We start from the raw sequence: 144,179 nt of genomic DNA, 5'->3' as shown, positions 1-144,179 counted from the left end.
CCCAAGGCCTGTTTAAGTGGCCAACATACCCCAATTCCAATAGGAAAGGAGGTTTCCAAATATGAGTTGTTTTTTAAAAACTGTTACTCTCTCGTTACTCAAACATTGTAAATCAGACAGTAAGTTTAAGACTCGTAAAACTTTCATTTTCCTGAAAGATAATGAAGTTTTCTAGTTACATTACAGCCCTTGTGCTCAAAGGGCACACTTCCCCTTCTTTTCAGGGGTGCATTAGAAGGTATCTGCGGAGGAATCCAAACCAGTGACTGTCACTGCCTCAGCAGTTCTTTTGCAATCTGGTTTTGCATTCAGAAATGCATTTGAGTTACAAAAATCAATTGTTACAGAAACTGTGGTGCCTTGTGGGAAGGACATAAGAGTGAAACAGTATTGTGGATGAGGATGGGTGGGAGGTTAGAAGCAGAGTATAATCCGTGGGGAATGGACTCTCTGGGTTCTCACTAAGCACTGCTCAGGTTTTTGTGGATGGACCATGTTACTGTCAATACCACGGGCTCTAATCTTATTGTGCACCCTTGTTTATCAGATCCTGCCTGCTAATGCAAGATAACTGTCTTTAGATCAAACAGACACAGATGAGCAGCTTTGCTAAAAAGAAAAAGGTGTCCAGCTGGAGCAGTTTCCTTCTGAATTACAGCAAAGCAGTGGTGGACAGCTTCAAACATTTTTAATAAGGAAAATTGTGACTCTCTTCCCTAGCGATCCATCCATGAACACGGACATAATGTGTCTGTGAAACTAATCAGTTAAAATACATCAGCCATATTTATTGACTTGCCTGATGAGATCTCAGATTCCATTGAGAGGCACAGCACACACTGCTACAGCTGTCAGCAGCACCTGCAGCCCAGCCCTGCTTAGGACGAACCTGGGGGTCAGATTTCCCAGGTAAAAACAAAGACATTCTGGATTACCAGACCCCTTGCAGAGCTGACACACTTTCTTTTTATGTGCACTGAAACCCAACCCTTGAAATGTTACTGTTTATTAGAACCTGAAGGGCTTGCTGTTAGGTAAATACAACGAAGACATATGTACCTGAGAGTGTTTGATCTCTGCTAATATTTTTCTGGATTGGGTTAAACTTTGTGAGCATAATCACCTGCTTTTCCTCCAGGATAAACCTGAAAAAAGCCACCAGCTTATCTGGAAAGGACGGGACCTCCATGCCTACTGAAGTCACGGTGGACCTGGAGTGGCAATGTCCAAGGGTGTGCTAACGCAAGAGGACAGTGTGGGAGATAACCTCTGTTGTGCATCTGTGTGCCTACAAGGTCTTCAGCAAGAAAGATTACAGAAATCCTGGAAAGACAGGAAAGGCATGAGGACCACAGGAAGAGCCCCAGATCCTAAAGGAGAGGAGAGTAAGCAAGGTTTCCTGACTGATAAGCATTGTGGGTGCACTAACAGCCTTACTGTCCCTGCCCTGCCTCTCCAGGGACCAGACCTCTACCCATGTGTCCCATTTTAGCCTGTGCTTTTAGACTCCCATCTGAGCTGTGATGCTGGCCTACGGCTATGCCTGGTCATGGACCCTCATGGGCCCTGGCCTTTAGACTGGCTTGCCCTTGGAGCCGCCTCTCCACCACAGAGATGCCAGTGAACTGGATTCTTGGTGGAACCCTTGGCTGCCCTGCTCCCTGCCCCACCTGTCCCCCCGGTCCCCTGGCCCCAGGGAGGTGCTGGCCCAGCAGCATCCTGGGGAAGCCCTGGCAGCAGCATGGGACTGCAACTCCCCAGCTTGACTGCAGCTGTGCTCAGGGAAGCATTGCTGGTAGGATCGCTGTAAACAGGGACCTCTTGCATCTGGAAATATCTGCTTTTGTCAGTAATGTCTCAGACAATGCACAGAATCCTGATTTTTCTGTAATTCAGAGTGGAAAAAGCAGTGTAGAGCAGGTGGCTGTGGTGCCACTGTGGTGCTGTACGTGTATGCTGACAAGCACGTGAGAGGCGCATGTTTCAATGGGAGTCCTTATTCTTTGTCTCAAAATGTCTTTGCTTTGTCCTCACTGAAGAAATGTAGACCCCCAGTTCTTCAGCCTAACTTGGCTAACAGCTCCTGTTAAAGAAGTGGCACCTGTTGCTCAGTAAGGTCTTAAACAGTATGAAACACAAGCAGAGACCTATCTTTAGGTTAGTCCCTCACTGTTTTCTTTCACAGTTTGGTTAAATGAACAAACCAGCAGAAGCCTTACCTCATTTTGTTCACATTTTTTCCTTTTGAAGTTCATGCAAAAGATTTGCAAAACATTGCTAATTTTTTTGCATTACATTGTAGAAAAAGGTGGGGGGGTTTCCCCTTTTTTTTATTTTTTATTTTTATTTTTTGACAAACCGTCTCCTCTTTTTCTTTTTTTTTCCTAGTTGGAAGTAATCTTTAGATTTTCATGTTCATTACAAACTCCCACAGCACTGAGGATCTTCACAGAGGGATTTGATGGTGCAGACACTTATTGGTTCAAACTGCACTGGTTTCTTGATGTCTTCTCCTTACAACTTTATGTTTAGTAAATGAACTTTTTAAAAATCATGTTAGGAGTGTTTTTAAAAGCTGCTTGGAGCTGCGAAAAGAGTGGGTCAGCACTAAGGAGAAGTGGTGGAAATAATAATGCTTGTGCCTTGCATTGCCAGGCAATTCTCAGATACAAACAAGATGTTAACAGCAATCCCCCGAATACTTGGAGCCATAGAAGTTGAGAGAAGGGGGAACAGGCAGGCAGAAGGTGACAGAGATGGTCAGAGCTGTTCAGTCAATTCATAACAGAAAAGCAAAATGAGGATGTTGCCACTCCACTGCTGGTGTCTAGAGCATTTCATGGCCCCTGACATCATTGGGTACAAGCTGCTGGAGTCTGAGCCGATGCTGGGCAATACTTGAAAATTCTTTAGTGTGCACTCTGTTCCTTTTAGCTCGATGAAGGCACTCAGACAGAGATCAGTATGGTGCATTGTGTCAGAAGGCCTCTAAATAAAAAGGTTGAAATATGTGGACACTAACTCTAGAGGAACTGATTTCTGCAATTTTTGTCAGGGCAAGTGGCTGTAATTCTAACGGAGAATTTTGCTTATTGCCTTAGGACATGTTTTGAAAGGTTAGGGGTGTTGAAAGATAGTTTTAAACTTTTACTAAGACGTTTAGAAATATTGCCTCTTCATAAAATCTTACTTGGAACTCATCTAGTTTGTTTGGTACTTAAATATCTTGGAAATCTGGCAATGTGCAGGTAACAAATGCAGAAAAATAATGAGAGTTCAGATAAAAAAATAACTTTTTTGTACAGTATTAGGATTGGTACACTGTTTAACTGTTAATGCAAATAAGTCAGGATCTCTTACAAGGTGCATGGAACTAAAAGGTAAAAGTAAAAAATGGATACCTAAAAAAAAGATAATGAACAGAATGGAGAAAATGCAAAAAGTCTACTTTATAAAGACCCTATCATGCAGACTCAGATGATTTACTTCTGCTCTTTTTTTTTTTTTTTTTTTTTTTTTTTTTTTTTTTTGAATTATTAGATGAATGTAGAATTGTAAATTGAGTATACAGATCTTTTTACATTTGCAGAATGAGAGATCTGAAATCACATAACCAACATTCTTCAAACTGTCAAGGACAGCTACTTGTTCAAGAAAGTTAAATATATCCTGTAATAGCGAGCAAATCAAACTGAGGTGTTCTAACCATGAGTATAAGCCTTCAGTTTGGTTGGCTTTCTTTTTTTCTTTCAAGGGTAAGAAATAGAATGGCTCTTGAATATGTAGATCAGTATAATTTAATTAGCTTTTATGACCAGGAATCCTCAGAGATAACCATAAAAGTCAATTAGACTGTATTAAAATGCAGTCATTTTCCTGAAGCTTCTGTGAAACAGCCCTTACTTATTCAAGAAAATGATAGAAGTCTAGATATCTAAATATAATATAAAGAACAGCCACATAGAAGGGCATGGCTGTTGTTTTCTTTAATACAATTGACTTATTTCTTCACTATCCCAGTGAAATGCAAGGTACATATCACACCCTAAGTTATATGCTGTCCTGGCCAGCCAGCATTACAGTATGATCTCACATTCTGTTAAAATTGGATTTGAGGAAGATTTTAGCAAAGTGTAGTGCCTCAGGGCAAAAGCCGATTATCTGCAGGAATCAGGAAAAGACCATGTCCCAGCTGTACTCCCCCACCCAACTCCAGATGTTACACATACACAGCTGCCTGAGCACACAGGAAGATGTGCAAATACCTAACCACACAATCAGATGATCACATCTTAATTAATGCCTTCTTTCCTCACCCTTGCACCTCTGTATTGTAGTCAGATTTTCATCTATGCTGAGTTTAAAAGCAGCATGGAGGTGGCACTCGGTGACCGTCCAGATTGGTCTTTGTCCCCCCACCCTCCCACATGGCCACAGTTAGTCTTTGCAGGATGGCCCTCTGCCTAGAGATGAGGCTGCCCCCTATGAGTTTCCAGTGCACCCCAAATTCAGGTTTCTGCTGAAGTGGAAGCTTTTGAGGGCAGGAATCACAATTGCATTTTGGTGTCTCTAATGAACGTTACAGACATACATGGCTACATATTTAACATTTAGTTTTCAAGTTTTCACTTTTTCCTCTGAACAACATATTCTGGCCATTCCAAAGAGCACAATTCTACCCTTAATTGTCCTGATGAAGTACACAGTCTCTAACATATTAGTAAACCTATTAATGCAGGAATGGCTTATATTATTCCTGCAGGTATGAATTACCCAAAGCAGAGATGCGGAGGGGTCAGCAGCCGAAAACTATAGTATCTTGCCCACCAGAAATTTGTTCTTTAGAGAAGGAGTGGCAAAGCAGCTGGGCAGCTTCCCCATTGCTGCCAAATTTATCTGACCCTGAATTCCAGCTCAGCCTTATTTATTTCAATTAGTTCATTAGATGTTTCAAGCCTCCATGCTTATCTCAAAAACAAATATTTGCTGTACACTATCACACACGTCACACTACCCAGTATTATGTTCTCCGCATAAAGAAAGTCCTTGCAAAACACACCACAAGGAGCTTGTTGTAAATCTGTTGGAAGAATTTTCAGTCTGTCTTTGCCTGATTTTATAGGATTAAAGTCTCAGGATTGATGCTGCATTAGTGTGGTGTTTCTGTGGAAATGATTGGATTTCATAATTATGTGTTCAAGTGCTAAAGAAGAGAGACAAGTGTGACATAAACAGAACTCTTATCAAACTTGCAGCGCGTAAGAACAAGCATTGTCTTAAAATCTCAAGTTCTTCTTTTTTAAGACATAAGGAAAAATATTTGAGAGTTAGCAACCATGGCACTGAGTTGATGTTCCCATGCATCGACGTAGTTAATCTGTCAGCAATTCCATCAGCAAACCTATTTTTCAGACTTGTTAACTGTGGTCTGAAAATCAATTCCAGACTTAATCATGGACAAAGGGGTGCATTCCATGTTCTGCATGCCAGTGATACACATATATCACTTGGAGAATAGATTCCAAGGTCTCAGACCATAAGAAATTTAATGCTTATAATATTTATGACAGAATAGCACCATTGTGCTAAAGAGTGTGGAAAAGTAGACAGAATAGGTGATTCAAATGCAAAATAGTTTGAGCATCTGTTTAAAATTCCTCGGCCTTCAGCCTTATCGTACAATCCAAGGCATGTAGAAATTGTGCTGGAATTTGCCTCTTGTCATATCTCATTGCTTAATTATTAAACATGTTTGGTATGGTACAGTTGCTCTATAATAAAATCTGTCATTACCTAAGCAAACAAAATTCCTTGTGCTATTGTCCTCGTAGGTAGTCAATACCTGCTAAGAGCCAGGGCTGCAGCTCCAGGCTGAAGCAGGGCCATGCAGCTCTCCTGTGTGAAATGGTATCTTCCTGGGGCAGTGCTGGCATGCACAGAGCAACTGGGCACTGCATTTTCAACTCCTTATAGTTTTCTTCATCAAGGAACAAATCCTGCAGCCTTCTGTCCAGCTGGACAGACCAGGGGAAGAGGACAGGACAGCAATCCTTTGGCATTAGAAAATGCCAGAGCCTTTGGAGCAAGGGGCTGCAAATAAAACTGGCAGTGATAGCAGGTCAGGATACCAGAATTACTGAGGTTTCTGCACTTCTCAGTACACTCAGGGAAGCACACAGAAGAGCAGAGCTTAGAAAACATACTGCATGAGCAGGGAAAGGACACCCTTCCTCCTCTACCTCTGCTTGCACAAACCCGGTTTCTCAGGATGGGTCTGAAAAAAGAAACCGTCTGAGGCACATACGTGAAGCAATTCTGCACCTGTTTATTTTTAGGCTTTCCACTTGATTTTAAACAAGGACCCCCCCAAACTAGGATTAGTGAAATGGAGAATGACAAAAATTTTCATCTCTGTAAGCCCCAGGCTTAACACTAGTACAGCCCTTAGCAGACACCGCCTCCTTCAGTTTTACCATCACCAGCTTTGTGTGCCCCTACTTTTTGTTACTAAATTTGGGTTTGCTTGCCTTTTTTCCCAGATAGGGTTTGGAGGCACCACTTTCCCACTGATGTTTGTTGGAATGGTGCCAGCAGTATCGGTCACAGTCCAGCAGTACTGTGTAGGGACCCAAAAACTGGACAAGATACATCCAAATTATTGGCTTTTCACTTCATGGGTTTTATCATATTCTGTGCAAGTGCAAAACAGCCCCTTCAGTTAGAAAGGGAGTGAAAGAGGTGTGAAGTTCAAATCCTGATGATAGACAGATCTCTGTTCACCCCTTGGTCCCAGTCACAAGGTCTGAACCCCTCCCCTGTAGATGTGCAGCCCAGCACAGGGCCGGGCAGTAACTCTGAAGCTGTATAAGGAAGTGCCATGAATACGTAGTGACCCCAAGTCCCTGCATCTTTGCCAAGGAGCCCTTAGCCACAGGGATAACAAACCTGCACGAGCTCTGCTGTGGTGCAGCAAAGGCCTTGACTCAGGGACAGGCTGAGCTCTGGCAGCATCGCTGAGCTCATTACGAAATGCAGGGTTTTCCTAAACAGAAAATGGTATCTGTGGGCTGCCTGGGAATGTCTGTAGGGTGCTTAATTTTAGTTTTGCTCCTAGGTGAGCCTGGAGAACCAGGAGGATGGCATCCTGGGAAGGAGAGAAACATGGGCTGGTGCGGTGGGTACTTCTGTGGGTGTGATGCTGCTAATTAATCTTCATCTGCGGTTTGTGTTACACAGCAGCCAGCAAACTGGGGCAGCTAAGGTGCAGGCAGACCCTCTCAGCTATGAGAGCAGTTTCCTCCAGCGCAGAACTGATGCTGGCAGCTGGGAGCGGTGACTGTGCTGCTTGAGCAGCCAGCCCTGCCTTGCAATGGGGTCCTGCTCCTGGCTCAGTTCCCTTAAGGCTTCTCCCACCCCTCACAGCCACTGCGGGCCCCTCAGGGCTGCTGCCAGCTGCCATCAGCGCTGGGCGAGCTCCTCCCTGCTGCCTCAGCTCCGAGCACTGCTGTGCAACCACGGGTTCCTAACCAGCTCTGCTGCACAGGTGGCAAATTTTGGCAGAGGGCAAGGCAGAAAGCCCGAGGGAGCTCTTACGTTGGAGTCTTATTGATGGGGATACAATTTTTCCAAGGCAGTCAAAAACCCTACACAGAAATTCTACAGTTCTGTCTCATCTCTAGTGCAAGTTGTGCACACCAATGTCATAGCTTCACAACCATATAATCTAGCAGTGTTTTCTAAAAAAATAGACTGGGGCTATTAAAAAAAAAAAAAAATCTTAGAAGTTAATTTCTTTTGAAGCCAACTAACTGAGCACTTGCAAACCAAACTTCATAAAAAGAGCTGCATGCTTAACCATGGGCCATCCCACTCCACAAAGCTTTTAAACGAGCTGGAAATTATTTCTCTTCAATGCCTTGACCTCACGGCTCAGAGGGGGATCTGGCAGCAGCCGCATACAAAAGCCCAGGTGGGAAACATTTAATTTCCCGAGATGTTACTCCCATGGTATTCATGAAGAGGAATTGCTTCAGATATTGCAAGTTGAGTTTTTTGAAGCTGAAGCTTTGCCAAAGTAGGGGCGAAATACAAACAAGTAAGTAAATAAGTAAGTCTCTCTCTCCTTTATCATGCACGAGCTCGAGGGTAGTATGGAAAAAAATAAAGGTCCTATAAAAAAAAGCTGATGTGAAAGCCTGGTTGAGAAGGTCTTTTAGTTTTATCTCAGAATCGCTTGTCCAAACACCAAAGGCGTGTGTAAGGCCTGGCTGTTTGCTGTGTACAGGAGCCCTCTGTTTGCAGGGGGAGGAGAGGGTCTCACCTGCATCGCCTGCAGTGCGGGCACACACACTGCTGCAGTCCACAGCCTGAGACACTCCCCTGCCCCCTGTGCAAATACATTAGCTCTTGGGCTCGTCTGTGACCTCTTGAGATATTCTGTCTTTACCACTTATGCTTTACCCATCCCTATCCTAGGAGGAAACCACGAGTTTTTCCCATTGTGAATTAAATTAATGGAAAAATAATCTAGGGAAAATTGGCTGTTCTTTGGCTGATTACCTTCAGTTATCCTACTAGCCATGTTGGGGGTTCAGCACTACTGAAAGAATGAACAGTATGAATTAATATGCTTAGTGTACTAGACTAGAATGCAAAGACATATTCAACTTGCCACAGCATGCACTTTTAAATTTTTTTCTCAGCAGTAACATTAAAACAGCCAGACTTTCAGCTCTGCAAACTGTGGATAATGAATTTCTTTCATCCCAAACAATTTACTCCCTGGTGTATTAAAACAGTTAACCAGATCAGTTGTATTTGTACCAATGGCGTGCTCTTACACGCAGAGCAATGGAAAAAATGAGCAGTGTGCAGCAATGATTATTTTCTTGGTAAATATTTTTTTTTTTCCTTAAAATGATAGGAAAAAAGTCACATATTTCTCAGTCACAAGCGAGCACTGTTTACACAACCAACATGAATAATGATAACAAGCATATTCCCTGCTGCCCTCACTCTCTTTGGATGCTATCCAGCATTGACTGAAGTCAGGGGGAGCTCTCTGTTGATGGGATTTGCTGCCTGCAGTTGGCATTCCCCTCAAACAAGCATAGCTCTCAAAATGCAGTGCAGATAGAAAAGTCCCATGAAGATGGCAGAGCTCATCATACTCAGGGTTAGTAGGTTCACCCTCCTGGCCCCAAAACAGGGTCAAAGTCAGGAGGAAGGGAAAAGAAAAAGTTTTAAAATGAAAGTTTGCATGCTTTTCCCCCTGCCATTCTAGTTTCTGAGGCATTTAGCTATACTTCGTTGTATTTTTAGGCTCTGTTCCAAGAGCAGATTGAAGAACCAAGAACTTTGTGAAATGAAAGTTAGGATTTCTGCGTGATCACTTCACTTCAAAAGCTTATGTTCAGAAAGAAAACTCCCGCCCTGTCACACTTGTTAAAATACAAATGTTTTGTACAAATGCAATTTTAAGCTACCACATGAATCTGGTTTCAAGAATATAATTCTCTACTTTTAAAATTTGATCCAACAGCACAAGAAATGATGTTGTAAGGAGCCCATCCTTTCATCATGAATGTTTTGGGGTTGAGTTCCATGTTCTTTTGCAAACATGCGTGTGATTAGGGTTCAGTTACAATGCACACAAACAATTTTTCAAAGCAACTTCCAGAAATGCAGTTAATCATTCCAGCAAAATGGAATTTAGGGACAAGCCTTCTGCCCTTAAGAGAAAAGAAAAGGAGCAGGGTTTGGCCTGTGGGGGTGAGATTCATCCTGGGTGAGGGGTGATGTGGAATTGAAACAGGCCCAGGTCGTCAGCCTTTGACTGTAGTGGCAGCTTTGCCTGAGCAAGTAAGAGTGATTTATTAAAGAAATATGGGTATTGATCTAGTATCGATACCCAACTGTGACGGACAAAAACTCTCTAACAGTTCAAAGTTAGAAAGTGTATGTTTATTACGGCCGGGCAGCACGCGGGATAGTTCCCTAATTCGCACTGCGAAATTCACAGGTAATTACAAAGTCTTTTATTCACAAAAGTGTTGAATATCCAAAATACAAATGCATATTCATACCCCTGTCACCTCCCATTCCTCGCTTCGTATGCTAATTGGCAAAAAGGCTATTAAGCATGTGTACTTTGTTTCTTAAAATGAGTCGGGGGTCTATTCTGGGGAGGGGTCACCCAAAATGAGGAAGTAAGATGAGTCTTCCTCTTCCTGACCTTTCTACCTTTTCAATGCATTCGTGACAAATGATTCCTTGGTAGAACTTACAGTTTCCTGTGTTCAACGGATCCTTTAAGCAGGAAATCTGCAGCTATCTTATGTCTTATTTACCACATTCTGTTTTTCATGACAAGGACAACTACATAAACATAAACCTGACAAGAAATGAGTTACAAGATCCAGGGTAGCTTATCTAAGATCCGGCTTCTGTTAACTGCGAACAAAGATTACCTATCTACTTCAGCTAGTTCAGCAACTTATTATCTTAACTTTCCAAAAAAAATCCTTAGTTCCTCAAAATTAACGTCTCAAGAGCTCACATGAACTTTTCATTTGTGCATCTATAGGGGGAGAGATTTGCCTTTGGCTGCCAGCCTCGTCCGTCCTTCGGGCTCTCTGGGGTGATTCCTCTTGATTTCAAAGTGTGTCAGCTGGGGCTTTTCATGCAGTTGTAAAAACAATGTGGGTTGATGAGGGTCACTCCCCACGAGGTGAGGTGACCCCTGGAAAACCTGCTCAGTCAATGGCAAGAATTTTTATCCCATTTTGGCTGGAGAGAGATTAAATCATTAGACTTTTTCCCATCATCAGCATCCTTGTTGTGGAAACACAGCGGTCAATTTTTATTGTGGTTCGGCAGGGCTGTCCTCAGCACTGCATATTTCCTGCTTGGCATCCACCTTCCTCGCTTTTAAAGTTCATTATTGATAATCTGCTGTGAAAGAGAATATCGAGCCTGTATGTGTTGACCACCCAGGTCTATACATTCCTATTGTCAAATCTATATACTTCTGCTGTAATAAAAGCACTGGAGAGCAGAGCATATGATAAAGAGCTCCTAAGGAGATCACTGAATCTTAATCTTTGCCTTACACCCTGTTAAGCACTATTTCTTCTGAATCTGTGCAAATATCTGTGCAGCTGTATATTTTCAGCACATGCCACTGCAAAATAAATTATTCAGGATTTTTAGATTACTTATAAATGACACCAATCAATTAACACAACAGTTGGCAGTCTTTGGGGCTTTTGTCACAGGCCAGGATGGTACTGCTCTCGACCCCATGTTTCCCAGTCTGAAGGATTATGGTAATAACAGATTATTTTTATTGCATTTTTAATTGAAGAGTAGTATCTCTGGACTCACTATGTTAACCTTAAGTCTAGGGAGAATTAATCTCTTGAAGGAGGACGATACAAGCAGATCTGCCCTTCTACAAACAACCAAACTTCATTTACCCATAGCACTAAGCAACCAAGTGCATTTGCTGCAGTCAGAGTCTTTCACAATCATTTGCAATGAATATTTCTGCCTTTTCCTTACACAGGGCTGCGCAAGCCTTTGAGGAGACCACACACTGACATGCGCTTCAGTGCTGCCCTGTAACAAGGTGAAAAAAGCAGGGTGGTTCCAGGTGATGTGAAACAAAGCGAGCAGCAGCCTCTATTGATCTCTGGGCCCAAGATGCCATGTTTCTTTTTGAGGGCTGGAAAAGCCCCAGGTCTCCTTCTTCTGTATCACTGACATTTCCAGTGTTTCTGCTGATGGTACCAGCAAGGCCACTTTATAGCGAGGTCTGCAACCCTCTGACACAGGAGCAAATCCTAATGCTGGCTACAAAGCCACAGAGCCATTTGCTTCCATTTCTGGAATGAATAAACCTGGTATCCTTTCATCCTTCCAAAATAGCCAGCTCCTGGGCAGATTGTGCTGGCGTGTGCTCATGGTGGGGTGGAGGATAACCTATGCAGAGAGCTGCACATAAACACTGGCAAAGAATAACACAGATGATTGGTGTTTTCCATGTTGCTTTAAGGAGCAGTAAAGCTTCATGATGATGGATAAATACTATTATCATGCATTAAACATGTGTGGTTTAAGGACAGAGAGCAGTCCAATACCAAGTTTTTCAATACAGGTTGAACATGTCATTGAACTGTTTGTTTTACATAAAAATCTTCCTAGACCCACAAACTAAAATTAGGCTGTTCAGAGTCCAGCTGATTTAACTTCATAAAGCCACTGAAAGTAGTTAAAATATATATGTATATTGTATGCTGACACGGATTGATTCATTAAGGGTGATGGCAGAGCCTGAATTGGAAGGTGCAGTGAAGACGATGATGAATTTCAATGTGGCCAGTGGCTACTGTTCAGCAGATATGAAATTGGAAATCAATGCTAGCTATTAAATACAAATGAATGCTTTACATCTGAAGCAGTCTTCCATTCCCAATCTCTCAGTGTGCCAGGGGGATGCTGGAATGAAGGAAGGAAATCCAGTCTTGCAAGGGTCTGCCAGTGCTGCTGCCTGTACTTTCTGTTCATAGCAGGGGCACATCTCACGCTCTGTGAAATGGATCCATAGTAAATGTTCCCAGCTGCCCCCATGCTAGATGTGATGGCTCTACTGGGTCTCAACCTCAGTCTCTCTGTCTGGGAGCTGCATGATCCCGTCTGAACAGAAGCTCGTACATATCTCTAGATCTCATGGTCAGAAGGAAAATCTGTGAAGGGGCAACGAGTGCATTATGGATGCAATGATGCCTCAGCTCACTGGCACCCGAAGACTAGCCCAAGGCTAATTAGAGTGCAAACTTTAAAAGCCAAGAGTAACTGCACTGCTGCTGGAGGGTGTTGTTGGAGGAATATGACATCTCAGGCCACCCTACCCTGGCCCAGGGAAATGCTGTCGGATGTTCACATGGGTGCGAGCATGGTGCCAGAAGTGGGTGGTATGTAAGTCTCTGCCTTCCAGAGAAGAAAACTCCCCTGTCAGTGCAGCTCTGTGTAGCAATAGAGACAACCACATGTCCTTGGGGGAGCAGAGGAAGCCTCAGGGAACTCTGTGGTGTATTTTGCCTAGGACATCAATTTGCTATAATCCAGCTGTGTTCCCATATAATGCAGAGCCAAGGTGTTTCAGCCTCCTGTTGTCTTGCTTTCTACCATCCCTCTTTTCAATACATGGATAATTGAAATAACTTGACTCTTTTGCTTCATCATAAAATATTAAATGGAAAGACAGACACTAAAGTGTCTCCTTCCCCTATAGCAAAGCAATGAAGAAATAAGCATGCCAATCTCATTTATATATTTGCTGGCTCTGTTGATACTGGAATGTTGAGCTAAGTCCCTAACAAAATGAGAAAACAACAAACACAGCTAGTGAATTATTGGTTTTCAAACAGTGTCTAACAAAATGAGCACCATATTTTAAATGTTCACCCTCTACATCTCTCAAGCCTAATCAGTGATGTTTAACAGGTCCTTTATGAAAATACTGGTTCTTCTTCCCCTGCAGGAGCAGAAGAAGGGAGAGAATCTGTTCCTAGGGTGTGGATGATTGATTGTACCTGTACACTGGAAACAAACACAGCTTCTCCTGTGTGAACATGATAGTGGTATTGGTGTGATTAGCTCTTCTTGGGTAAGTAAATACAGCAAATGTATCTAATTCCCAGTGAAGGGTCTGGGTGACATGCTCACCCAACACAGGAAAGTCAGGGAGGTAAGAACAGGATTATGGGATCTTCCAGCTCAGAGCCTGTCTTTTAGCATCAGCAAGCATGGCTTTTGACATTAAGTCCACAGACAAGCCCCAGTCAACACAACTGGTTCACAGAGCTCGGGCACCAGTTCGAGTAAGGAGGGACAGAAATGCACCAGCTGCACTACCTTATTTTTGTCTCTGTGTCAAAACTTGTTTGACTCCTGAGAAACATCTCTTATTATGTACTATCATTTTACCTAGCATGTCATCCTTGACCTGCGCTGGCACAGCATATCTATTTCTTGTATATAGCTAGCATATATAAATTTATCTGGTAAGGTTGAAATATTAGTGATTTGCAGCCATTTTGGATGATATTTTTATACTACGAGAGGCAGATTTCAGTTTGATGTTCATTGGAGCTGGTGATCAAAAAGCAAGGGAGGGCAGAAGTGTTGCTAAAGCATCTCCAGGAAGCATCAATTTTGTGAATATCTGAGATTTTTGTTGTTGTTGTTTGTTTTAATTGATATTTGACATTTCAGCCAAGCCTGAAACCTCCAGGATTTAATTGCAGTAAAATCAATGATACACCAGGAGTAATGAGCTGTACCTGAATTATCCTGAAATAGATGTAATTGCTGTGTAACTCACCCAGCAGGTCCCAGTTTCCCCAGCCACAGTTAGTATCTCGTTGTTTTCCAAGTGAAAAGATGTCAGGAGCCAGTGGGATAGAGCATAATCAGTCAGGGTGCTCTTGCCTGTTTTGCTTTTGAATGTCATGTAGCAAACAACATTTGAGAAGAGGGAAGGGTGCTGGAAGAAGATTATGGTTAGCTGGCAACCTGAGGGTGCTTCACGCTTGAGTGGTGGGGAAGATGCCTGTGGATGTGTGATGCCAGAGTGGAGCAAGCACAGGTGCACAGGACTTTGTTCAGCTGGGAGGTCTGTGTCGATATTAATGGTGTTATCATTAGAAGTGACTTTCACTGTAGTATAGAAAAATCCCTGTTACAGGCCAAGATGAAATGCTTCATAAATTATCAGCAGTCACCTAATGGAGTCATAGCTCTGAGCCATGGCAGTTCATGGAGAAGAGGGGAGCTATAAAAGCTACTGCAATTAGGGAGTCTGTTCTCCGAAGGGATGCTGTGGTACATATGTCTCTGCTTCAGAATTCTTGCTGCCAGATCTCTGTTTCCTTTCTTTCTCCTGAAGAGAAACATTCCTAAGATATGCTTAACCCAGGCTGGTTGTCTTCTGCTGCCTGAGGATGCTTGACTCCACACATCCTTTGCTGGAGACCACAAGGTTTCAACTTATTTTATTGCACTGCCTCTTTTGCTGCAGAGGTTTCCTTGCACACGGACTATCTCTGCTTTAATGAAGGGCATTCAGCTGGGAAGGCAGGATATGCAGCCTGAAGGTGCAATTTGGTGTGGGTCTTCCTACTGCTGCATCCACTGAGCTACAGAGGCAGCCTCCATGGCCCCTCAGAGTTGTGTTAGATTGTCAAGGAAACTTAATTTGTTTTTGAAAGACAACTAACTTGATAATTTAAGCCTTTTTTTTTTTTTTTTTTTTTTTTGGAAGTTCAGGGAGATGTAATAGAGATACACAATCATATGGACTTTTACTAAAAATAATACAAGATAAATTTACCTAATGAGTTCAGCATGTAAATGTCTTAATAGCCTTCCCCTGGTATTTTTATACTGGCTTCTATCGTACATCAGTGCTTCTTTCAACACACGTAAATAATACACAGGGCACCATTCAGGTTCCACCGAAAGCAACTTGCATTTAGTCGCAAACATAAAAGCAGCAGCAATTGCATAGATCCATTCAGGCAATCAAAATCTGGGCCAAGTTTTGCACCTTTTGCTCACAAAAATTATTTCTGCTGATTTCCTAATGTCGCTGTGATAAATTGGGCTAAATTTTATGAAAGAACTTTGTGTGCAATATATTTCATATTAGGTCCCAATGCCAAAGGCACTTTTAAAACCTTTCATATCTCTCACTAAAGCATAGTGGATGAATTTCCTACAGTAACAGAGAACATAACCAATCAACAATTATAAAGGCTTTCTCTTCTAACTAAGTCATACATCATCTAACTGAAGGGCTACAATTGCAAGACTTTTAAAATAGCCTATTATTTGTCAACGAAGTAAAGATTTTAGTGCAAGTACCCTGTATCTATCAGTGTAGCTTAGATGAGCCGTTTGGATAAACATTTGAGGTGTAAATTTAAATATGCTATATGCCTCTACATGGTGAGCTAGGCCCACTCTTTGAACTTTATTTAGTGTGACCATTCCCATGTGTCTCAAAGAAGCAGAACAAAGTGTGTCACATAAGGCCACGTGCAAGGTCCACTCCTTGCAGTGGCCATCTTAATTCACAAGTGTCACTGGGCACCATCACACAACAGCCTCCACACCACAACTTACTGCTAATTTAAACCTGAGTTCATACTGCGGTCATGTTTGTAAGCTGCACTTGCAAAAATGTGGGAAGAAAATTATTTTCAGATAGACCTTCTTGAATACCAGGGTCCAAAGTGACAAGGGTACCAATAACAGCATAAATCTTTGTTTCTGCCTTGAGATCCAAGTGACTAGGCTGTGATACATTTTCTTTCTTCTCACAGGACCATCTGTTTTTTTCACTCTGTTTTGTGTTTCTATGATGATGCCCCACTTCCTTATCAGGGAATCAGGAATGAGCTTGTAGGGGTAATGTGTGAGGGACAGGTATTTTCTGTCTGATCCTCTACAACAGCATGGCTTCTTCCAAAGCATTTTTATCTGGACAAAGCACTATACACAGTTTACTAGCAGAAAGGGACTTTCAGTATGAAAGTGTGAAGCAGAAGTAGTGTACGATTCTGTCCTTCACCTTGGTCTTAATCTACATATTCAAGATTCAAGATCTTGTGCCTATGAAGATCGTGCTGTTGACTTCTGTGGGATCAGGAAACACAGAGAGGGAATGATATGAGAAAGTGCTTTATAGCCAGTCTGCAAGGAAGGAATTAGAAATACCAGGTGCAAGTTCAGGGAGAAGAAAGATGTAGATGTTGCATTTTCTCCATTTAGAAACAGGCATCCAAAAATCAATATTCTTTATACATAGTCCTGAAATATGCTGCCTAAGGTGACTTGGACACTACAGTGATGTGTGTCCTCGAAATCAGATCAATACAAACATCTGCTCCAAAGGTCTACCTTAGTCATAACAAGCATAACTACTGACTCCTCAGGACATGGGCGGCTCCTGCAGAAAGTAAGCACAAACATGGTCTCCAAACAAGTGTGTGGTTTTGGGACAGCACTTCAGGTACGGTTTGCCTGCTAATTTACTCATTGTAGGAATTCCAGCAGAGATCAGACATGCTTTGGAGATGTTCTGTAAGAAGTAGAAAAAATATACTCAATGCAGCAAATTTTGATGATAAATATATCCTGTGTTTTTTCATTCAAATGTATACACTTGTTCTTTTTCTCCTCAAAATCTAAATTAATTGTGCAGGCATATGTAATAAATATACCAAATTAGCAATGTGTCTTTCCTAGTACCCCTTGTTTTTTAATATGACCTTAAAAACTTTTTAAATTGAAAAATGATGGGAAGCAGTGAGGCAGAATTTTCAGATCAACAGTTAGAAGGGTAATGAAAAATTTCTCAGGCATTCCCAAAAATACTTCCATATTCAAAGGAATTCCTTCCATCTTGAAGTGAATATTGTTCCAGAACATTTGCCATTTTATGACCCTCTTATTCATGTTCTTCCAATCACCAGCTTTCCTAGGAAACCCATGCATAACACTTAAGGCTAGATTTATTAATAGTCAGAGATAAATAGAAGAGGAATTTCATAATTTAGCCCCAATCCCAACTGGGAGCACACAGACCCCAATTATTTCTATAGTACTGCATTGGCAGTCCCACAATGGCAAACTCCAGGCCTCAGTCAGGAATGTCTGTTTAAAGGAGACCATTTTGTTATAAAATATGTTTTAGGGGTTTTTTTTTTTTAGGAGGTACTTAAATGGCATGTCCAAAAGCACCTTTCAAATGAGGCATGATGACACCTAATACTTTTATATAGTACACCAGCAAGATAGCTTGAAAGGAGTATCTGTTACTTTAAAGTAATTTTGCTCTCAGGAACAAGGGAAATTGCATTTTTTTTTTCTAAAATGGTTACCCTTAATGAGCCTGCAAGGAATCTATTTCTGAGAGGAGCATATCTGAGTGCAGCACTATTATTCCTAACAAATTAGTCATATTGCATCACCAACACAAAACAATGAAACTTAAGAGCCAGGGCCATAATTTGCTCTCACGCATACTGGTGTAACTCCACTGGGTCTGATCTTCGGGCACACCCGAGCTGAGCAGAGTTGTCTCAGAAAAGGCAGTTATACCCGAAGGCTGCTCTGCTCTCCTGAGGAGGGAGTGTCCCACTGGACTGGATGACAGATGGGATGGGAGCACCACAGGCTTGGCCATCTCCCTCCCCGCCTTTCCTCTTCTGATGCACCAAGGGATACGTGGCAGCTTGGTGCTGGACGAGAGCTCCCCAGAGAGAGGGCAGTCAGGTCAGGAGACTGGCTGTTTCCCACCTTCCTTTGTCATATGGGGCTGATGAAAAGCATTCAAATACCGAATCAGACTGATTCACTCCCTTTTCCTGGCATAAAACAATTGCAGAAGCCCATCATTTCCTATGTCTGTTGAAAAGTAAGAAAGAAATCGGTATATTGTGTTAGAGTTTGGAGACAGATGCCTTTCTTCTCTGTTCAAATACCACAGTGGTCTGTGTCCTGATTGACCTTTGCAGTATTAACATTTTTAAAACATATTTTTTAATTAAAATGGGCTGGAACAAATTTCCATTCTTGGTCTTGGACTGAGCACTTTGATTCACACTGTGTTCTCAATGAGTTTTTCAACAAAACATTTGACAAAATGTGGAGCTAATTCAGATTTCCATGCAGATAATTAAGATCAAGATCTATCCTTGACATTTGAGTCTTCCTCCAGTATAAATCAAGAGTTTTGACACTAATCCACGTTTAAGACTAAAACCTCATTCTATTTTTACTATCGAAAACCCCTCTCTTGTGCCCTTTAAGTAACTCTGCAACTTTATGCTTGTGAATATACTGTAGAGGGAAAAAGTGAAAGTAGGAACTAAAATAGCAGGAACATCATCTATTAAACATCATCGTCTGAGCAGTTTCTTTCCCCTTCCTCCACAGGCCAGCTTGTTGTCAAGTATTAAATCACATCCTGAAGGCTGCCCTGCAAAGGAGCACCTGAGGAAAGCAGCTGTAGGGCCACTTATATCCCTGTGTGCGTACTCGTAACCGTGACGGATGAGGGTGAGAAAGCTACGTGGGCAGTGAAGTAATTGGAAGTAATCACAAAACAGACTTGCATAAGTGAAATGATGCATACAAGTAGTCTTTGGAGATTAAAGATATTTGGGTTGGGAGAGGAGCTTTAATTGGAATTGACCTTGTAAAATATGCTGCCTTATGTTCAGGCTTATAATCATGGGTGGGCCAGCTGATCTATTTAAAAATGCCTGGTTCGCATTAACCACCCAGGTTTTCGAGACAGTTTTTAGCTTGGTGGTATTGCAGAGGACAAATTACTGTGTTTGAATATTGATCTCGTGCACTTGCAGTTAATGGAAATGAGTACAGATATTTGGTGTAGCACCTTGAACAGCGTTATCATGCAATGTTTTGACTTAAGAAAACACTTTCCTTCAGGAATACAAAATACTAATGATCCCACTGCTTCTTCTAGGACAGCAGATGGTCAGTTGCTTATCTCTAGATAGATTTTTAGCTGTAACAGACAAAAATATCTAATAAGCCCAGCGATTGTCCTAGGAAGATTTGGTCAAATAAGTTCCTTTGATTATAACAAAGATTCAAATGTAATAGGCCCAACACTAACAAACATGGCATTTTGCTCAGGAAAGCTGAGCAGAAAAGAAATGCTGTATCTTTGTGCGCTCTGGGTTGGGGCATGTGAAGGGTGGGCCTGGAAAGGGGAAAAGAAGATTTTTATGAGGAAGTCCTGGGCTGCACTTTCCAGGGTCTGGATAAAACGAGCGTCTCTTTCTTTTGATCTTAAAAATAGTACACACCAATCGTCTGTGAAACAGGCCAAATTCCCATCCCTCTTTAGAAAGGAAGAGTGTAAATATTGGATGTTTTGAATTTGCAGTTTTGATTGTGTATCCCTGATGTGAACAGGCGCCTTTTTTGTTTGTTTGTTTGTTTTTGTTTTATTTATTTGGAAAATACCGAGTCCCAGTAATTCGTTTTGCGGGTACTGTTTCAAGATCTGCTCCCTGGGCTGTTTTCTGCACCAGCTGTGCCCCTGTCACTGCTGTGGGACCAGGGAAGGCGGATGTCTCACAAAGGCCGGGTACTTCCAGTGGGAAATAGGCTGAGACCAAGCTCTGCTCCCAGACAGGGGAATGGGATGGTGAAACATCTCTGCTTGAGCTGAAAGCCTGCTAGAAGCAAAGGCCCTTGAGCAAGCTCCAGCCCTGTGCAAGCTTCAAGCTTCAGGGTTTCTAAGTGTCCACAACAAACCTGTTGCTAAATGGCATATAATTGACAACTGCATGTAAATTGTAGTCCTTCTTGGGCAAGGGACTTGAGGTGTAAGAATATACAAAATGCCTTGGAAATGTTTGAAAATTGATGACTGAAGCTTGTACTAATGAAAACTCGAGTTCTAGCAAAATTAATTTTTTTCTCAGAAATAGTTTGCTTTCCTCTATATTATATATAAAAGAGTATTTCCCCCATTTTTTACCTTATTGGCCAAAATTGAGAACTTACTTTGTTTTCTGCCAAAAAACCCAAGTTTCCTGTAAGGAACTCTTTCTTTCCACCGCAGTTTCTGGCTGGCTTCATGTGCATAACCTCCATGACGGTAATGTCTGGGTGTAGCATCACACTTCCAGGAAATCAAACCAAATTCACATTTGACACAAATGACTCAGGAACTTAGAATAATATATTAAAGTACACTGTCTGTGTAAGAAATGGGAATTGTTAAACCTATTTTTAAAGGAATAGTCTCTGATCTTTCTCTTCCTGCAGCCTCAGACTTCCTTAAAATCTTTTGACATGCCTCAATTTTTTTTTTTTTTTCAGTCTTCTGTTGCTAACCTCTGTGCAGGCTTTCAAGTGGATGCTGTCCAGAAATCCTATTACAATAAATTTACTGTATTAAAAAAATCTGAGGAGGAAATAAGATATGGTCATATTATTAAGTCTGACTGTTCACCACTGCCAGCTTTTCATCCGGCCCTTTGTTTATTGTCATCTTATCCTGCACTTAATCTCATTTAAAGCATAGGTGCTTTAGTACAAGGACCTTCCATTTTCTTTATTTTGAGTGCCTTCTGCATATATGATACCACATTCAAAGCAGATATTCTCTCTCTTTAAAGTGCCTTCTACATCTATAATGTAGAAATAAATTGTTAGAGAAGCTTAATCAAGACTTGCAAACCTAACCAAAATGTATTTCTGTGGCTCTTAGTCTCCTTTGTTGTAAATAACAAGGCTAGTGTTCCTGTATTTTAGAAGAGATGAATTACTACATCTACCTAGAAATGCTGCTTAAAGAAATGGATTAGATACTAGCAAATCTGAATAAGAAATCAGTAGTATACTAGAGTGCATATCCCTAAAGAAATCCTGAGGATCGCTCGTTTTAACTGGAATTATCTTGGGATCTCTAATACCTATTCGGAGAGCCATAATTTGGAGTCTTCCAGGTTGACAGTGTGCTCAGAGGACAGCATGAGAGCAGCTCTCCCCAGAGCTGCAGCGCAGGGTCAGTGCTGACCTGGGGACAAAGCGCTGCTGAGATACTTCACTTTACAACCTCGGGACCTAAACACGAGGTTGCACCGAGTGAGTTGTGTGGCCGCAGCCAAAAGGAATGGGACCACGATGGCAGCCAGCTAAGCTTACTTTTATGATGAGGTCCTAGCTGTCCATATCACTGCGGCTCCAAGGCGGGGGGAAAGTGTGCTTTAAATACTTTAAATGCTGCAGAAACAGAGAAAGTAACCTTACTTACTAGCAAGGGATTTTCACTTCCCTTTGGGGGAGGAGGCAACACTGAGGTTCCGTTCCAAACACATCCTCCTTCCCCCATTATTCAGAAGACTGTTCCGCACACCAGCATGACTCCAGACGAGTCCTGTGCTGATGGCTAGAGGGGTAGTGGGGCGGTGGTAGTCTTTTCGCGGACTGGATGGCCGCTGTTAGCAAAGCACTAAGCGCTCAGCATTTTTCGAGACGTTTTCTGCTGCATCAGGTTCCTGCCACCTAGTGGTGACAGTGCCACCGCGTTGAGTCCCTTCGGCAACGCAGACAGTGGTTTTCACAACTTTTCATGAAAACCAAACCAAACCAAAACCAACCAACCAACCAAAACCCACAAAAAACCCCAACAGCAACACCCCAGAATATACTTTCTAAAGCACAATGTCCTAGGTTGTTAATCAGTACACTGGATCCTCCGGTAAGTTTTGTCTTTTATCTCCAAACCACACATCAGCTCTTAGAAGACTGCAGATGACTTCCTTGACTTTGGTGAAAGAAAATGCCAAAGACACGTGTTAGCATCTGTAAAATTGCCTGCCCACTCCAGCCTGCTCTGCCTGGGTCTTGAAGCCAGAGGCAATGCAGTAATAAAACAGAAGGACAGAGGAACACTTCATGTGGGTAGTTCTCACTCATTGCCATTCCTTCATCTGCCCAAGTCATCATACAGTCATCATACAGTTGTCATCATACAGTTGTCATCATACAGTTGTCATCATACAGTTGTCAACTAGTCCATGCATTGCCTAGAAGCCCTGGAAGCTGTATCTGAAAAAATAAATATTTCTAAGTAGTTTTATTTAACTGATCTTGTCTTTCACTTTGATTTATGATAATTGTCTTAACCTGGAATAGATAGACGTAACAATCAGTTGTCAGCAAGCCTGCAGTAAATTTTAAATTAAAATTCTTCAACTTGTCTTTGTTCAATAACATTTTCAGCCTTGCTTAAGCAAAGTGCTTTTGAAGTTTTGTAATCTTTTTGGTTAGACAATTTAATTAAGGGAAAAAGAACAAAATACAGCATCTATCCACATTGCAGCATTGGAGTTGCACCAGGAATGAATCTGGAGCAGCAGATTTATTGACCAAAACACAACAGAAGAAATTGTTGACTTCAATCTTTCTGCACTGATTGCGCTACAGAACAGACTGCAGTGGAAATTTTCTGGTATTGTGCATTCATGTAATGGATTCAGGCCAATACTGAAAAGAAAATCAGCACGCAGGTCTTCAGAGAAACAGTCACACCATAAAATTTGCATTCTTCCCAATCAGAGATTAAAGATTTGTCTTGCCCTGGTGAAGAGGTAGGAAGAAATCTGAAACCCTAAATTGCTTTACTTCCCAGGAACACGGAAATATGTGGCGCTTCTGCCACTCTTTTCTGGAAATTGTTAGATTAGCTTTAAAATAATAGTGGGATCACCTATGAGTTTTTCTGATGAGAAATGTTGATAAAAGCTCTTGCTAATGTGTAACTTTTACTTTGGAACCTTGGTAGATGGTCCTGCTGTCTGTGTGATGTGTGGGCCCTGGTCTTGTTTTCAGCCATGCATGCTTCTTCCGATAAACCTTTCTGCCATTGGGATTACCCAAAGTGCCCAGGAAGAAAATAAAACTTCTGAGTGTAGCAGAAATGATAGTATGCCAATAAATGCTTTTAGGGATTTAATCGGTGCTCCTTAAATAATCCAATTCAAAACACAATGAAAACTGTGTCTGAGAAATGAGCCATGCATCTCAAGAAATGTAAGAAAGAAATGGATTAGAAAAACATCATTTATTGAAGATTAAATATTTTATAGGCAGAAAAATTGTGATAAATATGGCTTCTTTAAGCTTTCTTAATACGATGCTTTCCATGTTCAGTGAGCACCGGGGGTGGAGCAAATGCAGATGTAAATTAGGAGGAAAAATCACCTGGAAGAGCTGCTGCATTGGAATTACATTTTAAAGTTGAAGTCTGTCATGCATGTTATGTCAGAAACCAATGTAACATCTTCTTTAACAGCAAATTGTTAATATTTGAGGATGATTATGTCTGGGAGGGAGCAGAGGGGAAAAAAAAAAATCAAACATTAAATCTCAAACAATTTTTCTACATTTGAAAAAACAACAACTTCACAGAGGCTGCCAACATGACCCACATAGGAGAGACTGAAAAATGGAGAAAAACCCCCAAAATACCATTCCATAACCTCAAAATAACGTAGCTGTGATAATGCAGTCCACCTAGATTGACTTCTTGGATCCTGTCATTAGTATTAACATGCCAAATGATTCTCAGACATCTTCCTAGTATTGTTTTCACAAAGTTTAATTTCTGATAAGACCAGAGAAGACTGAAACTCTCTTTTTAAAATTTTTTTAAACAAAAAATAAAATATTTGGAAAATTTGATACTTTTCAATTGGAAAATTTAGATTTGTTTGTCATCCGGTGATTGTATATGGAATGTTTAACATCCAGATATTTTCCACCAGAAAAAATCCTCGGTGGGAAGTTAATGCCACACATGCCTTAGACCATTTTCTCCGAATATAAGGTCAGATATAGTTTTCTGCTTGCTTTAGTGGCCCCAGAAGTTCTGCAAATGTGTTAATTAGTCACAAACAGCCTGTCTCTACCATGCTGCTACACTGGACACTGTGTAGTCAGACAGATATTTACCCATTAACAACAACAACAAAAAAGGTTAAAAACTAGAACCACTGGGATATTCTGAAAATGTTAACTCTACTTTTTTGTATATGTAAATCCAAACCCAGATGGAAACTTGCTGCATAAATCAGCAAAAAAAAAGAGGTTTTCCCTACACATTTCTATTTTAAAATGGATATTTGCAAACCTACCTACTACTAACATGGCTTCTCTCCTGCGACTTTACATCCTGGTACGAATGAAGGACTGTTGTCTGCTGAGAGAATTTCAACTTGGCTAGGATAGTAGAAGTGGTGGAACACCTGCCTGAAGTAATCTTTAAAAACAATCAATTACCATGACTGTGGGTTTTAATTCACTATGACATTGCTCTTTAGGCTAATGCGTTCACCATCCTTCTCTTCCGAACAAGATAATTTTTCCTTCTTTTGAGGTCATCAGAAATGCAGGTCCTTACATCAAAAGAACTTTCAGGACAAGACAGTTGCAACTCTATTGCTTCACCTGGTACTGTAATGGAGGGTTAGATTCTGACAGCTCTTTGCAGCTGATGATGGTGACACACAGCAAATCTGCAGGTGGAGATTTTGATCACAAAACCTTTTGCTGCCATTCCAGATTAAAAACCAACAAAGTTTATTCTTATTTATTTATTTATTTATTTATTTATATTTTCTCTTTTTTTGCCAGAACTGACAACTCATGGTTCTCATGAATGACATCAAACCACCACTCATATGGCCAGGTTCAAGCCACGACCAGAAGATAAAAGACTATAAGACAGACTCAATTTTAGATCTCTTAGGAGAGATGATCAGTCAATGGCCCTATATTTACATTTGGTCTATGGAAAAAAAAGGGATACCTTACAGCAGACTGTACCTCTGAGTTTGCTTCATTGATTTCAGTGGGAGTCACTTAAGAGAACAGTTTCAGCATTTTGTTCCCAGGTACTGTCACAGAAAGAAAAACCCTAATGAAATTACCTTTGGAAGTGTACCATAGCAAGTCAGGTATTTTGAAATGAATTCAAAATATCATATTTAATTGCAGATATTTTCTGAAAGCTGTTAAGTACACAAAGCTCTGGTTTATTTGAAGTTGAAATGGCATCTCAGACTTAATTGATTGAAGCTTAAATTTTGAGTACTGAGACTGAGCAGCTGTGATAAGGACCAGATTGCTGGCTGAATGGCATTTTCCTCTTCAGATGGTATTACAAACTTTAGATTTTGACACAGATTGGAAGAAAATACTAGAAACCATCTTATTTGTGCAGACCAGATGTAAAACAGTGCTGATTTTACAGAGGTCCCGAGAAGATCCCACCACCGGGAGGTCTGGCTGCCAGGGCTTGGGCATGATGCAGTCAGCACAGCCAAGGCAGAAGTCCCCAGGCAGTGCCATGGGGAGACTACAGCTGGTACCCAGTCCTGTCCTGTGAGAGCTGCTGCCAGACAAGTCTTTACCTGAGAGACAGTGCTGCTGCCTGGCCTCAACCCACCCCCACGTGGTGGTTTTCCTCTAGCTGGGAATGTGTGGAGCCAGCATCAACTTGCATTCAGCAAATCTCATTAAGAAGTCCCCAGAGAGCAACACGGACCACTGGGCCTCTCCCTGGGACCACCAGGGGTAGGGCCAGGCTCAGCCTGTAACTCCTGTGTCCCTGTGCAGACAACACAAAGGCTGATGCTGTCTTCAGCCAGAGATGAGTAAGGCCCTCCAGAAACATCCTCAGCTTACTCAGTTTCCCTGGAAGAAATAATTTTTTGAAGAAACTCAAGATATTGTGTCACAGTGATGTCACATCTGCTGTAGAAGGGACTTCAGGATTTTGCCAACTGCTGTTTACACAAGACAATATTATAATAGTGTCCCTGGGGGGCTGCAGATGGAGAAGGAGGTAGAAAACAGCTGTGCTAGTAAATATTAGATTTCCTTGAGCTCATATATATGTCAGACCGAAGTGAAGCTCATACAATTAAAGAATTTCAGCTTTAGTAAGGGCGTGCTGACAAGATCATTAAGATTTGATTTGTGTGGCACTGGATCACGTGTGCAGGAGCATACGATGGCACTTCTGGTGAATTATCCAGAGTACAGAGGTTGTTATTTATACTGGCTTTATATTGTCTGGGGGGAGCTGGTGTGGTATGGATAGAAAATACTCAAAACCAATAAAAACTGGAACTTTTTTAGCACATTCAAATTGAGTGTTTGCAGCACTTTGTGCCATAAGGTTGCAGCATTTTGATGCAGTATTCAGTGCCCTAAAATATTCCTGTGTATTTCCTAGTATAATTCCACCTGTAAAGCTGATCTGCAGTAACCAAAGGCTTATACAGAATGTTCAGAAGCTCTTGTCCTTGTGAACGCCACAGCCATGTGTCAGAACAATGTACAAGGTCAAACAGATTTCTTGCAATACTGAAATACAGGTAAGAAATGTGTACACTAGCTGATGTGCGTGTGCCTAGGGCAGACAAAGGCCAGGAGAACAAGATTTTCATTCTGTCCTACGCGGCTGTTGAAATAGATTTTTTTCTGTCCGGCTCCTGAAGTATGCTGCCAAGAGCAGCAGGGGAGAGGGATAGCTGCTCACATCCTGACTCTAAAACATAAAGAGCAATCTCTTTTTGGATAGTGTGGCTAATTTGCACTCCTTTAATGGGTCTTCCCTGCTAAATGGCTATGAGTCAGCATCATGAAAATATGGTTTCTTATTGATGTATGCATATAGCACTAATAGTGTGATAACAGATTATTGTGACAAATGGCATGCAGAGTAAAGTAAGAAATGAAAAATGACGAAAAATTCAGGTTAATTAAAGTTCAGGATGTCTCTTACCAAAGCTTTTCTTAATACAATATAGTAAATTCTGTCTGTCAGGAGATGGTCCTCTACAATGACTATTAGTTTCTCCCTTTCGAAGTTGAGTTGCATTACCTTGCCAACTGAGCCTGCCCACCAAAGCCACGGTACTTGATGCCCATCTCAAGCTTCCACTGTTACAATGTAGTTACCAATGCATCAGATCATCCCAGGATAATTCTCACACATCCTGTCTACAGCAGTTACTCCCTGAGGGGCTGTCAAAACAGATTATTTATGTCAGCACTGCACAATTTTGTTACTGCAGTGCACACATCTTATGCACTTTTAAAAACAGAAAGGAGATTATTTCTACAGTGTGAACAGTCACGTCAACTGGTAATGACTGAGTGCACAGAGCTGCACACATCACAAAGTAATGCCCTATGCTCCCAACAGAAACAGAGATCGCTGTTGTTTATACCTACAAAGTGAGTGCAAGTACCTTTACTGAAGGATGAGCAGCTGTGGCTTCTCTGTGCTCTTCAGGCAAACATTAGATCAAAATGACACATGATTTCCTACTTTCTTTTTTCTTCTAATGTAAAAAATGAAGTTGGCCATGGTTGCCCTTGCATCGTCTATACACATTTGAGATATTCTGTTCTGCTTCTGAACCAGAATTCTATACTTTTAAAAAACTACCTAGTGCTTTTATAAAGAAGTGCCTTCATGATTAGCAGATATCAAACTGTGGTTAGAGATCTCATTATTCTCATTTTAAAGTGGGAGGAATCACGGGCTAAGGATGCTGATTTCCAAAATGGTCTGATCTAAGACATTTTAAAGATCCAAGAAGTTGCAACAGAGGTTGGCAGACCTTGGTTGTGGAAAGCCCTGCTGTATGTCTCTGGCCCTGGGGGTTAAAGATGAAGCTCTCAAAGGCAGCCACTACTTTTGACAGTGTTTTGATCTACGAACATACACTAGTAAGTAGATGGTAGGTCGAGAGTTGGATCTGTCTATCTATATTTCATATTTTTGACCTCTTTTACAGCTATAAAGGAGAACTATATAAGCTTTTTTGCTATTCAGAATGAAATTGTACCAGAGAGACAGATTACTTTAAGATGATAAGAGTTAATGCTTTTGCCAAGCTCAGGAACATGAAGCCATGAGATCATCAAATCCAGACCCCTGTAAGCAACCAAACACTGCCCTTTAACAACTGCTGGTTCAGCTCTGTCCCTTGAAAAAGGGATTGAAATGAGTTCTAAAATTAAAATAGTTTTAACACTGCAGTTTCTAAATGGGTTGTAAAATAAACTGGGACAAGTTTGCACAAGAAACATTTGCTCTTAAGAGTAAAACCATGGGACCTGAGCCAGGCCAGCTGTGCTACCACTCCTTCTTTACTCCTGTGCCAGTGAGTGCCGGAGGCTACAGACTCTGAAGGTAGAAAACACGTTTCATTGCTCTTGTTCGGTTCCCTTTAGGCTGACACAAGGAGTGGAGTTGTCAGGCTTCACAGCAAGCTGCATCCAGCCTTCTTCGGCTGGAAGGAGGGCTGCTGATACATCATGCTCTGAGTTTTGGCAAGAGACACCACCGGTGTTAAACCAAAAGAAGGAGACTTCAGGTCACAAGCTCCCTAAGGGAGGGTTGCCTGCAAGTTTACAAGCAGTGAGAGAAACAGGTCATCGGAAGGTCCCTACTTAGATGCAATAATTAGCTGTTCACAGCCTGAGGTTGCTCAAGTCTTGAAGTGAAGACTCAAGAGTATTGGTGTCAAGAGACAGAAAAGGCTAAAGATTAGATTTGGACATGTAACAAGATCTGGTGATGCTAATGGGAAAGCAAACTATGAAAAGAAAAAAATATGGCTCACAAATTACTCATTTGAAATTATACACATAAAGAAATCAAAAGAATTTTTGTAAGTGGTTTATCAAAAGAAACTGCATATTTTGATTAATGTGAAGAACAGCAACAAGATAATCTAGATCTGGAGTAAGAATCAGCAAGGCAAATTAAAATACTTTTATTTGCTTTACAGGAAATAAAGGAGGGAGATGGTCAGCCTCTCAAGTGTTACAGAATGTGAAGTGACTTGAACTCAAAACTACTTAGATGTCTAATGTAGCAACACAAGCTTTAAATGCTTATTTCTTTAAACAAAAGGATCCAATAAATTATACAGACTGTTACTGATGGATACACACTTACATCACTCTCTGCAAGTTTATGTTCCAGAAAACTGGAAACAATCCTTTCCTACTTTTCCAGATTGAGTTTGTGAATGCAGTGCAAATTGTTCTACACGAAGAGCCATGTTTATATTTTCATTATTAATTTATTAATTCATTTATTCAAACTCATATGGAAATACTTTTACTGGCCTAAGCATCTTAGCATTCTTACATCATATTGCCTTGAATACCTGTATGTTTATTAATGTGTATACACTGAACCTGAAATAGATGGCATACATCAGCAGTGATAAAAAACATGAGATAAAGACATTAGTAGCTCAACGGTTGACATATTTATTAAAGTGCTTCCCCCACATAAGCTATTCCTATCTCATAGCTATAAAGAGATGTAAAACGCAACATAAATCAATCAGTGCATAAAGAAGAATGTGAATTCCATTGTTTCAGGATAATTTATTGTGGTTTATTTAAAAAAAATAAAAAGAGACACGAAGAAATATAAAAATCTGAATATCAGGATGGTGTGGTGTCCTACTATGATTCTGCAGTAAATAATCAAATTTATCTCTAAATTCAGAAAGCCCCAAACTATTTCTAAAAGCATTGTTGTAGTTTCGTAATTGAAAAACACCCTAAAAACATACAGAAATTATGTTTGGCCTGGTTTCCATACTTATCAAAGAGGAAAGCTTCCTGGCAAACCTGGAGTATGTATTTTGAACATTGTATTTCTGCCAGCTGGCTTTTCACATTCCGTAGCAAGTTTGCTCATTACTTTAGAAAATGTACTGAACTAGATCTGATTGAACATTATGAAATAAATCACTGTAATAACCAAACAAACAACCTTATACGGCAGACCTAGCAGTTTCAAGTGTAATCGGCAAGTAGGTAATACCAACATTATTGCCTTGATATTGAAATTCCTGAATAAAGATGTGTGAAACTTGAAAACACTGTCAATGCAGCACCCTTCTTCAGTAACCCCCGCTGCAGTTCACATCGCAGAACATTTTACTTTGCTCGCAAGCGTTTCATTATGGATTGGCGCTCTCCCGTGTCTCACATAGACAGTAAGAAATCGTTGCTCACCAATTACACAGGGTCCCAGCGGACCTAAACTCTGCTCGAGTGAGTGGGTCCGGCACCGGCACTCCTCCCGTGCCTGGCAGGGCGCTTTGCAGGGGCAGAGATGACAGAGCCCTGGCCCCGGAAGCTTTCCCCAGGGCAGGCGCCGGTACCAGGGAACACGGGAGGGTCTGCAGCCACGGGCAACGGCCAATGTAAACAGACCTCTTTCGGGCCGTGCGTCCATCTGTGCACGTTTTAAAATCACCCTCTCCGTTGTTTTTCATGTGATATTGTCAAACCCAGTCAGGATGAAGATTAGCAGGGGGAAGACAGTCAGAAAAGCGACCCCCGAGGGAAGGTCTGAACGAGAAGGTGGATTAGGGTCTCCTGACCGGGTGGCGAGGTCGGGTGAGGCGGTGAAGGCGGATCGGCATCTGGCACGGCATCGCAGAGGCTCCGGAAGGGTAGGAAAGTTGGGTTTTTTCCCTTTCTCGAAACGCTATTTTTGTAGCAACATAAAGATGCATGCGCGGACACGCGCTTTCTTTTGGTAACCAGGCGCCCAGGATCCCGCAGGCCTTGCGATGCATTAGCACAGGGTGCCTCCCCGTTGTGCTTCCCCAGACACACGGCGCTGGCCACACGGCACCGTTACCGGGGATCAGTCATTTAATGTGGACGACACGGCTGAGGCGGCGGCCTGCATGGCCCCAGGGCAGGGCCGGCAGGGGAAGCGGCGGGGCCGGGCACTCCCCGCCCGCCCCGGGCGGCCGCCGCGCAGGCGCCCGGCGAGCCGAGGGGAGGCGGGCCGGACCGGGCCGCGCCGGCGGCGGGGCCCGGGCCCCGGCTGTGCGGTGGCCGCGACTGCACCATGCCCGTGCGGTTCAGGGTGAGCCGATCGGGAGCGGAGCCGGGCGGGTCGGGCACGGCCCCGGGCCCAGGGGGCGGCAGGAGCGGGGCTGCGGCCCGTCCTGGGGTAGAGGGAAAGGGCAGGCCCCTTCGCTACGGTACCGGCCAGTAACGACAGAAGCAGTTCTATCGTGCGGGTGACAGCGGGTCCGGGCTGTGTTTGTTCCTGAAACCATTCACTTGAGGACATAAGATGCATGTTTTTGGTTTTGGCTTTTAAACTTTTACATTGTGGTGTTTGGGGTGGTGTTTTTAGGGTTTTTTTGTTGTTGTTGTTTTTTGGTTGTTTTTGTTGTTGTTGTTTGTTTGTTTGTTTGGTGTTTTGTTTTGTTTGTGCATGAAATGCTTCCACGTTTTGTCAGCAGTACTTTTTGTTCTCCGACGGGGGTGGGTTTGGATGATGCAGAGCAGCCTGCCAGCTTAGCTCATCCTGCAGCAGCGTGTCGGTGTTTCTCCCCTCTTCGGATATCTGTTACCGTCAGGAGCAGTGAAGCAGACAAGCATGTGGCTTGACCGACTCCTCTCTGTTTGCTATAGGGACTGAGTGAATACAAGAGAAACTTCAAATGGAGAAGCCCAGAGTTTTGTAGCCCGTCCCAACAGCAGAAATGCTTGTGGGCAGGACTTCGGTCGGATCAGTTTGGTAAGTGCACCCTTGGTTGCGGCCAAGGCCCGGAAAGTTTCGCTTTGATGAGTGCCTTGGTTATCATTTAGATAGTGTGTGTTTTTGAACTCCATATTCTTTATGGCTGCATTGAAACCTTGTTTTCAATTAATGCTATTTATTTAAACCTAGGAGAAAAAAGTAGTTTCTGACATGCAGCATAAGACCCAAACGTGAAACACAGGTGCAGTGTTAACCCATGTAGAGTGTGTCCAGGGTGAGATGAGGTTATCTGTGATGTATGGAAATAGTAAATAAAATTCCATTTTTAAGGGAAGACTAATATGTGGCAAAGTTTGTTAAAGTAAAATTGTTGTGAACCTAACAGGTACAGCTAACTGAAAGAGGTCAGCCACTACAGCGAAAACAAGGTGATACGGTAGTGTAGGATTTAATGATTGTAGACATTATCGTGACAAGGAAATGTGGGGATAGAAAGCAGGAGGAGAAGGAAATAGCGGTTGGATTGAAAGGCCTGTAGGGAGCTGAGGAAGAGGAATAAGCTGAAGAGTGATGACAACTGCAGTGCTTTGAAAAGGAGTAGTAAAAAATAGTAATTACTCTAGCGGTGCAAGGCAGAGTGAAAAAAATTTGTGCAGTTCACTGCAACTGCACTATGCAGTCTGTGTAAGTAGAATACAATGCAGTCATTCCAGCAATAATTGTTCTAAATTATGGCCTTGTAGTTAAGAACTGCCTACTGGCGATAGGGTTTTATTAAGTCAAGGTGATAGACACTTAAATAAATAATTTAATCTTGCTAAAGATTATGATTTAGATATATTACTGCTTTCTTCCATTACTGCAAAATACATCTTTCTTTAACCTTGCTTTCCCTAGCACATGGGTCTGTGCATGGGTACCTCTTACTGAGTATTATAATTGTCATGAATTCTGAAATGCTTAAACGTCTGAGTATGTTAACTTCTTTTTGAAATGGCAACCTATGCTTATTTTCCAGTAAAACTAAATGGCAAATTTTACAATTCTTGAATAAGCTCATGACTTAGCAATACAGCAGTTTCTCCTCTTTCTCACATTGTAATGGTGGTTTTGTGCATGCTTGCTGTAGTTTTTCTATGTATTAGTGTTAAGTTTCACTCCTGGCTCTTTTCTGGCTATTTATGTGACGTCTTTAAATGTCACTCTTGGTACCTCTAGGATTTGTAGATTGCTACTGATAACTTACTTACAGTTCTTTCTGTTGAATGACGTAATTGGCAATTTTAGGAATCACTTGGAACATTACAGCAAAAAGTTGACATCTACAGGTACTTGGAGTACCTTTCTGCTACTTTTCCAGTGTTTTACCACTGGAATGGTTTTCCTATCCTGTATGTGTAGTCAGACATGAGGACATTCTATATACCTTTCACCATAGGTTGTTCTCTCTTTGTCATGGCATGGGATTGTCTTTCTTGTGGAAGATATTTCTTTCAGCCAGTTCGGGGCTTTCACTAATTCTTCCATCACAATTGAGCACTTTGAAGTGGATGACGATTTCCCTCATATGATTTTCCTCTTCAAATGTGTTCAATACTCTTAAAATGGTGGGGTAATTTTATTTTCCCTTGCCTGTGTAACACCCAGCAATTCTTAAAGTAAATTGATACCTGGTTTTGTTACAAGATACGTTTCTATTTTTGGAAATGTTTTTGTGTTCATACTGTGAAAGTTGTCAGTTATCTGAGATTGTCTTAAATTGCAAGTGAGTAGAGATCTGTCACAATCAGAGGGAACCTGTTCAGCAAGGTGTGTTGTGCTTGTGTAATGAGAAGTGCTTGTACCACACTTTCTTCCCGCAGGTTGGTTACTGTGTACCTGTGTTAACCATATTCTTTTCACTGGCTGTGTTAGTTTTCTTCTTGTTCAGCTCCCAGAATCAATTTGCGCAGGATTGTGCAATGTGGACATTATTGCTTTATAGGGTTTAGTCCAACATGGTTCTGAAGCACCATGTTTCTGTCTGTTTAGTGGAAAGTCATTTGCAGATAGGAGAGAACACAGAATTTCACAGCCATGCCTGTAATTCATAGTCTGTCACTGCTCCAAGCTTTCTGGTAATCAGTTGTATGATAAACTTTCAGCTTATTCTTGTTATAGAGTGATGTTATGTCTTCAGTGAATGTTTCTGTTAAATCTATTATGGCTTTTTCTCAGGAATTAAGAGAGAACCAAATTTCATTTCCAAGAGAAGGGTACCTCACCATAATCCACAGATTTCAAAGTCCCTTGAATGGACAGCAGATCGTGATTTGAATGACCCGCTGGAAACTGAAGCCGCAGAGTTGCACACTGACCACAACAACAATAATGTGAATCAGGAAAAACTTGAAACACCAGGAGGACCCAAACTCCCCGCCAAAGTTCAGTCACAAGTGGTAGATTCTGGTGGTGAAATAGCTCTTCCCCTTGCAGAGAACAACATGAAGAAATCACCCTCAGAAGCTCCAGCAAATCAAAATAAAGCATTTTCATCTCCAAAAAAGGAATCAGAAAAAATGGGTAATGGGGTAAGGGAATAGTTTTTTTTTTTTAAATTGACCAGTCTGAAAATCACTAATAGTAATTTCACACACATGCTCAGTCTCTCTTGTCAAACTCTTTCCTTGGTTTTGTGTTTTGATACTCCCTTGTAGTTTCTTTGTTGGGAGAGTAGTATGTTTGAGATAAGATTTTGGTGCTACTTAATTCAATAGAATTTGCTCTTCATTTGCATCTTCAGAATCTGTCATCACTGCTGATTTCAATTGAACAAGGATTTAACCAATAATATATAGATTTTTGGAGTAGTTGACTATAGTGAGAAAACTTACTTTGCATTCATTTTGTTCTTGAAACCAAAACCCAAACCACTGTTTTGAAAGTGTGTGTTGAAAGATGTTTAAGTTGCAAAATATTGTAGGAAAGGGACCAATCACTGTTATTTTTTTTTCTTTTTTACTTTTTTCATTGTCAGTTTCACAGAGCCTTTCAGAGGAGAGCAGTCATAGATATCCCCAGAAATTCTGAATATCAAAGCCAGTTTGTCTGGAGAAGTCCTCATGAAAAGTCACCAATACTTGCAGCTGAACAGGTAACATTATAGAATCCTAAAAGGAAATTAATACTTTCTTTTATTTATCAGCAAAGTTTTGGTAAACAAACTTTAATGTACTTTTTTTTTTTCTCTATCACTATACAAAAGTGTAGCATAATTGGATTTGTTTCCATGTGATTCTTTGTTGTGGTCAGGCCAAAGTATTTGTTCTCCTTGGGCCTTGTATTTTGTTCTCTAACGGGGTCCTGTTCTTCTGTTTGCATTAATTTATCTGTGTTGCCCCAGTTTTTTGTTGTCTCCATCTCTGTGCACTTATACTTCTAAGATCTAAAACGTGTCTTTTTAGTGTTTTATTTTTTCATGAGAACAGCTTATATTTAAAGGTGTAGTTTCCTGACTTTAAGGTACTCTTGTGGCGTTTTAATACATCTCATGAGCTTTTGGGCTTTGTAGGGTTGAAAATGGTGTTTTTTCTGGTGAGACCACAAAGAGTAACTGAGTGTTAGACTGCTTTGTGTTTTCAATTAACTTACTGGGAGTAAGATCCAGGAGACTCAGTGTTTTGGTCATTCTGCAATGTAAAACAGGCACTTCTACATTTGTCTTTTCTTTCTTCATGAGAAACATATACCTTAGTGGGATTGCTAGAGATGGTGTGCTCTTTTTATCCTCAGGTGGTGGATTTGTTCAGTAAAATCTTTCAGAGGCAATAAATGTTGAAAACTAAGATAATCACTATCCTGTCTTTTCTGTTGGAGTACCAAGCAGGTGGATTTACTGAAGGATCTGTTTCCCAGCAGCCCTTTATCCAGTGAAAACTCGCTGAAATACGTGACAGTAGTATAGAGAAGCCAAAGGAACTTTTGAGGAAGAGGCAGTTTCCAGAAAGTCACCTTATGGAAAAAGTCAAAGAGAATTCCATTTGATTCTGTGTGCAGTCAGTTTGACAATTTTGTTATTAATGCTTGTGAACATTGTCCTTTTTTCAGAAGAAAGACTTTTTTTCACAGCTTACACAGAAGAAGAAACAGTGAGAATAAGTCTATAGGCACTATACATCTGTGGATAAGTAGAACTTAGGGAAAATATAATGATAAAAATCATACATATTAACAAATTGTTATTCTTCACTGTTGATATGACTGAGAATATACCTCAATACTGACAGTCCCTTTTCCCTTGAAGAGATTCTGTGAAAATGTCAAAGTTATCCAAGTTAGGGTATAAGTCAATATGCTTAAAATTCTCATAGCAAATGAGAAGTCAATATGCTTAAAATTCTCATAGCAAATCTATAGAAAATCTATGCTTCTCACATATGGCATGGTCTCGAAATTTGGAACCCCATGGGGAGATAATACATGACCACATATTAAGCAAATTCTCTACCTTGATTTATAATACTATGTTAGTTGAAAATGACTTTTATTTCCCAAGCTCTAAGCATCCAGCTTGAAAACTCATGGACAGGACATGTACTGAGGATTCATGTGGAAGTTTTATGGCATGCCTTTAAAAAAAACTATGATCCTATATACAGCTCTGAAGGTGAACAAAAAATAAAATAAATAAGCAAAACCTCTGACAGTGAACTTAAGTAAGAGCCGTATTTGATCCCAGGTTTAACTGTGTCTGACTTGGTCATTTTTAAATGTGTTTAAGTTTCTCTTGAATTTCTCCTAGAAGTTAATTAGTCTACACGTGCTGTATTTGTACAGATGACTGTCTCTCTGCTCATATGTGAGTGTATTTATGTGAATAAGTTAACACATTTTGAAAATTTAGCCTTAAGGTAAACAAATCACACTTTTTTTGTTTTGTTTCTTTCCTCCCACGCAGCTGATTTGCAACACAAAGAAATCCAAACCTCCGGTTAAACCTCCTGCATTTACTTCTGAAGCTGCATATGAGAGAAATTCCAAAGGGTCTCCTCCTACTAAGAGTCCACAAGAGAGAGGTGGTTCAGAAGAGAAAGAATTTCTGGTGTGTTAACAAGTAAATACTTCCCAGAAAGAAAAATTTAGTAGTACTTCTGCAGTTTTGATTATTCTATATAGAGGTGGATTTAAGTTGAAATTATTTAGTGTTGCTAGTGACACTGGACTTAGTAGTGGTTTTGCTGTAAAAGACCGAAAATAATTATGTACAGCTCTGCATTTTGGGGGTTCTGTAGTGGGTCCTTTGTAGAGCATTTCTTTCAGTTTAAAGTCTCTGAGTTTAGAAGTGATTTTTTGTTGTTGTTGTTCCCTATTGATACTTTGTTTTTAGTAATTAGCATAGTTTCTGCAATCTAAATCTCTGATTTGTACTCCGGTCGGTACCAGTGTTGTGTCTTGGTGTGCAGTAGGGCTAGATGGCAGGTCTGGAACTTCTTAAATGTCATAAATCAGAGATAGTGAATTTTGTCCCTATGCTGGCAAGCAGTATCCCTGTATTCTTTCCATGTCACGTGACTTTGCTTCCACTGCGCATACCTCTTCCTTTTTTGCCTTTCTGAGTCAGCTCCCTTAGGAGCTGTTCCAAAAAGCTGTCATTCTGGTTTTTTGGGAATCTTCTGGCCTGGCTTGTGCCAGCTGTGCCATGTTCACAGTTAATCTGAGTCTCTCAGTACCCATCTCTGTTGCTGATAGAACAGGAAGGGCAGTTGTCAGACAGGGTGTTCATTAGGATCACTGCTGAGCAAAAGGTGTACTTAATGTGCAGTGCCTTGCCTTTGATACTTCTGAGGGGGTTGTTGGCTTGGAGGTTTTATCATTTAAAACTCAGACCTCTCCAGTTCCTTAAATCCCATCTGGGGATGAGAAATTTTAGGTCCCTTTTTGTCTCTTTAAATAGATTTGAAGAAAGCTTGAAACGCCTTGAGGCTTTCAGGAAGCATTTATCTGGTTTTCATATTGAAATTTCAGGTGTTTTTTTGAGAACAGCTAATAAATGAAGTAAGAGGAGTAATGAAAAGGGAATTTTTGTGGAAGTGCCTAAAAACTGGTTGTTTATACCGATACCTCATCTCTGATGAATATCACAGTATTTTGGGGGATTTTGGTGGGCTTTTTTATTTTTTTTAACTGAATTTCAACAATATTTTTGAATATCTCTAGCAGAATCAGAAGTGATGCATTGGATTTCTGAAAGAATGAAATAATCAGGGAAAAAGATCTTTGGTGTAAAACACAAAGAAATCAATCTAAACATTTATAAAACAAAATAAAGATTTTAAAATTTGCCTTTTGGACTCAGGTTAGAATGTGCAGATAGTGTATTATTTTATTTCTGTGTTTCATGTTGAATTAATTCTGTAAAGTTGGTCAAAATAGCATCTAGCTAGCAGAATGTTGCACTCAATCTTAACTTTGGCATTGTGGTATTCTTTTATTATTAAATATTCAAAAAAGCTAACACTAAAATTAACTGTTTTCACGTGCTTGATGTCAAAAGAAATATGAGGGTTTTCAGAATGTTAGCTAATGTGGTATTTTTAAAATTATCTTTGCCTTAGAGTAAGAGGGAAGAACCGTTTCAAAAACCAGCAGAAGATGCAGCAGAACAAGGGAAATCAGAACAGAAACATCTTAAACAAAATAATAAGCAACATATCAGTCCAAAGCCCCTCACTTTACATACAAGCCGTGGGTATGTATGAAACAGGAAAACCTAGCCTAGTGAGTAGGTGGACAGCAGCCCAGTGTTTAGAATGATGGACCGTGGACCTTTAACCACGCCATGCTGCAGTTGCAGGGGCAAATGCCTCTTGCAGCGCTGAGATTGATCTTCTTGTGGGTACATCTAAACCTGCTGTTAATTTCCATCCTCTTCTCTGGGCAGTGGAAGTAGAAGCTTTGTAACCACTCCTGTTCAGGTGAACCTTGTGATGCAATAATAGTAGTATTAATGAATACACATGAATGAAATAAAATCAGTGCAGTGCTCCTGCTAAACTTTCAACAGGTGCTTTGGAAGTCGTAGTCGCCTTTCAAACTGCTTTATCTACTGTGCCCACTACACACCTTAAACTGTGGTGATTGTACTTGATGTCTGCTTATTATGGTCTGTAAGGCCTTGTGTGCCATTTACACAAGGTAAAAAGAAAGAAATCTGCCCTATTTAATCTGGCAAGCGCAGAAATGAAGTGAAATGGTATGTTATTGAGTGCTATCAGTGTATATTTTTATTTCTGCCACGTGCCTACATTGCAAGAATTGAACTTGCATTTCCATTTCATACACATCTGAGATATGTCAACAGCAATAAAAGCCAGGAAGTAGCCTTTAAAATGCATAGATTAATCCATCTCCCCTGTGTTTGTGCTTAATGTACACCCCAGTAATTGCTTTCATTCTTTGTGGCAGTGTTAAGGCATTAGATTGAAGATGGGAGAGGAGACTTACCTATCTGAATGCTGTTGGAGATTGGGAGTTGATTACAAAACGATCACCCATAATTCTATGAAATAAAATTGGTTTATGGAAAAGTGAGTGGATATAGTATAGCTAAAACCTTTATTTGGTTTTCATACTCTTTGCAATAGATTATAGTCAATTTTGCAGTGTGTGATGTGCAAAATTCTTGATCATTTGCTGGGCCTCTTTTCATCTAGGAGCAAATTTCTGCCTCATATGCCTTCAGTGTAGTTACACACAACAAAATTATCTTAAAAAGTCACTGGGCAAATAGCTGTAAAAATGTGCAAGTTGTCAGTATGCAGGCAGGATTGTTGCTTGTATGCAAGCTGTGTTGCAATGCATGGCCTGCTTTTGCAGCAGAATGACTGGGATCAAGGCACAGCAGTGTTGTGGTTTTTGTGCTAATCCATTGGTTTTGCAACAAAAAGTGAAGGATTTCTGTCAGTTTTAAAGAAAGGGACGTACTGAGAGAAATTTTGAATATAAAGGGGTTTTTGACCTTCATAGTTTTCTTTTTACAAGGTTCATTTTATTCTCTGACTTCAGGCTTTTATGATCTGTTTCTGAAGAAGGATTGAAAAACAGGGCTTTTCCACCCTCTGTTGAATATATTAAAATTAAGTTGGTAATGTTCTGAAGCATGATTAAATCCAAAAATATCTTTAGATTTAAGCTGATACATCCACGGTTCAGTGGTTAAGGGCTGGAAGTCCTTAAGACTTACTGCCTGCTATAGGTTACATGATGTTAATTTTTCTGTGTTTGTATGTGTGTGGCAGAAGGGAAATTTGAACCCATCTTTTCAAGTACTGAGGCCTTTTGAAGATCAAAGCCACTAGGACATAGATGAATTATAGTGACCAGTGTTCTGGCAGTCAGATGTTTCTAGACCCAGCAGCTCACCCTACCCATATGCAAGAGCGCCTTTAAAGTGGAGTTCATGGAAGGAAATGTCTCAGACACATTAATGCCAAACCAGGCATTTTTACTTAAATGTACCTTCATCAGTGACTTAAATCGAGTTCCCACACTTTGCATTGAAGTAATTGAGTCTGATGTGTGTATTATGTTCTGCTCATTGGCTGTCAGGGCAAAAGCTTCTGGTGGAAGTGTTGCAAGGAAAAGAGAGTAGGAGTAACTACTTGAAGGACCATCAACTGTGAAGGAGTATTTTTCATGGCTTTCCTAGTTGTGTTGGTTTCAGTTGTTGTTTGTGCATGCGTTTTTTTGTGTCTCGCTGGCATTTAGGTGCAAGTATATTTATGCTTGTTGAATAACTTTAAAAGTGCTCTTAAAGAGTATTTTGGATATCAAATTTTACTCTTTTTATTCTCTCCTCATTCTTGATTTCTTAGGAAGATGAACACTGAATACAGGTCAAAATTTCTGTCTCCAGCCCAATATTTCTACAAAGATGGGGTTTGGTCTCGTATTAAGAGTAAAGCTCACAACCAGGTGAGTATTTTTAGAAAATCTGAAGCCTGAGCATGCTTTGTATTTTGATTTTTAGATGCAAAATCTTTGAATTGTGGTATTTATAAGATACAGCTTTGATATTGTAATGCTAATGACTCAAGCTTCCAAAGGTGAGTATACAAAGACAACTAGATTCTGACAAGTCAGTATAATACATAGGGGAAAAAAAAGAGAGATGGTGAGACTAAAAAAAAATATTGATGTGACCTCCAAAGTGAGGGAGAAGTTTTGTTTCCCATACAATCAGGATGATTCAGAACAGAGTCTCTTGTGACAGGTAATGTTATTCTTGATGTTCAGCCCATTTGTAACAAGCAGAAGTGTTCAAAATGCAGAGCTGAATGATAGGAGATTCCAAGGGAATAAAAGCGAAAAGGACAATATATTTATCAGCCTAGGCTGGCTTGTTAATCAGGCTCAGTTTGTCAGTTTACCATGCATGAGTCCATTCAAAGCAGTCAGCTGAATTCTGTCATATATAACATAAAATAGAGAATTTTTCTTGCAAGTTTCAGTCAGTGTATTTTCTTGTAGTTTATTCAGAAACTGCAATACATATTATACTCTATATGAAGTCATTTGACAGAACTGTGAAAATGCTGAGTAGCTTCAAGACCACAACACTTCTTAGTGTTATTAAGTGTGATTCCTGAGTTAGTCAAGGAAATCAAAACCATTAATAGTGTGCTAAGAAACTGCTGGACCTAGCTAGCTCTGCACCTCTGTGATTTCAGTGAATTGATGTAGTCTTTTCCCAGCTGCTAGAGGGAGCCTTTGTGACACAATGTGCTGCTACCTGTCTGCCTCATCAGTGAGTTTCCTCATCAGTTTGGTCCATGGTGATCTGGAAGGTAGAACTGGAGGAAATGGTTCTAGGTGCTGGGCTTTGAGAATATAGGTTCTCTTTGAAAATAAGTTTCTCTTAGAATTGAAGGAGTAGTCTAGTAGCTTTCAGTTCTGTGTTTTCTTGCTAGATTTAATCTAGCAAGTAATTTTCCTTTTCGCAAAAAGAAATAATTATAGAATACACACAAAATATGCATTGAGAAATACATCTCAATATTTAAAGTATATTGAAGTATGCGATGATTCATAATCAGAGTTTGTGCAGCCATGCATGAGATAATCCGTTCTGTGTAAACTGCCTCAAGAGGATGTTAGAGGACTGAAAAGAAGCAATATTTTAATTTTTATATGCATTAGATTTACTGTAACTAAGGTTGCAAAATGTTGTGAACTGTTTCAGGCAGCCTAAGTGGTATACTGAATGTTTCTGTAGAGTATTATATCATTTTTCTGGCATATAATACTTTAATTTGTTGATGTTGCATCATGAAACATTCAAACCAATAAGGAGCAGTGCTCAGCTTCAAGAGCAATTGACTAGTAGTCAAGTAAAGGGTGGGCCTTGGGATATAGTGTGTTTGTGGCACAGTCAGCTGGGAGGAGTCACTGCAGTACAGGGAAAGCATGAGGAGACTGCGAGTGGAGGATGGATATTCAACTTTACATGTGGCATTTAATTAGGGTGTATAAAAAACCAAGGATTTCCCACACTGTCAAGATATGTTTTGAGTGCATCAGACTTTTCCATAGAGATTTTCTTGCTGGAAAGGGAATTGCAGGAAACTAGAAAGAAGTTACTTGGCACATGGGTGACTTTCTGTCCAAAGCAGGCTTTCTGAAGTTCTGAGTCCAGACAGGCCGATGCCATAATGGAATCCTGGTGTGACCTTAGCCACAGAGATTACTTGTAGGCTGCTTCTCTGCAATTTATTAAGGGTGCTTTTCAGCAGTCAAACAAAAAAAAAAGCCTTTTCCAATTACGCTTTTGAAAAATTAATGTGGGCAATTCATAATCACAGTAGGACTCTCCAGGGCCTGTGTCCTGCTGAGTTAATGCTGTCTGCTGAGTTGCTGAAGGAGATGGTTGTCCTTTGTACTTCACAATTCACTGGAGACATAGTATTCTTCCTCCCCCTGTGGTACCCTGTTGCTCTGGATTTGCATCCCTTCTGTTTTGGCTATCATAATTAATTTTTTATTCTTCTTCTTAAAGTGAGTAATCCAGTAAATCACTAGCACATCAAACTTTAAATTCTCCTTTGAAAATGGCAAGCATGTATTTTTAATTGTCTATTCTTTGGAAGTTTAGTGAGTCAAATTGTGGGAATGTTAGCTGGATATCCATCTGCTGCATCCAGTCACTTTTAGTGGGATCAACTGAGTTTAGCCCACTAACTCTGTTCCTTCCAGGAGGAATGATGTGAAAGCTATAATGAAAGAAGAATAAAAAAGAAAAGCTATGAAAATGTGGTAGAGGTAATGTCAGTATTACTTTCCTGCTCTTTGACAAAATACTTATTTCCTGTGGACCATTTTTGAGTAAATCAGAATTCACAAGATATCACGAAGTCATTTTTAATAGTTTAAACTTCTTGGTTTTGCTTTTGCTCCCTGCATTTTGTGTTAGGGTGAAGGACACAAGACAGCAAGTTTAAATGGTCTTAACTGTAAAAATAATAGTATATAATGTTTGAAGAGGGGGGTTATCACTTTTATTGTTTTGGAGTAAAACTGACACCTGAACCATTTTTCATTCTTGCAGTTACTGATGGCCTAGAAGGAATAAGTTTGATACTGTGCCTTGCATACAACAGCACCCAGAGTTCTTGTATTAATCTTATCTTTTCACTCATGTTTATGTAGCTAGAGACAGTTGCAGTGTTTGCAGCATACAAATTCAGTGTTACACATACACGTAGATCTGTTGATTTGAATTTATCATAAATTAGTGGAGAATGTATTTTTAGTGTTGATGTTTAGAAATCTAAATTAATTTCCTCAAGCTTCACAAAAAAACTGGTGGAATGCCAGTGCTGACTGTACTTGTTTGAGAGCTTTTTATTGAATCTCAAGGAGGCAGCATAGAGCTATGTTGACAGGTTTTTAGTATTTAATTTCTTACTTAGACTGAAGTAAAGTTACAGAGGTGATAATGACAATATCACTCTTGAGTGTTGAGAGGAAAACGAAGAAATTTAAAAATAACTCTGTATTCTTCTCTTTAGGCATCTCAAAACACCCTAAATTCCATGTGGTATATGGAGGTTGGTTGCATCCAAGTTTCGCTTCCAGTGTTTGGAGCAATGTGTCTGAGCACTGATGGAAAAACCAGAATCCAGCACTAAACTTAGTTACTGCATAAAGTTTTGTGCTCATGGAATGAATAATTGACAATTTCGCTTTGGCTTCATGGCTCAAACACGCTTACTGAATATATGCTTACTGAATATATTATTTTTGCTTTCCTCTTGTATTTACTGTGGCATGCAATGTTTGTGCTCTGGCTGGCCCTGTGTTATGAGTAACTCGCCTTTCTCTTCTAGCTGCCAGTCGCTAATGCAAGCATTTATAGTAGCCTAGTAGTGCAGTTTAAACAGCTGTGAAACTTATGAAACCTTGATGTGTAGGTGAGAGAGCTTCGAGAAAGAGCAAAGGCTTACAGGCAACGAGTAGAGGGAACACACTTCTCCCGATACCATTTCAATCAGATCCTGTCTGATAATAACAGTCTTTGGGATGTGTCCTCAACTTCCAGTTCAGAAGAAGGAATCAGCAACAACATCAGAGCACTAGATCTTGCCAGGTAAGATCGTCATTCCTGCCTGTTATTCTGCAGCTTTGAACCCGAGCAAAATGCTGAATATAGGTTTGTATGGAAACAGTTGTTTTTTGAGCACTTCTCATAATCTAATTTGCTGTTTAAATGAAAAATACAGCCCTAATTTACACTGCATTTTTGAAAATGGTAATATGGAACGAGTCTTCATAAAATCTAGTTTGAAAATGGGATGTACTTAAGCATCTGATAAAACTGCAGTGGCAATTTAACTATTCATCATGTCAACTGTACTACTTTTTAATGTGTAAGCTGTACTTCTTGCAAGAATTGAACTGGATGAATGTGTTCTATACAGACACGTATATCGTGTAAATCAGTGATACAAAATGCCGTGTTCTTTCTTACCCAGTGTTTCTGAAAAAGAGGCTGCACCAAACCCTGAAGTGCTACAGCAGCCTGACTCCAGAGAACCACCACATAGGGACAGCACAAAGAAGGACATGTCAAATGCTTTAACTGTTCCAGTCAAAAGACGCTTAGTTTGGGATGAGCAAGAAGGTACTGAAGAAAGGGAAAATAAACAATCAACAAAAGAGAAGGAGCATGAAAAGCCAGATGAGCAGGCTGCAGTCATGGCCCAGCAATTAGAAGAGAACAGTAAGGATGCTAAAGAAGATAAGAAAATTGAAAGGTAAAACTGAATGTTTTTTGAATGTGTATACATACATACATACATGTATAGGTATAGGTATATGTATATAGATGTGTGTGTATTTCCTCTAATGTGTGTATATTTCCTCTAACAGGTCAGAAATTTATAGGTTAAATAGTTTTTGTATTTAAGAGAGTGTAAATTGGTGTGGTAGTACTTCTGTTTTGAGCAGTATGATAAGGAATGAGAAGCTTTAAAACACTGAGCTGGTTGACAAAAGTGGATCTAACATAAAAAATACTGCATTTCTAACTTGCAAGACAGAAGTTTTTAGACTCATGAATGATTCTAATGTTTTTTTCCAAAACTATGGTATATGCAGTATGGGCCTCTTAGAACAGACTATTCATTACACGGCAGCCAAGTTTAGTGAAAATTACAACTCACAATTTGCTTCAAGTTGACTGCATAGAATTTCATAGGACAGGATACATGCTAATATTGTACTTAGGCATTTGTTTTTTCTAAAAACAAATCATGGACAAAGATAAAGGACTTAGGAGAAAAAAATAACTAATACCCAGTAATGACCAGTAATTATGTTACTAAACACAGCTGGGAAAAATGTGGAGGAGGGTATATACAAATAATGGGAGATCAGCTCAGTGTATGAATTTCTGTTTTGACATTTGAGAGATCCAGATTGTATCTAGTTTCAGAAGTCTCTGTCTTTTCACTGTGCAAGTTTTGCATACTTTTTTTTCTGTAGAACAGTATTTTCATTTGATAGACATTTAATTCTGTATAGCTTTGACCCTTGTAACCATGTCAGCTACACATTTTATATTCCTCATTGCATTTTATCTTTGATGTTACAGCACTAATCAATGATAAGAAACTGTAATTGTTTCCATTTGGGATAATACTGTGTATTCAACCCAGGCAAAAAAAAAAAAAAAGAGATGTTAGACTCCAACAGGTATTAAATGCTGGCTTTCAAAACCATAATCTAGAAACCTTTCTTAGTTTCAGTTTAATTCTAGAGATAATGTAGTTCATAGATGTCTTCGATTGACATTGTCAATTTTCTGCCATCTTGCAGTGGGGCTCTGTGTGCTCTGGGATGTGTGCTGGACTCAGCGGTGCAGAGCAGCTTAATGATTACGTTATACCTTCTTGAGAGCTAGACATGAGGAATGCTTTGCCTAGATGTTTCTGTCATGTACTGATAGAATCAGGTTTCTGCACATTGTGGGTATGCTGCTGCCTCCTTTTGAAATGCACCTGGAGGCAGAAGACTGAAGTGGTAGTGCTGATGTATATTATATGTACATATATAATGTATGGTACATATATTTATATCATATTATGATGTATATTTAAAAACCATGGGGCTATAGTGGTTACATAAATTTGGGATATTTGGCTTCAGTTCCACCACATTGACTGAAGGATGTCAAACCCACACTCCCACCTCTAAGGCAGCAACCACGTTCAGAGTTTTTCCAGGTTCAAAGTTTTCCAGTCCTCCTGTTGAGCCTCTGTATTGTGCAGCGATATACTCAGGGTTTTTCAGACAGGGGGAACCTGGATTTATAGCTTGAGACTGTTCAAAATTCAGAAATTGAGGCTTAAGGGCTGGAATTCAGGACTCCCCTTGGCAAGCAAATGTTTTAGCTACAGCTGTAGGGGTGCAAAGGCCTTAACTGTCTTGCCTTAGGCTTCATTGTAGGAATGTATTGGAGAAAGCTTGAGTTCCAGACTCCTGAGTCCTTCCTTAGCTAATCCTTTAATCATTACTCATTTTTTTCAGTGAGAATGCCTTAGTATTGAACACTTCTGCAGCTGTGTCAGATACTTCTGTATCCTCAAGGAGGAGCAGCAGGCACCCTACTCCGAGGTTGAGAGCTCTTGCAGGAACCCCAAGGACTCATCATGATCGCACTGCCCCAACTGTTGGTAAAAAGACTTCTAAATGAGCAGTATTTCAAGAACTAAAGAAAAAAAATGCATAATTGAATTAATTTATTAGGTTATGTAAGGCATTTTTCATCTTTTCCAATACAATAGGAGATACTGTTCTAGTGTCTGCTCCTAAATTCAAGTCTTCATCTTCACCTCAGAGAAAGCAAAAATTAGCAACAAACTCTACAAAAAACAGGTCCTTCCAGGTGAGCCAGAAAACAAACGATTATGAATTTTAGGAATGTGCTTTTTAAGTAATAATGAACAATTTATTTAAGAAATTTTTTTCTTGAATTGTTATTTGCTGTCTTAAAATTGTCAGTATCTGTGACTAAAAAAGGCATATCTGAAAAAATAGTTTTTTGGGTTGTGAGACAAAGGAGTTGAGACTACTGGAGTGAGATTAGATGTGCTTCACTTTGGCTTCTTAGACTAAGGGCATGGGACTCATTTACAGAAAAATGAAAAGGTTGCCAGTAGGATTTCCCCTTAATGTTATTGTAGCCATTGACATAGGGCACAACTCCAGATTGATTGAGTTGGAAGAAATTCAAGAGGGAGAGGTTTGGTGCTTATGTAAAAGATAGGTTAATGTGCCATAATAGTTTCACTTTTAATTTCCTTTACTTTTGTGCTGCTTTTACTTTGCCGTTTGTGTAATTACTAAAAGAAAAATAGAAACATTTAGGAGTTGTTATCCTCAAAATTTTGATAGTTTTTTGTCAAGTTGTGCTTGCAGTGTGTTATACAAAGAGAGCTACCATTTAACTGCATACAACCTCTGTAGTAAGTTCTGTAATACGAGCACACACAATTGCTTGAGAAATTTGTTTTGTTGTTGTATAATCTAAAAAAATCACTATTTTAGAAAATAAGCTCTTGGTTTGGCCTGATTAGATTACTTTCAATCCATGTTAAGCACTTTTTATTAGGAACAGATTTTCTTTACACTCACAAGCTTGGAACACTTTTTCTTTTAGTACTTGCATGAGAAGTGTAACAGTGTAAAGTCAACATTTTCTACATATGTGAGGATCTGTGTATGAGATGTTATGGTTTTGTGCTTTTTTGATCCTTTTTTTTTCTTTCTATTATGTTGTAGCCTGATGTGAAAATGGAAGCCACTTCACTCTTCAACTCTGCACCTGCTGGGCTGGAAACTGTGGATCCTCTGCCACTTAGGCAGGATCAGTGGCCTCCTAATATACTTGCTGATGAGCAAGTTCCTCTTGCTTCAGCCCATCAAGAGCAGTCAAAGTCAGCAAAAATATGCTCTGTGCCTTGCTGGAGTCCTTCTCATCGTATTCAAGGGACTCTTAAGGATCCAGAATTCCAGCATAATGGTGGGTTTTGTTTATTAAGTCTGTGTTCGAGTGGTGCAGGATGTGAATGACTCCTGTGCAGTGCTCAGGCCAAGAGGTGCTGAGCTTGCTGCCTTACAGTATCTACAAAGAATGTGCTGTTTATACACAAAAGCTTTTTAACTGTATGGTTAGTTAGTCTTGTTGAGGAAATGTGTACAACACCCACCTTAGTTTCAGATTGTACTAATATCACAGTATTAGAATGATCAGTTTGTTGTCTGATTTTGCTGTATTATTTCAATAAATACTACCCATGAGAAGAATTTAGTTTAGCATGAACAGCTCTAAATTTTAATATTTAAGCTGCGACTGGATGGTGTGACGCTTTTACCGCTGCAATTGCTAGCTGCTGTCTGTAAGCAGGACCTTTATGATGTAGTATTATTTTGAAAGAGCTGTGGATTTCTGAGAGGTAAGCTCCTTAAAATTATTTCTGCAGGATAAGGAAATTAGAAAGCTATCTCTGGAAGGTTTATTAGATGTTGAGAAAAACCTTTTCTTGTCTGAGGAGGGATTTGTACTGAAGCATTTCAAAAGTTTCTTAACAATGTTTAAGGGTACTGGGGATGTAAATTTGATAAAGACTCCTTGTCACCTTAGTCTCCATTCCAGAAGGACTTGCTGTAGCCGCTTAAGGTCTCACAATTCTTGGTCCTTTGATTAGAGAGGTTAGCTAAAAAGTAGTATTTCTGTTCTAGAACAGAACAAGCACTTGTCAGGTTAGGTGGGAAGGTGAAATGTAGAGAATTTCCTCAGAAAGATTAGAATTGGTGGTGGTTTCTAGTTCCGCACCATGAGCACAGTTCAGTAAGTAACTTTAGCATGGACCAAAGAATTGTGTCTTGAGAAGAATACAGTGGGGCAAGGCTATTTTACCTCATCTTAGGGTAAAGTAGTCTGGTAGAATTTTTATGTGTGCTATTTATGAGACTCTTGTTTTGGAAATAATGTTACAACATTTTTAAATATTTTAAAATGAAATAGTATCCTTAGTCTATTTTGAAATGATTCAGAACTGTGCCTTTTGACTTTTTGTTGTAGGGAATCTCGGTAATCCAAAAGTGAGAACTTTCCAATTGCCCCTTCGGGAAAGAAACCGTAATGATGAAGGTATTTCTTGTCCCAAAGTATTATTGTATATTGTGTATGTTACGTAAATAAAGTTGAACTCTTGCATGAATGTGAGATGTTTCTGAATGCCGTAAGTAATATTAGCTTATGTGTTTGCCTGAATAACTACAGCATATTTTCATCAAAATAATTTGAACATGTTCAACCTAGTAATCTGAAGTATGAATATGAAATTATAGGGTAATGTGAATAAACCATTAAATGTGGCTGAAAATTAATAGACCACTGTGGCTCTCGATATGGTTACTGTAGCTTGCTTAGTTCCATACCTAAAATTGTTTCCTGCCCACATGTTTTTAAGCCTTTGTGTAGATAGCAACTAAAGGAAACTGCAACACAGACCAAATTGCAGCTGGAGCAACTTTGGTTGCAACTTTAAAGGTACCACAAACTTTAAGATAAAGGTTTTGCATGTGAGACTTTAGTCCTAGATGTGCAACATAAAATGATCCCTCTGACTTTAATTTTCCTACCTGTCCTCTGCCCAGTGTGTTAGGGGTGCTTATGGCATGCTGCTGTTCTGGTTGCTGGTTTGGCCTTTTTTTTAATGTTTAAGTTAATCTACGAGAGCAGCCATTGCACAGCTGCATCTTCTTGGCCTTTTTGAGGGCAGACACAAATAAACTTTCAGCAGCATGAGTCAACCAAAGGCACTGTATCTGCCATACACTTTTTCTTAGCATGGTGTCTGAGGTTGAGCCTGGTTTGGTGCTGTGCTAGTTGCAATCACCTGTGTTTGGTTCAGCTCAGAGTATGGGCAGAGTAGGTTTATATCTGATTGCAGTTTATTTATAGTTATACCCCAGAACAACCAAAAGCTTGTTTCTTTTCCCCTTGGTGCTTCTTTGCTCCTTGGGTTTTAACCAAGGTTCAGGCTCATTCTCTGTTTTACTCATTGCAGTTGGCTGAAAGATAAACGAGTGGTGCAGATGGCTCAGCCAAGCTTCTGTGCAACTGCATAAAAGATGCAAAATTTTGTAGTACTCTGCAGCTTGCTTCACACAGATTGCTGCCCACAGATTAAATGCTGTAGCTGCTGTTTCTTTTTTATTTTCCCCTGTAAGCTGAATGATAATGTATGAACCTGCAGAAACAGGTGAAATGTGCCAGCTCACAGATACTTTCTATGCCCATATTTGTTCATATTTGTTCAGGTACAAGTCTGGGAGTTATTCCAATGACATGTCTGTTTGCAGACATGCAGTTCACAGTTTCTCATACATGGGAATATAGTTGTTATACATATGTGTGATCCTTTTACAGGCTCTTAGGATCACTGTATTTTAAGAATTTAGAGACTCTGTTGAAAAGTTAATTCAAACACTGACAGAATACTGGTGCTGTTTGGACTGAGGAATTTTTTCTTGGATTTGTTGTTGTTGTTTTTGCTGGTAAGGGGTCTGGAAGCTAGTGATACAGTTCTTTCTAATCCATTGCAGGAGAATGGGTGTAATTAATGTCATTTTTCATAGAGAGCACCTTGACAGACCTGTAGCAACATGTTAATAATGCTGTTAAAGAATTATAATATGCTTTGTCAGGCAAGCAGCATCAAGACTGATTAGTTTTAGGGGTTTCACTGTGTGTGAAATGGACCCCGTATTCAAAAGGAAGACCCTTCAAAGTATATTTCTAAAGCCTGCTGCTTCTTGTCTTTGTGGTAAACTTCGGTTTTCTTCAGAGGACATGTTCCTTTTAGCAGCTTTTGGCACATTGGCTGGATTTGACACAGAAGGACTCCTTTTGGCAGTGTGGATTCTGATATTTTAGTCATATTATTCTAAGGTTGTCTACTTTGCTTGAAGCAGTAGGTTGCTTTCAAGAATATGTTATTACGAGAGTCTAGTCTACATAGTTTTCAGTGGCAGAGGAACAATTCCTGGGGTCTTCTGACACAGGAGAGTAAAGATCAGGAGGACTTGGAGAATTGGGCAATTCCCAGGTGAACACAGTGGTCTCATTCTGGAGTTTGATTTCAAGAGATGGGCGTGTAACTTTCTTAAACTTACCTAACATATTAGAGGCTTTCTTGTGAAGTTCTTCTCCAGCATGTCAGTTGCAAAGTAATTGAATTTAAGTGTGTTTTGGTACTGTTTTAGCATCCATTGTGAAAGAGGGCATAAAAATATTCAAAAAATGTCAGCTGTGTTTGAATATGTATGTATAATCTTCCTATTTACTTTCTCCCTTCTTGTTTTCCCACAGATGACAGGTTGTCTCAGATTTCTGCTCGCTCGGCAGCATCTAGTTCTCTGGCATCTCAGATACTGGAGCGAGCTCAGAAGAGGAAGGATTTCTGGAGCAAGGCATAGTCTCTCCTTCCTGTTGTATAGAAACTATTCTGTAAAATGATGTATTTTATATAGCTTGTAATGTACATTTTAAAACATTGAGATTCTAGGTTTCACACAGCATCCTTTCACTTACCATTGTTATGGCCCAAGTTTTAGGACTTGCCATCCCATTTGAAAATTAAATATTTAAACTGATGATGTTGAAAATTAATGTTCTTTATATCTGACAGTTAGGTCTTAATTCACTATATTAAAACGGCCTTGTGAGGCTTTACTGTTTTTTACAGTTGCACCTTTTGACACTGAGATAATTATTTTTTTATGGTACCTGTGTTTGATTTTTCAAGGTATTCTGCTGCAGTCATGCAGTGTGACCTGGAACAGTATTCAGAGGCGACACCATCGTTCACCAAATACCTCAGTTGCTTTATTTTATCAAGTTATCTCAAGGGCAGCTGTGGTTTATGTGTTTATGTTACTGTATGAATTGTCAGCATAACACAGCACTGTAACAAAGAATTACTTTTACTACTTACTGCTTTTAACCTTTTACCAAAAAAATTCTAATTTCCTAATAACACTAACATAGAGTGTCATTAACTGTAGAACTAACAGGAGTTTAAGGAAAGCGAAGCATTATGGTTTGTTCATTGTCCACAGGTTTTGGCCAGGATGACTGTCAGAGTTCAGAGTGTACAGTACTGCAGTTTGTCAGCTATACTAATATGAATGCTTGTCTTGTAGACTTAAGACCTATGTTTAGTGTCAATTTCAGCTTCTTTAGAAAAAGCTAATTCAGCCACCTTAGCTAGTGGTGTTCCCCAGCTCCACTTCAAACTCAGGTATTTAGGACTAGTGATCTCTTTTAGTAAATTCAAAAGAATGGTTTTTTTCTTGACTTTGATATTTTCATTACCTCTTATCTTAGTTTCCTGTTTCGGGGATACTGATAGCATTGTGATTGTCACAGTGTAAAGTGTTAGTGATTTATGCTGACACCTCATTTTATCTTTCCAAGAGACGCAGACAAGTTAAAATGAAGTGGAGGAAATAGCTGGCTAGCAAGCAGCTTAGTTCTTTGTGTGTGACTTCAGGTTTTAATATTACTTAATTTGAAAATTTTATATAAGAACAATTTGAAATTTGTACACACTTGATTGCATTTTGATTTTGTATGTAATTATGTATGCATATTACTGAAAATAAAAACGGTTGTTTGCTTTGTTTGTATTTAAATTATGTGGGATCATTTGGCAGCGCCTATTACATTGGCAGTTCTCTGTTTAGTTCTCTGTTTCACCTGTTCAGCTGGAATATCTGTGGACTTAAGAAAGACAAGATGTTACCTCAGAGCTGATCTTCAGAAAGAGTAATTTATTGAAGCTAGATATGCTGACACTAGAAATCGTAACTGACTACAGATATTTTAAATGGTGACTCGAAGCAGATGGGTGCTACACAGGCTGGAAGGGCTGCATTGACCAAAGGGTCAATCCCCAACAAGACATTTAAAGGGTCAGTGAATTAGTACTGTCCAATACTGATGATGTTAGAAAAGGGTGTTCCTTTCCACCAGAAATTGCATGTTACAGTAGCTTCCTACCAGTGGATTTGTTTGAAACAAATCAAGGTATTTTATTTTATTTTATCTCAAGGGCTTCTGGGATTGTTCTGTGGTGTGCAGTTAATATGTGAATTATAATTGGTCATACAATTTCTACTAAAAGGGAAAATACGCAGCGGGGTTTATGAAAACTTCCATTTTTTGTCTAAAATGATAGTTTTATAATGGAAAACTTAATGGCTAAAAGGGGAAGTATTTTTGTTCAGGATGGTATGTTACTGTGATGTGGATGCATTAATTTATCTACAGTATTATATCAACTTGTTCTTGTTTTCCTGGCGGAGAGCTCTCATCATCCATTATTTCTCTGTGATACCTGTTAATTGACTTTTATTAACTGTGTCCTCTTTCTTTGTTTTTCTATGTTTGCCTGGGTTTCCTGGCCGACAGCTCTGTCTAGACTTTTTGTGCAGGTCTGATTTTGAGGCCTGTAAGTCATAGATATTATAACACCATATGTGCCAGTTTTGCTTATAGTGTTGTCTGTTCTGGTACAGGTGAGTCTGGTACACCTTAGGTAGCTCTGAGTTTGTTAGATGTGTGCAATATGGTACATGTATATTGATTTCTCCCAGGGAGAGAGTAGGTATGGTAAAAGAGGGAGACATTTTTGTTGCAGAGGGGTACGCACAAATTTACATATTAGAATGGAAGTTCATGGTGTCTCACACATCACTGGACATTATTTCCCATCTGAACAACTTTTAGTATTTGCCTGAAATGTTTGAATTGAATTTACTTTTGGACAGAAGTTTTAAAACTAAAGTGTAGACAAAATACTTGGCTTTGAGTTAATGCTAGTAGCTTCTGAAGCGTGTTCTGTAGTCTTCAAGGCAGATGTTAAATTCTTCATGCCTGTTCTCTGCTATTCTTTATTGTTCAAGAGGGATTTTGATTTTTCTAAATATTTCAGACCAGCCTTCAAATGTATTTCCTGTTGTGTTTTCAAGCAAGCTGAATGTGGAAAAAATGTTCAAAAGTGCGCCCTTTATTAATAATTACAAGTGTGTGCTGTGCACTGAATATGTATTGTTTGCTGTCAAGGAAGATTTAGAAGCCTTGAAAGTGGAGAGACCAAATAGATAAATAAGGAGGTGTTACCTGGTTTTTCCGAGCCTTTTGATTTTCTTAAATGGAGTCAGATCTTTTTAGTTATTGTACAATATTAAGAGCAGTTTTCTACCTTTCCCACAGATGTAACATAAACAAATCCTTTGTTTTTCATTCTCTGTCCTTTGTTTGCATATTTCTAACCTGAAAACAATTGTAACTGACAATTGGTCTGGCCACTGAGGCTGAGGGGTGGAAACCCCAAAAAGCCAATCTTCTGCTAGACCCAGAAATGTATAAAAAGTAAAAAATAAACAAAGGGGCTCTCTTCTCTCGGCTCTCTTAGCTGGGAGCTGGTTCGGAAGGACCTCTGCCTTGCGAAATCTCTTGCCTGCGTGTGACTGCTTTGTGTGTCTTGGTGACAAGGAGGAAGGTGGTTGCCAATAGGAGATGTATCTCAGGAATAAACAACCTTGTGAACTTAAGGTCAGGATTTACAAAACCAGCACATTAAGAACTGACCCAGTCAGTAAATGTTGAATGTCTTCAGCTGCTGTTCCCCACCTGTCACCAGCTGGTCAAGGGAGGTGAGGGAAGACCTCATTGCAATCTGCAACTTTCTTGTGGGGGGAAGAGGAGGGATGCACACTGATCTCTTCAATATGGTGCCCACTGACAGCTGAGGGAATGGCCTAAGGTTGTGTCAGGGGAGGTTTAGGTTGGATATTAAAAAAAGGTTTTTCACCCAGAGGGTGGTTGGGCACTGGAACAGGCTCCCCAGGGAAGTGGTCACAGCACCAAGCCTTTGCGAAGCGTTTGGACAATGTTCTCAGCACATGGTGTTACTCTTGGGGATGGTCCTGTGCAGGGCCAGGAGTTGGACTTGGTGATCCTTGGAGGTCCTTTGCAGCTCATCTTACTCTGATTCTCTAACTGGCTTTGCATATACAGTCTCAATTAAGTCACAAAGCCACTCAGTAAGTAGTCTTCCAGTGATACTTTAATTACTATGAGTATGTTGTATAGGGATTTTTCAGCCTTTTTGGATTAATAGATCCACATCTATTGAGTTATTGATGGATTCCTGTGTGGTGAGTAACAACCTTCTGAAAACAGGTTTTGCTTCACCAATGTCTTGCAGGTAGCTGGAGTGCCTTCTGCACCCAAGGGCCACAGCCCAAAACCCAGTGTGTATTGCAGTAAGGTGAGAGGAAATGAAATTGTCTACCAGGTGCCAGCTTTCTCCTTCACTCAAAAATTCTTGGAGCCTGGGTACTAATATATTTTCCTTATCTGACTTTTGGTGTCATTGTGTTCTGGCAGATAACAGTGAAAAAAAAAAACGCATTTCCAAATCCATAATACTCAGTGAGCAAATCTGTAGTACTTGAAGATGGGATAGGAAGCTCAGCTTCTTTGAACAATTTAGTGTGTGCTTATTTGCATGATGCTATATTGATTCATTCCATCTTCCTGTTCTGCAGGGCTGAGCTGACACCTAAGGTTCTGGTGTCACAGCGATTCTTAACCATGTGGTAAAATTTGTCAGCAAAGAGCCCCATCACCATTTGATTCAAGTGGAAGTTTTGGTGTGACCTTGTTGACCAATTTTTACTCTAGTCTGAAGAAAAATGGTTTCATTACCTAGATGCACACAATTGTGTGATAAAGAAAACAAGCCAAACAGTACTTTTAATTGTAAATGGCCTAAAATGAATGTCCTGGTTCTAGCAGTTATGCAGACCTTTGCAGACCAGAGCCTGGGGAAGAGAGAATAGCATGTTGGGGCTGTAGTTAACTTTTAGATGTGCAGTCATTTCTTTGGTTTTCTGTGCACTGGATCCCAGTGGGAAAGTGTTAATCACAATAGTAGTGATCACACCAAAAGCAAAACCTGAAGAGCAGTCAGTGCATGGTAGGTAACAAAGAATTCCAGTTTCATGGAAATCCAAGTTTGCTTTTTGATTCAATTGTTCTATTGTGTCAAGGAAGGACATCTGGATTTCCATGTAGAAATGTGAATGAACTTCCTAAATACACTAGTATTTCCTACAGTTCATCTGGTGGGATGTGAGCTGACCTTGTGAGGTTTCTCTTTCACATGCTGTGTCCTAGAGAAGTCTGTGGACTGACTGAGGGAGCCTGAACTTGGCATGTCAAATGTGCTTTGCCTAGGAAACTGAAGGATGCCGCTTGCTGGTGGGTCCTGTGTGGTGTCATGTTAGGGTGAAGGACTGAGAACTACACGAGATGGATGTGAAGACTGACTGTCCTTTGGGAAAGCAAGCGAGGCCTGGTTTACATACATCTTTCACAGCTGCTTGCAGCTGATCCCTTGTTGCATTCATGGGGCTCTGTTAAAAGTGTAAGAGCAAGAGCACTCATTTGCAAAGAGCTTGCTCTTTGGAAGGGAGAGTCGGGTAGTACAGCTGGGGCAGCAGATCCTGCTTAATGTAGGTGGTTCTTCAGTGGAGGGGGCGAAGGACAACTCAAGCTTCTTACTTCCCACTTTCTTCAGAGGTCGTGATAATGTTTTCTAGTAAAGCATGTCAGCTTTGTAAGTGTGACTGACTTCCATTTATGCCAGGTAACCTTATGCCAAGGTACCTAAGGTAAACCTGTGAAGGTTTCAAGTGGACCTCAGAGACTTTCCTTTTAACTGTGTTTTAATCTGATATACACATATACTGTCTGTGTATGGATGTGTATATACGTGTGTGTGTGCTGGAACAGAGTTATTTTTTTCCACAGTAGGTAGTACAGGCCTCTGTTTTGAAATTGTGCTGAAGATAATGTTGATGATACAGAGGTGTGTTCTTTATTGCTGGGCACAGGGTCAGGACCTTTTCTGCTCCTCACCCTACTCTCTTAACATGGTGCTGGGGGTGCAGAAGGAGCTGGGATGGGACACAGCCAGGACAGCTGACACCGACTGACCCAGGGGACATCCCACACCATGTGGTGTTATGCTCAGCATATAAAGCTGGGGAAGAGGAAGGAAGGGGGGAGACATTCTGAGTGATGGTGTTTTTCTTCCCAAGTAACCACTATGTATGATGGAGCCCTGCTTTCCTGGGGCTGAGCATCTGCCTGCCCATGGGAACTGGTGAATGAATTCCTCATTTTGCTTTGCTCGTTTGTGGATTTTGCTTTACCTATTAAACTATCTTTATCTCAATGCACAGGTTTTCTTAACTTTTACTCTTCTGATTTTCTTCCCCATCGCATCCCAGTGGGAAGTGAGTGAGTGAGTGGGGCTTAGTTCTGGCTGCGATTAAATCATGACTGTGTAATTTTTTTTAAAAATTCAAGGTGTCCTTGTGTAATACTGTCATGTGCTGGGATATCTCCAAAGCACCACTTTGGGATGTGAATTAGAACAGGAATGCCTGGCAGCATTGAGAAAGCATGTATTTTTGGATTTCTCCCTTTCTAGGCCCCTTTCTGGTTACTGGGTTGCTGTGACACGTAAACTTAATCTGCAGATGCACCCTATTCTGGAGAGCTGGGTGCCCAGGTCTGCAAAGTTGTCTGTGTGCACTGGAGAAACATGCTGAGGCTCAGTGCTCCCCCAGGTAGAGTGGGCCTGTGAATTCCCACAATGGTGCTCTCGTGGGGAATGCTTATTTGTGTTTCCAGTGGGAAGCTGGCTTCAGCTTGTGTATTTTATCTTACACGACACACGGCTAAAAACAGATGACTCAGGAAAACAGCATCATAATTCTTATGCTGTAGCTATTTTTTCTGGCCCCATAAATCTCACATTCTTGACAATAATTCTACTCCAAGAAGAAACTCATCGACTCACAGAACTCCCCTTGGAGATTGGCAATAGCATAACCCTGGTCTGGGGAAGGGCTGGGGCTGCTGGCTTCCTAGGGATGGACACATCCTAGGACAAGTAAGAAAGCTGCTGGTAGTGACACGAGAGCTGTCACCTTCTCTAATAGCTCTGTTATAGTGAATAGCTGAGCTGCCAGGGGCTCACTCTCAGGAAATGCTGAGCTCAAGGTCTCAGTGGAAGTGCTGGTATATGGGCAGCATCTGGGCACAAGTACTTCTCCTTAGATAACAATGCTTCCCTTCAAAATGGGTCCATATAATTACTCTGTTACATGATAAAACTGCTAGTCAACCAAGATGCTGGGGATATTTCTTAACCTGAGTAACTGTTTGTTACTGGATTTTGAATTATAAGCCAGTTTGCAAAATTCTGTTCCCATTTAGAGTGATTTTCTTTGAGCTACACGATCTCATTAATTCCACTTCATCATGTTACTGAGTCACGGCTGTGCAACCACACCACACATTAACAGGAAGCTCAGGAGTTTCGGTTCACCTGGTCTGCTGTTCACAAGACATGGTTGGATACATGTAGGTCACTATATAAGGTGACAGAGTCTTATAATATGTTTGTGACTTTACACACTGAATTAAGAGTTGCCATCTGGTGGGAGGGTTAATAGTGATGCCTTTGGTGCTGTGAGGCTGTGTGCACTGACATGGTCTCAATTATCCTTTTTCACTCTGTGTGAACTGAGTGTTGACTGCTATTGATGAGTCTTATTAAAACTTCTGTGTTTGTGTTTTACTGATGTTGCAGGAGTTTTCTGAGGAAGCAAAACCGCTGGACTAGCATCTATTGCAGTTACATCGACCCAGGTTGGGTTTTGTTTGTTTGTTTTTTAATTAATTAATTAGTTAATCCTTTTGGGACTGCAGTAGAAGTTACTACCACAATGGTCCTAGTAATAATATGGTATTAACACATTAAGAATTTTGGTAGCAGTGTTGTCTCAATATATCTCTGGGTTGCTTTCTTTTGTATCTCCACTATATAAATATTTCTGAGAATAAAGTTATTTAAAACAGAAGAATTTTGGTTTTGGTGAATTTTCCTGTGTGTGTGTGGATGGTTGTTTTGTTGGTTTTGGTTGTTTTTGGTTTGGTGTGGGTTTTGTTTGTTGGTGGTTTTTTTTTTGTTTGTTTGTTTGTTTGTTTGTTTGTTTTTTTTTTGTCCCAGAATGTAATTTAAAATTGAGGTGATGAGTTCCCTTCCTCTTGGATGTTTTTATGATATGAAATACCAGCTTTAAGATATGGCATCTCATAGTTAGGAGACCCAAAAATTATGTAACAAAACCAAGTGAAGGTCAGAGACAAAGATCTTTGATGAAATGTCTGATATAAAAGCCAAAGTGTTACTGTCAGAGGAAATGTGTTACTCTGTGTTACAGAAATGTTACAGCCAGGGAAGGTAGGAAATAGCACATGGTCTTCAAAACCCCTGAGTCAGCAGTGCCTTTACTGTCTCCAGAGTCTTTTTCAATCACCTTATATTCCCAGGCTAAGCAATTTTTTTAATGCTATTCCTTCTTCTTCAAGGACTTACTATTTCTTACATAACATTAAACCTATCACACACACGCACAAAAACAAAACAAAAAAAAAAGAGAGGAAAACCAAGCAAAAATGTAACGGTCAAATGTTACATGTCCTCTCCCAGTGTCTGTATTGGTACTATTTCCTCTGTAGAAATTGAATCCCTTCTGCCATTCCTAGTGATTGTGCCCAGAAGACACTTGCCTGTGTACTAGGATGTTTCCATAAAGAAGGTCTGGATTACAGAAAAGCTTATTTTCAAGTTTTGTAGAGAAGAATCATTTTGCATTGCTGAAGTTTTCATTGCTGGCCAGAGAGCTGACTAAAATAAGATTTTACTGGAGCTTGAGCTGAAAAAATTTTATAGTCTACTTTAATCTTCGGAAGTTTGAAAGTCTGGACAAAAGCAGAGAAGAACTGAGATAAGATGGACCTGACTGCTGACTGCTTCACAAATGAGCTGGAGCAAAATGAGGAGATGAGTGTGACCTGAAACCTAAGATTGAGTGTTCATTTTTAGGTGTTACATGACCTATGGCCCATTCATACAAATGTTTAAGGGGGAAGAATCTCATTGCCAAATAAAGGATCCAAGAGCACAACACAACATACAAAGGCTCACTTTTTCACATGCCAACCCTTGACAGTATTTCCAGCCCAGAGGCCAGTCCTGACATTTCCAATAATGCAGTATAATGCTGGCTGATTGAAAATGTACTAAAGCCCAATAAAATTCCTGCATGCTAGTATGTTGCTGCTGATACACAGCAGCTGGACATCAAAGTACAGTATTGGTGTGTGTTCACTCACCTGTGACCTCATTCAAAGTCAGAAGGAAGTGTCTGTGGCTTTAGAAGCAGATGTGATGCAGAGTTCCAGTCCTCCTCAAAAAATCCTCTGTCTTCAAAATGGGTCAAGAAGTCATTGCCGAGAATATTTACCACTATGGTTTCTTAATGAATCAGGGAAGTTCCATGTAATTAGACTTCAAAGTTTTATAGGTGAGTTAAGTGATAGGATAGACACTTAACTGTTGGAGGAGTACTAGAGAGAAAAAGTGACCTGGGAACAATTTCAAAATAATTTCCTTGATTCATTTAACTTGAAAAAAAATTACAGAGAGTACTTTATAGAAGATTAAAGGTCTTTGGTAGTTTTTAATTGAAATGAAAGCAGAGGAGTTATATTTTCTTGTAAGAATTTTGTATTTTATACAGTGCTACTAGTCTTAAACATTAAAAGTATCATTAAACCTATTAAAAAATCATGAAATAAGAAAGGGAAATTACTTCCCCCTCATTATTCAGATGCATTTTGTCCAGTACTCTTTCTCCACATAGCAAGACCCTCCAGTGATGGTTTCATCCAGAGTACCACATTTTAAATGAAAGGCAGCTTTCCTTCCACTGATCTCTCCTGCTGTGCAGTTCCCGTTTGGGAAGGGGAATCTAACCAAGCAATTTCCCTGAGGTTCACCTTCAGTGCTGGTTCAAGACCTTGTTTTTAAAAAGTTTAATGTATTTCCTCCTCAAACAAGAATTAAAAAAAGAAGTCTCTCTCTGGACTTCAGCTGGACACTGGAGTAAGATCCAGCACTAGCATAGGTATTTAGCCCCATCTTAACATGGGTTGTACAACTGGATGTGCATCTCCCATCCAGGGTGTGGTGAGCCGGTGAAAAGAGGCAGTAACCGTGGCTAATCTTTGTTCAATGCAATCTCATAACAGAAGTACAAGACCCTGGGAATGGGAGCCGTATCTCCGCTTCCAAAGAAATTCTATTGACGTGTTACAAGGAATCACTGAAGCCTTGACTGTGGCTACACTGTAGCTCTGTGGTACATCCAGGACCAGGAGTCCTGAGGCCAGGAATGATCTGATGAACATAAAGTCTGCTCGTGTTAGTGTCCGGTAACATCTTGGCTCTTTGTTTTTGGGCAGAACCATACTCAGAGTAAGCTAGAGGGATGAAAGATAGCTGTAACTCACAGCTGCTAACAAAAGGGTAAATAATGTAAAATCTTTAGTAATGTCATAAAAACAGAATTTGCAAAACATGGATTAATGAACTTGAAATAAGCATTTCAGCATCTCAGTGTCTGTAAAATAGCAAGGTAAACTAAACAACTGAAGCAGCTTCAGAAGGAGGACATGGTGGGACAACCAAAAAGCAGCATGGCTGAGAAGGCTAACAATACAGATGGGAGGCTAACTTAAGGTTTTTTATGAAAATAGGTATGTCCCAGTGCATGGTTTCAAATAAAAGAGCAGGAAGACAGAAGAGGTCCTGTAATTACGGCATAGTAAGGGGAAGAAGAAAGATTCAGCATCTAATTCCACATTAATCTGCCTGATTTTGTTTAAATAACCATCAGGACAAGGGATGAGGGGTGCTCCTCACAGTGTTTTGAAGTGATGGGCGTGGCACAGCACCTACTAAGGTCATGCACCCTTTCCATGGGATTGGAGCCACAAAAAGAGGTCAGACAAGCTGGATCTGTGTATGATGAGTTAGTGACCAAAGGGATGGGTTAGTGACCGAAAGATTGGTGGTGCCAGAAGGACAAGAGGACAGGGGATCTGAATGCCTGTCCACAGCTCCTGTTTTGGGTATAGGACTTCAGTTCTGATGGATGAGCTGGTGGAGAAACCTCAGTTGGAAGCAGACTTTGGTTATCAGACTGTGTTTAACACCTGGGGAGGAGTTAGGGAGTTAGTGGAAATGTATTTCAGGGAGGGTCAATACTTCAAAGCAGCCTGTCCGGATTCTCCCAGTTTGGTTTTTTAACCAAAGTCTGTTTTTAACCAAGTCTGTTTTTTGGTGAAGTAAAACTCATCCTTTCATCTTCTTATTAACCTGTACCCCCACTGGAACTATTGGCTTGAAATATATGTGGAAAAGAGTTTAGAAATGTATTCTTGAATAGCCTTGTGGTACATTTGGATGTGAACTAGACTGTTGCCATCCTGGGTCCAGACTCACATTCTGCTGTCAGCTTCAGTCCAGATGCTGTTGGAGGCAGGTCATGGCAATGGGTACCTGAGAGGGGTAGAGGCAGTGATGATGGCTCCAGGGCCCAGACCTGATGTAGCAGGTGTCTAAGGGCAACCAGAGAAGGACTGAGACATGGAGGGATAAATTTATGCTGCAGATGCATCAGTGGAAGCTAAAGAATAAGCTCCATTCCACTCAGCTTTTAACAGCTTCATTTCAGGTGTAAGAAAAAGATCTGGCCATTTCAGAGCATGAGATTAGGTTGATAAAGGCTCTTGTCCTGAGAACCTGAGCTACAAAGAATGGAGCCCAGCCAGATGGATGCCCACCCTCAGAGCTCTCAGATATCCACTCTCAGAGGCAGAGTTGAAGCCTTGGTTTTCCAGATCTGTTTTCCCCTGTTTGTCATCTGTGTACCTTGTGGGTATTAGAAAACCAGGAGTTTACGTTTGTACCAGTTCCGTGTTCTCATGCATTACTGTCTACAGATGGGTTGCAAATTACTGTCTAAAGAGTGCATGTTCCTATTTGGAACACAGCATGGTATTTCAGACTGAAGGTGCAGCACTGCCTTCATGATAGCAGACGAGCCTTAGGAACATGGAAATCACCTGGATAAGTACATGACCACAGCTCTGGTCATTATTCCTGATTAAAGCCTTAAATACAGAAAATATTTTTGAGAAAGGGAAGTTGGAAATCAGGCATGTGATAAATGCAGTGTTGGTCCTATAAAGTTTCTGATCTCTCGGAGAGGATTGCACTGTGATGTTCAGATGGCCAGTGGCTCCAGTGGGTCACTATGTGGGAAAGGGTATTTTCAGGGTAGGAGCCACAGGTGGTCAGTGCTTTGGATTTGATGTGATCTCTGATAACTTGTACGCACCAGTCAGCAGCAGTGAAATCAATCTTGTACCACAGAAGATCTAATGGCTTTCTGCCATCAAACTGTTAATCAAGTGCATTGTAATTGGGACAGGAGGCACAAACTTGTAAAATTCTCAAATATTTTTATGCAAAAAGAATTCAGGATTCCTATCCTAGTAAAAGCCCCTGCTTTGCCCCACGTTAATATTTGGGTGGTTGTGGGGTTGGGTTTTTTTTTTTTTTTGGAAACTAAAGATTATGATGGCCTTGAAGTTGTATTTGTGGGTTTTGAAGTGGTTAGGTAGTTCTCAGAAGAGGATACTGGAAAGTAAGAGACTTGCTGATGTCATTTTTATTTCACCACCAGTACCCAAAAAAAAACCAGCTGAGAGAGATGTTGGTGGCCCTATATAAGGTGCAGCTCACCTCCTGCAGAGCACATCAAGAATCACAGCAAAGGTAAGGCTTGCAGCCTTTGTGCTGCTCTCACTTTGCTTCACCCGCTCTCCTTGGTGGTAACGCTGCCTTCTTTCACATCAGTGCTGAGTCCTGTATCTGCAGCCTGCTGGGACGGACGATTTCAGACCCTGAGCCATGGCCTCCCTACAGACCTTGTCCAGGAGCTTCCCAGGATGGGTTTTCTTCTGCTGCTGTTGCTGTCTCCCCTTTCTTCTCACCAGCTCTCTGCCTCTGAAAGGGGCCTCCGCTGCCCATCATGCCTGCAGGCTCAGGAAGATCAACTTCCAGCAGCCCTACATCCGGAATCGCACCTACACCTTGGCTAAAACGGTACAGTCGTCCATGTGTTCTTCATGGTGGGACCTGAGGACCTACTCCTCTGTTGGTGCCGTGACTTCTGGTCTTTGGCATTCCTCCCTCTTTCCCCTGCTTTTCTCCAGAAAAAAACCCCAAAACAAAAACAAAACCAAAAACAACAACGTGCATTTGCAGTTAAAGCAGAGTTTGGGTGTGTGGAGCAGGTCTCTTGCCTGCTGGCTGTGTAGCCAGGGGTAGCTGCTGCCTCTCCTCCTGCTGCTCCCCAAGGGAAAGGCAGCCCCTGGAACAGCACAGCTTCTTCTCTTCAAGCTGCCAAAGTAGGTAAATTGTGAAATATGACATTGAATTTCACAATTTGCTCACTCCATTTGGAGCTGGGCCTGTCCATGACTCCAGTCACAGCCAAGCAGGTGCTCAGGCACCTTACAGTGCTCTGCTAGGGCAGGTTTCTTGGCTGCTTTTGCCATGGGTGGATCTCCCTGGGTGCACACCATTGAGCACCTCCCAGCAGCACTGCGGGCCGCTGTGAGGTTGGCCACCTGCAGCATGTGGTTTAGTCACCCTAACCACGATGACTTCTGACTTTTAAGTGGGGGACACAAATTCAGACTTTGGCTTATTTATTTTCCTGCAACACTGACCTTGCACCTCACCCAGCTGAGGGGAGAAACAGACACGATGTCCAAGATTATCTACCTGTAACAGACTGTGGTGTCCATTCCCTCATTTTGCCTGTACTTTCATTGCTGATAAAAACTTCTGGGTTTATTATTAATTTTTAAGTAAGGTTCCCATCACCAGCTGACACTTCCTTTTTTCCTCTCAGGCCAGTGCCTCAGACAAGGACACGGACAACAGATTGATTGGGCAGCAGCTCTTTGTTAACATCAGGGTAAGCCTTACTTGAGGAATCTGCTCTTTGCATCCCTCTGCAGCACTTAGTGATTTCTTGCCTTGATTTAACATGATCTCTTACTTTCATACACAGGAAAACAACCGCTGCTACCTGATGAAGAGGGTTGTGGAGTTCGTAGTAAAAGATGTTCTCCTCACTGAAGTCAAGAACCAGTACCCTTATGTTGAGGAGGTGGCACAGTTCTTGGCATCCCTCACCTCAGAGCTGAGCAGTTGTGTGAGTAACACTGGTTTCTTTCCTTTCGACTTTCATTGCTGCTCCTAAATCTCAGAATGCTACAAGCAGTGGCAAAAGACAGTGATATGAAAGGAAACCTCAGATCAAAGATATGAAAGTCAGAGTTAATAGAAAGGTGTGAAAAAGAGAAAAAAGAACACACACACAAAATATATATATATCTCACTGCAATTAACTGTCCATCTTATGTCTGGATTTTTCCTTTCTTTTAGCAATTCTCAGGAAGGAGAGAACACATTGAAAAGAACCTGGAACAAATGAAGAACAAAATGGCACAGGTACATTTCCCCCAAACATTTAGAAAGAGCAGTTTCAAACCCCAGTCTCTTAGTTGTATTAAGGCTGATGTAATTATAAAACAAACTTAAGATTGTTTAGGACAGGAAGCCTTCAAGGGCATTAAATAGGGGACTAAGGATATTTCCCCTTTCAACCCTCCCTGCTTGTCCTGTTAGATCTCTGCACATATTATGGTAATTTAAACCTTCAAAAGTTAGGTTGCAGGAAACTTATATGTTAGTCTAGATTTGAATTAGCTAGTTTATATCTTATAAGGATGGAACTGTGTAAGAGAATTAGGAAAGTAAATTTTTTATTAAGTTTCTGTGACAATCCTAATTTCAATTTTCTGAAAAATAGCTAGTTGCTAAGATTTGTATTCTGCTCTTTTCTAGTTGGCAGAAAATGGAAAGACTAAAGCAATTGGAGAGCTGGATTTACTGTTTGACTACATGGAAAATTCCTGTACTGATGCCCCAAAGAAGGGAGGTAACAAGAAGAAAAACTGAAAAAATTCTGGATCAGGCTTGAAGAGATGTCTCTGCAGATCTCTTGCAATAACTCAAACTGATTAGCTGCAACTATGTCCATTCCCCCCAGATGCAGTACATCTTTCACTTGTGTCAAAACTTGCAAACTAAGTGGGCAGAGATAGGATGCATATTGCTGCCTTCTTTGAAAACAAAAACTCCAGGACAATGCCTCTTGATTGCAACATAGGGCATTAGTTATTTACAAAAGCACTGTTCTGTCCTCCTCATCTTCACAGGAATGAGGTAACCGTTTCTGTCTTCTATATACTGAAATCTGACACCTATGAATCAGCTTTGATCAAGGCAGTGATGTTTTGATGTGGTGTTTTAGCCAGGATGTTTTGAACCTCCTAGTTGGAAATCTCTCTTGCATATGTTGCTCTCTTCTGACCTTTGCCTGAAAAGTTGTTATTTCAGACTATTTCAGAAATAATTTTTGTCATTTGTATTTAATGGTAACTTATTTTAAGGTAATAATTATACAACACTTTTATTTATATAGATTAATTGAAAAATATCCATGGAAATGTATTTATGAAGGTTTACCAGATATTAACACCGCTGTGTGATATTTATATGAAGATGGAATGTTTTATAAATGCTTGGACTTTAATTTATTATAATAAATATTTTGGACCTCAAATACTGCCATTTTGTTTTTTCTTCAAACACAAGGAAGATGATCCACATTGCGCCTGTGGAGCTGCTGGACTAGTCACTGTACTCTTGTGCCCAGAAAGGATGCAAGCTCTGCCTGGGGCTGTGCTTCTTCAGAATAAGCCTGCAATTTCAACTTCTCACAGGCTAGAGCTTAGCGGGGAGCATGTCAGTCAGCCTTTCCTGTAGGGGATGGTGGGAAAAATAGTATCACTCTTGAAAGTCGTTTGTTTGGTTCACTGGTTCTGCCTCGGTACACACAGAGACAAGATCCCCCCTTGAACAGCTGCAGTTGAAAAGTCCCAAACTGTCCCCATGGGTCAGATGACGTTGAGGCAAACAGGCAGCAGCAGCTAAAGAAACTCTGCATTCCCACTGCTTATCCATAGCATACTGAGCATAAATGGTGTTCTGCAGCATCAGGGATCTCAAAGTACTTCAGAAGAGAATGTTTGGTGCCTATTCTCAAGAAAACTCCAAGACAGAAAAAACCCCCCAAGTTCCTGAAACACTGTTTAATCTGTCATTATAACGTCAGGTCCTTCAGCAATGTCTCTTGACAAAGACAGAAGAGTTGGTCTGGTGAAGCCAGGGAAACTGGTGACTGGACCAAGGTTGAAGGGGTGAAAAGCATCCAAATAATTAGAAAGCCAGAAGAAATATGTAATAGCAAATTCCAGCAACTGCTGAAGTCTTCTTGAGCAAGGCCTTACCACTTATTCATCAGGATGACAAGAATCCTGTCCACATTTAAAATATTTTGCTCCAGAACCAGAGCAAATTTAAGATGGATTTTAAAGCATACATCCATCTTTAATTTTGAACACAGTTTATGTGAACCGAAATCACATATTAGACTGGCATATGACCTATGATCCATTTGGGTGATGGATGCCTGTTACCTGTCTAACTAGATGCATTCAACATGGTTTACTTTTCCTCACACTTTCATCCGTATATCACAACGTATGATTCACATGCTTGTTCACAGTCAAGGCAGGAGTGACCCATTAATGACAGGCAGGATCTGGTACCACATGACAGTTTCAGGGATTTAACCTTTATTATATATTCAGTTGGATATATATCTCCTTTCTTCTGGGATAAGGCACGATGTTGTCAAGAGCTATTGGCCAGTATCCTTTCTCTTATCCCTCAAACTTGTGAGAACTGTCAGCAAAGGAAGGGAATTTAAACACCAAATGAATAGTTAACGTCACTTCCCTGACGTTTGACGTACACAGTCTTTCCTTAAACTACATCTCTCTCATCTCTCTCCCTTTATAGTCAGTGGCGGATAAGACAATTATACAGGTGTCATTTCTCTGGTCTACATCAGAGGTTTATAAAGATTGTGATTTTGGGCAGGATAACGTGACTATACCCTAAAAGAACCACTTTTATTCCTTAATGATAGAGACCAGACCATGAGACACATACATGCTGTTTCTTGTTGATAAAATCACTTCACAAATGGATAAACATTTATTTCCTTCTACTTCCTTTAGATCTCTTCTACATTGCCCTTATTGAGTTTCCCTACCCAGAAATGTCAAATCAGTCTCTCACACTGGGACTAAACCCAGATTAAAACCTGTTTGTCCACAAAAACGTAAAAATTAAGTCAACTGATTATTAACTTCTCCAGCTCTAAAAACCACTAGTTGGAAGACTCTACCACAGAAACCACATGAGCTGGAGCCCTGGAAATGCCACACAGCAAACTTTGTAGAATTTCCTTCTCAGGTTTTCTTGCAGGGTATGTGTGACTTGTGGATTCAGTTTTGAATAAACAAAGGAACTAGAAGTCGGAGTAGGTTTCTCTTAAACAGGAGGAAATGTCTGGGACAAACAAAAGAAAATAAAAATGTAGTTTCAGTCAGGCAACCTGTGTTTTAACTCAGTTGATGGTTCCAGCTCAAAAAAGGAAAATCTCGCTGAAATGTTTTGTTCTGACATTTTCTAAATACTTAGTATTTTGGTTTTATGTGCATTTTTTTCAAAGGTTGAAAAGAGATTTGAAAGCAAAATGAGCTGTTTCATTTTGAGTTAGACAAGTACTTTGGGCCTACCCAAAATGAATTATTTTTCGGTTGGGTCGCCAAAGAGAAACTCCATTATTCACGCAATTCAATTTTCTGTTGCCCTATTTTCCTTTCCATTTTCTGCCTCCAAGTCATGGACTGTTTGCTATTACCAGAGATCCTCGACTACCAACCTTAGTGAAAGCACCTGCTCCGCATTCTTCCTTGAGGATGCCTTCACTGTAGGGGCTGCAGGACAAAATTTTTGCTTCCTGAGGCTATGTTACTGTCAAATTTGTGTCTCATTGACTCTTCCTCCCTTCTCTTACATTAGGTGACCAGAACAGGTGGGGTTTTTTTCCTACACAGATAATGATAAAACATTTATCAAACTGCCTCTGAAATGTCATATTGTGAAGAGAGAAGAACCCCAGGCACGAACAGAAGTTTCCACATCCTGCTGAGTAAGTATTGGTGACAGTTTAAGAAACATGTCTTAAATTCATTGTCTGGAGTGTTACTCAGTTAAGAGATTTACATATTCAATGTATGAATATATACTACCCAAGTGACCTAGAATAATACAGAGTTGATATTTCCAATTTGCTGCTGGAAATATATTCTAGGAAATGCAAAATGTTGAAGCTATCCTGTTCATAAATCAGTGGCATGTGATTGTGTCAGCTTGTGCTTTAAAGCACAATTAGTTAAACAATTAGCTGCTCTGAAGAAGATATGAACTGCAGTGAACAGCAGTAAATGCCTGACAAAATTTTCAGTCACAGTCATCAGTAAGGATGCTTGTAAAGTCACCATAGCTGGGAGCAGAACTGGCCTACTAATGTGAAGCGAGTTTGGCAGGGACATTAGACTCAGTGTCAGGCTGATGTTTGATACTGCCAGGAACAAAGTAATGAACACAGAAAGAAGAAAAACCTTGCAGTTCTGTGGGACCCTGGGTATTGTTGGCAGGCCACTATTAAAAAAAAAAAAAAAAGTTACATAAAATAACATATTTAGGGTGAAAAGAAATGCAACCTCTCAGGGGATCCAGACTAGGATTCTATGCTGCTCAAGGATGTTTGTTAGAAAGTCAAATTTGGGTGAAGTAACAAAACACAGACTATGTTAAGGCTGATGGCACTTCTGGGGCTACATATGATTCATAGTACATACCCATTTTTAACGCCTTTTTCATGGTTAACACAGACCTGCAGACATGATCAGATTAACTGTATGAACTTCACCACTAGCAAAAGAGCTAAACAATAATGCATGTGAAAAGATTTCTTCTCAAGTCTAGGAAATCACTCTCTCTGTTAATCTTTTAACAAATCCCTGGCCAAATTCACATATGTCAATTTCTGTAGTTTAATTTGGAATTCAATGATGAATGGTTTGAAAAGAAAAGATTCCTACATTTTTCCTTCCTAAGGAGAAATTAAAGTAAAAATTATGTTGAGAAGAACCATTTATCCACAGCAAACTAGTTCATGGGACCCAAATGTAAATATTTTTCCAGTATGAAGGATTAAAGCACAGCATTTAATATTTCCAGGTTCTGGCTATTTTTCTTATAAAAATTCAAAAAAAAATTTTTTTAAAAGGTAGCCTTTTAAACTAAAAACATTTTCTCTTCAGCTAAGGACAGAATGGATAAAAATATTTTGAAAAAAACCCAGACTGGTAAATATGTCTTTAACTAGCTTACTTGAAATTGTTTTATGGCTTTTTCTTCAACCAGTGAGGCCTTTCCCCTGGAAACTGTAGCCCCAGTTTCAAATGACTGAATGCAAAGTGATGTTGTTTTCCAAAACCTGCAAAATTGCACTAATTTAAAGTTCACTTTTTTCTACAGCTTTTTCCAAAAGAAAGATGTTCTGACTCCTACTGCACATTTAAAGAATGGTGATGATGCTCCTTAAGATGTGAAAAGAATGGGGCAATCACACATCTGTGCTAAAGTCTAAAAGCTGTGCAATCATGAAGATTGACTTTCTGATTAGGCCTTGTGATGTAAGAGCTCCCCAAAGGATCAGTTCATCCTGTATCTGGTCCTGTTCCACAGAAAATAGAAAGAAAAGTCCTCTTGACTTCGAAGTGTGTAAGATTAGACTTGTAGTTTGTTTATTTATAGAGTTAGTTATATTATCAAAAAAAAAAAATTTCAACACAGATAATGGAAGTGGTGAATTGGACTATTGAAAGTCCTTTTCTGATGAAAGGCTTTTTCATGCAAATGTAGTGTATTAACACTTGTTTGAGAAGCAGAGGTTCCAAAATAAAGTTTAGATGCTGCTTGTCTTTTCAGTGACCTTGTATTTATTGTTGGTCTAAAAATATCCAGACCTTGTCTTAGGTTAATACTTACCAAGCACATCTCTTAAGTTTCTAGTTTGACCAGTTTCCTCCTTTAATAGTTATCCTTTATAATGTGAGTCCTGACAGTGTTGAATAGGGGAAGAAATTTCAGATTCTCTCTTTTTCATATGTTATTGTCAAATAAGGAAATTGTGTGATTGAGATTTTAGGTAGATATTACCAGATTTGGGGGTTATTAGCTCTGGGGCTTATTTTTATTTTGACAACTCAAAAAGAGAGTGCTTGTTTGTCAAGAACAGCGTTTGGCCAAAAACATGATTAGTTTGTTGTCATCAACGTGAACATCAACGCTGTGTTTGTTTCTCCTCTATGTAGAGGAAAAATAGAGGTTCGATTAAGTTTAGGAAAGCATCTTGGCTTGATGGGAACCATGTGTGGCTCAGAAAATGCAGGACAGTTACTTGCACATGAGATACCTGGTTTAACTTGGTGTGTGAGTTGCAGCCTCCAAAACAGGGAGCTGCTCAGTGCTGTCATTGTGCTCTCATTTTAATATCTGCCAGTGATTCAGTTCTTACATGACTTGGGTTTCTGGGAACTCGAAACAAATCCGTGACCGAGACTCTGATCCTGCAAATTGCTAGAACACCACATATTTTCCTCATTTTGCTAGTAGCCTTATATGAGTCATCTGCCCTAGCTTTGGTGCCAGAAAACCAACCAGCAAAGCTGAGGTGCTGCCCACGGGCACTGGCAGAGCCTGTCTCTAGCCCTTCAGCAGCAAGGGTGGCAGATGAGAGCTTGGTCCCTCCACCAGCCCCGTGTAATGAGCACAGACTGACATCCAGCCTCGGATCTCTGGCTGGGCCTCACAAATTCCAGGCATGGACTTCAGGGTATTATGTTGCTCATGGGTCAAGCTAAGGGCAGGTGAAAGAACCAGAATCACGGAGCTTTTTCTGTGCCATTTTACTTTGGAAACCTTTTAGCAGTAAGAATGTAACTGCATTAGATTTCAGTTTTCATTTCCTAACTGTTTTCCATTGGTACTTGCAGTTATGGACTTCACTTTCTGTTGTAACCCAGTGATGCTGGAAATGAATAAATATTAGAGAACATTTTTAGGGGAGGTGAATATGTGAGGCTTCTCTGAAAATAGGAAAACAGGTGCAACTCATTTTTTTTTCCTACACTGTTGAAGAGTAAACCAGAGAATTTCTTAGACCTGAAGTATGAAGTTTTGGCTGGCAGGCTTAGGCTTGTACCATAACCTCATTATCAGAACTGAGATAAGAGAGATTGGTAAATTACCTCCTGTTCTTTGCTATGTGGTTTCAGGAGCATATGATAAATCAAATGCTTGCTTTTCCAAAGTGACAGATTACTAGAAATAAACTTCTATATTTTCAGAGGTTTGGCAAACCTTTCAGACCTGGAATACTTTGAAGGGCTTGCCTGAGAATTTTAAATCATGTTTGCAGAATATCAAGGCAACAAACGTGGTTTGTATGGAGCTGCTGAGCTAAATAAAGCAAAAGCTGGTAGAAAAATACCTTTTCTCAAGAAAAGAATTCTCGTGTGTAAAAATTTGCTTTCAGTTAATCTAACCTAAATCTGGAAATGTGAGGAAACCTTTCAAGACCCATGTGTATTTGGAAATGATAAAAGCTTCTTCATAAATGGGTACAAATACTGAAAATTTTTAGAGATGGAGAAAAAAGTAATTCAAATCAAGGCTGCCATGTGATTTTTCCAGCCCACACAATGAGCTATATAATTAACCTCTTTCTGGTGACCTAAGTAATACAAATAATCACAAACATTATGGCAAAGGATTTTTTGGGAGTTTATTGTTTGTAGCAAATGGTAGGTTTCAAGATTTTATTAAGTTTGAGAGGTCTTTTTAATTGGATTTTTAAAATGTCTTTCTGATTTTCTACATAAGAGTGATTTTCTCCTCGAAACTCAAAAATTGGTAAGCCCAGCACTGATACTAAATTGCAACACACACCCCCCACGCCCCTCCGCCCACGACCCCCCCGCCCCAGATGTGTCCATTTGTTGTTCACTGCAAACTCTGCAAGCTTAAAAAATTAAAGCAGCTATTTTCATATGGAGAATACTAAGAACTTACTAATTAGTTTTGCTTCACTCCTACAAGCATATTAGATGATTTAAACTTCTGTCACAGTTACAATATGAACTGGATGTATGGGGGTTTGCAAAATCAGTGCTGAGGTCTGTAACTGTAACTTTGCACATAAGGATTCTCTGAAAGCTCTACTAAATCTATACATAATAAAAGATGGAATATTTCTGTTTTATTTTTCAAGAAGCTCTTAAAGAAGGTATCTGCTAAAACATTTCTGTAATTTAAAGTGTTGTACATATTGTGCTACACATTAAGTTAAAAGTAGCCTAAAGAGTAAAACTCCAAACAAGTAAGTTATCTGAAATTAAATGTAACCAGTATTCTACTTTTTTCTTAGGTTTCCAAAATAAATTTCCTAAGTTTCTAAACAAAAGTTTTTCTGTTGATTTAATTAGAAAAAATCATCAAAATTTTCCTGAGCTAAAGTAAAAATCTCAATGGATATTTTGCATCTTTCTTTCTTTCTTTCTTTCTTTCTTTCTTTCTTTCTTTCTTTCTTTCTTTCTTTCTTTCTTTCTTTTCTTTCTTTCTTTCTTTCTTTCTTTCTTTCTTTCTTTCTTTCTTTCTTTCTTCTTTCTTTCTTTCTTTCTTTCTTTCTTTTCTTTCTTTCTTTCTTTCTTTCTTTCTTTCTTTCTTTCTTTCTTTCTTTCTTTCTTTCTTTCTTTCTTTCTTTCTTTCTTTCTTTCTTTCTTTCTTTTCTTTCTTTCTTTCTTTCTTTCTTTCTTTCTTTCTTTCTTTCTTTCTTTCTTTCTTTCTTTCTTTCTTTCTTTCTTTCTTTCTTTCTTTCTGTGATAGTTTATTTTACTATAACTTTTAGGAGTCTTTACAATGCAGTCTCTGTTTTATAAATCCTGCCAAAAGAAACTCAGATTTCACAGCACCATCAGGTACTTCTCTAATGACCGGTGCCACAGGATATTACATGCTTTGGTACTTCTCATAAGTAAATCATTATTTGGCTCCTATATCCTTTCTAGCAAAAAAAGTGTCCGATGCGACCATATCTGATAATTAAATAATTAAAATTTCCCCCAAAATGCCTTTACTGCTGAGTTTCATTAAAAGCACCACTTCACAAAGAGGGAATCTGCACAGTGGGAAGTGGAAAGTCTGGAGCCATGGAGGTGCTGTTGAATGGGAGCTGGGGAGATGGTTCCCTGGCAGCAGCCTCTGACTGAAGGGATTGAGGATGCTTCTGAGAGGAAGACAACAAAGGGAAGCATATGTATTGCCAACAGGTTCACTGGAGGGACAACAGCACCTCCAAACAGAAAAACTCTCTGGGAAATCATTTTGTTGCTTGCTGCACTGTTGCTTCTCTAGCTTTTGTTTTCTGGTCCTGCACTGGAGAGTCAAGGTGGTAGATATCCTGCAGAAGAGTCCAAGAGTCCAACTGTTCAGGATTAAGTTTCCTGTAGAATTTTTTCCCCCCCATAAGTTGCTAGGAGACTAAATACTAGTAGTTAAAGGGTGCTTGACCCGGACAAAAGGGAGTTGATCACTTAGTTTTGGGGGAGGAAAAAAAGCCCCCTGAAAGCTGAGGGTGGTGGGCACACTGCTCTCGGTTTGCCGGGGAGCACGGATCGGGCGACTGGTAGCTGCCTGGAATCCACGGTTAACGGAGGAGTCTGGTCCTGGGAATTCCATCATCTGTTGGAGCGCCCAGGAATTCGGAGTTTCTTCGCTGCCCCGCTGGATTTTGGGTCAGCCCGGGTCCAGCCGCTGCGGGTTCTCCGGCACTGCCCACTTTGCCTGCCAGGACACCCCCTGCCTGCCGAGGACAACCCACCGCTTCCAGCCATCAGCGCCGGAGCTTCCACCGTTTGCCCCCCGGGGCTCTTGGTTATGTTTTACTATTGTTATAATTGCTGTTGTTGTTTGTCCGTCCTGTTATAGTTACTAGTAAAGGACTGTTATTCCTTTCCTCATAGCTCTGACTGAAAACTTTTTTTAATCTTCTAAATTATAATAACACGGAGGGAAAGATTTAAATTCATCATTCGTAGAGAGGCCTGCCTCTCCTTAGCAGACACCTCTCTTTTCAAACCAAGACACCAACAGTGGCCAGGATTTTGGAACAAAGTTCATTTGTGAGAGAGTTGACCTGAGAGATCACCTGTCAAGTTTTTTACATACTCCTGTGCAGGAGGTTTTCTTTGTTGTTCAGAATTGCCTGGCTAAAGCTAGGATTCAGCTTTCAGTAAACAGAAAAACTTTATCTCCAAACCAAATGGATGACTTTACTTCTTTACTGAAACTATGGAAATACACTGCAAGCAAATAAAAGACTCTTGCCAAAAAAAAAAAAAAAAAAAAAAAGGGCAACTTTTCATATTATTGTTCAATTTATTGCCTGCCATTAGCATGGGCACATCATCTAAGAAGCTCAACACCAGTTTTCCATCCCAGCTCCCAGGTGGTGTAACTTATAGAGCTCTATGGGCAGCCTGTGCTGGCATTGCCAAGACGCTCAGGAATATTCTGGTTTAAGAGGGCAGAGGGGGAAGAGAACCTTTAAAATTTTTTGAAAAAAGAAGCCAGAATGAAGGTTTAAAAAGATCATGAGGAGAGAGAAAACTGAAAAAAATTATGCACAAAAGCAGAAGGAGGACAAGCCTTCCAGGATAAGAGTTGTGCCATACAAACTGACACACAGCCTAGCAGCTGTGGACATGCTCCTCCCCCAGAACCAGACCCATGTTTCCATGAGGCTTTTTCCTTTTGTAATTTTAGTACAACCTTTTATTAATGCCATGATGACATTACAAGAGGAAGCAGGTCACCAACTTTTGAACAGTCCTATATGTCACAAGAGGAAATGAGGAGTTTGGAATAGCCACCTTCCCACGTGGGAAGGCTGAGCTGTTATTGCCGAGCACATCTGTCCACTCTGCAGAAATACTGCTGTGCAGGGATTTCCTAATGTGAGTTTGGTGGTGGCAAACAAATGTTTTCTAAAAAGAGTGTGGGGATTGAATCACTGTTACTAAATGAGATCACTCGACTGGTTGATGGGAACAATGCTCAAACACTATTTCATACCTTTTTCTGTCACAATCTCTCTTCTTAAATTGAAGACTATATGAATGTGACTAGTAAAGGCTATATACATAAAGGTTTTATGTCAAATTCAGCTCCTTGTCCAGCCAGGAAGTGGTTATTAATTTTTAACTACATAACTCAACATTTGAGATATATCTTGAGTTTCTTAAATAGCACTAAGCATTCTACTGAAGCAGTTAATAGTTGGCCATAAAAACTGCTGCTGCTAAGAAAACTTTTTTTGTTGTTGTTGTCTATTTCTGTGCACAAATGCAAAATTTTAGTTCTAGTACCTTGGTGGTTTCAAAATGGATGCTGAGGATAGTCTGTAAACTGTCTCTGAAAAGACTGAATGTACTGAACCTTCCTATCAGATTTCTGAAGTAAAACTAGCTCGGCAGATGATTGTCAGCCATCTGTCACCAAATTGAAACACCAAAGCAGGCCAGTAGCACAGGGAGATCCACCACTTGAACCAGTCCTGAGCATGACAGAGGACTCACAGAGCATGTTTTATAGCAATTTGCATTTGAAGCTTACTCAGAAGTTGCTATACATAAAGCAAAGGAATACAAATGCCTGGGGAAAATGGAATTGTGTTTGGATTTTTTGTTTGTTTGTTTTGTTTTGGGTTGATTTGTTTTACTTTGTCTTTTTCATCTGGGTTTGAGCCTGATTTCTGCCTTACTTAATACCTTAAAATTTTTATGAGATTTGTGTAAGGCATAGAGTGAAAAAATTCTGAGAGAATTGGATTTGTGGACCTGGTGGTAAAGTACCACAGAGATAACTGAGGGACCAGAGCATCTTTTGTCTGAGGAGAGGCAGTGAGAGTTGGGACTGTTCAGCTTGGGGAAGAGTCAAGGAGATCTCACCGATGTGTACAGATGCCTGAAAAGAGGAAGCAGAGAGCCAGGCTCCTTGCAGTGGTGCCCAGTGACAGGACAAGAGGAAATGGGAACAAATTAAAATCCCTGAAATTCCACCTGAACATAAGACAAAAAAACCATAAGTTTTCTTCTGTGTCCAAAACTTCTCACAGGTTGACAAGAGAGGTTGTGAAGTCTCATCTTCAGAGATACTCAAAACCTAACTAGACAGAGCCCCAGACAAGCAGCTGTGGGTTGCCCTTCTTGAACAGGAATTTTGGACAGGATGACTTTCAGAGGTCACTTCTGACCTAAATTTTTGATGCTTTTCGGCAGACAGTTGAGGGACACCCAGACAGGCACCATGAAAAGCAGGTGAACAAATGTAGGGATCCTGTGTGTAAGGATGGGAAAAGCACCAGATTGACATCCAGTCCTGGACATCCAATGATTTTCATTTTCTTTGCACTGTCCTTATTTCATTTATGCAGGTTTTTATTTTCATAACCAGAGCAGTGTGTTATATGTAACACATATGTGTATAATATGTAACCTGAAGCTGCTGGTACCATCTGTTTGTGTTATTCTGTTATTCTGTTGCTCCCTTGACATTTATGACTACTGAGGCTGCTGGTATTGGATCACTGGGTGCCTATATGCTGAGATCGTGTGGGTAATTTAGGTACCCTTGTCTGAAAAATTGGCTCATAATAGTTCTGTATTTGTACAAAATCTACAGTAGCCCCAAGGGTTCCCATTATACTAATAGAAGGTCATAAGAAACAGTTGAGCTCTGATGGGTATTTAGGGCTTACCTATGTGTTCATTACAACCATTTTTAGAAAATTGCAGACTCAGTATCGAATGCTAGGAGCTTCTCTTCTCTAAATTACTCTCCCCAAGGGAGGTACTTGGGGATCTTATTCTTTATGTCATAACAGTGCCGTCACTCTCAGTTTTTATAAAATCTTGCTAAACTTCCTTGTTGTTTATCAAATCATGTTTCTGAGGATCAGTACTGCCCCTCTTCATGAAGACCTCTTATTTTTCAGAAGACGGAAGTGAATCAAACAGGATAAGGAAACAAAATAAAGAGTAGAATAGGGAAAGCGTAACATTGGCAGCAGTTAAGCAAATATGAATGATGTTCATAGGAAGTACAAGGCATTTAATTCTAGTTATATTAACAAGAAATGAAATAAACAGAAATTATGAAAAGTGAGAAGGTTCATAAGTAAGAAACTAGACAAGGGTTTTTGTGGATGGAGATCAAAAAGCAATTTAAACTGCAAAACAACCAGTACATATGATTGTTACCTTAAATGGTCTAACAGAACTTTGCAGCAGTGGTACATGTATGTGTTTGCTCTCCATAGATCAAGAGAATTTGATGTTAATATTACCTACTAAGCTCATGTAGGTCAAGACAATTCTGTGGCTCATAATAAGTCAGGGAAGAAAGGATCTTTCTCGGGCTGTTGTTTTCATGCACTCACATGGAACATAGGTCATACACAGCTTTCTTTGAAACTTAGTCTCTACACAGGGTAAATTGGGCAAGATTTCCTTATCTAATAAGCTGACTACTCTGGTGGTTTTCCTTATGCTTTTTTCTTAGTTATTTTCTTTCTTGTTCATTCTTATGGTCATAAGCTTTACACACTGACGAACTTCACTTGTGTTATCAGAATTGTATTGTTCCTGAAGTATTAGCTGATAGTGTATATCTAAAATTTTCCATTAGAGAGAGAGAGAGCCCATTTTCTCTGGGGCAGGAGTTGAATTCCAGCCTATCTGGATTCCAGCCAGAAGGAATGGAAGCCAGCACTCTTTGTGGTGTGCTTTGTTATTGTCCTCAGGCTATCTCTGGGTACATCAGTTCCACTGCCCATACAAAGTTTGCAAGTATTTTCTGTCTTCATTGCTAAAAGGGCTGGTCCTTGAATTTGTATTTTCTTCTGCTTCTTATAAATTTAAAAATACTGAGTAATATTGGTTCTTTGGTATTCTATATTATTTATACCACAGTTATATCTGGGTGCTGAAGCAGCACTGAAATACTGTGTACAAAGTGCTACACAAGACCCAGAAAGAAAATATCATCTTTGTTCTGAACAAATAATACATGAAAAAGTTGAAGAATATTGGCTATTTTTGGACCAGAAATCAAATCACCATATCAAAAATTGTGGAAGTGTAATTTATTTTATAGGATTGATTATTAAATGGTAGCCACCATTTTTTAATGGATGGAGTGATAGGAAAGCCCTATTTTATTTTTATTTATTTTTTAAAGTATGGCTACCTTGCACCTGCATCCATCTGCATCCTTTCACACCACCCAGTTGAAAAGTTAGCCAATTCAGTAAGACATTTACTGATTCACATCCAGAGGTGTCTAGAGCCCAATGAAAAGGTGTCACTTACAGCCCTGTAAGTAGGGTGATAGAAATTCACAGAAGAGACAAAATGAAACTTGTGGGCTCAAGGGTTTTCCAGCAACATTAGAAGTTTCAGAGATGCTGAACATTACTGATTTTCTTATGAAAAGCCACTACACACTGCCTACATGACCCATTTATTCCATTTGGAAGGAAACTGTTGACCAAGGAGTAGCAAGCCAAGGCAGTTTTGCATTCTGACTACATGTTGCTTTCACCCTAGATCATCTTCTAGGAACAAACTAGCAATAAGAGGATAATCTGCTGTCCGCATGACGTGTGCTGAGGTTCAGTGCACCTCATCTGGCAAGCCTGACCAGCATTTAGAGTGTTTAAATACAGACCACAGTTAATATGAGCACTAAAATGCACATAAAGCCTCAGGCCATCATCATATCCACTTTTGAAAGTTAAAGATCTCCTCCTCTTGTTGGTTCTTTTTGTCCCCGGATCCCATCAGCACTTCAGTGCTGGTGAAGTCACTGTGATGTGTAGATGGTTCTGTGGAAAAATGCATTTCCCAGAGGTGTTACAGATGGGATGCTTGTAGAGCCCTGTTTGGCCTGTAGGCTGCATGCATGCTTGTCTGTGTAAATGGTCAGTGGGACTGAGGCTGGAGTGAATTAATTATCCAGCTTGTCTCACCTTTCTCCCTCCTAGAGCTGACACATGTCCGGGGCACAGGCACACTGGTGGCACCATGGAGGGACAAACAGCTCTGCTACTGGATCTAACAGATCATGGTCACTTTGGGCCATTTCACTTGCAGTTTAAACCACTTTGTCCAATCTGTTTAAGGTTTTTTACGTTGCTTTTGAAACATTAAACAAGTAAAAAATTCTGTCCTTTGTGAATATTTCAAGGGCTTGCTTTTACATCCAACAAAAATGGTATCAAGAAAATTTTGTTCTAGACCAAAACCTGCTCTCTTCATGTTCTTGCACACATCTCAGCCAGTTCCAGGATCTTGACGTTTGACTTAAAACCATCCTCGGCTTAACAGCCTCACATGGCTGGTGTTACTCCATGATTTCCAAGTCTGTTCTTGGAGTGATATCCTTGCCTCTCTATAGTGGTGACTGAGAAACCCACAGCATTTGGTTGTCTTGGAAACAGGCCAGAGACAGAGATTGCCCAGCCTCTGTTTGACCGCCTTGGTAGAACAGTGATCATCTGATTCTACTGTTTTACCACCTCTGAGATGGATGTGCTGGGGTCTTGCACGTTATTTCCCAGTGCCCACCACTCAGTGGGCTTTCAAAGTGACTTGATAGCCAAGGATGCCCTGGTCCTTCTACAGAGCCCTCCCTGGAGCCCTCCCTTTTACTAAGCAGCCTGCTGTTCCTACTGGGGCAAAGTCTGCAGAATTTAAAATCGGCAGCAAACACCTTTGCTATTAGATGCCATATCCTCAGAAAAATACTCTTCTCCAAAACTGAAATTTTAAACATTGTGCAGTCCAGCTTCCTTATAGATAACAGATTTTCTAATGATTTTCAGGGTAAATCAGGAAAGTTTTTTTCCTTTCTGGGCCATTACCTTTCAGAAAAGTGCTGCCATATGGTTTTGTGGAAAAATTTTAAAAAATCCAAAATGCATTTGGCATACTTTGTTGCGAAACTAAACTAACGCTCAACTACCTTTTCCTCACTTGACCACCACTTAAATGAGAGAAGACTTCTCATATGATAGGGGAGTTCTTCTTTCTTGGAAACCTTGACCCTGTTGCCAGTAAATATGGAGATATCGTTTAGAAAAACGTCACAGATGATTGTGGTCAAATTTGTTGAAAGTGGAGCAAGATGTATAAAAAAGCACAGCAAAAATACCGATCAGCCACCACATGAGCAATAGGTTATCTATGTGAACATCTCGGGGAAGAAGCTACTTTGAGGGTTAACAAAATTAGGTTAACCTCTGTCATCTAACCAGTCTGGCTGCATCACACACGCTGCTGTGACTGTAGATGCTTGAAGATTTAGGAGCGAAGATGAAAGGATGTTCTATTTTCAGATCTGGGCATTTTTTATTTTTGCTTTGTCTTTTTGCTGTGGAAGGCAAAAAGTCACCTACAGGAAAACATACCTGCCGAAAAGGACTCCTCTCCCAGGTGACTGAGAACCTGTATATGAAGGCAACTAGTTTAAAATCATCTGTTCCTGTAAGTTGATCCCACTAATTGAAAAAAGTTTATTTCATTTATAGGTTCTTCTTTACTAGTTTAATTACTGAGCTTCTGGAAACTTTAATAAGTTGAATGAACTCTATAGTCCTGAGAGACAGGGTAATGCAGTTACTTATTTTGTAAAGGTGTGAAAAAATTATGCATAGAAGATGCATAGAGAGGCTGGATGAGTTTCCCATGAAAGAAATTTGCAGCCAGGCTAGAATTGGAACACAGATTCACGGAGTCCTCACCCAACAACTGAAGATGATGATGAAGATTAATATTATTGTTACTAAGTTTTGTACAAAACAGACTTGAAACTGTCTCCCTTCCTCTGCGTGGGTTAATTAATATTATCATATTATATTTTACAGAAGGATCTAATCAAGACCACAAGATTGCTTAAAAAGACTACAAAAATGTTGTTTATGGTAAGATTTATACTACCAGTTTTCCATTTTCTTACTTTGACTTTCTTTTGTCAATAGAAACAGGAATATGTGATCAAAAGTAATGACAGCTGATGCAAAAATCACTTGTGTTTAATTGGGAAAGACATTTATGAAAGCCACATGCTTAATGAAGTTCTCTGCTTAGAGGAAGAGTGTTATTTCTGTTGCAAGAAAGGGATATTCCCCTGGGACATGAAGGGACTGTTGCTCATGGTATGGGGAGAAAGAGGTGGATTTGGAAAGCCTGCCTGGAGGCACTTCTTTGTAGGCTGCTGAAATCATGCCCTGCCAGGGAAGTTGGGGTGAAGGTGTTTGTTGGTCAGGGAGGAGTGTGCCTGTGGTAGCATTTGCTCCTCCTGTGAGCCCTGGCTGCATGTGAACCTTCCAGGAATGCTTTCAGGCACCAGCCCTCAGAGGAGGATCAGAGCCACAGCCACCGTCCCGCAGCTGAGGCACCTTCTCCTGAGGGTGTGCAGTACCATGGATAGCCTGAGGATGCTGCAGAGAGTTGAGAGAGTTGAGAGAGTTGAGAGAGGAGCTGCTTTGAGCTTAGACCTCTGCAGGTGCACTGGAAGAGGGACATTGGAATTCCCAGTGCAATTCAGCATGGGAGTGAGAAAAAAACCTTGGGGTGTCTAATTGTAAGTGACTGTAAGTGTGTGAGATACTTTAGTTTTCTTCATGCAGAGATCATGCAGGGCCAACTGATTTGGTTTATCCTTCAGTATAAACCTATTGGCCTTTGATGTCCCTTAGATTTCACTGATTACCTTGGGGATGAAGGCTCCTCACTTCTCTGTGGGACCTACACACAGATATCCACATTTGAATGGTGTCATCTGCAGCTACATCACCCTCCTGACAGGAATCTCACACCTGACACTTCATTCCATTGCCCAAAAATAGGCACATAGTCATGTGAAATACCTTTAGGTGTCCAAGAGAACCCACAGGTCAGGCAGATAAGGCACAGAGTTGACAGGATGACTAGTCTTTTCTGGAGCAGCTGTTGGAGATGGGCTGGATACCCTACAGCACATCAAATGGCATGGGACAGTTATGTGGAGGAATGGAAAAATGACACCCACAATGACTCCTACAATTTGTCCAAGACGGTCTGACTTAACTCCCCAATTTATCTTCCATTTACTCTTTATGTGTTAAGTACTTTTGTTGCTGTCGCTTCTGTCCATGATTGGTCTTACAAATAGTCCTGTGCCTGCCAGCACTGCACTCTCCTGCCTTTTCTTCAGAAACCAGAGGCAGACTGAGCTGTTTAAAACAAAAGGAAGCAGGTCAATCAGATACTAAAATTCACAAAAATGGTTTCATTGGTTGCACACTTTCTAAATATGCATGCTTTTATGAGGCTGAAATTTTAGTCCAAAGTTGACTTGTGAGATGTTCATTTGGCAAGTCATTACTCGTTTTGTTTTCAGACAAACTGCAGTGTTCGAGATCAGCTCCTCTCCTTCTATATGAAAAATGTCTTCAGTCGTCTTGAGGTGGGAAGTGACAAGTTGTACTTTATTAGTGCCTTCCAGGTCCTTCAAGCAAACATGGATGCCTGTGTGAGTATATTCCTGAGAGCTAAGCTAACCTTGTCCATCTGAAAAGTTAGGGAAGGGGTCCATCTCAGTTTTTCAGCAGATGGAAAGGCAGAGGGTGATTCAGAGTCATGATGTGTCCCATGCCACAGGGGACCCAACTTTATGAGGGCTTCTCCACTGGGCTCAGGGAAGTTTAACACCATTCATTCCCTCCCAGAGTGGTTTTGTGGGCAAGGTGGTGGAGATCCCATGGAGCCAAGCCACTTCTCTACTGATGATGTCACCTTGTGCTGCCCTCTCATCACTAAAGTTGCAAAGAAACAGGGTGATCACAGGGAGAAATGTGGCTCCTCAAGTTTCTGTGATGTAACAGTGGTAATACTTTCCTTCTTCAACAGCATACCCTCTGCAGATACGTAATCTTTACTCACATGTCATCTCTGCTTCTCTGTACTGAATTTTGAAAGAACTGGTGGTGTCTCATGGGTTAGCAGGGACTACAATTATGAAGCACATGGGAGCAGTTCCTGTGCATTAGCTGTGCTCAGTCAGAGCAGGTTGTCAGAGAATGGTGCTGCCCACTGGCAAGATGTCTCCAGGTGCCCCAGAGAAGAGGCATCTTTAAGTAAAAACAGGATAGAAGTTAGAGCACACTTTCCCCTGCGCAAATATACTTACTAACATACCAGGTAGGATGCTAAAATGATGCCATCACTTGTTGGTCATTTCTCATCTAATTTTTGTGGGTAAACAAATAGCTACTGAGTGTGTCTGAAAACTAAATATCCTATGGATATTTTTTTTTTCTTCCCTAAACCTGAAGTCCTCACAAATAACAGTGTCCCAGAAAGTGGAACCTGACCTAGGGTGAATTATAGCCATGGATATCCAGGCAAAGGTCTATTGTGATTTTAAAAAGTGAGAGCAGGATGGCAAGTCAATGAATTAATGAATTAAATTAAATGAAACTTTGTCTAATCTGAACTGCATGGTAGCATGAAAGAAAAGGACATTCTTAGAGCATTTTGTTCTACATGCGCAAAAATATTTGCTATGCAAAACCAACAAACAGCTTCAGAGATCTCTTTGCAGAGTTATAGGTCAGAACTCAACTGGGATATTTGCGTAATGTAAAAAGATTCAAATCTTAATGTGAGAAAACTTCACCAGCTTTCAGGTTCTGTATTTCAAACCATGCTGAACAGTTGTGATTTACAGCACAATTCACAGCAGTCTGGTGTGATCATACTACTGTGATCATTTGTGTCTGTCAAAATTCCAGATAACCCTGTAATTCCAGAATGTGATAATATAACTTCAGATGGTATAATATGCTTTGTAGAGATTATGTCCTTGTCTGGAAAAACAATTACATTCTATACAAATGCCAGTACACACTGAGGAGTTTAGGCTGTCAACTGTGACTGAATTCAGAATACCCAGTGACTGTAGCTTGCTAGATAGCTTAGTAATACATTTGTTTCTGTGCTATATGGAGACAAAATGCTGCAGGTTTCTCAGAGCTCCTGCATTCTTTTTCATAATTAGTGCCAGTGTTTTACCCGACAGAAGTCTAAACATAACAGCTTACATTTTTGGGTCTTAAAAAGTGCTGGTAAGAGGGACAAGACTATCCCTGCTAGTAGAAAAACAACATCTCTTTGAGAAATGATGGCTTGTCATGATTTTCTAGGAGACACTTCATTTCTGGAAATGAATTTTTTTTTAATGTTTGTATTAATTCAAACCCAGCCATACAATACAAAGCCATGTGAAAGAATAACAAAAATTATGAATAGAGTGAAAGTAATGTATCTTTTGCTAATACTAAACTTGAGATTTTTTTCATCATATTATTCCTCAATAAATTAGCACTCATTAGCACCCATGTACATAAGTTATTTAGTTGTTATTTTCTAATTGAACTATAAGGGTTTTTTTCAGAAGGGATTTCCACCATGACAACAGACTTATATAAATAATTTTTTACCTTTCAAGATTAAAGTTCTCTATACAACTGAAGGAAAAAATGATACCTTTATAGACATATTCTCCTTATATTCTTTCACAAACTTGGGCTGTAATTCAGCCAGATAGAGGCATGTGTGCCTCTATCCTAACATAAAATCCTAACAATATTTGCCTCCCAACGACTTCAAATGCTTTATTACTACAATATTATGATTATTACCCTGCCAATTCTTGGTTTTGTCCAAACAAGGAAGCATAATATTTCCCAATGTTTTAGGGGCCCAAGTTCAGTTTTTTAGAAATATGTAAGTTTGAAAATCACTAAATTGATTTTCTGTGGTGAAGTCAGACTTTTCATTTAGACTATGACTGCAAGGTAAAAGGAGCAGACATTTTTCTTTGGCAACTTGAAACATCCACCTACAGCACCACTGATCTCAGTACTTGCTTGAGTGCCTTGGTCAGCATTGCTGACAACAGTGTGAAGCTGCTTCTGAGGACTTAATGTTCCTACATCAGAAGTACATTGTGGAAGTGAATGTGCCACTCATATTTGAATGGAGTGAAGAAGGACAATATATTCCCTGCAGAGCCTTTAATATATCTCTAGAATTTTAGGCAGAGCTTGTAGACCTCAAGCTAAGTTAGAGTAATTTTTTCAATACTCTAACTTGCTGGCTAGCTCATCTAGTTACTTGCAATATATGCAGGAAGATAAAAGTTTGTAATGTGTATCACCTCTAAAGCCAATATACTCATTTAAGGTCAGTTCTACTACCACAGATATGATATTTTGTGGAAATTTGTATCATACAAGATGGAGATCATTTAAAAAAAAAAAAGAGAGAGAGAGAAAAAGAAAAAAAAAAGAGGTCCAAGTTAGGAAGGACTGCCCTAGTTGGGAGATTTTTTAAAATTTACTTTTATTTATGCTGTCTTTTAAAGATTTGCTTTTTTCCCACTTCCATCATGTGAGGTGACTTTGGGAAGAATGAAAGGCAACCTGAAAATATTTGTGCTCCTTTTTAAAGTAATGCCTGCGGATAGAAAAGGACTAACCATTCATTTCAGAGGAGTTATTTCCCTCCATGAGTTGAGATGAGGACCTTTGCCTTTTTTCTTTTCAAATGTATTCTCCTTGTTCGTGTATTGAAAAACATCAAATTTTTCCTTTTTTTTTTTTTTTTTTTTCCCCTCTGAAAGAATGTATCTTCTCTTTTGACAATCCAAGTAGCTAAGGATCAGCAAGCCATGTTGCTCAGAAAGCTTAGTCTGGCGACTCTAAAAAAACCAGCTGGAACAGCTTTGGGTGGCCAGTGCTGAGTGGCCAGAGATAGGTGGTGGGGAGACAACTAAACCCTCCAGACTTAATTAGTCAAACAGTGGAGAATTGGGCAGGGAAACAGCGAAAAACATAAATTAACTTTATAAACATATTTGAAGGGCTTGCAGAACTGTGCAAATTTGCTCCCTTTACTTTGCAATGGTCTTTGGCCCTTAGCCTTGCCTTCTCTCTGGTTCAGAGGTTCTGAGGGTTCAGAGCTAAAAGACCTTGAATCTTAGAGCTAGGATACAATGAGCAAAAGCTGTAACTACAACTTACATAAAGAAAGCTGTAACTGCAACTTACGTAAAGATTCCTGAGATAAATAGAAAGCATTTAATAAGAAAACTTAGTACCAATAATAAGTACCAATAAGAAAACTCATAGTACCAATTTTGGGTGTCGTGAACTCAACTTGGCAGGAAGCACGCAGGTAAAAGTACACATTTGAAGGGTTGGGAGATACTGAAATGATGTTGAGATTACACTTTTAACTGGTAGCCCTACAGTGCCACACTGTGGGCTGGACTCTTCCTTACCACTATGTCTTTATATCAGCACTTTTGGGTTTTTTTCCATCCTTCAGCTTCCGTGTCCTCCATCCACAAGGTTAACTTCTGCTGTCAAAAAGTTAAGGAGAATGTTTATTAAGGTAAGAACAGGAGGTGCTGGCTCCCCACTGAGCCATTCAAGGGCTGTAGCTAGTCTCTTTTCTAATGTCTTTATCTTCTCAACAGCTTGGAGATCAGGGGATCTACAAGGCTATCCATGAGCTGGACATTCTCCTTCCCTGGATTCAGGCCTACATACAAACCATCATATGAAGGATGAGGAGGTGATGGACAACATGCTGCTTCTGTGAGAAGAACAGATCAATACCCAAAAGGCCTAAAAATGAACTGAGAGCCAGATGAACGTGTCTGTAACTCCCTCCCACAGAAAGAGACCTTCTGTAACACAAGTGGCATGAGAAGGGTTTTCATAAGCTTTCATAGCTAGCCTGGTACAGCAGCTTTGCCTGTTCTGCCTCTGGAGCAGTTAGAGCAGCCTGCTCTTCTTCCCACCCTGCCTGCCTGCTGGACGCCTTGCAGGCAGCCCCCAAACACGCCGCACCAGCAGGACACAGAATCTGCTACCCTGAGGATCAGACACAATGTCCCACGTGCTGTGGGCATGATCCTGCCATGGCTTGTGCCACCCTGTGTGGATACAGCTCAAAGCAACGAGGATCACTTTGGAAAATCCCACCCCTAAGCTATATTTCATTTGGGACTTCTGGTTGGTAGATATATAACTGTATACACAAGCCATTCTACATATAAATAATAAAAAAAGATATACTCTTTATTTTTATTATCAATTTAAGGTAATAATTGATCCCTAATAAAAATACACAGTAAATGTAAAAGCTTTTTTTGGACTCATGCATGGCCTTTAGATGTCACATGATCTACATGGGATCAGGCACTCAGAAAACACAATAAATGGATATTTTTAACTGGGATTGTAAAATGATTTGTGAGAAGTTTATGGAATTGGATGATAGTGATTTCCAAAATGTCTTTCATGTAGCTCAGAATGAAAATGGATTTCTAGTTTTCTCACATTTTTAAAGATTTACCAGGAGAAAATATCTAGGTGATGACTGTTGGGGGTTAAGTTTTCCTGTGGAATTTTTCCCCCCCATAAGTTGCTAGGAGACTAAATACTGATAGTTAAAGGGTGCTTAACCCGTACAAAAGGTGTGGATCACTTAGTTTAGCGGGAGGGAAAGGCTCCCGGGAGCTGAGGGTGGTGGTTCTTTTCGGCTCTCGGTTTTTTCCGGGGAGGACGGTCGGGCGACTGGTAGCTGCGTGGATTCCATGGTTAACTGAGGGGTTTGGTCCTGAGAATTCTATCATCTGTTGGAGCACCCAGGAATTCGGAGTTTTGTGCCTGCCCTGCCGGATTTTGGGTCAGCCTGGGTCCAGCCGTGGCTTCTCCAGCACTGCTCACTTCAGCTGCCAGGACAACCCCCTGCCTGCTGGGGACACCCCACCATTTCCAGTCATCAGTCCCGAGTTTCCACCATTTCGGTTTGGTGCTCTTGGGATCCCAAGAGATCAGACTGCCCGGGACTTGTGAGACAAAGCCCCTCGGGGTTCTTGGTTCTGTTTATTATTATTACTATTGCTGTTTTTGTTTGTCTGTCCTGTTATATTTACTAGTAAAGGACTGTTATTCCTTTCCCCATAGCTCTGACTGAAAAGTTCTTTTTAATCTTCCAAACTATAATAACATGGCGGGAAGGGACTGGAATTCCCCATTCCTAGAGAGGCCTGCCTCTCTCTAGCAGATACCTGTCTTTTCAAACCAAGACATGAACGTATTCCAAATCTGTATGTTTGGCAGTTCCATGGGACTGAGATACTGCAAATCTTCAAATCTCATAGTTCTACTATGTCAGGACCATTTGAAACCATTAGTGTGATGACACTGATGAGCCCAAGCTAGTTCCTCCTCTGGCAAATGTCTAGTACAATGGAGTTGTTATGAAAAGTACTTTTTTTTTCAGTTGAAGACAAAATGGTTAATTGGAGGGGCAGTGGAAAATTTGATGTCATGGTCTTTTTTGAGCATGTAATTTAACTTGTAATTAACACAATGTCCCTTTTCATGGATTTTTTCACACAGCTCACCCATTAATTTTTGAAATTCAACTTTGCTTTCAGATTCAGTGTTTTTTTTCCAAGATCTGGTGGTACGGAATAGAAAATTGACCATGGGAATTGCCTCTCCAGCCTTCATCAGACATAACTCTTTAGTACTTGCCACTGGTAGGGCTCAATAGCTGGGATCTGAGAGTCCTGTAGCTGTGGGAGTTGGAGGGACTGATGCTTCTCTGTCTTGGAAGGGAGCCAAGGACACCTGCAAACAGAAAAACTGCCACATTTAATTGCAAAGATCCATGGGCAACGGTTTCAGGTGATTCAGGTCGCCAAAGACTTCTCTTGTGGAAATTTTGCACATCCAGTCAGTGGGTGACACATGAAGACAGGGAGAGATGACCTTTAAAAAGGGCAAGTAGCACCTTCCCTGCCACACTGCATCCCTGACGTCAGCCTGCAGTGGGTATGGGCAGCCAGCAGACCTCCTGCAGCAGGGTTTGAGGTCAGGCTGCAGCAAGGCTCAGCCTCCATTTATCTGACAAGGAAATCAAGCTATTTATGGCATAAAAGCTTAGAATTTGTGTATTTCAGTCCTCATTTTCCGTATGGCTTGGGACACTTTGCGAATTCTTAGTTGCCTTGTCTATAAAATGATAGCACCTCTGGCAATGATGCATCCCTTCATTCAGTAATGAAAATCACGTTTGCAAACCAATTAACCACTCCTGGATGAAACCCAAAATATAGCATCTGCAAAATAAGGACTTTACACAATGCAAAAGTGTTGTGGTAAGTGATACATGCCATATGAAGGTTACCTAACAACAAATATTGCTTTGAGTCTTCACAAAAACATAGCAAAATAATTGGTATTAAATATATTCAACTGTCAATTCAAAGTAATAAGTATGGACAAGAGCTTGTTGCCTTTTAAAACTGGACAAGTGAAGGAGTGCATTTTAATTTTACAGATGAGACTCTAGGTGTCACTCTTAGAAAACAAGACTCATGTTAGTCTCAACTGCTGACTTCGGCTGATGGATAAAGTGTTAGTGCATATTTCATAAGCAGTTCCCTTGGATGGAAACTGAGATAGATATGCAGTTGGGTTAGAAAGATTGAATTATTTAAATTTAATTGCCAAAAATGTAGAATTGAAATAAAAAATGCAGAGTAAGAACAATGGGCATATAGCAACAAACATTATGAATTCAGTTTCTAGTTTTACTGTAGAATTCTTATGTGACTATACACAAGTTCTTTTTCTACGGTACTGTTCTTCTTTGACAAATGGAAAAAAGTCTATAAATTATTTGTTCAAGTTAATTGAGCTTACAGATATCCTCAGAAGTAAATGATTTCCTATGTAATGTTAATTACTGTCACTGTTGCTTAGCATGGCTTGTCTTATCACAGTGTTTTGGTCTTTTTGAAGCAGTGACTCTTATTACTTGGGAAAAAAAATGGTATTTTATGACTGTTACTGCAAAAGCAAGAATGAAAAATATGTGGCTGTGCATTAAAATTTTCACAGATCACCACTTCTTGAAAAACACTGATCTAGTGGAAAGTAGAAGCTGCACATGCAGTTTTGGTGCTATGTAAATTGTACAGCAACAGTCAGTGAAGACCATTTCCATAACGTGCAAGATCATGTACAATTTTCTGGTTTCCCTGACGTGTTTTTTCTCTGAAGTGCAAAATCTTCAGAGAAGAGGTTATCATTTAATAAATAATTTCTGCTGTAGGCCCAACCATCTACAGCAAATTCCTGATCTCAGCTGAAGCCGTGGTGTTATAGTGTAAGGATAGAATCATGGAATCATAACATGATAGAATTGTTCAGGTTGGAAAAGATCATTCAGACCATCCAGTCCAGCCATTAACCCAGCACTGCTAAGTCCACCATAAAACCATGTCCTCAAGTGCCAAATCCACAGATATTGTACCTACCTGCAGGGATGGTGACTCAACCACTTCCCTGGGCAGCCTGTTCCAGTGCTTGACAAACTTTATTGGTTGCAGCTTGACAGTACTTTCAGAGACGAATATTTCCTAATCTCCAATCTAAACAAGTCCTGGAAGATGCTGGGACAGTTTCCCTTGGAGACCATTAGAAGGATTAGAAGTTTAGATTAGAAGACTGTTTCCTGAAATGTGGAAATAAGAATGGTATTTGGACAATGATGCAACTTGTGTTGGATTAGGCTGTTTGGTCACTGTTTCTTTTTGCCCACAACCTATACGGATTTCTAGACACTGCAATAGGAGACTCTTCAATGCAAAGATGTATGGGCAAAGGTGAAATGCTTGGAATTTTGGTCTAGTGATTAATGAGATGCTCCCTAAATAGCTCCGAGTAGCCAGTGAGCCCAGATACTCAAGTCAAGTCATCTTCTTCTTAGGAACTGTGAGGCTGCCAAGAGAAAGGGTGCCTGGAAAGGCAGCGCTGTTACAGGAATGGGAAATAGACGGCAGCCCCTGTAGAGCTGCAGTGGCCACATTACAGCTTCTCCCATCTTTAGCCAACTTTCTTCATGTTGCAAATAATGCGTGTCCTGGGGATACCCACTCCTAAATACTGCTAGGAGCTGCTGAGCTGTGGAACACTCACTCTCCAAGAACACGTGTGGAGAATGGTCTCTCTTCAAATCTGTTTTCACTGAAAAATCAGTGTTTAGATTGACATTCCTATTCTGTTTGCTTCAGTGGAAGAGTGATTTGGAAACGTAAAGGCAGCCAGTAGGTTTATTGCTCTGAAGGAGCATTGATTGTCAGAGGGAAAAGGGAAGCATAGGAATACCATCAATTGAGGGTGGAGATTATTGTGGAGTAAAGACACTGGTGAAATACATCAGAAGTAAGCTTGAATTGCAAAACATTATGGATAATGTTTTTTTTAGTCCTTTGGATGGAGCAGGTTGATGAAAGGCATCAATGATCATAAAGCTACAGGGTCCACAGGGTAAATGAGGCTGCCAAGGGACTCTGCAGGCTTCTGGCCTGACCTCCTGCTCAAGGTAGGGCACACCAGGAGGTCAAACCACGGTGCTCAGGGCTTTATCCAGCTGGATCTTGAAAAATCTCTGATAGGAGTGACAGAAGGTTGACTTTGAAGGGCCATTGCATAATTTCTAGCTGGCTAAAGTATTAGAGAGCTGAATGGAGCCACAGCTGAAGAAGAAGTGGCTTTGTTTCCATAGTTGAAAGGAAACCTATGAGAACTGCCTAGCCACAAAAAGTTTGTGTGAGGTAAATGATAAATTGCAGGCAATTGTTGAGTCCTGTGAGAGCAAAGAGTTGACTGAATTTTGAAACAGAATTAAGGCAGATGAGAAGACACAGATGTTTCACTTCTGGTTAATTATTTTTGAAGGTTGAAGGCCCCTCTCAATTTATACTGAGGTTTTTGGTCCAAAGCCCTGGGGATGAAAAACAGCCCACTGCTGATCTGGCTCCTCTCCTTACAGAATGGGCACTGCCAGGGAGGTTTCTAGTGTGTGGCCCATAAAAGGGACATGCAGATCTCCCTGCTCCTTAGACACTGGCTCTGGATATCCTCAGAGTGCCCCACCTTCTCGTCCCAGGTTATGATGCCCTTTTTAGAGTTTTGTTGGCTTCTGGTAAGTTTTCTGCCTCAGCAAACTGGAAAAGAGCAGAAGAACATGTTATGCTAGGATATTAAAGTAATATCAGCTATCTGCTTACCATTCCCTGATTTGAATCATCAGAGATAGAAACCGGAGAAAATTTAAATTTAACTCTGTTTAGTGGAAGAGGGTGTATAGATGTAGAGGCAACCTGAGGAAGAAGAGTGTAAAATAGGAGTGATGATGGAGGAACAGAGGAGCCTGGAGTGTTTGGGTCTTATCTGTGTGTTTTAGCATCTTGCGGTATTTTGCACCTTTAAAAAAACTTCTTAAAGAAAGCTAGATGTAAAGTTTCTAGCAGCTGGAGTTGCAGAGAAAAGAATGAAACTTACACAGAAATTATGAATGAGGTTATATATAGATATTAAGGTGCATATGCATCTACAGAAGACATTAGATACTAAGGTATCAAGGTGTGAACCTTTGCTTTTCCAACAGTTCCTTTAAGCAATTACGTTTCTTCATATTTAATAAAATCTTAATTTTCTTCTATTTAAAACCTCAAAAAGGCTTTCACACTATCTTGACATAATAATTGAGTTTGGGGTTAATGATGCACATCACTTGTTAATATTAACCAATGGATGCTTTTCCTTCCACTTTCAGCCATTGCTGCTTATTCAAATTGCTTCGGCCGTGCTTTCAAACAAGCTGATGAGAACGAAGTAACTTCCTTGAAGTTTCCATGGTGCAGGGGGGGCTTTTTATTTGCTTGTTTCTTCTAAAGATTCAATGAGCGGTTGTTAACAGTAGAATACACTCTGGTGGCTTTATTGCTGTAGGTGAAGCCTGTAGCCTATGTCGATCATTGATAAAGCATCATCAATTATTTTCTGATTGTTCCCTCCCTGCAGGAAAGACGAAGTGGTTTGTGCCAGCCCAGCTCATTGTCCCTAACCACGTGTGGAGAACCCGCTGACGTTTCCTAGGCAAATTTTGTCATGTCTTCTCTGTTTCTGTACAGTGACTAAGGAATAACCAGTAGCAATTTCCAAGTGATGAAGAAAGCTTGCAGAGATAAACCACAGGTTCCTTAAATTAGTCACTTGATAAAGCTATTTACAAACGAGCCTCTTAGATGTGAGGAAAAAAAATTTTGTGAATGAGAAACCACAGGCTGTCAGTGGAAAAGACAACCTGTTTTTCTGCCTGCGGTAGGGGAAAGAGTGCTCCACGTACAGCGACACCCGCGAGGGTCACAGATGTGAATCCCAAGATGGAGCACAACTGCAGTGCAGAAGGAGAAGTTCAAACTTTGGACAAAATTACAGGGTTGTAGCAGGGTACAAAAAGGGGTTGCAGCATCAGATGCAGAGCTGCAATTTGAGTCAGTGGTTTGGCCTCTTTGAGACCAGAAAACTAAGCTTCCATTACCTCTGCCCCTAAAAAAGCCTGCTGATACCAAAGTGTGATTGTGGCAGATATCTGACTGATACAAACTTTACTTAGCTGATAGATAAATTCAACACAATCTGATTTCCGACCATCTGAAGCAAGATCCTGGTGCTTATTCCTCTATACAGAGAAAAGACAAGTGACTCTTTGGGGAGGTTTTACAGAAGGAAGGGAAGAGGCCATACTAATCTAGTGGCAGTCTATTAAAGAGTATTTCCCCAGACTAAACTCTATAATAAGGGTTTCACGCATGAGTGTAAAAAGATTTAAGAATTGTTACAAACTGCATGTGTTGTAGTATGGCAAAAGAGGGAATATATGTGCTCAACTCATCTGTGTGTGAGGACTACTGAGAGGAAGCAGAAGGATGTAACTTTTGTATGTGGTTTCACTATTGATTTTCTGAGTCTGCTCCAGCTTTTCCTTTATTTGAAGCATTGGATTATTGCAAAAGATTTAAAGAATTATAAGAAAATCTCCCCTTTGGTACAAGACACTAAAGATATCCATTCAATCCCATCAATGAGAGGGAAGATAAAGCAGCCAGTTACAATTCATCTGCAGAAGTGACTTTGTAAGAAACTCCATGTTTCCTCAGTTATGGAAGAAAGCACAGGAAAGTCGTACTCTTCAGAGCTAAATCCAGGTTATTCAGTTAGGCTGGAACCAGCAGTAAGACATACTGACCAGACCAACTAGTATAAATGATCACTTTTAGGACTGTAAATGGGATCTCTAAGCATTTCATAATTTACATCCTCCAGATACTGAGCACAGGTGTGGAATGAGCTGCTCTGAAATGTTTAACCTATGGACCCATCTCTGTTTTTTTTTTTTTAGGAAAGCTGTTGCAGAGTTTCATAATCTGATTGCCAGAAGTCTTTAATTTTCTGGCCTGAATTTACTCATGGACAGTTTATATGTTTTTACTCATGACAGTTTATTCTGTTAGCCTGTATGTTTAACTGAATTTGCTGCTTTTGCACTGTAATGTAGTTCAAATAACAACTGGATCTTCTCAGCTTTTATTTTTCTAAAGCTGAACAATCCAAATTTTTCTAGTCTTTTATAAAGCAGGAGCTCTCAGTTTGTTTTCTGGACCATTTCTAGTTTGAACTAATCTATATAGCACAGGGTTAATCCACAAATGTACACTGGCATTGCTCCCCTCAGTCTTCTGGAAAGACCTCACCCGGTTAACCTTCACACCCTCCATTTCCATTGCAGCATTGCTTTGATGGTTCCTGTGATGAGCTGTGGCACCATGGAGTCATTCTCTTCCTCCAACCTTCTTTTGTGAGTGCCACTGTAGCTTAGTTATATAAGACCCTGTCAAGCCCAGTATTGAATACTTGAAGGTAGGTTCTACTACTTTGGGCAACTCACTCTGATATTTAATGTTTCTCAAGCTGAAGCAATTTGAGCCTGTTGTACCGCATCCTCTCACTATGCCTTGTGTGAAACAGTACCTCCACCTTCTTTGTAACTACCTTTTGGGTAGTGGAAAACTGCAGTTAGGTACCTCTGAACCCTCTTGTCTTGTGGCTAAAGAAAACAAATTCCTTCTGTCTTTCCTCCTAAGTAGAGATCTTCAACCCTCTCATCACATTGGAGGCTATTGGCAGAACATTCTTACATTTTTCAGTGTCTCTCTTGAGCCGGGGGTGGTGGAGGACACAACATAAACTGGTTGTACTATACTGGGTATGGACTGAGAAGTGCCAAGCAGAATGGGAGAGAGAATATCCTGTGACCCACTGGCTGCAGTTCTGCTGATGCAGCCCAGTGTAATGGTCTTAATTTAATAAAATCAGGCAGAAACATCAATTAATGTAGGGGTTTTAGTATTTATTCTTTATATGGGAGGGAGAGATTAGGAGGAAAAAAACCCAACAAAGCAGGCTTAAGCTTAAAAATTAACAAAAAATAGTTTTATTAACACACACTAAAGGAATGGAAAAAATGTTGAGAAAAAGGAAACTTAAACTAAAACAGAATGACACTTAAAAACACACTTCTCTCCTTTTACAAACTATTAAATTTCTTATTAAACAACATAGAAAGACACAACTTGAGATTTTCAGTCAGTTTCTCAATTATTAGGCATAATCACTCATTACTTAGGAGAAGAGTCTCTCTATGGTTTTGGGTGTTTTTTTACAGAAATGTTTGCCACAAGACAAAATAGTCCAGTGCTCCTAATGTCTCACATCTGCTGCTGCCCGGAGTTTTCGCAGACTGTGATGTTCTATCAGCAAAGCTTCTCAGTGTATCTGGGGTACTATTTACGAATACTTCTTTTAGTTTAAAAACATCTTTGTCTCAAAGGCTAAGACCTGCTTTTAACCCAGGAGTGGGGGCTTTAAAGTTCTCAATTAAATCTCAATCACATCAGTCCTCAATTTTGATTAGAATAGCATTCTACCCAACAGCACCAAGATGCTACAAAGAACAGTTAATTTCTACATAGTTTACCTTAGAGAAGTCCGGTTGAAAATGTCCACTTCTTCAATCCTGTTCCAATATTATTATAATCCAGTTCTTTCACTTCTAATCTAACTGACTTCATTCAGTGTCTGTTCCACGTACCCTCTGTTTTCTTTTCTCTTTCTCTCAAGGAAGAATTGTGTTTTAAAAGTTCCATGTTGCTAGGAAAGGGTTAAATCCGCACGGGCCTGCAAGGGCCATGTGCAGGCTCCGGGCTGCATGAGGCTGAAGAAAATGCAAAGCTGTGCTGATGGAGGAAGCTGGTGGATGTCTTTTTTTTCCACCCCTCGGTCTCAACCAGGGCGATCCAGCTCCGAGATACCACAGAGCTGTAAAAGGGCTTCACCCGGGCTGCTCCCAGGCGGGCAGCAGCGCTCAGAGGCTTGGCCGGGCCTGGCCCAGCCCCCAAGAGGCAGCGGGGCCTGACCCGGGCCTGCCTGCCGCCTACAAGGTAACTTCATGGCTAATTCCGGAACGAGAGGGAGCCGATCAGCGGCAGATCAGTTTTAAATGTCCCCTCCAAAGTCGCATCGACATTTCCCATCGGTCAGCTTAGCTGCCAATATACTGGCTAGCTTTTTGATAGGTCCCTGTCCTTCCCCCCCCCCCCCCCCCCCAACCACTTTACAGTCATGGCAGGGAAAAACATTTCACATTTCTCTATAACCAGAAAATGAAATTGTGCTAAACCATGATACCCAGGACAACGTTTGCCTTCGCAGCTGCAAGGGTGAAATCCACTTCCATTCAGTCATCCACCAGTATCTCTAGGTCCTCAACCGCAGACTTACAGTCCTTTCTGTGGTTGTGGTTTGTTTGTTTGTTGTTTTGTTTTGTTTTTTGTTTTTTGGGTTTTTTTTGTTAACTTTTGAGGCAGATTCTAAGTAATTTTGCCCTCACAACTTGCAGAAACCCCTGTCTTGCTTCATGTTTATCTTCTGGCCCACTAATTAGCTCCTTTAAGTAATGTTTCTTTTGGAAATGTTAGTTAGAAACAAAAGGTTTCTTTTTGAAATAAAAATAGAATTGTTTAACTGAAAAGTTACAACTCAGATGACAACATCCATTCTTATTCAGAGAGAGAGCATCTACTGTAATGATACCTTTTGCAGTAGTACTAACATTCTCTCAAAAAGACCCGCACACATTCTAAATCTATAAACATCAGCAAAGCATAACCTTCTGATTTGGGATGACTGAAAAACCAAAGTGAATCCATTCCATCTTCAACTAAGCAACACTATATTATTACTGACTCCTAGACACTCCTAAACACTCCTTTCCTACAAAGACTTCCTTGGAAGCTGAGGAAGAGCTGATGCATCCCACCACAGGCTTTTTTAAGTGCAATTCAAGCTACAATGCCATAAATTAGAAGGATTTTCAATGTGTTTCCATGTGTACCTATACATGAGAAGATCCATGACTTCTTTCAAATATTTAGTTGCTTCTTCCACAAATATTTATTGCTATACACTTATCTGTCTACTTATATCTGATTATTCTGGTTCAGGGTCTAGTACAAATAAAGTTTTTATTTCATGCTTCCTGTTGTTTAGACTGATCCCCTTCAGTGCTTAAACATTTCAGGTATGATCAGAAATTGTGGCAAGATAATTTTCGTCTGTAGTAGCAAAAGGAGCAATACTATAAGAGCACATTATTAGGTTACAAAAATTGGTGTTGAGGACCCACTTCCTCACTGTGCTTGCTATGAGTTTATTTTGAACAAACTCTAGCCTGGTCATGTGGCCTGAGTTCCTGTTAACAATTGGATAACATCAAGGAAGTTTCTGAAAACCCTTTCCAGTTTTATTTTATCTGAAAGGAACTAAATTTTGCTGGCTCCCAGAGAGCTCCCAATTGCAAACCAAAGTGAAGTGAGTGGTGATCAGATTAGTTTTAAGTTCCCATATATAGAACAATTGGTACACAAATATAGAAGATATGCTACTGATATACCATTTTGCCATACATGGGCAGGAAAAAAAAAAAAAAAAGTCGGTCCAAAATGTCTTTGGGTGTGGTTGTGGTTTGTTTTTTTTTTTTTTTTTTTTTTGGTGGGTGTTTTTTTTTTTTTGTTTTGTTTTGTTTTGGGTTTTTTGTTTTTTTTTTTTTTTTTTGACCACTATTGAATCAGGATTGATAGTTTTCCAGAAGAAAACCCTTATGGAAAGGGAAGAGCAGTTCAAATGTGCTGATGGAAACCAGAGTTGGTGTGCCTGAATTCTGAGCTCTCTGCAATTAATACTCATCTTGTTTGTGGACTGTTGCAAAGCTGTGAAAGGATTGTTATACTATGCTTGTGCACACAGAGGCAGAGGTAGAACACCACAGTTAGAGTCTGGAGTATCACTGCTCCTCTGCCACTGATAGCCACACTAGCTAGATTAAAATAAACCCACCCTAGCCATTATGGCAATGTGCTACAATTTCCCCTTCCATTTTGCTGCATAGATGTGCACACAGATAGGTGGGTGTGCCAAAGGATAAAGTGAGAGCCCAGAGCCGTGTACACATTATTACAAAACAGAACGATCAACTTAGGTGGCAGGTTCCTTTCACTACTCTCTTTCCTAAGTTTTGGAGGTCTTTCATAGCTGCCATATAGATGTTCCTAGATATTAATAGGGATCATAATAAAATTAATATTTTATCATTAATAACTATTGAATAATTGATGAAATTAATATTATTTCACATTAACTAAACAGCAGTGCTAGGAAAGGTATTCCCCTCCTTATGGTAACTAACTCATATAGACATTTTAAAATACCAGCATGTGGTCCATCATTAGTAGACCAATCTTGCTGTTGCTTAGTTGTCAAATTCAATGAAGGTAGCAGGAGTTAAATTAGTTGTTGTTGTTGTGCATTATTTGGGTTCATATTGTATTTCATTTTATATTGGGTTTTGTAATGGTTTCTTCTGTGCCCCCTGTTCCTATGGAAAATGTACCAAGAGATTTGTTCCCGCTCCTTTTCCCCTCATTAGCCCACACTGGAATGTAATCCAACTTTGTTCCACTCCCACCTTATCCCTCATTGGGTAGTGGCTTGTCCCTGCCTCTAGCCCTTCCCCCTGGATAAAAGCCAGGAGACCACGTGGGGCTCTTAGCGCTTGGAACAGGGACAGGGACAGGGACTGGACCAGGCTTCTGACCCTGCTGGGGCAGGACCACAGGAGAAAGACTGAATAAAGCCGTGATTCTCCCCGGACCAAGGGTAGACACTTTCCTTTTGCCATCGATGGGGGCCTGCTCTCTCTAAAGGAAAATGTTCCAGCCTCTCTGAGATCTTTGGGACCCTGAGGAAAAAAATCCTTCCAGCTGTGGTTTCTCTCTCAAGCTAGCCGAGGCAAAAACAGAGCCGGGGCTCTGAGAGAGAGGCACGCAAGCTGTGAGACTGAAGAATCTCTCAAAATCAGAAGAAACTGCTGACTACTCAGAAGTTACTGACAAGGAACAAAACTGCATAAGTTTCATTTCCTTAGGAAAAGATTAACAAGTCAACATGCCAGAGTACCTACATTTTGATTACTTTAAAGTATGCTACTTGAAACTGTATTTTGTTCTTTTTAAAAAGTTTGGGGGGAAAGAAAGAGCAATATTTGTTTTTTTTATTGTCTTTTTAAAAACATGGGGGTTTTTAGGTTGGGATTAGAAACTCTTCAAAAAAGCAACAGAAATTCAGTTTCTTGGGTTTGGGGTTTTTAGAAGTATTTATTAGTATTACTAATTAACTACTAACAATCTTTTAATTTCCTAAAGAGGACTTGTATATATTTATTCAGAGCACTTCATAGTTGTTAGTTCAGGCCTTTGAAAAAGGAAGATGAGCAGCTTTAAAGTGAAGTGCATCTACGCTTGACCCACAGTAGCTCTTCTATAGGCAGCCTTACTTCCTGTGAAGGTGAAGAGGAAGTGTACTTAGGGTGTGAAGTGCCTTCATCATTTTTTAACTACTAAAAGGCTAAGGTCTTGTCTATTTCTCCTTGCACTTTAAATTCTGAATCTAGATGAAAAATCTTTGCAAGCAAACTCTTCTCAAGAAGTCCAGTTCTAAGTAAAATGTTATCTGTGGATGTATTGTTTGTGAGCCAGACTTTGTGGCATTCTTAACATGTATCCTGGAGGCTGGACAGAAACAGGTAGGACCAAATCTGTGTACTGATTTGGTGGTGGGGTTTTTTTGTGTGTGTGTGTGTGTTTTTGTTGTTGTTGTTTGTTGGTTTTTTTTGGTTTTTTTCCCCCCTCTGTGAGTAAAGATGACTGGCTTGCTTAGTCACACAATTATGAATGGCACTGAAGAGATTGGTAGGTTAGGGGAATCCCCACCAAACTGTCTCCTGGATTGTTTTAGAAGAAAAGATTGCACCGCACAGTAGATTTCTTCTAAGAAACATCCTGTGGAGATTTCCAAATGATTATGACAGAAAATGTCCACTCTCTAGGTTGGTTTGAAACATTTAATGGATATTTTCTTACTGATGCTTCAAATAAATCATTGACTCTGGCATCTGCCCACATCTACACACTGGTGTTTCCATATACATACGTGATAACTAACAATTATAAATTGTGTAAGGAATAAGAAGAAAATGATCAGATTTTTCCCCAAGATGCTGACATTTCAACTTAGAATATTCAATGAGAAATTAAAGCAGGATTGTTTTCACTACTGTGTATTTCCAAATTTAAATGTGAGTATTAATTTCTAAAAATAAATATATCTGTAAGATAAAGTACTTACGCCATGAAAACAAATACAACCGTACAATGAAAACTCAAACAGCACTTGAATTCCTTATTAAAAATTAGATCAAAAAGCTCCAATGCAAATAAAAGCCAGCAGCAGAGAAAGTCAGTGTAAGGTGAAGGAAAACAGCACCCAACATGGGAAGAAAATTCTGTAAATATAATGAGAGGAAGGTGAGCAGGACTGGCTCACTGACAGGTTGATAGTCTGAAAAGTCCCATTTTGATACAGTATCAAGAAGGTATGAAAAGTATTAGGCTGTTACCAATCTGCAATGAATTGTCAGTTGAGTCTATGCTTTTTTTGTGTGGTTGCAGGCTGGCCCTGGATGAGGTTGATGGAGATCCCTGAATGGATGGACCTAGCACATACAGAAACCAATAGCTAGTTCAAGACTAGCATCCTTTGGTCTTCTCTCTTTAAAGATGACATAGTCCTTCTGAGAAAGAGCCTTGGGTTATTATCACAGTTGCTTGGATGTAGAAGTTCCAGTAGTTTTTGCTTCTTTTGAAGGTGAATCTGATCCTATGAAAATGAAACTGATTAACAGACAGAAAATAGCAGACATCTCTGTATGGAGAGTTGAAGTATAGAGAAAAACATAAATTCACTTACTGGGAATTGAGGAAAGATACTGTGTGCAAAACATATTTTTTCTGTCAGTACTGTGCAGCAACGGTAGACGTATAGCTCTATATTTACAGGAAGCATCAGAAAGACAGAACACAGGCCAAATTACAGCAGAATTATTTTCTCCATGAATTATCTCTCTCAAAGTGAATTAAAGTATTACCTTGAAACTAATGGAAATATTTGTGGAAAAGGTTATCATAATACTAGTATGCTGGTCTTATGAAGAGCAGGGCTATTAGAGAATCACAGAAATCATAGAATATCCTGAGCTAGAAGGAACAGCGGAATTAAAAACCTTGGAAGATCACTTTAGGGAGAACTATTTTAATAAAATATATCTTTATTTGGTAGAATGCTTCACATCCACCAAGGCAAAAAATTCCTTATCTGAAGTCATCATGTTTCACTGTTAGCATTAAAAATCAATGATATGAATGCTGTTGGTGCTAGTGTGTAAAAAAGCATAGGCAAAAGTATTTCAAAAATATTAGGAAAAATCTTTGAAACAATAGTCTTTAAATAATGTTTTTCTAAAGCAAAGAATAGAAGTTCATACTTTCTGTCCTTGCCCTGCAACCATACTAATTAAAAAGTGATCAGAAAAAAATCTCAACCTCAAAACTCCAAAATATATCCCAAGATCATGGAATCATATAAAACAAGAAGCTTTAATGTGGAAACAAATACTGTAAGATTCATGATATTATGCTCATAAAGGGATGTACCTCCAAAGAATATTATGGTGCTGAAAACAGAAAACTTTTGAGTGTTTTATTCCTCTTGGAACAAAGAAGAAGAGAGGGTGAAAATGGAAGATTTTATGTTGAAAAACTGTAGATACTCCACGGCTGTAGCACAGGAGGTATCACACCAGCCACAATTCAGACTGCTGCTGTGCCAACAATTTGCTGCTTTTCCATTGATATGGACTTAAACTAAAACTGAATAAGATTTAGAATTTTATTCTAAATTATGGGCAATAGATTTCAATCAGAATTTGAATATGTGGAAAAACTCCAAACAGTGGAAATACAGAGTTAAAATGCACACCACGTTTGCCGATCACTCTCTGCTACATTGTCAATTTTTTTTCCCATATTTTAATACAAGAGAAAGAGTATTTTGAAACTTCACCTGCCTTTCTCATGGTTAGCTCTCATCGATACCTTATAGTTTCTAAATCATTCATACATGTAGACTGTGTTTTTTTGTAAAGCTGGAATACCATTTTGTACCAGCTTGAAATATCGCACAAGAAACAAGAAGGAAACTTTGGTCTCCATTGCATATTGCAATTCATGCAGAATTAGCAATAAGAAAATATGTGGTTTAAGTCTCTCTTTCTAGGCTCAGAATTCCTCATATATGCCAATTCAACAGTCTATCAAGGAAAAGAAGAGGAAGATAGAATTATGCTGATTTTAGAAACAGGAACATGAACAGTTATCATTGAAGACAGATATTCTGAGGAAAATATTTGTTATCATCTCCAGAGAATTATTTTAACATGTGTCCTGAATATTTATATAATTACTGGAGCATTTAGATAATATACAGCTGATATTAGTACAGTTAAGACTTTCCATAAAGTCCATTATAGTGTTTGAGAAAAACTAGCCTGGAACAGCTATTCCTGCTACCCTCGTCTTGGGTAAAGAAAAAGCTTGAACTCATACATACAGGATAGATGAGTACTCACACCATCAGGAGTAATTATTTCCTGTTGCTAATTCAGAAAGGAATCATTAGTGTTTGGTGGGGAACTCCTGCATGTGTTTAACAAATTAAAAAACTGAAGGTGAGTATGAAACAGATGTCTTCTATGGTTCAAAGTATCAAGATTTTAATAATTTTGAACTTACACTCTAATCACTTCAAGTTGTACCTGTCAGCTCATTATCTATTTTGACTCCTGTCTAGATGTATAACACCACCGAGTATTAGTTTCTTCTTCCTTCCCTTTCTTCAGAAGACTTAATGGCTTATGTGTGTGAGAAATTTTGGGGAGGAAAGAGGGGTCAATAATATGTTTTTTCTTGTTTGCATTTGCATGCAGACAGGAGTGTGTAATGGAGGCCAAAGGGCCTTCCTTGTGTCACAATTTAGATTGTACAAACTAGTTTTCCGACTTTCTCATGCAATATAATCTCCAAAGTGTCCTTGGAACATGCTGAAATTTTGTTTAGAAAAATGTAAAAACAGTTAATTTTGAACATTTCAGAACTTCCCTCTGCCCTGAAATTTTGTCTTATGAAACAAAGCAGATGATTTGTGCCAACATTATCCTTACTAACCCCTGGTAACATCCTCTGATTAACAGAGATCCAGTGGTCAGAAGGAGTAGCCAATTACATCATCCATGATGTGCAGCACTGATGAAGCATATTTTTATCTGTAGGAGCGTGGTGGGTTGGTTCTTTTTATTTGATTTTTGGTTTTGATTTTTGTTTGGTTTGATAGATATTGTGTTTATTGTTTTGGTTCCCCCCCCCCCCCACGCCCCCCCGGGAAAATGACAGTTACAGTATGTTACAATGTTTGTAAGGGTTAGTTGCAAATTCATGGGATCATAGAAAGGTTTGGGTTGGAAGAGACTTTAAAGATCATGTAGTTCCAACTACATGGGCAGGGAAACTTCCCCTAGGGCAGGTTGCTCAGAGCCCCATCCAACGTGGCCTTGAACACTTCCAGGAATAGGGAACCCACAACATTTCTGGGTGATGTTCTGGTGTCTCATCACCTTCACAGTGAAGAATTTCTTCCTAATGCCAAATAATCCCCATCCCTCTGACAGTCTGAAGCCATTCCCCCTGTCCTACTGTCCTATGCTCGTGTAAAAAGTCCCTCTCTCACTTTCTTGTAAGTCCCCTTAAGTCCCCTTAGTCATGAAGCCTGAGTATCAAGACACCTACTTCGCAGGTCGAAACAGCACGAATAACAGTGTTTGGTAATTACATAGCACTGGTACAACGTGTAGGCAAAGTTTAATCACTTAACACCCTCAAGAGTGTCAACACCCCCTCCACTGCCCCAGCACTGTGGAGGAGGAAACAAGGGAATTATTTTGTTTGCTTTGTTAGAAAGGGAGACTGAGAGGTGAGGCATGATAGAACAACTCAGAGTGAGTTTTCCAACCATGGGCTGCTTTTCTGCAGCAATGATAACAGAGAAAGCTGCTGTATTTTAGTGAAATGAAAATCAGGCAGAGATCTGCTGAACTGCCATGGGCAGTTGTTCACTAAACCACTCAGCACTCTGAGGAATATGCATAAAACAAAAAATGAAAGGGAAAAAACTATAATCGGGGGTCATAGTGAAATTTGGTATGACTCTGCAAGGGCATCTTCGGGTATTTGGTGTAAGGTGTTATATGAACCGAAGGGTGTGAAACCTCTGCTTTGCATGAAGAATCAGATGACTTCCAGGCAGTAAAATGAAAAAATGCCTTGGTTTCACTTCTGTGTTAGGACCAGATGATAATCCAGCTGTGACTATGGAGTCTCACAGAAGGACCACTTCCATTCCGTACAGTACAAGATTTTTCAATCCTATCCTGGCATCTCTTTCAACTAGATTAGGACAAGTGTTCAGACAAAGAGCTTGTGTTAGTGTTAAATATTCAGTCCTCTTCAGCATGCACTCCACAGATATCTGCTAAAGAACACAAATAAAAAATTACATGCCCTTGGGACTCTTGGAAAGTGCAGATATTTTCAGGATACCTCCTGCACCGTTTGTAATGATGTTGGTTCTCAGGACAGGCAGTGCAGGGAAACCATCAGAACCTGGGTCTTCCTCACAACCTGACTGTTCACAGTCCTTGGGCCACAAGACATACACTGGACAATGGTGGTCTGGTTCATCACTTTGGGGCAGAATGGGAAGCAAAACAGGGCTGGAAAAGACACAGGACCCTCATGTTCTTACCATCTGCTCTTGGCGGTTGCCTAATTGCAAAATAATTTGGAGACATGATACTGTGCATCAGCAGAAGAGAATATTATGAGACTAGTATGTCAACATTAATGTAGCACCATTTATTAAAATGTAAGGGATTTGGAAAAGGGATGCTATATTTTTGTATTAAAATACACTTCAGTGCAGCTGATGATTTGATACAGAACATTCAATGGTTCGTGTGATAATTTGAATGTGGCGATTAGAACCTGTAATGCAAAAACTGGGCTTCATGACTCAGTCCCTCTTCTAGTCGTATGTTTCTGACTGCATAAAGAGCACCATAGGTGACAGGAATCATTTTCACTCTCCCACTTCACATGTCCTTTCCAACACTTTGCCAAAGAGTTGCTCCGTTGATTCATGGCCTGTCAATGAACCTCAGCAGGTGTCCCCATCTTGTAACACGTGCTTGATTTTCCTGTGTGTAAGACTACATTTAGCTGAGCCATACCATGTCTTTCAGCTTGCTTTGCAAAGCAATCCAGATGTTTCAATCAATAGGTTTGTTCAGTGTGCTGGCATTTGTGAGTTCACTTTGAATTCTGAGTCCACTTTGAATTTTGGTGGGACCTCCATTTTTTCGCCATCCCTGGAGGTAATTAAAAGGCATGTGACTGTAGTGTTTGGGGACGTGGTTTAGTGGTGGACTCAGTAGTGCTAGGTTAGAAGTTGCACTCAATGACCTTAAGGGTCTTTTTCAAATGAAATTATTCTATGATTCTAATTTTTGGCACAGAATCACAGAATAAAAATGGTTTGATTTGGAAGGGACTTCTGAAGATCATCTAGTCCAACCTCTCTGCCATAGGGTGGGCATGTTAACTTTGCATTTGTTTACAGTGCTTTGAAGCATCCTTGAATAGCGCTATTACCTTACCTTCATGGCAACATTTCCAGCAATTAAATTACTACTTAATCAGTTTTAACTTCTTAAACTAAAACAAAGGTGTGCATTGCATCATGCTACTACCTCAAGCAGATTACAGCACTAATTGTTGTGCAGTACCATGTTTGTTGTAAGATTAGTCCAATCTGTCTATGCTGCTGTTCCCAAGGAGTTCTTGCATGCAGCTTTTGGGCCTGCTGTTGTTGGTGAAATTTGGTTCTTCTCCCTGAAAAAAGACAATTTCCCTGGTAGTAGTAGTCTAGGTCTATTCCACAGATGGAGGTCCTCTTTCAAGCAGCAAATGAAAAAGATTGGATGGCATTAATGGTCATTAGCTGAGATAGAAGGAGCTTCTGGGTAGAGTTTCTTCCAAGGAATATCCAGAGAATTATGTGTGTCTGAAATGGAGAGTTCTAATCTTACTGTTGGGACCCACTTTAATTTTCATGTTTCTGATGAACTACAGACACCTTCCATTGCAGCCCCTGTGAACTGAGCCCACAAGTGCCCTCTTCCTGATTCTCTCTCTTTTCTTTTCCCTATGGGCTCTTTCTTTCTTTCCATTGTAGGCTCCTACCTACCCTCCATTCATGTACTGCAGTCTAAAATTATGTGATTTCTTCATAAGACTCTTTAGAAAAAGCTCTTTTCCCATTATATCCACCAAAGCAGAGTTTAGTTCCTATACGAAAACATTTTCCCCAGCTCTCCTCAACACAGTAGTTCCAGGGCTCTGGATGCACTCGGAGACCACCCTGTCTGTCTTCTTCCATGGGGCTTGTTTTCATTCTTGTCCTTCTGTTTTCACATGCTACACACATTCGTGCAAGTGAAATGGCAGATGGGGAATTTTAATCATTGCCAAGCAGAAATGAGTGTCTTAAGTACTAAATACTCTGCTCCCACAGATAGTAGACAACCACAGAGGAATTTAATATGATACATCATTGTATTCATGCTGGAACCTTGTTTGTCCCATTCTAAATCTGGAGGTGAAGAATGCAAAAGCCGCAGAAGTGCACTTTAGACCATGGAAAGGATGCAAAATGTTTCACAAAGGGGCAGCAGCAGAAAGAATGTTTAAACTTCTAAGTGTCTGTAGAGAAGCCGCGGCAAACCCAGTGGTTACTTTAAAAGAATACCAGAAATGAGTTGACTCTTGCACTGACCCTTTAACCACAACAAAAGATTTCTTTTCAGATGGTGTGTAAGAATAGGTTTGAGCCAAAATGCATACTCCTCGATCAGTATGACGATTTCCCCCTTTTCCCCAACCACGTGTCAAAGAAACTTCAGAATCTGCCACGTAAATGTTACCCATTGATGAACCACTGAAAATTTTTCCAGGACCGTACTTTAATAAGATGCTTTCGAGGGATTCCTTTGATTAGCCAAAAAACGAAGGGTTCTTATCTAACACTATCTTGTCTAAATATACACAGCCGGTGATGACGAAATAAAAAAATTTCAAGACCAGGTATAAATACCACTGACAGGCTGATGAAGTTCAGTCACCTACTTGCTTCTAATAGAAGATTTAACTATTAGAAGTTGAAGTTCTCTGCTCATAGACCTGTTCTCCCAGAACTTATCTGAGCAGTTTAACTAAACTATCACCAAGAAAATGGCTTTCCAAACCTACAGCTTGTTTGTTTTGTCTGTCATCATGATTTCTTTTGGACATGTTGAAAATACATTGAATCTTCTTGAACTTCAAAATGATATAGACAAACTGAAAGCTGATTTTGTAAGTATAGTCTTCTACTGCATTTCTTTGCTCCTGCTGCTTGTGCTTTGCATACAGTCCAAACTTGAGCACTGATTGACATACTCAATATGTACCAATAGAGGGTAATCATGGAACTAGCTTTTTGATCATACATTTTTTAACAAGAATATGGCTTTTTGTTTGTTTGTTTTACTAAGTTCTTTCATTAACCTGATGTAGTTTTTCAATAGTCACAGTTATTGTAGTAATTTGTGGGTTTTTTCAAGATGTTCTTTCTTTCACAATAGCTTTTTCTAGCTCAATTCAGCTTTCATTACATGGAATACTTTGTAACAAGAAATGTTAATGCAATTTATGGTGAATATATGAATCTTTGTTCAGTTCTGACTAGATGAAATTTACTGACTTTTTAAATTTCATGTTTGCAATGTCAATGAGAGATTTAGTAGGAGTTAGCAATATAAAAATATTGCAGATGAACCTTTGCTTTAACAAATGCATTGGATGCTTAAGTTGTTTTAAGATGTAGTAGTGTGTTGCTCAAAGGTGATTTCTACTTCTTATTCTTTTGCATGCTCCAGTCATTTTACTTCCACACATGTGACTATGCTCTGGCATGGGAATGTAATCTGGCACAATATTCTTTCTTGTGGAATATAATTTTAGTAACTTGATAACTGTAATGTTAATTCACCAATCTTAATCTGGGAGGCATTAAAGTAGTATACAGCTAAATTCAGCAGGGATTAGTAAGAGACATCAGATTTACAGTATAGTAGATCTTTTAATTAACAGCTTTTATTTTCAAAATGTTTTTGTTGGGTTTTTTTCCCCCTCTAAATGCATGGAAACAACTGCAACAATCTGCTTCTATTTTCACCTCTGATTTTTCCATGATTTTGTCATAATTTTGTGCAAATGATAGTTGAAGTTCACTAGTCAGAGAACCACCCTGAAATGGTAAAGACTGGTGTGATACTTCAGTGTTTGCAGGAAACTGGCTGTAAAAGTGGCATTATGCCTTAAATGAAGTAGAAAAAAATCAGTTTGGTGTGCTTAGCGTGGGGAACCAATCAGCCTAGAAGATTCCTGTCAGACTGAAAATTTGCTCTTTTCACTCACTGTGTTTAAACTACTGAGCAGACAAAAGAAGGAAATAGTCAGTGTTATACACAAAAAGGAAAAAAAGACACACAGAAGAGGAAATGATTCAGTTTGTCTTTCCTTGGTAGGAGAGTTGTGTTGCTCTTTGCTTCCTAGAACCAGTTGCCAACATCTGATGGTTAAACTCTGTGCCTGTGAGCCTCTCAATAGCCTATGAATCTTGCATATCCCCATACCTGACTATGGGCTACTGGGATGTTCTCCAATTCTGCAAATTATAGTTTTATACTAAAAACAGCTCATTCTTGTTCCATAGGAGATTTTACTGAGACTGTATGAATTTAGGGTCACAGATTACAAACTTCTGGACTTTGACTTACTAGAAAACATGCCAAGATCAGACCTAATGATTTTTAGCCAGTTGCTGTGCTCATGAGCTTTTATCTTCATTTGTCAATAGCAAAACTTACAGGGAGCATTTGGGAAAATGGATGTGCTAAACATCTCTATTCAGATGAGTTATAGTGGGAGAAGATGTTGAAAAGAGAAGTAATACCATTTCTGATACCAGACAGCCAAGCAATGGGACTTGGTGATTAGAGAAGTGAAAGCATTGTGATAGCTGTAGACCAGATGTGCAAAAATCTGAATTTTGATGCTCCTTTGAATAAAGAACACAAATTTACCTTGTGATAAATATTGTAATTTATAAAAATTGTGTAATAGATATGTTTGGGTTTTTTGCAGAACTCGAGTCATTCTGATGTAGCTGATGGTGGACCTATTTTTACAGAGAGGCTGTCAAGCTGGACAGAGGTGAGTCAAAACCAGATACGATGAAGCATCTCAGGTGCTTTTCTGGTACAAAGCAGCTCCCAAAACCAGTGTAATTAACTGCAATAGAATGAACATGAGCAGAGTTCTCTTCAGTAGCTTAGAAATGAGACAAAAATCCCCATAAAAAAGCTTTATACTGCACCATGAACTGACCCAGAGGTACAGCCAAGCCTGGGAGATGTGTTGCGACATCTTTATCATTTTGTTTCAAGTGGCAAAGAGCCCCTGTATGCTGAGTTTTATCTTCCTTCCTTTCCCTGCTGATGGGCACTCACACACCTTTCTTTTTGATTGTATTTTTCAACAGAGAAATGAAAAAAGGATCATCCTGAGTCAGATTATTTCCATGTACTTGAAAATGCTTGAAAACACTGACAAGTCAAAGGCTCATGTCAGAAACATAGCTGAGGAGCTTCATACTCTGAAAGAAAGCCTTTCTGATGGCTCAAAGAAGATAGAAGATCTCAAGGACCTGACTAAACTTCAGGTAAGGCTCTTCCTTTGCCTCTGCATCTTGTGACTTTATACTTTCCAGTTGTGATTTGAGTGATATTTAAGCTAATAACACTTCAGTAACCTATATCCTAATCCCTCTGTAGCTCAGTTCATGCTGGAAAACCAAATATTTCCACCTGCAGGGGCTGCTGCAGGTCTACAGTGTGGGGTAGTGCTGAGTCTTGCTTCAGTTTGGCACAGAGGTGCTCACAGCACTGTCCCACAGTCTGTACACCAGAGCTGCCACTGACAACAGCCGTTTGTGGCATAGAAATTGTTTGGGAAAGTTGTGCCTGGCTATGGAATGCTCTGTGGCACTTGGAATGCTCTGGGAGTGCTTGGCTCATGGTGCTCATGCCAAAGTCACAAACCACCGACCTCCTCAGAGGTCTGCAGATGATGCCCCAGTGGAGTCAGGTACTTTCAGCTATGAGATAGCTCTGTTTCACAGAGTATGGCTGGTCTGTGGCAGGTTGCAAAGTAGCACAGAAAGTGGAAAACAAAAATCTGTGACATAGTGGCTCTTTGTTGTTGGGCATTAGGTAGTAGGGAATTGAAAATTGCAGATGTCCTTCTGTTTTACCCTGGTAGCAGGGTAGCCTGTGTGTTGAGGTCAGTATACCCTTATAGCTCTTGGCATGATTTTGTTCCATCTGTTTCTTGCTTATTACAGATGAGTGACTTGAAAATTCAGCGCAAGGCTGTGAATGAGCTGTTCATCGTCTTACAAAAGCTGGGGGACACCTCAAGTTCTCACAAAAGAAAAAGAAGACAGTTTCAGAGGCTGTGCAAATGCTAATGCCATCTTATAATCCTCTGTACTGAGCTACTGTGCAAATCTTGTTGGGACGAGAATTTTTTATTTCAATCTTTCTATTGATTTTTTATGCATTTATTTATTAATATTTAAGTATCTTAAGTAACTATTTATAAGGAAATACTAATCAAAATATTTATATTCCCTAATATTATATAAGAAATTACTTTGTCTTAAAATCCTGTCTATTTGTTATGTGTTTGTTGACCTGAAAATATGGACTGAGGCAGTGTTTGCCCAGTTTCCATATGGAAATCTTGAAATTACATTACAATGGTACCCAGCTTTCCATCTGGTGCTGTCTTAAGAGAGGGATGTTATGAGATTAGTCTTATCTATTTGGCATGGAGATACAAGCACCAGTATGGGGAAGTTACTCTATTCAGGAAAACATATTTATGTCTGCTTACTACTAAACATATCTAGATACAAATCAAGCAAGTAGACATGCTTAAAGATAAGCAAATGTTGAAGCAAATTTCTGAACTAGAGGACTGATGATTAATTGCTGGTTACTATTATTATTATGCCCTGAAGTTACCAGGAGGGCAGTCTACTTAATATTTCAAGAGAATGTGACTAACTCTATTGCACTGACTTTAAGTTAACTCTCAGATTTTAAACATTTCTGGGCTTTTTTTTTTTTTTTTTTTTAACTGAACCATTCAAATGTGTCTGTTGTAATTTTATTTATTTGGAGGTAATAGTATGGAAGTTTTTGTCTCAAGGACTGTATTTTTGCACTGGAATATTATTAAAAAGTTTGTATTTTTCAACTGAGATATTTTGAAATTTGAATATTAAATAAAGACATAAATAAATAAAATCTAAAAGTGTGTTTTCATGTTTATTATTTTGTTCTAAATTTTCACAAAGGACAGTCCTGCCCAGACATTTAAAATATATTTTGTTTTCTCCCATCTGTCCAACACTTAGTAAAGGCCCAAACATTTCCCATTCCAATATACTTTACTCACATTTTGGTGTGTACCCAACCCTGTGCTGTGCTATCCCCTGCATTTCTGAAGTTATTACATAAAATTTGGCTCAAAACAGCAAGTGTTTTGTGGGGAGGGTTTCCTCAGTCACACAATTTCCTGGGTTCTTCTCATCCTGTTGTTGGGGTAGCAGAAAAGGAATGAGCAGTGCAGAGATGGAATAGTAGCTGTCACTGCTGACAAAATGCATTTGTGTATTCTCATTTCAGAAGTTTCATGATTTGGTTTTTGTTTGTTTAATTGATTAGTTGGGGGTTTTTTTCTTCTTTTTTTATTTCCCCTCTAAAGTATCTTCCTCACACCAGACATTGTAGAGATTCTTAGGCAACCATTGAAAGAAATCTAAATAAGTTTCTCATATTGACCTGACTTTTCCCTGCCCATTGTAAGTCTGTGCAATTTCTTCAGGGTGCTTAAGATAAACTGCGGAATATTCCTCATTTTGTTCTGTTACTGCAATAATAGTGTTAGATAAGAATATCATAAAAATCAGCCCTTACAAAGCTATTTTTTCTATCCATCCCATCCCATCCCATCCCATCCCATCCCATCCCATCCCATCCCATCCCATCCCATCCCATCCCATCCCATCCCATCCCATCCCATCCCATCCCATCCCATTTTGTATAGTAAATAATTGTATACTATACAAATTAGGTGAATCGCTTTTAACATAAATACGTGTCATCACTTCTCTGACATTCACAGGAGTCTTGGATCTCCTTTTCTGTGTTATGCCTCACAATATCCAAGTGAGGAGGGTACTTCCAGCTAAGCTATATGTAAGGGTAAAATTAATTTTAATCGCTACCATAGATTTTTCTATAGAAAGCCTATCAGAAGTTTTGAACATTTTTGACTGAAGGTCAGTGTAATTTCTTCCACCTACACAATCCGAGAGTGTTAATATATGTGTGTGCTTGAGAGTGAAAAGATATTATCTACTATTTAAAAATTAGAAGTTAAAATTAGAAGGGGAAAAAGTCAAAAGGAAATACAACTGTCTGAGAATCTCACTTTGTTTTATGCATCACTTCCGTAGCACATTAATTCTGTCCTTATTCTCTATTTCTGCATACTACCAGTCCTGATTTTAATCTGCGATTTTATCAACTTGTCACTCATTATTTTACAGTCCTTTAATAGTTTTCTGCAGCTGGACCTCCTCTCTGTGTCCTGCATAACCTAGTACATCAGCAAACTTAGTTATGAATGTTAACAGCTTACTATATTGCCAAACTTAATTGGGAATATGAATGATTAAGTTAACATGAGTAACCTAGTACATCAGCAAGCTTAATTCCCAACTCCCTCTGTTTCTCAGATGGCTACACTTTAAATCATGGTATTATTAAGGTTGGAAAAAACCTCTAGGACCACGGAGTCCAACTGTTAATGCAATACCATTGTATTCACCCCTAAATCGTATTCCCAGGTGTCAAATTCAGATGCCTTTGGGTCACATACAGAGGTGGTGATGCCACCACTTCCTTGTGCAGCCTACTCCAACACATGAACAATGTCACAGGCCCTCATGACTGAACCCATGGAACTGCAAAAACCTGCATTCAATGATTCCTGCTCATTTTTTCTTATATTTTAACCAATTGCATATTTATATGAGGAATTCCTTATCATGCAATAGCACAACTTCTTTGGTAGCTTTACAGTGAGACTCACCAGGGAATTCTTTTGAAGCTCAAAGACATAGTTGTATTTTGTTCTTCCCCTTGTCTATACTCTCACTGAACTCTACTATAAACAATAAGTGTGGTATATCATGTCACAAATGTCACAATGTTTACTATTTCCTTTTGCACCACATTTATCCATGGGCCCACTCTGTCTTGGTACTGTGCAGTAAGGATGCCAGTTTTACTGGTTTACAGTTTCCTGGGAGTCCCTTGAGGCCTATTGGAAAATTAATATCCAAGAAGTCTGCTTTGTGCATGCTTGGTTTGGGGCAGACTCAAGAGTGGGTTGGATCCTGCACACCCCAAAATCTGTAGTTCAGGTGTTTTACCCTTGAATCCTGCAGGACTCCCAGGTGAGAGCTGTCAGCTCAAATCTGTCCTTGCCATCATCTTCCTCAAATGGTCTAAGAGTGACCATGGGATTAATTTATTTTTTTTTTGTAAGCCAGAAGTAGAAATAAGAAAAAAGTCTAAAAAGGTCTGGAGGTGTGAAAATCCAAACTTGTCAGATGGGTGTGGGATTTTCAGCCCCAAAATAGCTAATCATACAAAACCTCTTACCTCTTTGTTGTCTTGTGTGGGGCAGAGTTAACAACTTTTGCAATGCATGGGATGTATGTAGGCTGCTGAAGTAGGTGAGAAGATGCACAACAGCCTTGCAACAGCAAAAATATTACTTCTGGGTGTCTTACGTAGATGTTGGTCTTCATGCAAGATAACAAAATAAGGCCATTTGTCTTTCAGCTTCCTCTTTCATTCTTTTATTTCCACAGTTCCCTCTCACAGTGAGCAGAGACTTCCTGGCAAGCAATAAGGAAGGTGTATGCCAAAAATCTACCTGCAGAAAAAAGTAGAGTAGTTCCTTGCCCCATAGCCAAACCAGCTGTGGTTGTATGGCGGCCTCATTATCTGGAGGGAAACTAGAATCAAAGAGGCCTCCATTCCTGTCGCACGAGGTGGGAAGGAACCTCCTGCACCACTCCGCACTCACTGCTCTCACGGGTAAACATAATTTGTGAGATTTCCCCCTACATCCCTGGTCAAAGATGACCTTGACCTTATAAAACAGAAAGCAAGCCAGTCAGGTAAATTTGGTCTCTAAATCAACCCTGGGTGGTGAGTTTAACAGGAACAAATGACACTCAGTATTTCTCCACAAATTGGAATCTATGTTATCAAAAAGATGTAATAAAATATATCTCTGTGCATAAACATTTCTGCATAAAAGTATTATTGAAAAATGTATCATTATATACAATGAACCCAAAGCCAATGACACCAGAGGAAAGCAATTTCACAATTGATTATTTTATTTTATCCTAAGGCTAATGCCACCAGACAGAAGAAAATTCTCCCTCCAGAGTCATCCTTCTGATAGGTTCCTGAAGGTCAAATGTGTTGCTAACAGGCAACTGTCCCTCTGGGGCATGCACAACCATCCATCCTCATTCCACTTTCATATCTTCCTGCATTATCATCTGGCATCCTCCTCCACAGATTTCTGGTTGCATCCTTAAAAACTGAAGGCATCAATGATTTATGATCTTATAAGGACAAATTTAGACTTTCCACTTTCACTGCATCTTTAGAAGGACTACTGAACAGAAACACTATGCAAATAATGGTACTCTAGCATTAAAATTTCTTCTCAGAAATTTATAAGATATTTTATCCCCACTTGATCTACATGATTACACAATTTCAAGAAACCATGATAATAAACTGAGTTTGAAATACTTACCTACATTGAAAATTTGGCTATCAGGCCAAACAAATGCTAGAGAACTCCGACTTACCCAATTTATTGAAATAACCATGTACAGTTCTTTACTACCTCTAGTAAAAAGCCAGTGGTATGCTTGAGGTGTATAATTCCTTGTGTAGTTGGTGCTGCTCGAGGTTTCTGTTACAGGTTGATTGATATAAAAATTCATAAAAGTCAATGGGACGATTTCTTTTGATTTAAAAGTCATTGGAACTGGGTAACTGGATTCTGGATACCAATGTAAGGTGCTTTTTTAAAAAATAAAACAACCTTATAACTAGAGTGGGATGACCAAACAAATGACTCTAATAGATAAAAAAGTATAGAAGAGCTTGATAGTTTAAAATAGATCCTGCATTTTAATGAATTTCTATCAAAACCAATCAGCACCGTTCACATTATTTGCTGAGAATATTCCTATTTTCCCTAAATAGTCTCAAAATTTCTCACATCTGAACCTGGTATACAGTCTTGAAAATGATGAAAAATGTGAGCTGCTTCACATCATCAGTAACTCACTACACACCATGGGCTCTATCTAATTTGAATGGTCCAAGTTTACCATCTTTTGGTTCCTGAATAATGTTTCTCTTTTGGCCACTCTGACACTCAGGTGACACCTTTTACTCAATGAAGGAAAGATTTTATTACTCACTGTAAAGATAAACTGTTCTGGTTTTGATTACAAATAAATATGCTGAAGTCCTTTCTCTTATTTAGGACAGTAGAAAAATGTTTAGAATAAAGTGCCTCTGAATTTATGGAAAGGCCATAATTTATTGATTAATGAAAAAACTCTCAAGTTGCATAAAATAGCATACATTATTAATTTAAAATGCATACAGTAGCTTTCAGAGATTTCTAGAGAATACTTAAAATGCTGTCAACTGCCCTATGTCATTCATGTTCTTGTTCTCTTAGTTTGTTCATTAACAGAGCAGTTTAATAAAAATGATCTATGAATGAACAAATTGTTGTGATTTTTCATCTGACACAAACAAGCAATGAGACCAAAAGTCCAGATGGTGAAAATCATGTTGCCTATCTAGTAACTGGTGGGGTTTTTTTCACAGACTTTGTAAAAATCATTTGCTTCTTAGAGGGTGAAAACATTGATGTGGTTTTCAGATGGTGTTTATCACAAGTGGCTAATGACATGGATGTAAGTGGAAAACACTATTCATTTTAAAACCTTGAGCTGGTCTTAGTAAGCTAGCTCTTCATTTCAGAAAGTTCTTATGAATTCTAAAATTATGCGTAGACCAACCACACAAATGCTACATGAGCACATTTTAGGGAAAGAACAGCAATTAAAAGAAGAAATTTTCATGCATTTGTGCCTGTATCAAAATAAGCTACACAGAGATGGGCAAAATAAGTATCTGCACAGAGAAAAGCAAAGTCTCAGATGAAAAGTTAAAGTCCCTTCAGCTAAGTATCTTCTGTTCAGTGACAGAAGTTTTTTTTCAACAAGCCTTCCACATGCCCTTCAAAAAAACTCCAAACATAAAAACCCCCGAACTTAAATATGCACATTTTACAGAAATGGTGTTTGACTACCTGTGGAACTCACTGAAAGCTCTGTCTCAAACCAAAGGTGCTCTTCGAGGGTATGAGAAGTGCTGTCTGGCTTGACTGACTAAAGTTAAAGAAAAGTTGTGCTCCTTCCACAATTTTTAATAATCCTAGGCACCCTTTTAATCCATACAGCACAGGTTTCACATATTTTTTGCTTTGTTAGACCATGCATATCATCAATTCCTGCAATTTTGCTAGGCCATTTTCTACTCCAAAGGGGCTTTTCTGATAAACTTTCTGAAATGGTGAGAAAATGACTGACAATACAGAAGCAGAATTTTCAAGAGAATACATTTAATACTGGATAGACTTATTTTTATTTATTTTTCAGGAAGATCTAACATTTCCAGGACATGCTTGTGTGCATTTCTCTGAGGGGCAAAAGCTTCTGAAAGCACAAAACAGTACAGTGAACACACCTGCCCTGACTCTCTTCCCACGTGGATAGTTCTGCTCTTCCTGGTGCCTGTGTTTCCTCGCATCATCTACAATCTTAAATTCACAGTAAACAATCTACAGCTGAGCATTTGCTCAGTAATTCAGATAGGTAAATGAACAAGGCTTTGGACCCAACCTTCTTCCTCCGCTCTTGTTTCTGGTTCAAATTTTCATTGCTTTGCTTTGTTTTCTTTCTAACCAGTCATTTTTTCTCTCTGCTCACCTGTGACTCATTTTCTCCCACTCCCAGGAAAGTTTCCTGATTTTTTTTTACCCTGCTTGGCCTTTCCCATAGCCCAGCTTTCCTGAATCTGTGTATAGAGCCAAAACTCATCATTTCCTATGGATCTCTTTTCAGGGCTTACTGCTTCCTTGCCATGTGACCAAGATAATGCTATCTGAACACAAAGGAAATCTCTGTCAGATGAGTGTATGTGTGTTTGTATTTATACAAACATGAATACATATTAATACCTGTCTATTTTCAGAAAAATCCAAATCACTCTTTGTCCACCTTCAGCCCCCCAATATCTTAACAGCAAATTATTCAGCCACATACTTTAGTCATTTCTAAAAATAATTCTTTGAATTTATTATGATCCTTCTAATCTTCTCTCTGTTCTTTATTCTGTTTTATCAAACCCAGTTGCACCCTGGATTTATGAAATTTATTAGCACCTTGTGAGCTCCTATCAAATATTGGTTGCTAATTCAGTTGAGCTGCTATTGTAATGCTCTGTCCCTATCATCTTTTGCGGTATCCATTATTTGGAGAGATTCTTATGAACACAAGAAATACTGAGTCTACCATTTAAGCCTAGGACTTTTACCTCTTGTCTGGCTATTTCTAACCTGTAGCTAATTGGTTTAATTTTCAGAGGAAAGTCTGTGGGTTTTGTTCCTTTTTACTATTATTGTTTTCTTCCTGGTAGTTATTCTCAGTTTGTCTGTGTTTGATCTAGAAGATACCTCCTGTACAGTGCCTCTTCAGCCACAATAATATGCAAAGACACGTAAAACAAATTTAGCATCAAAGTAGCTTCTGCTATTCTGACGTATCAGAATAGCACTCTTACTGTTTTTCACCTCCAAGAAGGAGTGAAAGTGGATAAATGGTCTTGAGTTTAAAAATATGTGACTGAGGGCTAGCTCAAGAAGAAAGATGAATCTCCTTTTCACTGTCATCCTGCTTTGCCACCCCAAAGAACTGGGACACAAAATTTTATCTTTTTGAGAGGTGCATACACTTGTGTAACTTGCCCCAAACCCAGCTATTCTGCAGCAGGATTTATTAATTTATACTTAGCAGCTGGACTACACACTTGAGTTAAACCATTAAACAAAATTGTTGAAAAGGATATGCTAGCTTTCATGTGCTTGAGAAGGCTGTGGTGAGGGAAAGGTCTGTAACAAAATTCAGGAGAAAAGGCCCCAGGCAGTACCACCATCTGATAGCCCGGTTTTGTATCACCACATCTGTCTCAGAGTGCCAAAGGCAAGCCAAATTTTCTTTCCTACAGTTGCACAAATTTGAGAATTACTGAGCTGTGTGGGCTGAAATTCACCTCTGGGCAGAGTGGCAAAGCACCTGCCAGGAACACCACATGCAGTTCAGCTCCAACCCCCGCCTGCTTTCAGCTTGCACAGGTGGCTAAACCAACAGAAAACCAAACCATAGACCTTGTGAAATGGAGGGTATTTGCTACACAGCTCACAGCAAGTAGGGCTCAAGACAGCCCTGGATTCCCTGCATATGTCTAATATATAACATCACATACCTGCTCTCGCTGGACCCCTTGCAAGTAGAGATGATCTAGCCAACTGTATATGTTTTGGGATGAACAAACCTTTATTAAGAAGAGGGATGAATCCTGCTGTGATCTTAGTTGCAGTCAAAGCTAAACAGTGAGCAAAGTTTGCAGCAAAGGAGCAAAGACTTCAAATGCAACACGTTAAAGTATCACTGGAACGATCTTATTTAGGTGCTCTTTGGTGTAGCTATTTGTAGAAACAAAGGCACTATATTAGTCACAGTGCTATTAATCAAGTTGTCTGGCTGACTCATAACAATAGTTAAGAGTAATCAAAAATATGGGCAACAAAACACAGTTTGTGGCTACTTGTCCATGAGAGTAAAGAAAACGGGGTGAAGGAGTGGCCAATGTCATGTAGAGGATTATAAGCATTACAAGGCCATAGAGAGAAGTTGTAACACCTAATAATTGATAATGCTTTACAAGAAAAAAAATATGGTTCATATCTTTCAAAAATAAGATTTTAAAACAATGCATTAAAATATCTCCCCTATCAATTAAATATTGCTCAGACACATGTGTACTGCAGATGCAGAAAGGCAGGGCAACAAAACATCATGGAAATGGTTTTCTCACCTAAAGAATCAGAAGGCAAGTGTGGTTGGATTTAAATGGGTTTGGGTTTACAGTGTCTGTTAAAACACTACAAACAGCTTGTCAAGCCTTCCTGTCCTGGTTCCACCAGGTTTCCAAGGAAGATAACATTTTTCCACATGTGGAAACCTACACGCAGTGATTTACCCACGTTTGGTATCTTACACTAATAAAGCAATTCAGCATGTAATTTCATTAATTCTGGTTTTTTTAGGCTTCTTTACTCATTTGCCATTAGGCTGGAACAGTGATTACATGTGTGACTTGAGGTGGGAATGACTCATATTCACATTCTTCAGTAATGGTCTCTGCAGTGTCCCATTAAGCCTATTTGCTGAGCAAATGGGATTTCCAAGAGACAGCAGCCTGGACTGCAGCAGCAGTGGGAATAATTAAATTATTTTTGCAGAATTTTCAAATTTGTTAATTTACAATATATGAATTCTAAATTTTGTGCCAGGGCTTACCTGAAAAAAACTCATTTACTTTTGTTGAAGGTGGAATTTGGAGTTTCCCAGCTGGAGGCCCGTGTCACAATATTTGATTGCGACGATTTTTGTGAAGGATAAAAATAAAAAAAAGGAGCCTTTATCTTGCTTTCTTTCATTCCAAGTTGCTTACACATTAGGATTAGATATTTATTATTACACCCATATTCTCCTTGAGATAGACAGTAAGGTAGATATCTTAAAGTGAAGGCAATAAGGCTGTGAGATCATGTGCAAAAGAAGCTCATAGCTACAACAAGAACCTTGGTAGGTTTGTATTTCATCTCTCCACTTCCCTGCTGATATAAAAGTTGTAGAAAACAGCCCAGACTCACTAGATTAGTTATTTCTGTTGGCTAAAAATGCTCACTTCTTTTTGGATTCCTGAGCAAATGGCCTAGCCTCATGGTCTGTGCTTTCAGACACATGACTTTCCAGCTCGAAGCTTTTAAACCTCTTTTTATTGCCTCATATTTCCTCAGTTCTATGCTCTTCAGAAACACGTTCAGGGTGTGCCATATGAGGCTAACCAATTTTCCCATTACAGAGGCTACAGTTCCAAGAGCTGTGTTTCTGCTACAAAAGTGTCTAGCAAAACCACAGGCTGCTCCTGAGTCTTGCATGTACAGTAGGCTGTGAGCTCAAACCACTCACAACAGACCAGCACTGACTTCATATTATGGGCACAACTGCCTCGAGTAAGTGCTCATAACTCTTAACGTAGGGAGGTTCTACCACAAAAGTCAAGAAAATATAAAAATACTGCAAGGTCCAGTAGGTCTCACCAATTTCTGTGCACAGATTTGTTTCACCAGCTTTTGACTGAAATATGGCACTGCAGAGTTTAGAAGACCAGTTTGAAGAAGACACGTGGTTCTATATGACTTTTATCCCAAAAGTAAAACCAGTATTTAATGATAATTTATACCAAGTCAGCAGATGTGTAGGTGAGTGAGGAATCTCCTGTCCTCTTTGCCATAGTGATGGAAATTCAACACCATCAGGTTCTAGAACAGCCTTGATTTTTCACAAAAATTATGTATAGCTGTGATGCAGTTCAATGTGTGAAGCAGCAGAAAAATGGCCTTGGGATAGAAGACTTCTCTACAGCCCTCAGAAAATGAGAGGAGCGGTAAAGGGCCATACCAATGCATACAGGTAGATTTTGACACAAAGGAGAAAGGAAAATCTGCTGAGTGATGCAGTGGGAATGGGAACCTAGTTTTCATGTGGCACACGGAAAATACTTAGATTGACATATCTTGAGCCAATATAAATGAGAAGACTACATTGCTGAAAGCCAGAAAAAAGGTGCTGAAACAGAACAAGAAAGAAAATGAATAGATCATAAACACATAACTGTTAACTTTTAGGATTATGGATTAAAATAGTGTTGTGTTTGGTAGCAATGTTTTTGTATATTCTGTAGAATTTACAAGACTCAGTGACAACTGAGGTGTGATGAGTCATAGACAGGTGACAAAAAGAGTTACCTGACTTGGAGGCTTGAGGAAAGGTTAGTAGCCTGGATCCAGGAGGAAGCATGATTTTGTTTGAAAATACTGAATTGAAGCTGGCGGTGGTCATTCAGGAAAACCATAGAGCCAAGTCAGGAGGGCAAAGAAGATCCTCAGCCTAAAGCGATGAGGATACAGGTAGGAAAAGGGAAGTATCAGAAAAGTCAAGATATTGAGACAAAAAATGCCAGTTCACTGTTGTATGAGTTTGGGATACTGACTATGCATCTGATCAGGGAGAAGTCTGGTAAGACTGAGAACATCTGCTCCAGTGGAGTATAAGAAGCAAAAGACATATTTATCATTTGCAAAGGTGGACATTTTCAAACCTGTGTTTTTATATGTAGATAGTATCATCTCCTTCCATGGTTTTTCATGATGAATTGAGGCCAGGCTTATCAACCCTCAATGAACGTAACTGATATGGCATGAAAAAAACATGAAAAGTATGACTAAAGACACATCAGATAAAGAGAGTCTAAGAATGTATTAAAAGCGTCAGCTGAGGGGAATGAAAATGAAAGCTAAGTCAGGAAGGATAAAGTCATTGAATTTCAGAATGGTGAAATCAGATTTCACACTTGTTAATTCCAGATAAGGGTCAATCTAAAATTGCACATTTAGCCCAAGGCACAAGGACCCTGCTAGATCTCGGATCAAGTTCTTCTAAATTGTGGGTCTACATGTAAACTGTAGAGCTGTTTGTTCCAATTCAACACCAAATACTAAATTATATTTAGTGGGAGTTTTTGGTGTGGTATAAAAGCATTTGTATGTCTCTTTGAGACTTGATAAAATGCAATGCAAATCACTCACGCACACCAGCCTTCACTAGGTTATTTTTACAATTCTGTACCAAGTGCTGGAGAAGAGATCACTGAATTCTTCCTATAAACTGTTCTGTGGCCTCCAGCAGCTTTGGAGGCCAATGGACAGCTATCACCCCTGCTTACAGACCATTCTGCCACTCTGCTTTAGTTGTGAGGCACCTTCTACTTCACCTCCTGAGGCCAGACCACCCTGCTGTGCTGTCACGTACAGTATGACCTTCTGAAAATACTCTCACTTAGTTTATGTTCCCCAGTGAATTTGTCAGATGCCTCCTCCCTCCTCCTAAATCAAAATAAAAGCCTGCTCTTCAAGGTAGTTATACACTGAGAAGTAACACCTTGTGATGGGAAAGTAAAGAGCCTGCAGCCAAGATAGACCTTGGAGGTGGATCTACCGTTGCCCAAGCCAGTTTACAGCTTTGAACAGCTCTTGTCCATTACTATTATTGGAACAAAGCACAGTCAGGAATTTTGAAACTGCATCCAAAAATCTCCTGCTTGCAGTCTGATATGAGTCTGGGCTATCCATAAAGGCCCATATGTGTATGGATATTCAAATGATGACTTAGTGGATTTAGTCCAACAGCTATGCTATATAAGGCTATAAAAAATCTCTTTGTTGAGTACAGTTTCTGTGACACTGCTGTGAAAAAATCCACTTTCTTGGAAAGCTTTCCCCCTGTGTGTGAGGAGGTCAGATACTATGGGAACTGCACTGCCAGATCTGTGTGACTAAATAAAAAATAGTATGTCACAAATTAACGCCACGCCTTTCCATATACCCCTTTATGAATCTGTTCCATGTAACATACAACTATAGCAACATGCAGCCACGAATTCCTGACTTATCAGAAGTCAAGCTAGTGAAACTGCTTCTTCTATGGTTTTCCATACAGTCAGTATGCAGAAAATGGCTATGAAAAGGAATACACTCCAGGTCATCTGGAGGCGAAAGGCTTGCCGTGCCACACATCAAGGAGAAAGTCTGCTGGCCTGTCTCGCAGCCTCTTCATCCTGTCACAGCTGCTCACCATATGCTGCCCTGGATGGCAAAGAGCCCTTTGATGACTGATCTAACCCAGGCCAGGAGACACTGAGATGTCATACATAACAGCTGGGAACTTGTGGGAGGTGATGAAGTCATTTGTCATTGAACAAATCCAAAATGTACTCACATACTAGTCATTGTGAAGAAAATTAACTCTACCTCAGCCAAAACCAGCACATGTGGTCACAGATCCTAGACTAGTCCCAATGGGGGTGCAGAAGCCCCACCAGATTCCAGGTCTGGGTTGGCCCCTGGCCCCTGCCACATATCTGGGGAGAGGGTGGCATGGTGTGAGTGCAATGGCTATACACCACTCAGCTCTGCATATCTAGTCCATCCCCCACAGCCTCAGGCTGTGTGCAGGATGTGTAAACAGATTCAAAAGGTCACATTGGAAAGATATCTAAAACATGAGCATATACACTCAAGAAAAAAGTAGTTTTTATTTTTCTTCACTTCTGTCAGCTGGTTCAAAATGTTGCCAGTGCCTTTGCTGCATGACTTTCTGCTATCCTAGCCCAAAACACATAGCCCTTTTAAGAAAACATACAGTGTTCCCTGGTACCTCTGCACTGCAGAAGCAATTTCCTCCAAACAAAAGCAAATTGTTCAGCTGAGATGTGGGACTATATAGCACTGTGCATCTTGTTTCTATACTGACTTCTGCAGTTCCAACAAAAAGCTCACACCTGTGATTATTGAATTATCACATACCACAGAGCTTGGCACAAAGAACCACTCAGAATTGAATGGCAAGTCCTCAAATCTATCTCTTTACATCAGCTGGCCTGGGCACAGACTGAGTCAAGGCAGTGTCATCTTGTCAGCTGAGGAAAAAAAATTGCACATTTATTTGTGTTTGCAGTCAATGAAGAATAAAAAGCTGAACAAACTGAATTCTCCTCTCTTCTGGATGGTGAATATGTGAACATAGGAAAGAATTTTACATAGGAAAAACCAACAAATATGGATGCTGCTACTTCTAATCACCTTCCTTTTTCTCTTTGAAAAGAGAAAACCCATAATTTTCATCACCAGCATTATTCATTGCATATATCTCAGTCAGAAATCTCCAATCACAGCTGAAGCCCTACAGAAAAAAGTTTCAGCTACATATACTATTTAATACTTATTGACAACTTATACTACATATACCTAATGGCACCAATCACTTCAGTTTAACTCAAACAAACCAAACCTCATTGGCCTTGGGGATTATGTCTTCACACATTAATGTGAGACTGCAAGTAAGAAATGATGTTGTTCTTGTTCTTATGCACAGCTTAGAACACTACAGAGTAAAACAGACCTTTTGCAAGCTCCTTCAGAATTGACTGTTCACTAGAAACATCCCCACCCATAAGCGTGTTCAGAGTATCAAGCCCATGAGCCTGTGCAGAGTTTATTGTGACCCAGGAGAATGTCTGCAAATATCTCAAAAATTACTTTTTGCTGTATGCTTTTTTCGTGCCTGTCACAAGGTGTGGTAGGACAGCAGTAAGTCCAGATACTGTAATGAAAAATAACAAACAAAACAATAAAATAAAATGAAATAAAATATATTTCTCATTTGTCAGATGATGTTTGCTTAGTTTCATTTTATATTTATAGCCCACAGAAAGCTTACAGGAAATTTCAGCTGGTAAAATGCAAATTTACCGTAATTGTGTAGTAGTACCAGATGCAGCTGACCACAAGTTATGTGCTTTAGAAAAAAACCCGTTTGCACTAACAGGGTAATAAATGACAGGAAACAAAATTGCCTGATGTTAGCACAGGTTTGTGAGTCTGTGAGTCTCAGAAAAAAATGTGCACCATACCTCCAAAGGACACCAAGCATTCTGATGAAATTCCCACAAGGAAGAAGACATATGGTACAAAAAGTTAAAACTGCAGAGAAAAATTAAGCGTTTGTTTTGTTACTCTACAAGCATGCCTCTCTGAGGGTTGGTGGGACTACTGGCACAGAAAGCAAAAAGTTCAACCCGGGGCATTCCTTCTTTCTGGCAGGGGAAAGAGGTGTTTTTTCCATGTGAGACCTCATACAAAAACCAGAAGCAGTGCTCTTAGAGCTAGAAAAGCTCTATTTTCTAACTTCAGGCTCAGACACTAACATTGGGTGCAAGTATTACAGAAAGTTCCCCTTTGCTCTTTGGCACAGGCTTAGGCTTCAAGCATCCCAGGTTGTCATTGAAGCTGAAGATCTCATTGCTCTGCTGTGGAAACACTGCCAGTGCCATAGCTGGCTGGTGTCCTCCTCCAGGTGGCAGAGGATGAGTCACCACGACTCTGCCTTCGTGATTCCCTCTTTCAGCCTTAATTACACTGCCCTTGGCCTCTCTGATGTCTCTTTTGGCTGTTTTTTCCCCTCCTCACATCGTCTTCTGTGTCTAAAGTTATCTGTCTTCATAGGGCCAAGTCACCTATAACTCATCCTTAAAAATTGCTGGTTTGCTTACTTCAGCAGTCTTGTCTTCAGGACCTCAATAAATAATATTCTGGAATTTCACGACACCAATATTTATGAAGGCAAATATTATTAATTCAGTTTGCAGTGTAAAAGAAACCCCAACAAACCCACACCACAGAAATACCCATCTAAGTCACTCCCAAATCAAACTGGTAACAGATGTCGCAAGACTGATCCAAGCAGCTGCATTTGGGGACCAGCCTGTCCCTGCCTTTCCACACCCAGTTTTGAACAGACAGGAATCTGTGTGGCTAGGTGCAACAGGAGGAGACCAGGGAATTCAGTCACTATCCTGCAGAATGTAAGTCCCTTCAAATGACTTTCAAACTAATCACAGATGGAAGGAATGTGAAAGATTTCATGTCAGATTCCTGGTCAGGCGGAACACCTGATCCATCTGGATGACACAGCACGCAGGGAGATGAGGGATTTGGGGACGAACAACCATAGTCTTCAGTTAAAGGCAACCACAAGGTGCCAGCAGCGGCCTCATGCAGCCCCATTGCAGACTACGAGAATCTAAACTCTTAGAAAATCCCAGTAGTCTATTTTGGTTACTTGTAAGGTACCAGTAATTCATCCCATCACTTTCTGGAAAATAGGATTTCTTGACAATCATATCTTCCCCCTTCCAGGTGGCATCCAGATCACCTGCTTACCAACTTTTTTTGAAGCGATGGAGCATTTTTCCACTGGCTTTGTGGAAAACATAGCCTTAATAAGCTAAGGAACAACAGCAAGCTTGACCTTGGCAAAACATGAAGATGAATGACACGATGGTTTTAAGGCCTTGACATCTGATCAGCTGAGCCAGTGCATGGTGCATACGACAGACTGAGACATTAGGGCCTGCAGGAGGTCAGGACGCACAAGACAAAGTGCAAGGGCAGGTGACAATTTTTCTAGCTTGGTAAGACTGCTTAATTTGAAGTTACTCCTCAGGAAAACATACCAAAAAATGGTGTAAATGTGAGACTAACTACAGCTACCACAGGAAGAGGCTTTGCCAGCCAAAGGGGATGAGAAATGCTAAGGGAGATGTTTTCTTGTCCTTTGCCAGTGAGCTCAGCATTCCTGTCTCCTACACATCTGAAGATATCTAAATGTGAATATATAAAATCCCCTAAATGTAAAAATTAAAAACTCCCAAAAGTCTTTTGAGATAGATCATATACACATAAAGATTTGGAATGCATTTACTTTGCTTTTGCTTTTTCAAATGGTCAAATAGTCATACCAGCAACTGAGCTTGTTCCTTGCTGTTTACTAGTATATGATAGTGCATTGTACCATGTTATATAATGTGTATATACATATAATATTTATACTTCACTGGGGCAAAGTAGTTCAGCTGCAAATGAGGAATAATTTTTCAAGCACAGGAGGAAACTTCCTGCATACTTTGGCTGCTTCTGCAAGTAGACTACAGAAGGAAAATCTCATCCAGTATCTTCAAGTAGAGTTTCAAGTTTCAGTACAGGAATTTGTTTGTCAAAGACAGAAAAAAACCCCCCAAGACTTTGTCTCCAGTAATCTCTGTGGCAGCAAGCATATGTGCTAATTAACCACAAAGAGGCATCTATAACAGCTACTTAGGTTTGCTGAACATTACATAAAAGTATTATAACTCTGTTAAATGTACCAGGGACCAATCCAGTATCTCCAGATTTCAATGAATAGCATTCCCTTTACTCCTATAAACTTTGAATCATGGTCAGAGTGAAGATGCAACAGGGACTTTAAGACAGTAAAATGGAAAAGAAACTGTTTTCTTATGTTTAAATTTAAAAGTTGTGTTATTTGTGTCACAGACATAGGATCATAAACTCTATGCCTGGACTCAGAAATTGCTTCTCTCCAGTCAAGTAAAGCAATACACTTTTGGGCTATGTGTTGTTTTCATGTAAGAGTATCACTTCTATGAGAGAAATATCTATTGTAGTGAACCAAATGTAAATAAAATCTTAACAGCACAAACCCTGCCAGACAAATCAAGACTTCAAGTATATTTCTCAGATTACTGCTGGTGTTTCATAATACTTTTTCAATGATTTTCCTTATTGCCTTTGCAGAGAATTTTTTAAATTATGCTAATGATGCTTTTGTCAGGCACTCAACTCCTTCATCCTTTAAACCTTTCAAAACTCCACAGCTGATTTTGCAGCATGCAAAACCGCAACAGACTAATAGGAAATTGTCTAAAAGTCATTGTGGATGACTACAGGCTTGATCAACTCTTGCACAAATCAGGTGATTTCAACAGGAAAGCTAAGCATTTGAAACCTACCGTTTTTTAGAGAAAGGTGTGAATATTCTTGTAGAGAGCATAATAGGTTCATAGTTCATCCCTGAAAGAGGAAGTGTTTGACTGTCCTATTCAAGAAACCTAGAAGTGTGGTTGATTTTACTGCCAATTCTTTCAAGGTGAACCACAATAAAATTCCACAGACTTTTGACTCTTCTTCACCAGATATTAAATCTTCAGTACCTTACATATAGGATTTTCTTTAACAAACAAGCTCAAGGAAATGAAAACATCTCATTCAGATGCTGCAGTTTGATTTGCCAGGTTTCCCAGCAATTTAGAGGACATGGTAGGGATTATTTACCTCTGTCTTTAACAGGAGAAATGGAAAGAGAAAAATATAAAATAATTGGCAAAAGGCATAGAGGGAATCACAGAACGGTTCATCAGGCTTGCTGATGTTACCACCATCAAAACAAATACTGGTAATATTTTTATTAGCCTTCTTCAGTTTTTTCCCTCAGTCACATTTTTATATTAATGAAAATCAGACTCTCCACCAGACTAGCAGAAGAAAATTAATTTCCCAGGATACAGATGTATAATACTGTTAAAGAAATTTGCTTCATATTATCTTTTATAAGCTCAATTTTGAATTAAGTGAAAAACCTTCCTTGCAGCAAGTCTGTTGATTCCAGTCCCTTGGCACAGACAGGGACATATTTCACTAGATCAGGTTGCTCAAAGCTCTATCCAATCTAGTCTTGGACACTTTCAGGGATGGAGTACCCATGACTAGGCTGGGCAACCTGTTCCAGCACCTCCCCACATCCACAGCAGAGAATTTTTTCCTAATATAATTCTGTTCTTTTCCAGTTTGAAGCCACTATGCCTTGTCCTGTCACTACAAGCCCTTGTAAGAAGTCCCTCTTCATCTTTCTTGTTGGCTCCTTTCAGATACTGGAAAGCCACAATTAGGTGACCCAAACCTTTCTCCTTCTCAGGCTGAACAAACCAACTCTCTCACCGTTCCCTGACAGGAGAGGTGCTCCATCCCTGTGATCATCTTGGTGGCCTCCTCTGAACTCAGTCCAACAGGTCGATGTCCTTCCTGTGCTGGGGACCCCAGAGCTGGTTGCAGCATTCCAGGTGGGGTGTCAGCAGAGCAGAGCAGAGGGGCAGAATCCCCTCCCTGGCCCTGCTGGCCACGCTGCTTTGGGTGCAGCCCAGGACACGTTTGGCTCTCTGTGCTGTGAGTGCCCATGGCTGGGTCATGTCCAGCCTCTCCTCCACCAGCACCCCAAATCCTTCTCAGCAGAGCTGCTCTGATCTGTTCATCCCCAGCCTGTGTTGATACCAGGGTTTGCCCCGACCCAAGTGAACCACCTTGCACTTGGCCTTGTTAAACCTCATGAGATTCCCTGCGCCCACTGCTCAAGCTTGTCCAGGTCCCTCTGGATGTCATCCCATCCTTCAGGTGTGTCAACGGCACCACTCAGCTCAGTGTCACCTGCCAGTTTGCTGAGGGTGCACTTGATCCCTTCATCTATGTCATTAATGAAGATATTAAATAACACTGGTCCTCTGAGGGACACCACTTGTCACTGATGCCCATTGGGACTCTGAGCTGTTGAAAACTGGATGCAACTGACCACTGGATGCAACCATCCAACCACTTTCTTATCTAACTAACAACAGTCCAATTTAGAGAGGAGGATGTTGTGGGAAGCTGTGTCAAAGGCTTTACAGAAGTCCAGATAAATGACAACTGTAACCCTCCCCTTGTCCACTCATGTAGTCACTCTATCTTAGAAGGCAAACACGTTCTTCAATTTCAGTATGCCTTCTTCAGAACTGCATGATATGAAAAGTCTGTAATATTCAAGACAAGAAGACACAATTGGTTTCATGTTTCTGGCAATAAGCTGACACCTCAGAGGCTGGGAATCATTGAGCAAACAGGCTTGTCATTGCAGAACCTTAGATATTATTGTTGTAACATTGGCGTGGCACATATGAAAGCTTCTCTTGTTTCTATTTAATATTTGTAAGAGGTAAAATACATTAAAATGTACATTAAAATAACTACAGTAAACCACATATGCCGCATTTAAGCCAAGCCTGAAGAAGAATCAAAATTCTAATCAGGTTTTTTGTATTAGCATTTTGCTTCTCAGGTTTTATCCTGACAACCTAAAACTTGATTGAATAAACCACTGGATACAAGTGGTTTCTTTTAAAGAAATAATAGCAAGGTAGTTGAATTAACAGTTTGCAGCTAATGATGAGGTTAGTTGAAAGGAACTTCTAAACCCTAACATAAAAAAAAAAAAAAACCAACAAAACAAACCTCCCCCCATCCAGCTTTCTAGCTCCCTCTTTAGGGAAGAAAAGAGGAAGCTGGAAAAGTATCCCTCCTGCTTTCATTTTAAGCACTATCCCACTTTCATTTTAAGCTCTATGGTTTTTCCAGAAGGAAAATGAGTGAAGAGATGTCTTCCTGCTTGACAGGTGTAATGTATTTTCTTCTGTAAAATTTCACAAAGCTTTGGGGGACATTTTTCTCATGTGATTTTATACAGGGCATCATAGGGAAGAAGAACACATTAAAAGCTGCATTCAAACTGCTAAAGACAAGTAGAGCAGAGGCAAATTAATCTAGCCATGTGTGAAAAAGCTTTGAAGGAACAGTTTCAAAGCCATTGTGGTGTCTTGCAGGTTCAGAACTTGGGTGCGCAGAGAGGGCCAAGAACAGACAGATTTAAAATGAACAACCATGTTATCCTTCAGAAACCAAACATTTGTGCAAAACTGTGAGATTAAAAATATTTCCTTCTGCAGCTTTCCCATGTTGCTATTTTGTGTTTTGTCATATGCTTTCACTTCTGGGCTAACAATAGCGGAAAAATAAGCAAGAAGCTGAATCAAGCAGAGGATAAAAAAGCAGGGGCTTTGCTTTCCATGGCAAGTCTGCTAGGTTGGGACTTCCTATTTCTTCTTTACTGTAAAATAAAACCCACTGAAAAGTGTGAAAACTTTCTGGTTTTCCTTGGGCATGCTTTCTTTGTAGAGCTGCTCAGGAGCAGAAAGAATATACTCTTAACATGAAATGGGGTGCTTGCTTCCTGTGGTTATGTACTTCTCTTTGTTGAGAAGCCCAGCAAAGTCATTTATATCTCTGTGGCTGCACCAAGTCATGTTTGACTGAGGTGTTTCCTTGAAAACTGCATTGTTTCAGCTTATTCATCATCTCTTTCACTCAAAACTGGCTCCTGCCTCATCATCATAATAAAATTATTCACCTTAAATTCAAAGGCTTTGGATCAAAAATGCCCCCCAGTTAGAAGATGTAGAAATCCTCTTTGCAGAAACCGCAAAATATAAAACCACCTATATAATTCCTGTTGTCTCCATCACCACCTTTATTGTTGTTATTATTAAATGACTCTCCCTGAATTCTTCATTTGGCTTCTGAGTGGAAATGTGAGATGTATGAGAATTGGATCCTTTGAGGCAATAGTGATAGCAATAAGGCTCTCAGTACATTCATGATTATGTGGGGAAATAGTTTTGGACTGACTCTGTTACACAGACCAATTTTAGTGTGGCTCTGCGGCCTTGTTAATACAGTATTGCCACTCTTACAAACGGGACACAGACTTTGCAGTGAGTTTACCAAATCTCAGGCCTTGCTTTACCTGAATTTGTCTTGATATGCCTGAAGCTTCATTTTCACTTGCTTAAACCGTATTTTTTTCCGATCATGGGGTAACATGAGTCACTAGTTTTTATTTGCCTCAGTTTTCAACACACCTTGAGCCTTTGAATCTCAAGGCATGAACTGGGAAAATGAAGACTTGCTCATTGTAAGAGAAGATCATGTTTGAGACCATCTGGGGAACTTGAAGAAATAACATGCCAGAATCCCGAGTGAACTGGCAGGTTTAGCACTGTATTTGAAAAGTCATGGCAGTCAGGTAAAGTTCACGTTCAGTGAAAAAAGGGAAACATCACACCCATGCTTTTGAAAGGGTAAAAATAACAATCCTGGGAAATACCAGAGAGTCAGCCTCGCCTCTGTTCCCAGAAACATCATGGAACAGATACTCCTGGAAGGCATGTCAAGGCATACAGGTGACAAGGGGACAGTTAAACACAGCCAACGTGGCTTCATAGGGGCAAACCATGTTGTCAGTGAATAAGGAAATAGCTACTAATGTAATCTACATGGACTTCTATAAAGCCCTTGGCATGGTCAGAATACACAGCATTCTTGCTATTAAACTGGAGATATTTGAGTTTGAGGGTTGAACTATTTGATGCATAAGAAATTGTCTGGATCATTGCATCTGAAGAGTTGCAGTCAATAGCTCAGTGTCCAAATGGAAACCTACAAGTGGTCTTGATCAGGAGAGTATTTTGGGATGGTCATTGTTCAATATCTTTATTTATGACAGTGGCATTGAGAACAGTGCCAGCAAGTCTGCAGATGACACCATGAGGGAGAAGCCATTGACATCAGCATTGTATTTCTCTCTGTAGCAGACCTGGGTGATGGATAACTTGCCATATCCCTCCCCACTCCCCAGAGTGCAACAATCAATATTAGGACCCGGGGGGGGGGCAATAGAAGGCTGAGCACAACACCAAATAAAGAGGTAATAGCCAGCATGTGTGTGTGTAGGAATTTTAAGTGTGTAGTTTTTAATTGCATCTTTCCTTCTGTAACAGAATTATTTATTTACTTTTTCTCTCTTTTCCCATAATAATTACATCTCGGCGAATATTGTTGCCCTGATTACTGTGAGGAATAAAATCAAAAGGGTGCAGTGTAATAGGAGTTTATAATAAGTTAAACAGTTGTCTGTATTAATGTTCTTTGTTACCAGTTCTGTGTACCAATGTTATCTGTCTTTGTTATCTGTTCCTTGTACCCCAGACTCCAGTTCTGTACCTAGTGTTGTGCATTCCCCTTACCTTATTCCAAGTTAGGCTCCAAAACTCCATAGTTCTTTCCCAGTTCCTCCTTACCTTGTTCCAAGTGAAGCATCTGCTGCTCCCTGGTTGGCCCGCTGAGCTATCAACGCCACATGTGCTTCATCCATCTAGCACCACCCAGTATGGAAATAAGGGGGACTCCCAAGGTGCACCTCTCAACTGGAAGTGTGGTAAATACCAACAACCCCTAATAACAACGAGCCGACACAAACTCCAACAAAATGAGAGGCATTAGCAGGTGAGGAAGACCTTCAAACATTTGTAAACCCCTTCTGACGAATCTCACCCTGACCTAAGAAGCACCTACTGGGAGACACCCCCAGGCCAAAACAAACTAAAAGCGAGACCTAGCGGACTCCCGCGAGGCAAGGCTCCCGACTCTGCGTCTGCGCGGCAAAGTCGATGTGGACCTCCTCCTCAGCGGTGTCCATTGGGAGCAGCGGTGGCGTAGGCGTTTCCCTGAGCCATCCCTTTGAAAAGAGCTGAATAATAAAGGCATTAAAAGGAGTAAAAACGATCTCCTGCCCAGTTAATTTATAACAATTACATTGTTAAGATTTCAATTATGTTAACAATAAATGCCACCTTTACACATAAAAAGAATTTCCTCTTTTCCCATAGCAAGTTGTCAAGCATGACAAAATCACTGCTGCAGCCCAGCTGCAGGATGACTGCTGCTGGAGCCTGCACTAATTCCTTTTAGCTTAGGAGAGCCACTAGTCAGGGCATAGCCTGAAGGTAACATGATGTACCAATACTTCCTATTACGAATAATGCTATGTTGAGGAACACAGTCAGTGCAGGTACCTCGGTGTGAAGCTGCAGTGCCAGCAGCAGGCTGAGCTCTGGGAGCAGGAGCCCGAGCTGAGACAAGAGGCTGCGAACTGCCAACCCTTTGCAGAACAAAGGGCATGGGGACCTGTGGTGCAGCCAGGGGATGGGACACTCAAAGGCACAGCAGGAGTTGAGGACCTCAGACTTTGCTTCCCTGAGACTGTGGGGGAAAAAACCCCAGAAGTTCCTCTGTTTGGGGCCCCTCCTTGGAGGCACCTAGCTCAACCTGTATCATGGGTTGGCACAATTTTGTTTTCTAGATATAGAGAAATGTAAAATGTTTTTTCCCTGCCCTGACCGTAATGTGGGTTGAAGGAGGACAAGGACCTATCGGAAAGCAGGCTGGGATATTGGCAGCTAAGTTGACCAATGAGAAATGTCAGTGCGACTTTGGAAGGAACATTTAAAACTAATCCGCTGCTGAGGGCCCACTCTCTTGCTTCGGTGATCTGCCATGAGGCAACATTGTGGTTGGGGCCAGGTCTGGGCCCGGCCCGGGTCGGGCTCTGCTGCTCCTCTGGGCGGCTGGGCCGGGCCTGGCCGGGCTTTCAGAAGCTGCTGCCTGCATGGAGAGCGGGGGAGCCCAGGCTGAGCCCCCCATTGCCGGCTGGGTGGCTGGGCCGGGCCCGGCTGGGCCTCTGAGAACTGCTGCCCGCATGCAGCCCGGGAGAGGCTGAGGTCAGGCCCTTCTGCTTCTGGGCGGCTGGGCCGGGCCCGGCCGAGTCTCTGAGAGCTGCTGCTCGCATGGGAGCAGCGCGGGTGAAGCCTTTCTTTGCAGCTTAGTGATAGCTCCGAGCTGGACTGCCCTGGATAAGACCGAGGGGTGGAAAAAAGGACATTTGCCGGTTTCTTCTACCAGCACGGCCTTGCGTTTTTTTTTTCTCTTCAGCCCTGCAGCCCAGCACACGCACGTGGCCTTTGCAAGCCCAAGCAAATTTTACCCTTCCTTAGCAACACAGAACTTTTAAAGCACAATTCTTCCTCAAGACAAAGAAGAAAGAAAAAACAGAAAGTACATGGAACAGACACTGCATGAAGTCAGTTAGATGAGAAGTGAAAGAACTAATAATATTGGAATAGGATTGAGGAAGTGGACATTTTTGACCAGACTTTTCTAAGGTAAATTATGAAGAAATGAACTGTTCTTTGCAGCATCTTAGTATTATTTAGGTAGAATGCTATCCTAATCAAAATTAAGGACTGGGGTAGTGGAGATTTATTTGGGAACTTTGAAACCCCACTCCTGGGTCAAAAAGGAGGTCTCAGCCCTTTGAGACAAAGATAATTTTAGATCAGAAGAAGTATTTGTAAATAATACCCCAGATACACTGAGCAGCTCTGCGGATAGAACATCACAGTCTGCGAAAACTCCGGGCGGCAGCAGATGTGTGTCAGAGAGCATTAGACTATTTTGTCTTGTAGCAAACATCTTCATAAAAAGATCTTAGAAGGACTTCTCCCAAGTAATGTGTAGTTATGTCTAAGTAGTGAAACTGACTGAAAACCCTAAGCTGTGTCTTTCTATGTTGTTCAATAAGAAAGTTTATAGTTTGTAAGAGGAAAGAAGCATGTTTTTGAAGTTTCATTCTGTTTTAGGTTTTTTTTTTTCAGCTTTCTTTTTTTTCTATTCTTTCAGTGTGTGTTAATAAAACTACTTTTTGTTAATTTTTAAGTTTAAGCCTGCTTTGTTTATTTTCTTCCTAATCTCTCCCTCCCACAAAAATATTAACACTAAAACCCCTACATTAATTGGTGTTTCCACCCAGCTTTATTAAATTAAAACTATTACAACCTGTTATTTCATTATTGCACCATGATTAAATAATTTTAAGGATCTGGACGTCTGGGACTCTGCTATGGGAAATCTGTGGTCAAGCTGGTAAGGTGTGACTGCATGAGTGGGTGGGGGGATGTAGCTGCAGAGAGGCTTTTGTCCCAGCTCAGATGGTGTGACAGTGACTGCCAGAGTGGCTTCTGGATGGTTTGACAGGGAAGTTTCCTTAACATGGAGAATGGAAAATATTTCTTAAATACTTCTCTTTGATGTAGGAGTCCTTAAATCCTTTGAAAATGGTGGACTATTTTGTAGGTGAGGTATAACCTGAACATGGAAAATAAGTTTGGACTAGGAAGAGGATAAATGGTAAACCTTCATGGTGTTTATTGGTAGAACTAGTGGGTGGATAGATGTCAGAAATAATGCCTGTCAGTAAGTAGTATTTAGGTAGTGAAGATACCAAACCTGTGGCAAACTTGAAAGCAAGTGGTGGATGTGCTTTCCCATATGACTCAAACTCATTATTACTCATATGACTCAAATCATTATCACCTGATTCTGAATAAGAGGAAAGGGAGATTGTTCGGTTGATATTTTTCCCTTTTTCACCAAAACTCCCTGCTGAGTTGTAGGCTGGTCTGTGCAGCTTTCTCCTCCAATTGCTTCTGTGGGGCAGGGTTAGGGGCTTTGGTACCCATGGGCCCACACCGCATGGTAGGCAAGCACAAGATCCAAGGGAGAAGGGAGGCACCCGGGGGATTGACAGAAGCCTCCCTGGTGAGTCCCAAGCAGTGAGATGATGTGTGGGATGAGTAACCATCCCCCAAGCCCCTGATCCAGCATGGCTGGGTCTAGCCAGGTCCTCCTGGCCCAGTGCAAAGCTTATGCCAGGAGCAGCCATTGGTGTCCACTTCCTTGCCCCTGACACAATGATACTGCCAGACCTGAGTACTGCTTCCAGTTCTTTTATTTGCTGCTGCAGCACTGAGGGCATCTGACACATACATGAAAATAAACTAAAAAATCCTCACAACTGTTCTGTAAAGTAGATAAAAATTAATTGATCAGAACAGAGAGCCATGCACAGGACAATATTGACCAAATAGAAGTACTTGAAAAACACATTTCAGAGCTGCCCATGCCACTCTCCCCAAAACAGAATCCAGCCCTGGTTGGCTGCTGCAGAACTGGCGACAACGATCTTGTCACGTTGGAGTCTACTCCATTTTCCTGGTAGTGAGAAAACTACAAAGAGAGAAATGGGTTATAGTCATAATTTATCATGAGATTTGGAGTGTCCAGCACAATGTAAATCTGAGGAGCAATTCATCAGAAACAGGACCAGCCTTGAGCGAAAAGCACTTGAAATGGAGCCACTTGCATTGTCTAAGACTGGAGGGCAGAACAACCTACAGGTATCCTCACTCTCTGTCTGTGAATGAGAGGACAGCATAGGAGCAGTGGGTGGCAGGGAAGTTGGTGGATTTCTAGTGGACATCTCACAGGCCTTGTTAGAATCTCCTCTGTGTTCTGCAAATTTGCAGAAAATGAATAACTTCTTCAAATAATTTTAACTTGAAAATTTGAAACACTTCTGCCAAGACTGCTTGTTCCTATTTGTCTATTTCCAACAAACTCAGAGTATCAGCTGGAAGAACTTTTATTCTTGAACTATGTCCCATCTTGGAATATCTGGAAACAACTGTACAAGAAAAATCCTGCTGCTATCTTTTGAGCTGCAACCAGGAGAAATCTGCTTAACTGCTCTGTGAGGATGGTGCATCTTCAGTCCTGCCTCCTGCAGAGCTCTGAGATGTATGGATAGCTGTCTTAGAGCTGGAAGGACCAATAGGTTGCAGAACACTTGGTGAGGAGAAAGGCTCATCAGAGCTTTTATTTACTAAAATGGAGGTCTCCTAAAGTGAAAGAAACAGCACTTTCTTGACCATTTGTAAACCACAGTTTCTTGAAGTGTTTATACCATGTCCTATAGTTCTTCTAGCTCTCAAAGCAGCAGAAGTAAGAAATTCTAACACATAATGCACCCAGTACTAGGTTTCATTTGGCAGAAAAACATAAAAGCTGACAGAAAGATCAACAGGTTTTATTAACACCAACAGAGCTGTGGTTTTTTCCCTCTGACATTTCCTTGGAAGTGAGTAAATAGTCTTTGGTGAACTAAGAAAAAATAATCACCCTGGATTGGACTCCTAGCATTAATGACCCGAGTGCCTAACAGGGTTATAAACCATTAAAAAAAAATCTTCCACTAGGGAGAGTCCAGCCATGCAAACACTAGATAATATGACCTGCTCTATCTTAAGCATAGCATATTTTTTGCCCATGTTATCCCTGAATTTTTAAATGTAAAAATGTAAAGAGAGTTTAATAATATTTCTTTACTGGAAATTCATGGCCACCAATGTGTTTGGCACTCAAACTGACTTTCTACTTTAGATAAAAAAAAAAAGAAGCGTGGAAGAGGTAGGGAGGGAATTTAGGTTTAAACTACCTGGCTGAGTAAATTATAATTTTAAGACGCTTCAACTCTGTTGCAACATGGATGAGAAATAACTTTAATGAATAAATGACAAATGATAAAATAAATACAAATATTACAATATAAAATATAATACCATCACACAGGCCATAGATATTATGTTGACTATGCCTTTTGATAGCCTTTTTCTGGTGAGGAAAATTGGAAAAAACTGTAGTTCCCCAAGAAGGAGGAAAACAATCTGGAAACTGGTTACTGATATCAGAAAGTACCTGGAGATAAGTGCAGTGCAAATGATGGTCTCTCTATAGCAAGAACTATGGCTGCATATAACTGGAAATATTGGCTGAACATAAAGGTTTATTCAAGTCATACCTTAATAAAATCAGAGATAAGTTGCTTTCTTAAAAATCTGCAATATTGTACTTCAATGTAAAACTTTTCAGAAATGTTGAGGAATGTTTTCTATATCCCAACAAGCTGCAAGTGAGGCTTTTTTTTTTCTAGTGTGAGCTTCAATCATCCCCCTGACCTCTATGAAATGGCTAGAGGGTATGAGCAGAAGCTTGCTTAAAAGTCGTGACTACTTCCTCGGCCCAGAATTTCATCTTGTTTTATTCAGAATATAAATACTAAATTTTTTTTTTGTTAAAGGTTTGTTGTTTTATGGATTGCTTTAAAATCATTTTTGCATATTTTTCAGTATTTCCTTCTGTTACAGGATGAGTTTAGCATCCAGAACAGTACTGCTGAAATGTTTAATGAGGCAACATGTGTACTCAGTTATCTAAAGAAATGTGGTGCTCATGTATAATATTTTCAAAATAGAAGTGCTTTACAAAAACCAAAATACTGCCAATCCTGGAGCACTTTTGCCTGATTAAAAATGTATGGCTAATTCCCCCTGGGTGAAATGTTGTTTAGAGCTGAGATTGCTGCTAGATGAAATAAAGAAATTACAGCACAGTATGGAAGCAAAATGTTGGATTTGCTGTTGAGCAAATTTTATTCAGCATTTTTAGCTTTAAGATCTTGCTAATGTTCTCTCTATGGTATAAAACATCTTTCAGAGGTGACCTTTTGCTTCAGCAAATGCTCCCCAGCTGAAATCAACTTTCAGCTAACTAAAACCTAAATATTGATTTTCCATCCAGCCATCGAGAAAAATGCATCGGGGAGTTTTTAGACATTCATTTGGACATATATAATGAATGGGATTCATTATAACTGTATTTTAATATATTAAAAGATTGCTTTGCTAATGTTCAAAACTTTCTTGACATTTCCGTCTTGAAAAGCAGGACTGAGGACTAGGGTCCTCCAACCACATCTTCTAGTGGGAGACGAATTTCTGTACCACATTTTGTGTGGGGTGACAGACTCAAACCTGTAGTTCTTACAACTCCTCTACTCAGCAGTGAGCTGTCTGAGGGTTCTGTGCCACTGCAGATCCATTGAATTTATCCTTGTCTCTCTTCCCATCACACCCAGAATGTACCACCACCCCATGACACAGGGACGAACAGTCTGGTGTGGTCATTGCTGAACTGTTCGAGTAATTGGACTACATGATTGCTGTAGGTACTTTCCAACTGAAATTATTCTATTCTATTCTATTCTATTCTATTCTATTCTATTCTATCAGTGTAGAACAGTACTGCACACATGCAATAGGACGTCCAAGCATGGAACCTGCTGTGAGAGTCAGTTGGTCAGAAATGGCCTTGTGCATGCTCTGATGGAGGAGGTGGAAGCCTTACTGTCCCTCTGACACTGCAGTAGCTCTAGAGGAAGGGCCTCTGAGCTAAACAAATCTGAAGAACTAATTATTAATTACCTGGTATTTTGGCAGACAGAAGTTAATCATCTCCTCGAGCTTGCTCAGACTCACTGATGGAGGGGAAAATATCTCAAAAAAAGTATTTGAAGGTAAGAAGGGGGAAAAAAAAGGTTAAAATTACTTTTTACTTACAACCCAGAAGTCACTCAGGTGAAAAGTGTCCTGGTTAACCTAGTTATTGGCCTCAGATGGTCACAGTTTTATTACTAATACATTGGCAAACAAAAGTGTAGCAACACCAGCCAAGGTGATCAAGAGTGGGCTCTTACTCATATACAGGTGCAGTACCACCAGAAAAATGTGTTGCACCTAGGTAAAAAAGGAGAAAAGGAGTGAAAACCAAAACTTCTGCATGGTGATTGATATTGTTCAAGACAAATTCACATGAGAAGGAGCAGCCAAGTTCAGCTTCATAAACTCAGTAGAAATTGACAAGAAATTGTTTTTCTTCTTGACTTAAATTCTCAGGGCAATGTGGAATATTTCAGACTTTTGCCCTCTGACAGTCTTACTAGCAGCTGGAAAGGATTCTACCCACACCTCCTGCTTAAACAGTTTCCACCTGGTCTTTGACAGAAGTTGTCAAAGGACAAAACACTTATAAAAAATACAAATTTCATTATTGTCAACAAAATCAAAGTGAAAAAAAAAACCCAAAAACTTGTCAGTTAAGCAGTCTTGCCATAAATATGTGTGGTGTTTGTACATACACATGCACATATGTCTCGGTTTGAAAGACAGGTATCTACCAGGGAGGGGCAGGGCCTCTCTAGGAGTGGAGAATTCCAATCCCCTCCCTCCAAATTTAGAAATTTAATTTAGAAAATTAAAGGGGCTTTTCAGGCAGGGCTATGGGGAAAGGAATAACAGTTCTTTACTAGTAAATATAACAAGGCAAACAAACAACAACTACAGTACTAGTAATAAACAGAACCAGGAACCTCGAGGGGCTTTGTTTCACAAACCCGGGGCAGTCTGATCTCTTGGGACCCCGAGAGCACCAAGCTGGAGCGGTGGAAGCTCCCGGGCTGGTGGCTGGAGCAGCAGGATGTCCCGGCAGGCAGGGGGGTGTCCCGGCAGGCAGGGGGGTGTCCCGGCAGGCAGGGGGGTGTCCTGGCAGGCAGAGGGGTGTCCCGGCAGGCAGGGGGGTGTCCCGGCAGGCAGGGGGGTGTCCCGGCAGGCAGGGGGTGTCCCGGCAGGCAGAGGGGTGTCCCGGCAGGCAGGGGGGTGTCCCGGCAGGCAGGGGGTGTCCCGGCAGGCAAAGGGGGGTGTCCCGGCAGGCAGGGGGTGTCCCGGCAGGCAGGGGGTGCGGGGCTACAGCGGAGCACAAAGAGCAGCGATGGAGAAGCCGCGATGGCCGGGCAGGGCTGGCCCAGCTCCAGCAGGGCAGGCGAAGGGGCTCAGAATTCCTGGGCACACGAGCAGATGATGGTAGAATTCCCAGGACCGGACTTTCTGTTGACAGTGGACTCCTCCCGCAGCAAGCAGCAGCCTGGCTGTCCTCTCTCTGATGCTGAGAGCAAGAATAGCGAAGCTGCGCCCTGG

The 144,179-nt window shown here is 40.2% G+C and overlaps 4 protein-coding genes and 1 long non-coding RNA gene across 7 annotated transcripts; all 5 read left to right on the top strand.

Annotated features, from left to right (window-relative positions):
* The first annotated feature begins 30,895 nt into the window (after nucleotides 1-30,895).
* Nucleotides 30,896-53,413, top strand: MDM1 (Mdm1 nuclear protein). Of its 3 annotated transcripts, none has more exons than XM_040062117.2 (15): nucleotides 30,896-31,121; nucleotides 32,104-32,209; nucleotides 34,391-34,743; nucleotides 35,190-35,306; nucleotides 37,110-37,253; nucleotides 38,767-38,900; nucleotides 41,026-41,125; nucleotides 44,218-44,256; nucleotides 44,620-44,795; nucleotides 45,181-45,462; nucleotides 47,237-47,382; nucleotides 47,494-47,594; nucleotides 48,491-48,731; nucleotides 49,794-49,862; nucleotides 52,089-53,413. In XM_040062117.2, the coding sequence occupies exons 1-15, from the start codon at nucleotides 30,966-30,968 to the stop codon at nucleotides 52,193-52,195; spliced, it is 2,271 nt and encodes a 756-aa protein (XP_039918051.1). In that variant the 5' UTR covers nucleotides 30,896-30,965; the 3' UTR covers nucleotides 52,196-53,413. The 3 variants fall into 3 exon arrangements, with proteins under 3 accessions (XP_039918051.1, XP_039918052.1, XP_039918053.1); XM_040062118.1 differs by lacking the exon at nucleotides 30,896-31,121 and adding an exon at nucleotides 31,451-31,546; XM_040062119.1 differs by lacking the exons at nucleotides 30,896-31,121; nucleotides 44,218-44,256 and adding an exon at nucleotides 31,451-31,546.
* An 11,276-nt stretch (nucleotides 53,414-64,689) lies between these two features.
* On the top strand, nucleotides 64,690-66,813 carry IL22 (interleukin 22). The gene is made up of 5 exons (XM_040063132.1): nucleotides 64,690-64,884; nucleotides 65,699-65,764; nucleotides 65,861-66,004; nucleotides 66,238-66,303; nucleotides 66,700-66,813. Exons 1-5 carry the CDS (start codon nucleotides 64,690-64,692, stop codon nucleotides 66,811-66,813), a joined length of 585 nt encoding a protein of 194 aa, XP_039919066.1.
* Nucleotides 66,814-82,334: 15,521 nt separating this feature from the next.
* On the top strand, nucleotides 82,335-88,632 carry IL26 (interleukin 26). Its single transcript, XM_040061036.1, has 5 exons — nucleotides 82,335-82,505; nucleotides 82,886-82,942; nucleotides 84,403-84,534; nucleotides 88,395-88,460; nucleotides 88,546-88,632. Exons 1-5 carry the CDS (start codon nucleotides 82,335-82,337, stop codon nucleotides 88,630-88,632), a joined length of 513 nt encoding a protein of 170 aa, XP_039916970.1.
* A 12,490-nt stretch (nucleotides 88,633-101,122) lies between these two features.
* Nucleotides 101,123-104,702, top strand: LOC120752067 (uncharacterized). The gene is made up of 3 exons (XR_005700597.2): nucleotides 101,123-101,533; nucleotides 102,006-102,137; nucleotides 103,063-104,702. It is a non-coding gene; the product is annotated as an uncharacterized LOC120752067 (long non-coding RNA).
* Nucleotides 104,703-109,792: 5,090 nt separating this feature from the next.
* On the top strand, nucleotides 109,793-113,224 carry IFNG (interferon gamma). Its single transcript, XM_040062455.1, has 4 exons — nucleotides 109,793-109,971; nucleotides 111,805-111,873; nucleotides 112,202-112,381; nucleotides 113,063-113,224. Exons 1-4 carry the CDS (start codon nucleotides 109,849-109,851, stop codon nucleotides 113,186-113,188), a joined length of 498 nt encoding a protein of 165 aa, XP_039918389.1. The 5' UTR covers nucleotides 109,793-109,848; the 3' UTR covers nucleotides 113,189-113,224.
* Nucleotides 113,225-144,179: the final 30,955 nt, after the last annotated feature.

This window comes from Hirundo rustica, chromosome 4, assembly GCF_015227805.2.
Source record: "Hirundo rustica isolate bHirRus1 chromosome 4, bHirRus1.pri.v3, whole genome shotgun sequence".
Taxonomy (NCBI): domain Eukaryota; kingdom Metazoa; phylum Chordata; class Aves; order Passeriformes; family Hirundinidae; genus Hirundo; species Hirundo rustica.
The sequence above is the reverse complement of the archived record's forward strand: the minus strand, read 5'-3'. Positions and strand labels throughout refer to the sequence as shown.

Bases quoted from the DNA above. Each gene is read 5' to 3' on its own strand.
- IFNG (XM_040062455.1), top strand. From the start codon at position 109,849: ATGGCTTTCCAAACCTACAGCTTGTTTGTTTTGTCTGTCATCATGATT. The intron at 111,874-112,201 runs GTGAGTCAAAAC...ATTTTTCAACAG, and splicing joins GGCTGTCAAGCTGGACAGAG to AGAAATGAAAAAAGGATCAT. The intron at 112,382-113,062 runs GTAAGGCTCTTC...TGCTTATTACAG, and splicing joins AGGACCTGACTAAACTTCAG to ATGAGTGACTTGAAAATTCA.
- IL22 (XM_040063132.1), top strand. From the start codon at position 64,690: ATGGCCTCCCTACAGACCTTGTCCAGGAGCTTCCCAGGATGGGTTTTC. The intron at 65,765-65,860 runs GTAAGCCTTACT...TTTCATACACAG, and splicing joins AGCTCTTTGTTAACATCAGG to GAAAACAACCGCTGCTACCT. The intron at 66,304-66,699 runs GTACATTTCCCC...GCTCTTTTCTAG, and splicing joins TGAAGAACAAAATGGCACAG to TTGGCAGAAAATGGAAAGAC.
- MDM1 (XM_040062117.2), top strand. From the start codon at position 30,966: ATGAAGATTAGCAGGGGGAAGACAGTCAGAAAAGCGACCCCCGAGGGA. The intron at 44,257-44,619 runs GTTGGTTGCATC...CTTGATGTGTAG, and splicing joins ATTCCATGTGGTATATGGAG to GTGAGAGAGCTTCGAGAAAG. The intron at 48,732-49,793 runs GTGGGTTTTGTT...TTTTTGTTGTAG, and splicing joins TCCAGAATTCCAGCATAATG to GGAATCTCGGTAATCCAAAA.
- IL26 (XM_040061036.1), top strand. From the start codon at position 82,335: ATGAAAGGATGTTCTATTTTCAGATCTGGGCATTTTTTATTTTTGCTT. The intron at 82,943-84,402 runs GTAAGATTTATA...TTTTGTTTTCAG, and splicing joins CTACAAAAATGTTGTTTATG to ACAAACTGCAGTGTTCGAGA. The intron at 88,461-88,545 runs GTAAGAACAGGA...TCTTCTCAACAG, and splicing joins TAAGGAGAATGTTTATTAAG to CTTGGAGATCAGGGGATCTA.